The 139,127-nt window shown below is 43.5% G+C and overlaps 4 protein-coding genes across 5 annotated transcripts; 2 read left to right on the plus strand and 2 right to left on the minus strand.

The window, feature by feature from the left end:
- Positions 1-6,286: 6,286 nt before the first annotated feature.
- On the minus strand, positions 6,287-20,649 carry ASMT (acetylserotonin O-methyltransferase). The gene is made up of 8 exons (XM_084841769.1): positions 20,536-20,649; positions 18,463-18,637; positions 15,682-15,811; positions 13,293-13,361; positions 9,353-9,471; positions 8,778-8,918; positions 7,548-7,670; positions 6,287-6,527 (listed from the first exon to the last, which is right to left on the minus strand). Exons 1-8 carry the CDS (start codon positions 20,605-20,607, stop codon positions 6,316-6,318), a joined length of 1,041 nt encoding a protein of 346 aa, XP_084697895.1. The 5' UTR covers positions 20,608-20,649; the 3' UTR covers positions 6,287-6,315.
- Positions 20,650-28,616: 7,967 nt separating this feature from the next.
- Positions 28,617-40,055, minus strand: AKAP17A (A-kinase anchoring protein 17A). 2 transcript variants are annotated; one of them, XM_084844283.1, is made up of 5 exons: positions 39,773-40,055; positions 36,019-37,279; positions 34,260-34,408; positions 32,677-32,917; positions 28,617-31,872 (listed from the first exon to the last, which is right to left on the minus strand). In XM_084844283.1, exons 2-5 carry the CDS (start codon positions 36,778-36,780, stop codon positions 30,976-30,978), a joined length of 2,049 nt encoding a protein of 682 aa, XP_084700409.1. In that variant the 5' UTR covers positions 36,781-37,279; positions 39,773-40,055; the 3' UTR covers positions 28,617-30,975. The 2 variants fall into 2 exon arrangements, with proteins under 2 accessions (XP_084700409.1, XP_084700410.1); XM_084844284.1 differs by having other exon boundaries at positions 39,819-40,033.
- An 8,556-nt stretch (positions 40,056-48,611) lies between these two features.
- Positions 48,612-67,988, plus strand: LOC146350122 (P2Y purinoceptor 8-like). The gene is made up of 2 exons (XM_084841770.1): positions 48,612-48,732; positions 66,256-67,988. Exon 2 carries the CDS (start codon positions 66,297-66,299, stop codon positions 67,359-67,361), a length of 1,065 nt encoding a protein of 354 aa, XP_084697896.1. The 5' UTR covers positions 48,612-48,732; positions 66,256-66,296; the 3' UTR covers positions 67,362-67,988.
- Positions 67,989-82,409: 14,421 nt separating this feature from the next.
- Positions 82,410-115,347, plus strand: LOC146350123 (P2Y purinoceptor 8-like). Its single transcript, XM_084844287.1, has 2 exons — positions 82,410-82,459; positions 113,050-115,347. Exon 2 carries the CDS (start codon positions 113,117-113,119, stop codon positions 114,179-114,181), a length of 1,065 nt encoding a protein of 354 aa, XP_084700413.1. The 5' UTR covers positions 82,410-82,459; positions 113,050-113,116; the 3' UTR covers positions 114,182-115,347.
- Positions 115,348-139,127: the final 23,780 nt, after the last annotated feature.

Genomic DNA, 139,127 nt, shown 5'->3' on the forward strand with positions numbered 1-139,127 from the left:
GCAATTGGGAGCGTGGGCACTCTGAATGAATTACTCATATGAAAGAGCAGCTATTGGCAAGGTCACCTTTATGCATCATAACTCTCAGGTACAGTCACCAGCTTTCCAAGATGAAAGCTCAGAAAAAATAAAGGAATTCTGTTCTTCCAAGTATTGTGGTATACGATACATTTGTAGGGTTTTAAGCCCATAAAGCAGGATTATAAACAACTTATTATACTCTGCTTGTGCAGTACAGCAAAAGTAGCACCACCACCAAAACAGTTATCTATCTACACACGCTGAGCAATACAAAATATTCTGTAGCTGCACTAAGAAAGGAACTGCAGGCTGTTGATTTGAAGTTTTCTGGATGCTGAGACTTGAAAACAGATGAGTTGCAGGACATACATAATTGGATCTCCAGAGGGTTGGATTTTCTGAACTTAAAGTGGTTGCAAGAAGCTCCCATTTTGATTGGAACAGTAGCTCTAAAGGAGGATAATTCCTTGCCCCTGCACCACTTTCTCTCATCTAAATTCCATCCCTGAAGCTATTTTGCCCAGCATTGGTGGGGATGGGGGTGGATTCAGACATGATATAGGTATCTGTATTGTCCCTTCCACAGTGGGGCTAATAGCAGTTTAGATCTTGATAATAATCCGGGGGGGGGGGGTATGCCCTTCCCGGTACCACTACTTCAGTCAAAATCAGAGCTTCCAAGCAGGGCTTTTATTACACAATCGATCTCCCTGCTTCATTCATGGAATTTTGCATCTTCAGTTTGCAACCCTCCCCTGTTTTCCCACTGCTCCTTCCATCTTTTTTTCTAATCAGAAAAAAATCTGTTAAGATCAGAGGACGAGATGCAACAGCCCCACCGCCATGCCTTTTGATGGGTAGCACTAGGAGCCCTCTGTCTGGAAACGCACAGAGATCACATCTTGTATCTTCTGTGTTATATCTGCTTTGGATCTGTACGGAGAGCAATCCAAGTTACACACACCCCCAAATTACATGTCCCAAAGGGAACTATGTCCCTTCTGTCTCCCAGCCTAGATGTTTTCTGTTGGTTGAATGCTGGGCACGTAATGCCAGATTGCAATACTCTCAGATCTTAGTTCCGAGGGGAAGGGTTGACACTGGTTCATGTTTGGGACACCTTTAAAAATAAAAATCTGTAAATTTCTATAGTTTTTAATTGTTCCAACCCCTGAATTAACTGCTTTCACCAGAGGATGTATGTTTGTGCATTAACATAGTATATCCAATTTTACTATTAGTATATAGCTTACATATCTTTGTCTACTTGGTTATCTCCTATTGACCTGGTTCACATGTAATGACAACCCAGAGTATGGATTGAATATGGGTTGTTGTTGAATCGGCAATGGGTTCTCTTCCTGGGTTATTCATGGTTAACAACACGAAGTTAAACCATAGTGCAGGGTTCACATGTAACAACAACCCACGATTCCACAACCACCCATACTCAACTCATACTCTGGATTGCCATTACATGCAAAGAAGGCCACTTTTATCAACTTCCACTCTGCTTTCAGTACTCTTGTTGATCCATTCAAAAGTCTCAGTCAATCGGGTTGCAACACAATATTGGTGAATTTTAACAGTTTTAGAAATGGCATCATGCTATTTCTGGATTTGACTTCCAGCCTCATCTTAGTTCAGGTGAACAGACATGATGCACAAACAGATAATTGTCTAGCACCTTTCACTAGGGTCAATATTTGTGGCAAGCCTCTAAAGTTAGTTGTCAATGAACTTGGACATGCAAGCCTGTTTCTTCCACATCTTGAATCAGGCAGGATTACCTTGCTTTACACTGGGGGTAGGCTACATGGAGCCCACAGGCACCAGTGCACCCCCAGACATCTTTCTTGGTGCCTGTCATGGTGCCCTGCCCCACCCACTTTTTATTTGTAAAAAAAAACAAATTTCCTTACCAATAGCTGGGATTGCTTTAAAGCAATGTGACCCCAGCAGTTGCCATCTTCATTTCCCATGAATGCCCTTGGGCCACACATGGGACTCAGAGAAAGTATTAGGACAGGAAGATGGTGGGCAGCATGCTATCCTCTGCAGCATACCCAGCCACCAAGACAAGGAAGGCGAGGGAGAGAAAAGGGTTTAGGGGGAATTTTGGAAGTATTCTAAAAAAGAGTGAGTGTGGTTTTTAGTGTGTTTGCAGTGAGGCGGAGAAGGGATTTGTGACTAGCTACACCTCCTGTGGAAGCCATTTTGTGGTGGTGCCCACAACAGCTTCTTCAACTGCCAAATATGCCCATGAGCCCCAAAACGTTCCCTACCCCTTCCTTACATCAATCAGCCTAGTGAAACAACTATATTAAACAGTAATATTTGTGGGGTCCTGTAACATACATGGTATAGTAATTTGATAGATTTTATGGATGTAGGTGCCATGGTTCATGAGATATGTGCTGTGGGGTGATGATTGGCAGCCTCTTTGAAAAATGGCCTGTGTGGATGTTTGTCAATCTGTTCATGATGTCTGCTCAAGTTTCTGTCATTTCAAACCATACCTTCTATCTCATACAGCCAGGTGAAAATTATTGTGAGGCACAAGGTTTCAACAGAAGTCTATTAAAGGGGTAGGATTAGTAACAATGTAAGGACTGCAGCTAAAACTATAAAGACAGACCCACTCTCAGTTTAAAAGCTGCTCATAAGACTTCAGCTGCCTGCTGAAATATTTTATTTATTTTAAAGCCACTTTTTAGGGTGATGCTCTCCCAAAGTGACATACAGAAGTGAGACAAATTACAGATGATCACATCACAACAGATGAAAAAAAAATCCTTATAAAGCAATTCTGCCAACATATGGAATCAAAGGAAGCCTTGAAAGGGAAGGACATCAAGGACATATCTACATGAGGCTTTTATTATGCACTCATGATTGTTTTTTTGAGGGTCCTTTACATGATGTCGTCAACCTCCAGGGCCCCTCCTGTGCTTTCTGGCCATTATAGCAGCGTTATTCTCACCGAGGAAAACCCAATAGAGTTCTTATTCCACTTTGAAGTGCAATTAATTTCCAGTGAATTTCCAGAATCCTGCTATATTGCACTGCCATCTAGTGGCTGTATAATGAAACATATAGAACTTGCCCAGAAAGAAAATCGCCGGAGAAAAACATGTGTAAAGGAGGCAATCTTAATCCCACAAGGAATCTGGAAGCAGAAGTCCCAGTAAGGGTGCAGGATTTTAGCCTGGTTTGGAGAAGCTCCAAGGCCTACTTAAAAACAAAATTGAAGGGGCATGCTATACCTTGACTGGAAGGGAGTTATAAAGATTTGGGACCACTACTGAGAAGGTCCTGTCTGTAGTGCATCATATTGATCATAATGGTGGGCACTGGACACTCAGGAAGGGCTGCTGAGGTAGATTTTAGCATATGGGCAGGATTGTATGGATCCTTTAGGTAACCTTTAAAGGCCTTAACTGTCAACAGTCCCAAGGCTTAATGGTTGGGACCAGGTTGAGAAATAAACAAGTCTTCACAATTTTCCTAATGTCATAAGAGAGCTGTTCTAATGGCTCCCCAGACAAGATCACGTCTAGGTCACATCCAGATCACCACAACCTTCCCACCAAGGGTGTTTCCAGATGGAGGTTGCCTAGTGCTACCAGTGAAGATACATTGTGCAGATATTCCATGTTTTCCTCCTGAATTGTTTTTTGGTAGAAAGAAAAAGAGACAGAAGAAGTGGTGGGAAAACACAGAAGGGTTACAAGTGACATTGCCCCACCCCCACATTCTGTGCATGTGACAGGATGATTGCAAAAACTTTGTCTGGAAGTTTCCCCTCCTTTCAAAAACTTCCCCTCCTTTCACCTAGATTTACAAACCTGTGAACGAGTAGCAATGTATGAGGTTTCATCGGCTATGGAAAGGCTTTAGCGGGCAGCATAAAGTAAGACTCTTACGAGTCCCCTGGACTGCAAGGAGGTCAAATCAGTCAATCCTAAAGGAAATCAACCTTGACTGCTCATTGGAAGGACAGATACTGAAGCTGAAGCTCAAATATTTTGGCCACCTAATGCGGAGAGAAAACTCACTGGAAAAGACCCTGATGCTGGGAAAGATTGAAGGCAAAAGGAGAAGGGGACGGCAGAGGATGAGATGGCTAGATAGCATCACCGATGCAATGAATATGAACTTGAGCACACTCTAGGAGAGAGCGCAGGACAGGAAGGCCTGGCGTGCTATGGTCCATGGGGTCATGAAGAGTCGGACACGAGTGAACGACTGAACAACAACAACAACAACATGCTGCCTATTCCTGATCAAAGTAAGTGGCCATTCCTAAAGAGAGAGTGGCAACTAGAAAAGATATTAATTACTCTAGGATCATATGCCTCTGATTAAACCAGGCAGAGGCATATGATTATGGTCACGTTGCTTTAGCCAATTTCTTCTATATCTTTATGATTGCTAAATGCTAATACTTTAGAAGGGTTCTATCAAAGCCATCAAGTACATGACATTTGAAAACAAAAAACAAAAAACTTCTCGACATAAACAAGTGTGTTATCTGGACAAAGTGCACATGTCTCTTTAAAAAATAACCCAACATTGCCTCCATCCTATGTGATGAAATTATGGAATTAGTTCAAAAGAAGGCATCCTCCAATAATGGGAAGTTTGCTTTGCAGAATTAAGGGGCGCTCAGGTTTTACCCACAATGTTTACACTGAAATTGTCTTGAGTCTTAATAGCTTGACCTCCACTTGCTGAATTTCTAGAACATTAGTGGAACAGCACAGGCAAGCGCACAAGTTTTTTGAAAGAGTTGTTCCCAATCCCAGCTAGAATTGAAGTGTAGCATAGCAGCACCATCTAATGGCAAATGTGATCATTGTTATGTGAAAGTGTCATTGATTTTTTTTAAAAAAAATTCAAAACAACCCTGCCTACCAACTCCTTTACACAGATATCATTTGTGTCCGTCTTTCATGTACCTTTCATGTCCGTCTGACCTCCCTGCCTACAATCATTTCCCCTTCTACAGCTATATGCATATATGCCTGTCAACTCAGGATAAAAGTTCATGCATCTGTTGAAGTGGATTCTAATCCACAAAGGTTTATGCCAGCCTTCCCCAACTTGGTGCCTTCCAGCTGTTTTGGACTTCAATTCCCATCAGCCCCAGCCAGCATGGCCAATAGTCAAGAATGCTGGGAGCTGTAGTCCAAAACAGTTGGAAGGCACCAGGTTAGGGAAGGCTGGCTAATGCTATAATAAATGTGTTAGTCTTTAAGGTGCCACACAAACCTCTTTTGTTTTTGCTGCAACGGATTACAGGGCGACCCCTCTGGAAATCCTTACACAATGGCACATAAGACATTTGGGGGGACTATTTGGCATTTAAATGAATCCTGTTCATTGGATATTTCTATTAACTAATCTAAAGGTCAGAATATTAATTGATATCTTGTTATTATTACCACCAAGTTGTCACTTGAAAAATAATTCATTTCAGAGGATTTCTTTTATTGGCTAGGCTAGTCTTAAAAAATATGGAAAAGATATTGCCATCTACCATGTTTTTCTTTTGCTCCCCCCCTTTGGATTTTACCCCTCGAATATCAGAGCACTGTAATGTTTTTTCAGGGGTGAAATAAGAAATAAGTCCATTCTTGGCAGGAACAGGACTTCAAGCCATAATGAAGAAAATATGGTGTTTTCTGCTTTTACCAAGCCAACGCTACAAATGACTGCTTAACTGGACATAAATGCACAAACACAAACATTCCATCATAACCGACTCAGAATTTGTTTTACAACATATGGATGAGGTCCCCTCACCAACTCTATCCAAGCCAGACACTCCCTTGCCCCGTCATCTACCTCCCTTGGCCTGTGTCTCCAGTGCTTCTCTCTCAAGAACTCTTCCTGCCACTTAAGGGCTGTGTGAGGTTTTCCTTTCCCTCACTCCAGCTGAACTGTTAGTTGGCACTCCTTGACTGATACTTCACCCTCAGCATATTTGCTAATGCTCCTGACATTATAATGACCCAAGCCAATAGCTAGGGTGGTTACCTAAAGATATGCATTACATGGATTATAAGGCATGGGGGAAGGGATCTAGATAGAAAAGACCAAGTACGCACTGTTTTACTCTAGCCTGTAATAAAATAAATGAGTACTGTAATGTTTAATAATTATTAGATTGCTATTGATATCATAATTGCTACTCTAAATTATGAGTTGGATCCATTTTTTTCACTTGAGCCAAACCCTATTATTTTTCTTACTTTATTTTCACATATGATAATAAAGCAGCAGAGGATATTATTTTCTTCCTAAAATGGCATCATACAGCTTTCCAGTTTTTTTTATTTCAATGGTCTTGAAACTGGCTGCTGTGAGGAGTTTGCTGTACTCTGTTGGGGTCCGTTCTTTCCCTTCAGTCTGAATAAGCATATTAAGGGAATAGAGTTGGCTTTCCAATGGCCCACTTTTGTCTTCATTCAGAAGCGTCTCAACAAGTAAAACTCCACCACCTAGTTGGGAAACAAGATTCATGAAATATTTTAACATGAAGTCCAATCTCATTTTTTCCTGTGTGGGACTGGTAGTTGTCAACTGATCAAATTCATAAAAAGAGAATACTGTGTACCAAGGAGTAAAATTGACACAGAGCTACATGAAATGTAACAACAAGGATTCGGATCAGGGAGGTAAGCCCCCACTCTATGGAACTCCCTCTCTAGGGGACTCTGTCATGCCCCCTCTTTAATGAGCTTCCGCCATGCATTAAAAACGTGGTTGTTCAGGCAGGCATTTGGGGTGGGTTAGGATATTTTAGAAAATGTTTTTATTGTAGAATTTTATTGTTTTAAACTGTTTTATTATATGTTGTACATCGCCCAGAGTGGCTGGGTGACCAGCCAGATGGGCAATTAATAAATGTAATAAATAAATAATAAAATAAATAGATTTCTATACCATTCCTATAAGCCAGGGGTGTTGAACAGGATATCACAATCATTTTTGAAGTGCTCCTTGGGTTTAAACAACTTCTCATGTGGCAAAGAAATGTCTGTTTTGGGCTAGAAGTCCAATACCCCCCTTGGGCACACGGGACTAGTTGCTTGGTTCTTTGGTCCTTGCTCATTTTATTTTATTTTGTAGCACAAATAGAAATGATCAGTAATAATAACAAGACAGCTGCCCAAGTAGATATGGTTCCAAACATGTTTCAAGGAAGCTCTTTATCAAAGGGTATGTTTAATCGTTGAACAGATCTTAAGAAAAACTGCCTGGGACAAGTTCTCTGCTGCAGCTCACCTAAGCATTTCCCTTGATAAAAGGTTCCCTCAAAATTCACTGAGACCCATGTGTACCTGGGCTGGTGCCATTTTATTTTTGTAACTCTATGGTTCCAAGAATACCAGGTGAGGACTGGATGTTACAATTACCAGAAAACATGGCACATATAAAACAAGGCCATAGAAATAAAGGCATTTTATTTTTGATGTGATGTGATGTAATGTAATGTGTTGCCAGGCTGTTATACATACCAGTTTTGCAGGCCTTCTGTATTTTTGTGAGAAGCTGAACACATTTCTCATCTGCCCAGTCATGGAGTATCCTTGCTAATATATACAGGTCAGCTTCTGGAACTGCATCTTTAAAAAAATCCCCTATAAATATATATTTAAAAAAAGTGTGGTGGGGAACATAATGGGTTTACATGATAACCCACGCTCATGGTTCAGTGTGGGTTGAGTGTGGGTTCTGGTTGAAACATGGGTTGTTGTGCTGTCTGAACCCAACCACGATAACAAACCATTATTTATTAATCATGAACAACCCACAGTTCACAACCCAACAACAAACCATGGGTTCTCTTCATGGGTTGCTTGTGGTTAACAAACCATGACTTGTTAGCACTGGTGGGTTCAGACAACACAACAACCCACAGTTCAACGACAACCCAAAGTTCAATGACAACCCACACTCAACCCATAGTCAAGCTTGAGTGTGGCTTATCATGTTGTGTGAACCCAGTCATTGATTTCCAATTACTCAAGTATTCAAATACCACATATTTCTTTCTCTATTTAACTCTTGATCACACAGGCTGGGATCTTAAGAATAAACATTCGTGCAAGCAAACAGAACTTTCATCTTGCTCATTTTGCAAAAGCTGTTTCCACAGTGGAAGAGCTGTCAGGTTTTACACTGTTACAGTGGCTTCTCTTAGGTAGTGACAATTCCTGAAACAAAATTCCTTGTGTCAGAAAAGAGCAAAGCTCTGGCTGGACACTCCTTGTTTAGATCCAGGTCATAATGCCGACGTAGGCTCATAAGTGACACAATTAAGTCTCTATTTGACTTCAGAAGGGAATGTGAATTTTCCAGGCTTAGAGGTTTTCTACAGAAGGCAGATACAGCAGATTAACAACCTCATGTCAAAAAGCTCGTAGTAGTCGTAAAGAATAAAAAACTTTTAAGTGACTGTTTAAGCAAATTTTTAAGCATTCAGAAAATCCAACAAATCAAATAGATTCAATCATCACAGGAAAAGACAGACTAAGAAACTACAGGGTTACATTCTGGAGCTACATTTTACATAGAGAGGGAAGCTAATTTACAGAGGGAGCAACACCCTCCTTTTCATTCCATCCCAACTACAAACCTGTCCTTGAAACAAAATGTACTGGGAATATGAACCTTGAAGATTTTATTTATTTAATTCCTGTTAAAATGTTTTTAAATTCATCTTTAAGGGCAGAACCCTCATTTACCTTCAAAAAAAGTGATCCGGTGTTCCTCTGAAGACACAAAATGCTTCTTTGCTGTTTGTACTACTTTAGGTAGGTCAAAAATGGTAACTGTACAATTTGGATACAGTGAAACACATTCCTGGGCCAAGGCACCAGCTCCTCCTTTTCAGAGAAAAACAGGACAGACATATAACACCCACATTGGCATAGCACTATCTGGTCTCTCAGATTCTTTTGGATTTGGACGAACCAATTACAGGACTGTCCTCTGACAGCCCTTCAAATGGAGGACTGTCCCCTGTAAAGTAGGACACATGGCCACCTTAATTGAACATGCCAGCCAGGATAGAACGGCCAGGGTTGGGGTAGCTGCCTGGCAGGCAAACCTGTACTACTGAGCACTTGAGCTGTAGAGAGATTGCTACTCAAATTAAAGACAATCTATAAAATCAGCAACTCATATTTTTAGTACCTGCATTAAGCCGGTCATATGCCTAAAAATGCACGTTGCTCCATGCAAGACAACTTTGGGTTAGGTATTTTAACATCTACATACCTGAAAAAGCAAAACAACTGAATATTCTTAAGGAACTTACCTCCAAGATCATAAATCACAGTGAATGGAGAAAGATCGAATGCAGCTATCACATCTCTGCCACATATGCTCCAAACTGCATTCAATCCATACATGAATTTTATCATTTCTTCCTCTGATCTGGAAGTTTCAAATTACGTACACAATAAGCTTATTTCAAAAACGCGTATTGACTAACATTACATGGCATACATTAACTGACAATTTAAAATAAATACTGTCATCCTAATTAAAGGGATTATCTGTGCTTTCATAAACCCATGAGACTCTTGCTCATACAGACTTCCCCATTCATTTTGATGGAGGGAGCAGATCTGCAAAAAACAGACACGTGGATTTCTTTTCCCTGTTCCATGGATATGGACTCCCTTGCAGATGGAAGAGCTCCTATATGTATTAGTGCTTGTTGTTGTTGTTCAGTCGTTCAGTCGTGTCCGACTCTTCATGACCCCATGGACCACAGCACACCAGGCCTTCCTGTCCTGCACTCTCTCCCAGAGTGTGCTCAAGTCCATATTCATTGCATCAGTGATGCTATCTAGCCATCTCATCCTCTGCCGTCCCCTTCACCTTTCGCCTTCAATCTTTCCCAGCATCAGTGACTCTTTCAGTGAGTTTTCTCTTCGCATTTGGTGGCCAAAATATTTGAGCTTCAGCTTCAGTATCTGTCCTTCCAATGAGCAGTCAGGGTTGATTTCCTTTAGGATTGACTGATTTTACGCAGTTGCTTGCGTAAGAGTCTTCTCCAGCACTACAGTTCGAAAGCATCAATTCTTCGGTGCTCAGCCTTCCTTATAGTCCAGCTCTCACAGCCATACGTTACTACTGGGAAAACCATAGCTTTGATTATACGGACCTTTGTCGGCAAGGTGATGTCTCTGCTACTTACTATGCTGTCTAGGTTTGCCATAGCTTTCCTCCCAAGGAGCAAGTGTCTTTTAATTTCATGGCTACAGTCACCATCTGTGGTGATCTTGGAGCCCAAGAAAATAAAATCTGTCACTGCTTCCATTTCTTCCCCTTCTATATGCCAGGAAGTGATGGGGCCAGATGCCATGATCTTCGTTTTTTTAATGTTGAGTTTCAAACCAGCTTTTGCACTCTCCTCTTTCACCCTCAACAAGAGGCTCTTGAGATCCTCTTCGCTTTCTGCCATTAGGGTGGTATTGTCTGTGTATCTGAGGTTGTTGATAATTCTCCCAGCAATCTTAATTCCGACCTGTGATTCATCCAACCCGGCGTTTCTCATGATGTACTCTGCATATAAGTTAAATAAGCAGGGCGACAATATGCAGCCTTCTCATACTCCTTTCCCAATTTTGGACCAGTCGGTTGTTCCATGTCTGGTTCCTACTGTTGCTTCTTGACCCTCGTACAGGTTTCTCAGGAGACAGGTAAGGTGGTCTGGTACTCCCATCTCTTTCAGAATTTGCCAGAGTTTGTTGTGATCCACACAATCAAAGTCTTTAGAGTAGTCAATGAAGCAGAAAGAGACATTTTTCTGGAATTCTCTTGCTTTCTCCATGATCCAGCGAATGTTGGCGATTTGATCTCTAGTTCCTCTGCCTCTTCGGAACCCTGCTTGTACTTCCCGTAGTTCTCAGTTCACATGCTGCTGAAGCCTAGCTTGTAGGATTTTGAGCATAACCTTGCTGGCATATGACATGAGCACAATTGTACGGTAGTTTGAACGCTCTTTGGCATTGCCCTTCTTTGGAATTGGAATGTAAACTGAACTTTTCCAGTCTTGTGGCCACTGTTGAGTGTTCCAAATTTGTTGGCATATTGAGTGCAGCACTGTAACAGCATAATCTTTTAGGATTTTAAATAGCTCAGCTGGAAGACTGTCATCTCCGCTAGCTTTGTTGTTAGTAATGCTTCCTAAGGCCCACTTGACTTCACTCTCTAGGATGTCCGGCTCAAGTTCAGTGACCGCACTATCATGGCTATCAGGGACATTCAGATCTTTCCTGTATAGTTCTTCTGTGTATTCTTGCCACCTCTTCTTAATCTCATCTGCTTCTGTTAGGTCCCTGCCTTCTTTGTCCTTTATCATGCCCGTCTTTGCACAAAACGTTCCCTTGAGATCCCCGATTTTCTTGAAAAGATCTCTAGTCTTTCCCATTCTGTTGCTTTCCTCGATTTCTTTGCATTGTTCATTTAAGAAGGCCTTCTTGTCTCTCCTTGCTATTCTCTCTGCATTCAGTTGGATATATCTTCCCCTTTCTCCCTTGCTTTTCGCTTCCCTTCTTTCGTGAGCTACTTGTAAAGCCTCATCAGACAGCCACTTGGCTTTCTTGCATTTCTTTTTCTTTGGGATGGATTGAGTTGCTGCCTCCTGAACAATGTTACGGACCTCCGTCCATAGTTCCTCAGGCACTCTGTCTATCAGGTCTAATCCCTGAAATCTATTCCTCACCTCCACTGTATATTCATAAGGGATATGATTTAGGTCATACCTGAATGGTTTAGTGGTTTTCCCTACGTTCTTCAATTTAAACCAATATTTTGCAAGAAGCAGCTCATGATCTGAGCCACAGTCAGCTCCAGGTCTTGTTTTTACTGACTGTATAGAGCTTTTCCATCTTTGGCTGCAAAGGACATAATCAATCTGATTTCGATATTGACCATCTGGTGATATCCATGTGTAGAGTCGCCTCTTGTGCTGTTGGAAAAGCGTGTTTGCTATGATCAGCGTGTTCTCTTGGCAAAACTCTATTAGCCTTTGTCCTGCTTCATTTTGTACACCAAGGCCATGCTTGCCTGTTATCCCGGTGATTTCTTGACTTCCTACTTTGGCATTCCAATCCCCTATGATGAAAAGGACATCTTTTTTTGGTGTTAGTTCTAGAAGGTGTTGTAGGTCTTCATAGAACCGATCAACCCCAGCTTCTTAGGCCTCAGTGGTTGGGGCATAGACTTGAATTACTGTGATGTTGAATGGTTTGCCTTGGATTCGTACTGAGATCATTCTGTCGTTTTTGAGATTGTCCCCCAGTACTGCTTTTCCCACCTTTTTATTGACTATGAGTGCTACTCCATTTCTTCTAAGGGATTCTTGCCCACAGTAGTAGATATAATGGTCACCTGAATTCAATTCGCCCATGCTTGTCCATTTTAGTTCACTGATTCCCAAGATGTCGATGTTCAATTTTGCCATCTCATGTTTGATCACCTCCAGCTTACCTTGATTCATTGACCTTACATTCCAGGTTCCTAAACAATATTGTTTTTTACAGCATCAGATTTTCTTTTCACCACCAGACACATCCACAGCTGAGTGTCCTTTCGGCTTTGGCCCAGCCGCTTCACTCTTTCTGGCGCTACTTGGAAATACCCTCTGCTCTTCCCCAGTAGTATATTAGACACCTTCCGACCTGAGGGGCTCATCTTCCGGCGTCATATCTTTTAGCCTTGTCATACGTTCCATGGGGTTTTCTTGGCACGAATACTGGAGTAGGTTGCCATTTCCTTCTCCACTGGACCACATTTTGTCAGAACTCTCCACCATGACCTGTCCGTCTTGGGTGGCCCTGCACGGCATAGCTTATGGCTTCACTGAGTTATGCAAGCCCCTTTGCCACAACAAGGCAGTGATCCATAAAAAAACCCTGCTGGATTGCATCATATATTGAAGAATGCATTAGATTTTTCTTAAATGCAGGATACTTGTGGTTTTACACTCTAATCTGAACATTGTTTTTTTTCTTAAGAAACTAAAGAGTGGAAACTAATCCAACATGATACATTATAAATTACTACATGGTACCATAACATTGTTTTCATGGCCCTTTACAACAGCCTTAGTTGAGAAAACATGAAATTATCAGTATTGAGTTCTATGAAACTGACAGTGAGTGAGTGATGATGATGATGATGATGATGAACACTTTCTCAAAGACAATCTGTTGTACTTTCCTTTTAATGCATGGAAGCCTTACCTGTAAAGAGCTTCAAAGACATCTTTTGATGAAATGCCAAATGCTCTCTCATATTGGTTTTCCCCCTCCCTTAAGAAAAAGACATTTTTGATTAATGTCCCTTAAGAAACATACATTTTTTGATTAAGTATGTGGCAGCTTAACTTTCAAGTGTCATTTATATTATGTAATCTGCCCCCAAATAATCTGACATTGGAAACATGGCCCCCCCCAAAAAAAATTCTTTGTGTTGGTTATAGAGTGCAACTTTTCTAGGAAACAGTGGCAGTGATGCTAAAGAGTAAGCAGGCAAGTGCATTTTTTAAAGATGCAGGAACTCCCATCCTTTCATGGGACTTCTTCTTCTTCTTCTTCTTCTTCTTCTTCTTCTTCTTCTTCTTCTTCTTCTTCTTATATTTATATCCTGCCTTTTTCCCAATACTGAGATTCAAGGTGGCTTTACAACATTAAAACTTGTACAATTAAAACCTATAATTAAAACCTATAAATAGAAATATAAATACAAGCGTACAAAAGTTAAAAATATAATTAAATCATCAATATTAAAATTGTAAAAATATCAAAATATTAAAAGACAACAAGAAAAATAGTATCCATCCATCATATATTCACAGGTCCAGAGTCAGACTAGTTATCCCCAAAGGCCTGCTGGAACAAAAAAGTTTTTACCTGCCTACAAAAGCATATCAGGGAGGGTGCCACTCTCGCCTCCCTGGGAAGGGAGTTCCAGAGCACATAGGCATATAAAAGCAGGCTTCCCTAACTGGATAAAGAACTACATGTGCAAGCTAGCAATGCCAATGAAGTCCACAATTACCTGGAATGAAATACGAATTTGTCCAGTTTCCAATGCTCAACAGTATTACCAAACAAGCTCCATTTAATATTGTAAATAAAATAAATTCTATCACCCGACTCGCAAGTTCTTTTCTGGCTTGGAATGTAAAACAAGTTTCTGCGTATATGCAATCAGTTGTCCAGTAGACCAGGCACACAAAGCCAGGTGTACAGAAGTTCCTTTAACATTAGGATCCTTACTCTCAATGAAACTTTCATTGGGGCTGTTCACACAACACGCTAACCCACACTCTGTGATTGAGTGTGGGTTGTTGATGAACCATGGGCTGTTTGTTGAATCATGGGTTAGCATGTTGTCTGAACCCAGGACATTCTCCACAGGGTGGCTTGTTAACTGTGCAGTGTAGCTTGTTAACCACCTTGAACCGCCCAACAAGGAAGCATGGGTTCTCAAGGTGGCTTGTTTGAGAAAGATAAGTCACACTGCATGGTTAACAAACCACCCTGCAGAAAATGTCCAGGGTTCAGAGAACACGCTAACTCACAGTTCAACAAACACCCCGCGGTTCAGCAACAACTCACACTCAACCACTGAGTGTGAGTTAGCGTGTTGTGCGAACCCAGTCATTGATTGCTCTGAAATACTGTGACCAGAGCAACCAAACAAGCAGCCTTCTGTTGGACAAATATATTTTATATTTGGGACCATTCTCTTGATTTATTTCTTGCCAATGTTTCATGTGAGTGATGCTTGTCATCCAGCTCTGAAGTCCTTTCTTATTCTTGGATGGGTTTGGGGGTGGGGAGGGGGAAAGAGGTGAATTTGCAGGCAGCTCTGCCATAACTGGTGCTGAGAACTACAATTCCCAAGCAGAAATAAGAGAAGGTGCCTATGCGCAGCACCATCAATGTGCATGTGCTAACTCTTAGAAAACAGATGCTTTTTTTCTACACAGTTGCCGAGAAAGCTTGTAATTGCACAGCTCATTCTTAATTGAGCCAAAGGGAATTCTCCCATCGGTTATGGCAATCACAGGTGCTGCATACAGAGTGCTTCTCTCCAATTCAGCTGTCAGAGGTACATATGCCAGTTAGCTGTTCAGCAGTGGAGGGAAAACTGGATTTAGTCCTACTTTTTACTCCTACCCTTTCTTGTTTTCTTCCATCACAGACAACAGAATCAACCAGTATCTCAATGCCTATGTGCCAGTTCCCCATCATCAAGTATCCCCCAAAGAACCACCTCGAGGAACAGGGTTGCTATGACTGTGCTCCCTAGGTAGTTTCAACACACCTGCAATGAGTTTGTCATCTGAAGTATTAGCAACAGTATAATTTCAGCATTTAGTGGGCAGTGTTATATAGATACAAGTAGCAGTATATCTGTAGTAGCTATATAGTAGTCCTAAACAAACAATGAACACTTCAGTATTCTTCCTTTCAGTAAAATCAGCAGTAATCACATTTACTTTTCCTAATTCCCCTGAAGACAGAGATTCATGCAAAGGAAATGTAATGGTTCACTGCAAGGAGTTTTCCAGAGCTGTACATTTTATATTAGCGACATAAGCTCCCTTGTCATCCACCTCACCTTACAGCATCTGCCAAGTAGTGCCAGCACAGATAGATGGTTTTGGAGTAGTACATCAGATTATGATACTGAGACTTTGGACTTGATTTTGTGAGGTAGAGATTGGATATTTCTGTGTTTCCATAAAAGACTAAAAAGAAAAGAAGGTAGACCAATATTTTACCCAGAAGTAATGATATCTGCTATCTATTAATAGCAAGGAGAAGAATGCATTTGCACAATTCCTTCACCCAACTGAAGGTGATTTTTTATGGCATCTTCTAACAGATCTACATTGAACCCATTCAGGAACTCCAGGTTCAAACATTCAACCGGTGACTTTACCACGTGCCTGATAAGACTTATGTTTTATCATTTCTGATCACATTGGTTGTGGGGCGAGGTGGATGCATGCTGAATCCATTCGAGAGTTTGGACTGCACATGCACACAGATCTTTAACACTTGGAAGAACCCAGTGCAAGATTCTTGATTTAACAGGGCCAAAGCAAAAAGGAAAGAGAAGAGAAAACACCCTTTGCAAAAAATATATCATAGGAAGAAATTAGGATGTACTGCACTCACTTTAATCTATCACGAGTTCTTGTTCAATACTCTGAAGTCCTACTGTAGAGGATTATGGGATATTTAAGAAGCCCCCTTAAAGATAAATGCCAGTTTTGCTTCTGACAAAGATGATGCAAGAACGTCACCCAGAATAGTAGAGATCGCATTCTTTTTCCTTTGTTTCTTTTTGTTTTAGGAATTGATTTTGCCCACGCTTTTCAGGCATCGATGAATTCCTGCAAAAACTTACATCCTTCAGTATATGTGCAAATAAGCAATATTTGGGAATTTCTATCAATTGTTCAGGTCACTTGGGAGAGGCTTTGGGCCTTGGAGATGACAGATATGCCCATAGATCCTCCAACCTCATCCATCATGTCTCCATAGAGCCACCCACTCTTGAAAGCTCTTACCCTTTCCCATGAAGTCTCTCTCGTTCTCCCCGCCCCGGTCATCCTTATGGCATCCATGAAATAGCTGTACATGCATGCTGATCTCATGTCAGAGAAGACAGCTGAGGCTGATGTTTTGGGGGAGCCTGACCCCCCCCAACTGTATAAGTTCTGAAACTGCAAGAGCTCAGAATCCAGTTTTGCAGCTGATTTCTTACATATTGTATATAATATATAACCAACTTGTGCAAAATATGCTGCACATGTATGCAGTCACAGGATTCACTCAGGGCATCATTCTGGGTCTGAAAATACAGATCCAGCTTAAACGAGGCACTCCTGGTTGGCTCCACATGGATCTATGGTCCATTTGGAGTCTACTCAGGGAATAGCCTTCAGTGTATTGGCTCCCTCTCTGTGGAACTCCCTGCTGGTTGATGTCAGGCAGATGCCAACACTGTTTTGTTTTTGGTGCCTGCTGAAGACATTTTTATTAAAACAAGCCTTCCCTGACTGACTAGCTACGGTTTTATTGGCATAATTTGATTTTAAATATTTTAATTCTGTATTTTAATTTTTTCTTTCTTTTTATTGTTTGCTCTGGAATCTTATTAGATATATAAATCCTGTGAATGAATGAATGAATGAATGAATGATAAATGGCTGAGTGAGATTTTTCTCCTCCAACTTTTAGGCCAGATGGCCAGATTTTATTTGTATTTTTTAGAAGTTCTAATGCATCCATATTCAGCCTAGGTAAGTATTTTCTCTTGTGATATCTGTGGCCTTAATTCAGAAGGCCATGTGTCAAGCTCCCCATAGACAGCGAGGCATGTGATGGTCTCTCCCCCCCACACACACACACACTAGTCTCACCTTCTATTTGACAATAAACCACATTGAAACTTGGGAATTTGGACAGCATTCTTATACAGCTGTCATGTTCCTTCTTCCTCCCCCTTCTCAGTCAACACATCTCCAGGATATCAGGCTTCAGACTCACTACTTTATTAGTTAACGACCAGCTTCCTTACAAATGCAAATTCTAGGAAACTCTCAAGCTACAAAGGAAACAGCTACTCCACACAATTCCGAATATCAATAGAGGAGTTGAAGTGGAAGTTAGAGAAGTTGCCAGTAGTTTGAACATGAACTTCCCGGCCAGACTGGCTTAGGTGGGATGCCCCTCCCTTACAGCGACTCCCTCCTGCATAGGCTATCATGCATAGCCAACCTGGTGGAGCGTCTGAGCTCCACCCCTAACTTTTCCCGCTTCGCTCTGCGATGGACCTTAGCATCCCTCAAGTCACGCCCCTCACACTCCTCCTTCCCTGAAACCTGGGTTCTCATGGAGGAGGAAAGGGGGGGCCCTTCATACTGAGCCATCTGTGCACCAAGGTCGGGGAAGAAGGCCTTGCCATATCTAAGCTCACTAGGGAGGGAGCCTCTCCCTGTTCTGGCTGTTCCCATTCTGAATCTGAGCTGCTAGCTATCTCCATACGCTCAGATTCATTCCTGACAGCAGCACAAGGAGATGCTGTTTAAGGCAGACAGCAGTTTTTGAGAGAGCTGAAAGTGGTTGGAGAGAGGCATTGCTTCTCACGGTATGTACACACACTCATTTCTGTTGTCCCTCTCTCACCTGTGGCCAACAGGGTTGAAACAATGATATGAAAAACCTGTTTATCAAAGCTGGAAGTAGGATGGGTGTACAGAAGGCAAGCAACTTTCAAACCGCCTTCAACTTTCAGAAGGAATGTCTGATCCATCTCTAGGTACAAACTGTGCACAGAGGCCAGAGGTCAGGGTGGTTGGTCATGCAAGTTTCCTCCTGGCACTGTTACCTCCTTCCTTTTTCACCTCGACTCTCAGGAGCTTTAAACCTGCACAGGCATCCAGCAGCCTCTCCATTCCACGGAGGCTGCTGCCCAGCCGTTCCGCTATGGCCTTTGATGGTAAGATCTCTTCTGAGTCTCTCAACAGATCAAACACTCCCAATTCACAGGCAGCAAAGAGAACCTAAAAGCAAGGGAAAGGAGAAAAAAGAAAAGAAAAGAAAAGAATGAAAGGCACGAACAGGGAGAGAGTGCACAGCTTTGCCAGCAGGGATGAAACTAGAAAGGTGGAAAGAAGCTGGAACTCACCACTGCAAGAAGTTAGAGCTTCAACTAAGCTGTAATTCAGGGATGCACAACCTTTTTGGCCCTGAGGACCACAACTGGTCTGGAGGCTAGTGGCTCCGATTTTGGTGGGGCTGTACATCCATTCTGGGTTTCAGTCAGAACCAGCCAGAATGTTAAAGGAACTATCCAAGGTGCTGAACCTATTCTGGTGATAGGGTTCAGCATCTTGGATAGCTCCTTTAGCGTTCTGGCTGGTTCTGACTAAAACCCAGAATGGATCCACAGCCCCACTGAAATCAGAGCCACCAGCTTCCACTGCATCCAGTGACAGGCAGGGGGCCAGGGACCTCACAGGTATGTGTGTATGCACACACACAAACCACACACCTTCCCCTGCCCTCTGAAATATAGGGATCACTGGGGGGTGGGGTTAAGTAAAAACCTCTCCCATCCCTCTGCAATCCCCACCAAGATATCTGTTTCTCCATCACTACTTGCAGCAGGAAAACAGTGATTTCAAAAGCCACGGAACAGCATTTTTCCACTGCAGGAGAAAAGTGGGTGGTGACCTACCGGCTTTGTGGGCCGCAAAGGAGGCAGGCCAACGGCTCCATGAAGTCTGGGGGCTGCAGGTTGTACACCTCTGCCTTAATTAAACTAAAGATTGATGATAAACAATGGTTGCTATATACGATCTTGATAACCTTGTGCTTTTTTGGTTCCCATATCAAATTTTTAAAACTAGCATATTAAAGCAAGAACTGCAAGCAGATTCCCTTTTCTTCATCCTGTCAACAGACTTCTCTCTCTGTCATGAAGATTCTAATAAAAGGTCACTAAGTATGCCTGCTCTAATATTTTGCTTTACCATGAATATTTTACTAGTAATTCCCCTTTTGTACAGTGTCAGATTGAGGTTATTAACAATTTTCTAGCATGTTTGAAAATTATACTTTTAAGGTCCATTTCCAGCTTCCTTCTGGTTTTGCAAAATCCTTGCATTTTTTAATGGAATGGAATTGCTTATCAGTCTCAGGGGAGAATGTTTTAATTTATTTTTTGGGTGTTTTTTTGTTGTTGTTTGTTTTTCACACAATGGGGTTTCTTATTTCACACCAATGAAGAATCATTTAGAATGGATCAAAAGGTAAATCAAAACAGACTGTGCTCTGTTAACTGAGGCTTTTCTCCCCACCTTAAATATTGGTGTAAGGAAACAAGGCCAATTTAGGGTGCAAGCTGATGAACACTTAAGTAGCTGCATCATTTCTACATGCAAAAGTAGAAATGTTGGCAAAGCTCCATGGGAAATTTACAGTCAGCAAGGTCTTTCTTTGACTGGTGCTGGAGTTTTCAAGCACCAGTTACTATCTGAGAGATTCAAACATTGTCCTTTTAACCCAAGCATTACAAAGACTTCAGAATACCAAGGGAGATGTGTGCAGTTGTAAAAATATTTGTCTGGCAAAAATATTTGTTTACTATGTTTTTAGTTCTAGATTATTATTTCTAAAGTTACCCTGATGCAAACAGAGATTTTGGATTTCCCTACCTCATGGATCTTAGATCAGTTATTTTGCTGCTGGTCCAACTGCTAAAGATGATATCTATTCCAACACACTCTGTTAACATCCATTGTTCCAATTCAAATTAAAACTGTTATACAGGTACTTTAAAAGGTTTGCATAGGTAATGTGTCAAGTTTCTACACATTACGATTACACAGCCATAATATAAAAGCATATATCACTTCCTAGTTTTAATATTTATGAGGTATTCCTTTTTGAGCCTTACCTTTGATATTAAAAATCCGTTCTGGTACTGAATTAGGATACGAGGATATTCGAGGTCTTCTGTGGAGCTCATTTTTCTTCACTGTTCTGTGAGAAATCCTCTTTCCCTCTTCATTTAAATAAGCCTCTTTTGCCTGTAGGTGCAGATCATTCTGGGTAGTCCAATTTAAGTGTATTAATACCACTCCAGACATATGCTCTGTATTCCCACAAATGTGCTGAGGTGAGCTCTTCTTTCTACAAAAGCACACTGTCATGGGTTCATTTGCTCCAATTAAAATGGACTCCTTGGGCCGGTTGTAGGGCACAAGTTAAAAAGGACTGAACAATTATTAAATATATTGGATTGGATATGGATTTAGTCATGCTTAGAGTAGACCCATTGAAAACAAAGGGACAAGTCAGTCATGACTAACTTGAGTCTCATCGATTTCAGTGGCTCTACTCTAAACTTGCCTAACTCTGGATCCACCCATTGGGAATTAATACGAGACCACTGAATATCTTCAGGTTTTCAAGATCAGTTATCTCTGTGAAAAGGGCATTTTGTATTTTTATTTATAGCAGGTCCCATCAAGGGATCAGTGTGGGTTACAGTAATTTCGAAGCAAACAGCATTCTCCTCCTTTTCCATGCCAGCTGTGTCCTTGGCTAGTCATCGACTTTTTTTTCAAAGTTCTAATTTAAAGAGGATGTAGTGGTACTAATATAGTTAACTTGGTTGTTGGACCAGTAATTTTGCTGACTGACATGGCCAATACTAAAACAGATGCATACATGATACTTTGGAGTGAGCAGGAAGGGTGAGGAAAATTCCCTTCCTCCCCCACACTCCATTTTCAGTAGACATCGCAGTTTACTCAGCCAGATCCCCCCGAACAGCCTCATTAGCTCTATTGAGAACTGATATGGGATAGTGCAGGGATGGGAAACTTGTATCCTGCAACTTCCACCAGCCCTAGCCGGCATAGCCAATGGTGAGGGATGATGAGAGTTGTAGGCCAAAGCATCTGGAGGGCGACAAGTTGCCCACCCCTGGAGTGGTGGCTAAGAGACTGAGCTACGAATCAGGAAGTCTGCAGATCAAATTTCACCTCTGTCATGAATTTATTAGATTAGACAAGACAGTCCCTCAGCCTCACTCTCCCCATGTGCGGTATGGGGGATAATAGTTCCAAATTACCTTACAGGGTCATTGTAAGGGTGACATGCATTGAAGTTCTTTACTTAGTAGATAATGCAAAGTGCTCTGAACACTTGAACGTGCTATACAAACATTAAACATTCTTATTACTCATCCATACAGTGGACTGAGGTTGTAGACAAAGAACATATCTAAGACTCAGTAACATTTATTTATTTGTTTATTTAATTTCTTAATCGCCCATTACTCTGGGTGATGTACAGCAATACAAACAGTTTTAAAACAATAAAATTCTACTTTAAAATATCATATTTTTTAAAATACCCTAACCCTCCCCAAATACCTGCCTGAACAACAACGTTTTTAATGCGTGGCGGAAGCTCGTTAAAGAAGGGGCATGGCAGAGTTCCCTAGGGAGGGAGTTCCACAGAGTGGGGGCCACCACAGAGAAGGCCCTCTCCCTTGTCCTCACCAGCCTAGCTGTCCTGGCTGATGAGACAGAGAGAAGGCCATCCGAGGCTGATCTTGTTAAGCGGCCTGTCTGGTGTTGCTGGAGGTGCTCCTTAAGATAGGCTGGGCCAGAACCATATAGGGTTTTATAGGTCAAAATTAACACCTTGAATTTGGCCTGGAAAACAACTGGTAACCAGTGCAACTCCTTCAGCACCGGAATGATGTGATCACACCGGCGGCTGCCTTAATCAGGTGAGCCACCGCGGTCTGCACCAGCTGCAGCTTCCGAACCATCTTCAAAGGTAACCCCACGTACAGCGCATTACAGTAGTCTAGACGAGAGGAGACCAGGGCATGTACTACTGATGGGAGCAGTAATTCCCACTTTTCAATACAAAGAAAAAATATCACTGTCAATTTAAAATAACAAGCGACATATAGCATGTGCATCTTTTATGAAAACCTGATACAATTAATATTTTACCACTACAACTCAAATACCAGCTGTCTTTTGAGGACACCAGAGATAATCACCTAAGAAGATTTACTAGAGTAGTAGATCTGAAGAGGATTGTAGGTCCCAGTAACTAAAGTGAACACATTGCAAACTCTGCACAAGCTTTAGGTATTGTTTTTGATTATCACTGTCTAAGCTTTTATTAGAACATGAAGAGGATAAAATTGGGATTGCTTTCCCTTGCCAATAATGTTTGAAAGGTATTCAAGCCTAATACCCCAAAGTGCTTGTTATGAAAATCTATTACTCTTTCAGATCTACAAGTGTCTTTCTTTCTTTGAGCAGATAACAGTTGTTGGGCATGAGAACATCATAATACATTTATGCAAAATATTTGACGTTGTCATCCGAAATCAGGCTTCGGAAAAAAGGAAGACTGCAAATGAGATTTTGGCTGGATTTCTCCTAGCCTCCCTTGATTCTGCCACAACCTCATTCATGGGTGGGAGTAGATGTAGGGAAGCAGAGTCCTGCTTTCAAAGATACTTTCAAGGTTAAATTGCAAAACACCAGTATTTTAAGAGAGTAAATTTGGACAGGGACACTATGCATAGACATCTATATGTAAAGCCTCCAAACTAAGCTGAGGGAGTTGGGAGCTCTTGGTTCTAAATGAGAACATAACTAACACAAAAACCAAAAAACTAAATGCCAATGGCGCCCATTAATAAACACCAGTGATAATATCAATGGAGCCAACGGGGCTATCCGCCGCATCCAGGGCAAGTATACCTGCACATTTATTTATGTATTTCTATACCGCCCCATAGCCAAAGCTCTCACATCTACGAATGTTGTGCATTTGATCTCCTGCATCAACTTCCCCAAAACCACTTCCACTGGCCAAACATCACTACCTTTAAGACAAAGATTACATCGGCACAAATCAGACGTCAATCATAAGAACATCAATAAACCTGTCAGTGAACATTTTAACCTCCCTGGACATACCATCAAGGACCTCAGAGTGACAATTCTAAAGAAACTGAAATCTGGGGCTCGCTGGGAACCTGAGGTTGCAGAACAAGAGACATGGAAATTTGATTATGTTGATCAGGGACTCAATAGGGTCTATGGTTTCTGTGCACATTATGGAGACTTTTAGGGCAGAATTCTATGCATGTTTAGACAGAAAAATGTCCTACAACTCAGATTGTGCCCTCAATGCACTTTGTGGTTTGTAACTGTCACTTTAAGATAATAGAATGCTTGCTGCAATTTCTACGTGTTTAAGAGCACAATCCTGTGCATGTTTAGACAGAAAAAAGTCCCACAGGTCTCAGGGAAATTTTTGGAGTTGTAGGACTTTTTTCTGCTCTAAACATGTACAGGATTGTGCCCTGTCTCTTCAGACTCAAAGCCTCCATTTCCACTTCTAGTGTCTGATGAAGTGGGTTGTAACTCACAAAAGCTCATGCTAATTTATTCAAACACCTGAACAACTACAACAGTTAGTCTGTATGGGGTAGGATCCAACGGGGACCTACCGCTGGCAGTGAGCACCACCGTTTCTTGGTGCACGAGTAGCCCCTACTGCCAGTGGCAGCATTGTAGCGTTTCTGGGGCCAAGCTGCCAAATGACCAGAAATGCAAGTTTCTGGAAGGCATTTGGGGGCTTGCCCCAGCCGGAAGCTCTACATCGCCGCCACAAGGGTCAGGTGCATGCACACAGGGAAACAATGGTGCTTGCCACCAGCAGTATGTCCCCATTGGATCCCACCTGAAGTGTGCTACGCTTAACCCTTGTATATAAAAACACACACAATATGCATGGAAGTGGTCATTTGAACCTGTGCAAGTGCATCATCGTCATCATCCGTTGCTGCCAGGGGAAGTGCTGAAGTGGAGGATGTAATTCTCAAGTGCCATTGCAAGATGGAGGAAAGGGAGAGGCTGGAGGGTCGAAGGGCACTGACAAGGGAGAAGGGAGGCAGTGAGGCACTAGTGACATCGCAAGGAGCGGTTGGGTTTTTCACTGCTCTTGTCAGGCGGCTCCATAGCCCTCTCCAACAAACCACTCACAAGCCATTCTGCCAGTTCTGGATGACGCAACAAGCCACTCTGAGAGCAAACAACTCAACAACAAGCCATAGGTTCTCAGCATGGCTTGCTGCTGGTTAAGAAACCACACTGACACTGCAGTGCCAGGTTTGCACAACACAACAAGCAACCCTGAACAAACATGGATTATCGTGTTGTGCAAACCAGGTCAGTGTGTGGCAATTGTGAGAGACAAGGATGATTAAGAAAGGGATTTTTAAAAAAGATGACCTGGTAGCACAATGCCTTTATACTATAACACAAAAGAATTTGGAATACTGTGTGCAGCTCAACTTGTCCCATCTCAAAAAGGATATCGTAGAGCTAGAAAAAAGGTGCAGGAAGTGGCGAGATTAAGGGAGTGAAGCATCTTCCCTGTGAGGAAGGGTGGGTGAAGCATCCCAAACGAAAGTGAATGTTTTCTCCATAGGCCAAAACCTGCCCTCCACCTCTGACAAGAGGTAATCCAGCCATCACCATCACTAACAGGGATGATGCAGGGAGATATAAGGACAATGCACCACTACTCCTCTCCTTCTGGACCTTTGAACTATATAAGCCTTTCTGCCCACGTATTTCAGCCATCATAGCGACAGGCATTTTGCACTAACTTCATTGTGTACCGCTAGAATGGTGACCAAACACATATGCTATGGAGGAACGTAGTCTTTTACGGGCGCAATCCTACCAGGATAGCTGGCCGCCTCCGAACCCAAGAGGCGACCGCCTATCCAATGCAGGGCAGGAGCAGCACGGAAGGGATCTTCCTCTCCGCTCTTCAGCTGCCCTGCATTCGTGGCTAGACAGTCTCTCCATTTCATCCTCACAACGAGAGTCGAGAACATCCTCACAGACTCCCAACCCAGCCTACTTCACAGGGTTGTCGTTGTGAGGCTAATATGGAGAGGAGGATTATGTATGCCACCTTGGGTTTCTTAAAGAGAAAAAAGGTGGGATATAAATATAAAAAAATAAAACAAATAAAACCCTGTGAGGTAGGCTGGGCTGAGAGTCTGTTACTGGCCCAATGTCACCCAGTGAGCTTCCATGGCCGAGTGGGGACTAGAACCTGGATCTCTTGGTTCCCAGTCCAACACTTTAACCACTGCACCACATTGGCTCTCAATATGGATTATCTAGACACATTTCAATCTGGGTTTCAGCGTGGTTACAGGACTGAATCAGTCTTCGTCACCCTGATGGATGACCTTTATCAACGGAGGGACAGGGGGAGTTCAAACCTGTTAATTCTACTTGATCTCTCATTGGCTTTTGATAACATTAATCATGGTATCCTCCTGGACTGGCTCTGTGGGTTTGGTTATTGGAGGCAGTATTACAATGGTTCCAGTCCTACCTGCAAGGTTGATTTCAGAGAGTAACCCTGAGTGATGATTCCTCAGGCCCTTGCAACTGACCTACAGGGTTCCACACAGTAATGTCCTGTCGTAATGTTATTTATTTCTATATCAAGCCACTAGGAGCAGTCCTTAGGAGGATTTTGAGCAAAACACCATCCATCAGTATGCTGATAACACAAAGCTCTATTTCCCTCTGACATCTGAATCAGGTGAGGCTGTGCAAGTCCTGGATCAGTGCCTAGATTCAGTGATGGGCTGGATGAGTGCCAATAAATTGAGTCTGAATCCTGGCAAGACAGGGGCCCTGTGGATGAGTGGTTCCTAAGACTAGGATATAGGCTCATTGCATCTTCTAGATGGGGTTCCACTCCCTCTGAAAGATCATGTTTGTAGTCTGGGGGTACTCCTGGATCCATCTTTGTCACCAGCAGGGGCATTGTTATGTGAGGCCACATGGGCATGAGCCCCAGATCTTTTGAGCTGTCCTAACTGCTTTTTTTTTTTTTTACATTTTCCCATTGACTTGCAATGGAAAACAGAAACTGCCATAACTTGTTTATTTTGTATGATACATAAAAATTGGAGACCTGGCAGCCCCCATGGATCTGATTGAACCTGCCCAATTTCAGTCAGTTAGGTTCAGTGGCTTTTGTGCTAGTCACAGGTAAAATTTCCTTTTTTCAAGAAAATCTGTCAAAGAGCTAGAATTTTTTTGTGCTTCCACATAAATCCATGGAATTTGGGGACCTAGCAGGCCCTGTGGAGCTGACTGAACCTGCCAAATTCCAGACAGTTAGGTCCAGTTGCTTTTGTGCTAGCCATGTGTAAATTTTCCTTTTCTCAAAGATTAAAACAAAAAGTAAAAACTGTTAAGACACACAGAGGATTAGAGATCCAAATCAGAAGGTGTTTAAGGTGACTATTAGGAGGTCACTATTCCTAATCTCTGGTGTCAGGGTTTCTTTTTGTTTTGTTTTTTGAGGTGCAAAATACCTCTGTCCCCCTACTTTTCTGCTTTTACATGCCCATTGTTGGGAGCTTCCTTACAATGAAATTTTGAAGAGGGGGAAAGAAGGAAAGAAAGAGCTCTATGTGAAATAGTGGTATTTCACACAGCATCTGATTTTACTGCCCCAGACTGGAACCTTGGCTTCTGCAAAGTTTAGTAGCTTCAGTACAGCAAAGGATCCAATCATCCTCCACAAACTTCTTTGTCCCCTTCCACTGTAATTTCTCCTAAATAGCTGTAGGACTCAAATTATTCCAAAGGGAGGGTTAGGACTATGTGGCATCATGATTGAGAAACTGCTGGGGCTTTTAAATAGGTTCTGCAGTTTTAAAAAAGCTAGAAAAAGCCGTTGGCCATCTCACCTCATAAAATACATGCAATCCGTACAAACCCTCACAGCCTCCTAAATTCCTCTGAAGTACTACCTCTCTGAAAGGAGCCACTTGGCTTAGGGAATTCTTTCTACCCCCCCCGGGGGGGGGGCATTTCCAATCACCATTCTTTTCTTCTTCCCTCCTCTATCCTGTTCTTTCCTTCTCTTCTTCATTCCACCCACAGCATATCTTAGGGAATTCTTAAAGAGAATTCTCTTCGGTGGGCAAGAGAAGTTCTGAATTGTATTTGACTTTATACAAACAGTCAAAACGGTTTTTCTCCTTCTCCTCACCCAAGCCTTTGAGAAAAGTGGGTTCACATGGTTGCAGGGAAACAAATCTGGGGCTGTTTTTTTTGTCAGTGCAATTATCCAGCAATAGGAAGGGCTGTAGCTCAGTGGTAGAGTGCATGCTTGGCCATCAGAAGGTCCCAGGTTCAATCCCCAGCATCTCCAGGGAGGGCTAGGAAAGAATCCTGCCTGAAACCCTGGAGAGCCGCTGCTGCCAGTCAGTGTCAACAATACTGCGCTAGATGGACCCAGGGTCTGGCTCAGTATAAGGCAGCTTCCTATGTTCCTATGAACAGAAAGCTTTAATAAAAATAGATTTTGGTTTGTTTTTTAACTGGAGGGGAGATAAATATTGCTATGTATGCAATTCTATGTATGCCTACTGAGAAGTCCCATTATGTTTAGTTAGGCTTACCCTCAGGGGATCTCTATACCTCAAGTTTATTGCGTATTCATGGTTGCTCGCTCACTGAATTGTGAGGGTCCATTACATGCCTTTGTCGTTGTCCAGTCATTATTCCACTATTTCCTCCCACCTATCCCATGTTTTCCTCAAACAGAAAAAATGGGGTATTTTTCCAGATATGCGCAAATGAAGCATCATGTCCTCCCCGTGTATTTCTCCTAGTGTGAATGAAGCCATGTATGAGATAAAATAGTATCTCATACATGGCTTTGATCTGCATTAGCTTGTAATAACTGTATTTCTTTGGTCCCAAGAGAAAATCCTTGCCCAAATTAGGGGAACACTACACATTAGGATTGCTGCAGAACCACATCACATAATTGTTTTCCAGAGTAAATGCGTTGGGTGAAAGTTCATGCAGGTTGATGTCTATTGGAAACCTGAACCAATCATCTTGAGGCTAGGAATTCACAACTACATTTGGGTTAACAGTATTTATTTTAAAGCCAGAGATGGCAAAGGAAAGAAGACTATTTCTTATCTGTATACTACATAAGGGTGAATTCACTTCTTGATACTATTTAGGTCGAAAGAAAGCCACAGCAGTTTAGTGGTAACTGCTCCTCAAAAATGATTTTTTTTTTAAAGCCAGCAGTTTTAGACATTACTTTTGAAGTTCATAGCACAAAACAAAAACAGAACAGTATGAAAAATGCCACTAGCAACTGTTTTACCTTTTAGGCATTTTAGAAATGCACATGCACATTTGATCTGAAACACCAGCATTACCAGAACATTTGACTGAAGCACAAGGCCAGACTTTATCCATAATGAAAAGGGGCAATGGAAACACTGAATAGGAATGTGAGATGGCTTCTGGGCATGCAATGGGACTTTTCTGGCTCCCCCTTCCCACAGCAATTCAAGTGCCACTGAAAAAGCACTTACATGGTTCCAGGGAGTCTCCTGTGCAGCATTCAATATAGTTGCAGCTGGACGCAAACACTGACTGACAAGGTTCTGTGTGTAGAGTGAACCACTTTAGAACACACATACCCAGGCTTCACATCAAGGTGGCAAATCATGGATTATTTAGCTCATGATTTGTGGGGACGCATGTTGCCTGCATGCCACCTGCAACCCATTTCCGGTTTCTGTAAATTGGAGGTTGTCAGCATGATGTGCTAACCCAGACTGTTCAGTTGTTTAGAGGTTAATCCAGTGGTTAACACATAGTTTGTTGTTTGGGTAACAGCTGGGTTGTTTAGACCCTAAACAACCCATCTGTTCAGGTTTGCATATCATGCTGACAACACTGAATCACGCTGATCAAAGGTTGCTTACAGAAACGGAAGCAGTTTGTGCACAGTACGTGTCCCCGTTAAATAACCCATGATCTGCTGAGACGTCCAAACAGGTCTACAGACTGGCCCTTTCAGATCCTGACCTATGAAAAGCGCCCAAGATGTCACAGATTTTGAAGCAAGTCAAGAAAACAAAAGCATAGCGTAGTTTATACCCTTTGACTCCACAATTTTAGATCAGATCATGCTTCAAAAGATATAGCTATATCTTAAAAGCCTATAGGAAGTTTTCAGTATAATGTGGAATAGGCTGAAGGCAATATCTGGAAAAAAAAGCATTTCTAGCATTATATTTAAGATCAAATGTGACCTGTACATACAGTTTTTGTGCAAGTGAAAGATAAATGCTCTTCATCAATATATAAAAGATCTGCCTGTATATTCCTGCCTCTGGATAAAGGAACAACCAGGATACAAAAATGAAAAATGTCAAGGCTGCCTTATCTTGTAAAAGATAGATAACCTTAAAATAGGTGCACTCCATATTAAGTAAGCTGTATAACCCAATAATTCTTCAACAAAACACAAACCAAATCAGTTTTAATGGTGTATATGTATAGATCTTTAATGTACCGAATATGAAGCAGTAGTTTGGGTTCACTGGCAATGGCTTCTGTGGTTTTACCATTGGATGGTAAAAAAAAAGCTGGTTTTGCACTGCGGTGATATTTTGGGGAAATTCCTGAGCTTCATTTCCAGAAGCAAAGATGTTATAAAAAGAGAAAATACAACTCTGAACTTGAACATTTCACATAAAAATAATTTAGCAGGAAGGCCCCTTTCAGAATACAGATGTCTACAAAATTGCATTTAGAGGACAACCAATGGTTTGAACACAAAAGTCAAATGTTAATACAATAGCAGCCTCTGTACCTACTTTCTCAGAGGCTCTGAAATCCTGGCATTTTTCTTTTGAAATGGAACAGAACTCTAAAACATGGAAAATAGCAAACACCATGACAATTCAGGCCCTGTAACAATCTATCAAGTACAATTTCCAAAAATAGCAAAGAAGGCATTACAGCACTGTATAAAAATATGGTTGCATCTAGCACCAATTCAGATAGCAAAAAATCCTGCATGGAATTATTGAGTTCCTATGAATCAAGTATACTGCTACTTGCAAAGTTCACATTTCATATTAGAAACATACACATGCCAGTTTCTAAATAAAAGATTGCTGTGATTGCTAATAGGGACCCAATTTAGAAAAAAGTGAAACGATGAATGCCTAATTACGCTGGTTATCATAGAGAAAGTGTAAGAATGATAAGAATATATAGTACTGTAGTAAGCCAACACAGAACTGACAGATAAGAAGTCTCAAAAATATTTTTGAAAAGTGTGGTTATATGTCTCTTGACTCCATAAACTATATTCAAGTAAAATTTCCAATCAGTTTTCTTTCCTTCCCTGCATGGAAAGAGGAGAGATCCACTCCAGTCCTCTCTCAGACAGCCCTTACAAAAGGCTAAGTCTTCTATTACCTACTCCAAGTGCTTCTTTGGTTGCTCAAAGACCTCTTCCGGTATTTTTGTTTCTTGCCCATGCTCTTGTGACCACGACTGCGTCCTCTTTTATCCTGCTCACTGTCACTACTAAAGGAACGCCGATGTCGTGCATGTTCTCGACTTAAGCTTCTCTGGTGAGGACTGCTACTTTTTGTAGAGTATTTTTTATGGAGGCGTCTTTCTTTTCTGCACTTTTCATCCTCACTGCTTAAGTCTCTTCTGTGTCTGCTTTTTTCAATTTTATCTTTGCTATGATGGTTATACATGTCTCTGCATGAGTGACTCTTCCCTTTGCTTGGCTCTCTGTTACACTTGCCTTGTTCAGACAGCAAGTCCTTCTTATAGATGTTCTGCTCACGGTCCGGTGTAGTCTTGTGCTGCTGATTTGCAGGGATACATGAAAGAACATCTGAACTACTTTCAGCTGAAACGGTGTCCCTGTTAATGATATTAATGTTAGGGTCACTGATATGAGCTTCCTCATGAAGGCTCCCATTTAGGTACTTCAGCTGAGGAACCAGGCTTTCATTAGCCGTTATGCTGCTTTGACAGGGCTGAATTGGTTTGGCTAAGATGGACTGCACTGAGGTAGATGTTATGCAGTGGGGAACACCTGCAAGAGTTTTCCAAGGGGTTGACTGCAGTGTGTTAGGTTCAGTCTTTTTCAGATGGGATATTTCTATTTTCTTGTTCATGAGGTTGCTTAATAGTTTTTCTCTCAATTCCCTCTCTTTTCTCTGCAGTCCAAGAGCTCTCTCTTTTTCTTCCTCTACACGTCGGAGTTCAGCTTCTTGCAGTCGCCTCCTCTCTTCCAAATGCTGAAGGCGGACTTTTTCCTCATTGTGTTCCTGCTCCAGAAGCTTTATTGCCTAAGAAAATTGAGGAAAGAGATTTACTTTATTCCTATATCTATATGAAAACATATTCATCCAATAACAAAGTCAAGCTTGCACAGCTTCAGAGAACAGCTAAAAGGGAACAATTTCAGAAAGGGAACCCCAGGGACAAACACAATGGAGAGAAAAACTGTAATTAAGATTTCTTGCTTTTTGTTCTTAAATTACTAATACAATCCAATATACTCTCTGAAATAGGTTCAGTTCAGACCACATTCTAGGAAACAAGTCTGTACATCACAATGAGCAACCTCAAAAGTCAGGATTGAGAGGATAATTTACACTCTACTCCATACTCATCAACTTTTGCAGCTTTTACTATTGCATGTTATCAACCGACTGGCAATATAAACAGCTTAAATACCAACTTCCAGAAGCCTCTAGCTTGCTGGAAAAACTGAGACAATGGTGCTGCAAAGAGCGGGAAGGCCCTGATTTCCAGCTGAAGATCCTTGGCCATGTCTCCCCGCTACAGATGTGTGTCCTTTCTACACAGAGATAGGGGCCTACATCTCCTCCAAACAGGAAAGAGGGTGAAGACAGCACTGGGTTTTAGGCAAAAGAAAACTTAATGCTAAAAGCAAAATGCTATTAGAGCTATTTTTAGCACTCTAAAACATATTAAACTAGCAAATTATACAACAGATGGAAAGCATGGAACCAGGAGAAACCAGTTGCTATACATTTCTTCAACATATTTAAAAATTCACATTTAGCACTTGCAGTTAAAAACCGTAATAGTGCTTTTCTATGAAAACATGCCCCCAAAACAGTTACCTTGGCTCTGCTCAGCAGTTCAGCAATTAGTCGAATGGACTGAAGGTTTCTCTGAGCTAAGAGAAGCTTCCGCTCCTCTAGCTTTATTTTTTCCTGCAGTTTTTTTTGCTCTTCGGCTTGTATTCTTTCAAGCCTTTTTTTGTTTCTACGAATTTCACGATCCTTTTGTTTCTGCTCTCTTTTTCGTAATTTCTCTTCCCTTTTTCTCTCTCTTTCTAATTCCTCCAGTTCTTTCTGTTTCCTAAGGATGCACATTACATTAGTCACAATAGGTCACATATCAGGTTTTATCTGATGCTTAAAAAAAGAAAGAAAAGTAACTACTACTTATGCCTTCATGTTTAAATATCGAAGGACTGCCATTTGAAGGTTAAGTCCCACCAATTTCAATGAAACTGCTCCAAATTTAGGACTGTAAAATAGCATAGTGGGCTGTTCACACAACACAACAACCCACCGCAGGTTATTTAACCCAAGGGAGGCTGCAGTGTGACAGCGTATGTGGCTGCCGTTTTGAATATGCAACACCCACTTGGCGGTTGTCATGTCATGCGGAACTGGCAAGCAAGGGTTAAACAAGGTCTGTCTTAGGGTTATGCAAGGGTTGTTTAACCTTTGCATAACCCATGCTAGCCAAATCTGCATGACACAACAATCTCCAAGTGGGGGTTGCATATGCAACTTTGCACTCATGGGCGCCACAGCTCATCGTGCGTTGAATAACCCATGACAAGCCCCAATGTGTCTTCTGAACCCAGTCAGTGGAAAGTAGAAAACTAAGCCACCATAAATGCAACATAACATTTATAAATGCTTTCCCTGCCCTAAACAAAAAGGTAAAACCGAACCAACAGCATTTTAATTGCTGTATGGATAACAGATATAAAGGGCCAAGTCCACAACAAATCGTAATCTTATTGCTTGACGAAAAAACACTAAAGTGGAATGGTCATAAAAACTATTCTCATCCTGAAGGCAATACCAGAAAATGTAGGAAGCATGCACTGCTCATATTCTGATGTTCTGTAGATGGAGGAGCTCATGCCTTCTATCTGGCGCAAAGCTAATTTTGAAATCCTCATGCCACTTACAGAAGTGCAATGCCAATAGGACTACTCTGAAATAGTTTAACCAAAGATTGCAGGCTACTATCATCTCAGTACTTTGATATACTAAATCAAAAGGAGCTTTCCAATACCTTCTTTAAAGGAACTGATTAAACATCTATCTAGTTTTAAAAGATAGGTTGTATGAACTGTATGTGCAAGAAGCCTAGTCCACAAACTGTTATTTTCTAAGATAGATTTACTTTACTGCCTGAAATAGCATATGTACTTTCTAGATGATGAAGTGCAGAATTTCCAGAAGCATATATGGAATGGTAGGCTCCCATTTTAGCGACCAGCATGTGGTTCCCTAAAGTATGCTTTTTCAAAAATCTCAATATAAATTACAATTTAAAACCTACTAATAAACTGCCTAAAATATACCCAAAATAGTAGATACACAAATGTTACATTTTACAAGTACAGAAAAGTTTAAAGGAGGAAGGAAGGAATCTGTAAGGAAGGAATGAGATCTACCTTTCCTCTTCTTTTTGTCTTTCCTCTGCTTCTTTTTCTTTCCGTTTTTGTTCTTCTCTTTGTTTTTCAAGCTCCTGGAGCTTCTGCCTTTCAAGCTGTCGTTTCTTAATTGAAGCATCACTCAGATGTTTTGTTGAATCAAATGAAACCTTTTAGACACAGAAAGGGCAATTGTGCTAAAGTTAAAAGCCCATTGTTTATATATAGCTCTGTGTGCACTTTAGAATACAACACTAAACTCTTGCATCTCCTGGTTATAGAAGATTGAAAACTAAAGCTACACCAGCTTAGCTGACATTCTGTGTGTGTGTGTGTGTGTGTGTGTGTGCGCGCGCGCAAATGAATAACGTTTATTCTTTACTTCTAGATGTCCTGTATTCCAACAGTTCTCAAAATCTGCTTGAGTGAGCTTTCCTAAGTCATCAAAAAGCTTTGCAAGCTTTCTGAAGTGTAATTTAAATAACAAAATCTGACCGATATGCTGCACTGTGCTTACTCTTGCCCTTGGCTGAGTAGCAAGAACAAAGGAAAAGGGACACTAGGAATAGAAGGCCCAATTGCTTGTCTGGGTTCAATGGGACTTACTCCCAGGTAAGAGAGTATCAACAAAAGATACGAGTCATCCATCTTGTTGTTTGAAACTGTAGTCTCAGGCTGCAGTTGAGCAGCTGGAAAAGGGCACATGGATATGAGCAAGTGCAGGAGTATCTCATCTTCTGTGAGATGGAAACATTCTATATGCATAACAGAGGATTCCAATTCTAAACAACTCTCATCAAAATGAATGGCAAGCTCATCTAGGGCTCTAGATCACAGCTGCAACTGACTGGTTTCAAAAGAAATACAACAGTTTCATACCTGAAACCATATACCATGTAGTTAATACCAAATCTGTAGTAAATGAGGTACTGAGCTAACTATCGTTCTACAGAGGCCCACTGATGCTCTGAGAACCATTCATTTATTCACTTTAACAACAAAGAATCGTGGGTATCTGTAGATTAGAAAAATAATACCCATTATATACACTACCCTTGTTTCTCATGGAAACCATTTTATTCTTTGACAGTATTCATCAAGCAGCAAATTATAAAGGGCTGAATCCAAGTTAGTCATACGTAGAGTAGACCCATTAAAAAAATGGATGTATGTTAGTCATAACTAACTTAAGCCCCATTCATTTCAATGGTTTATTCCAAGTATGACTAAGTCTGGATCTAACCCACACTATTTTGTACCACTTCGGCTGAAAAACAGCAGCACACTAATATGTAAACAAGAATGGGAAAACAATTACTCTGAGAAAAATGGTGTAATTATTACATGAACAGCAATTATATACACCACAGACATCAGCCTTATTTATGACACCTGAGATATTCTTTACCCACTAGCTCACATACTGTTGAAGGCAGTAACCTGAGATCTATTAAGAAACCTTGATTGCTTTTAACAACCCCCATTTCCTGTTCTCTTGCTTTTCTCTTAATTTACATGGAAACCCACACACACTTTTGAGTATGCACCTCCTTAGGCATGTGGCATGCAAATGTTTAAAATAAATGCTTCTGAAGATTCACTATGAGATATTAAAAAGAAAACAAGTTTTACTTTATTTCACTGAACAAATAATCAAGTTTCTGAAAATATGTGTGCTTAAAACTGATAACTTAAGAACAGCTCTTCAAAATATACAATGTTTTGTATGCAATATTTTTTTCCAGAAAGATGCACTAGGAAGAGCTCAAGAGTACCTCACCTTTATGTTACAAGCCACTGCTTTGCCATCTTCACCTTTGTACATCAGCTTCATACCTCGCAAAGCACTCATAGCTTTGATGAAACCTGCATATTCTTCGTACTGAACATAAGCTTCAAAATTCAAATGGCCTCCAAAACTGAATGTATGAAAGTTTCTACCGGTCATTTCTTCCCTATATGGGTCCAACATAGGTATGTCCACATTACGAATGTCCCCAAATTTACTGAACACCTTAATAAGAACTTCATTGTTCGGTTTTTCTGAGCCAGAGTCTTTCAGCGCAAACCATTTACAAGGTAAGCCCTCCAGATGAATAGTGTCTGGTCTTTCTCCTGGCAGTGTCTCATTCATATCTTTTGCATCACGAAAAAAGGAGTCCCAGTCATGTCGAGTAGGAAAATCAATTTTGTATTCTGCAGCACGAACTTTTAAAATGTCTGAAAAGCCACTAAGTTTTATAGTTTTGCCATCTAGGCATGCAAGGAAGGATTTAACCAGACTCTTATTTTCTACCTCTCCTTCAAAGCGGATAAAATCCATAGTGCTTTTGGAAATCCGTAATGTTGAGAACTGATGTGTTTGCACCATTCCTTTCAGCCTTTCCATCACCTCCCAGTTGGAAATGGACTTTCCTGGCTGCTTCAACTGAGGAAGTGCCACACTAATAGTCATTTTTGTAATGGGTTTAAGGTATAGCCCATATGGACCACAGAGGTCCACAGCCTCAGAAGTGTCATGAACTATAGTAGCAGCTGCCATGGCTACAAAAGAAGATAATACAACTAGCAAGAAAAGAAAGTAGGCTTATCTGTCTTGTAGACACTGGTGGAAAGTGTTTTTTTTCTTTGAAGAAATGTCCATTTTAACAGTTTCCTAAAATTAGAATTCAAAGCATAAATACAGCATTCAAAGACTTAGAACATGCCCTCTCTGTTCTGTAGGTCTGTTAACAGTGTCTATATATCTGAAGTTCACACAGAGGGTTCTCTTTCCTAACCACACTGTACTTGTGTACTCCAATATAAGCCATACAACAATTTGTATGTGTAAACCATACAAATTAAGTTTGCTGAGGAAATGTAAAGTTGTACAAGGAATACTAAAAAAAAGTTAACTGTGTTTAAGAAGGAGCAGCTGAAGATGAAGAAAGAGCAATAGTCTTCTGACAGTGCTCTGCTTCAAACTGATTGCAGCTTATATGATGCATCACAACCACGAAAAATGAATTCCAGCATTTGGAGAAGCCAGGAAAAGCAATCTGTATGGAATTGAAACAGATGAATTAGAGTTTCATCAGACAAATCAAACATGGCATTTCTTCTAGGTACTGATGCATTTGACGTCAGCAAGCACTTAGATGTCAAAATAACTACAAAATGATTTACAAAAGGCACTATTACAGCAGAATCCCATAAATGTTTAGCAGAAATAAGTCCCAGTGAGCTCAGTAGAGCTTATTCCAAACTGAATGTGTATGGATTGTAGCCTTGGAATTTGCAGTGCAAGACAAAGTGTACAAAATATTGTTGCAGACTAAGGACACATCCGTTTGACTAAGTTGATACAATTTTTATGAGCACAACTGCATACAAAATGACAAGGCCAGCAAAACTAACCCACAGATTAATTATACAAATATGTTGTTAAACTCACTGAAAAATACCATAAGAGGTCTAGTATATTACTATGTTAAAAATATGAATAAAAGTATCCTATCTTGCATGGTTATAGTGAGAGCAAACACAAGAAAGCTGTAAAGGTCTTTGCAAATTTAAAAATACTACACAAACATTAAATATTGCATAGAACATAATGCCAACTCATTTTCCCCAAGTTGCACACGTCTTCAAACATAGTCCCATGACAGCTTTTGACATGTTACATAATAAAAACACTGCACATATCTCATACTGCGTAAGGTGGACATTTATTTTAATTGTACTTGTATGCTCTTCATGTGTTATAGGATAGAGAACAAAGACACATGGCATATGTAAGGTTGCCAACTGCCCATAATGTCAATAGATTTTAAAAAGGGGGGGGGGGCTCTCTCTTCATAAGAAGAATCATAAACAGTTTTTATCTGTATTTTCTTTGTAAAGGTAAAACAGCGTGTCCTCAAACTTGTTTAAGAAAAGCAGTAAGTGTTCTGAACACAGCAAAGAGCAAAAATAAGTTTAGTTTTTAAAAGATGAAAGCTAAATTGGTTTGCAGAATTGTAAAACACAGTGTTCTGCCATTCAAAATGAAAACTGAAATTAGTGCATAAGTTAGTAAGGGTTTACGCCATCTTTCCCTAACTTGTTGCCCTCCAGATATTTTGGATGACAACTCCCAGCATCCCTGACAGCTTTCCATGCTTTCTGGGTCTGATGGGAATTGATGTTCAAAACAGCTGGAGGGCACCAAGCTGGGGAAGGTTGGTCTATGCAGCAGTAAGTGTTTCCCACCTTGATGTTTAATAATAAAATTATGCAACTAGATACTGCAATTACATGGTAGCCACAATAAATCCTTTGATGCATTTTGCCCCTTTGAAAAAGTAGCAATCATAAATGTATCAACCGTGTTCAACTACTCAGTTGGGACCCAGAAATCTGTCACACCCTAACCTAAGTTCCACTTGACCATCACACGAGAGAGCAGAAGAACACAAGGAGAGCCCTCCTGGCTCAAATCAAAGGTCCCAGCATCTGTTCACAGGTACATAGTTTCTGAAAACAGAATGAAAAGCAAGAAAGGTAGCAGAAGATAAGAGAGATTAGACAAAAAAAAAAATACAGATATCTAGGTAAGAAATTTAGAAGTTGTGCTACTTGCATGCTGGGGTTAAAGGGGGATGCCAGGTCTGTAAAGGTTAAAGATGTCTGCACTAGATTGTACAACGTGCAAGACTGTCAGTATGGTGCAGTGACTTGTGTCAGAACAATGAGAGACACACCCAGGTTCAAATTCCCACTCAGCCACAGCTGACCTCAAGCCAGTCACACACTCTCAGTTTAGCTGCCCCACAGATTTGTTGTGTGGAATAAAATCTGGGGGAAGCATAGGAGAGAGAAACCATGAGCTCCTGGGAAGAAGGGCAAGATTAAGATGTCATAAAGGTCAGTCCTCAAGAACGCAACAGACTTCAGGGTTGTGGGAGCTACACTGTTGTTGTTTTTACTAAAACCCCAAGGGCCACTAATCAGAGCCAGATGCAAAATGGTGGCTCAGGGGGCAGAGCCAATTACCTACTGAGCCCCAAGAACTGCCTTGGGTACCATCTTTCTTGGTTGAAAAGCAGGGTAGGTGCACATCGAACGAACAAATATACCGGGATGACCCGCAAACACAAATACCAAACCTACATCTGGAAACGGCCCCCCGAACAGATTAACCCGGACCAAAAAATAATTAAAAAAAGGCTATTGTGAAGCAATTAGGAGCTGGCGATGCTGGCGGATCGACTGCCAATCACCCTTATCGACCCCGTTGGTGAAGAAGGCAGCCTCAGGAAGCGGGGGGGGGGGTAGCAAAAAGAGGCAAAGCCCTGCTGGGGTTGGAGCCGCCTCCCTCCGCATTAGACGCGGGAACCGGGGGCGCAGAGGGGCCGCATTCGCTTGATGCCCCTCAGGCGAGCGGAGGAGGGCCGCGGCAGGTGCCACGGCGGCCCCCCAGGGCCGGGCTGACCACACGCCCCGGGAGCGGCCCTCCTCCTTTCCGCACACGCGCGCAGTCGCCCGGGGAGGCGGGCAGAGAAGAGGCTCACCGCGCGCTGCCCAGGGCTTGGCGCGGCCCCGCTCTCGGCTACTTGCCGGACTGATGAACGCCGGCCCCGGAGGAGCCAGCCTACGTCGTCGTCGGCGGCCTCTTCCTCGCCCCTCAGACCAAGCTGCCGCACGGCGGGAAGGGAGGCGGGCAGGCGCGGGCGACACCGGCCTCCCCACAATGCCCAGCGCCACCAAAACAAAAAAGCTTCCGCTTCCTCCCAAGACCGAGGCGAGTCAGCGAGAGGAGGCCCTTCACCGCCGGGCCGGAAGTAGACGGGCCCCAGGCGCCCTAGAGCGGAGTGAGAGGCGCGCGCGCTCTTGAGCGCAGAGATACGGCGGGTAGAGTGATGCAGGAGATGCGCTTCCCCTTGCAACGAGCCTTGTTCTGCCTCCTCGCCTGAGAGCTGCCCTTAGAAATAGTGGCGAACTCCAGGATTGCGCCGTAGCCGCGGCCGGGCAGCAGGTTCCTCCCAACCCCCCCCCCCGCCTTCTCTGTCCGAAAGGTAGCAGAAAAGGACGGGGTCCGGGCCCTTCCAACTCAGGCCTTAATCTGTGTCGGCCCTCTCCAGCCTGGTGGCCTCCAGATGTGCTGGACCACGACCTCTGGATTGCAACGGATTTCCTCCTCCATGCTCACAGCTGGCTCGCCAGTGTTTATTGTAAGGGTGGCCTTGGAAAGCTTCGGAAAATTACGAATACGATTCCCCTGAAGGAGCACAATCTCCGGCATTTAGTTTTACGGGAGCACTTCTGACATTTTTGAAGGGCCCAGAGCACCGTAATTGCTCGGCTGCCTCCCATAACAGATAAAGAAAAGAATATAATTCCTTTGCCATTCTGAAGAAGAACGGAAATGAGAATGCAATCCAGAGTTTTTGTCATTTTTTTTATTATATTTTGTGACAACATACAGTTGTTCAGTATTATAGCATTTCGCTAAATACTCTGTTCATTACAGTATTGTTGTGTGTACCATATGTAACTTACATTCTTGATACGGTTGTTTGTACACTGAGTATTTTACTTGATTATTTTTGTCTTGATTATATTATTATTTTGATTATTTTACTTGATCAATTTGATTATCAGCAGTGATTATTTATAGATGTACTTTCTGAGTTCATACAATACAATTCTTCTCATGGTCCATTGATTTGTTCATTTTGCATCTTCACATGAGGGATCTCCTTTTGTTTGGGAGCTACACATCTGGAGGGGACCAGGTTGGAGAAGGCTGTTATATGTGATGTTTTTCTTTTTTTCTTTAGTTCTAAAACATTTTAAAGCACAATATGTCTGCTTGCAAATCAACGAAGCACCAAGAGCGACTAGAAGAAGATCTGAGGGTGCAATTTAAATAGGTAGACCTTTGCTGTGTAACCTGGCGGGTATTCTGTGCTGGGCTCTTTTGATTGGAAATCCAAACCAGCCTCAGTCCCACTTCTGATCTGCAGTATTAGCTATGGACTGCTTTGCAGGGTTATCATGTAAACCACTCTCAGTTATACCCCCGTCCTAACCTCCAATATAGTACAATAAATTGTACAGTGAACTGTATTTGTATTAGAAATTGTATTGGCAGGGCCTCTTTTTAATGTTTAAAATGTTAAAAATAAAATTATTTTTTCACAAGTAATGAGCTGTATTTGCTATTAGTTATTACCCAATGAGATATGAGTCAGAAATTTTGAAATATCACATGAAATTTTGTCTTTGCTGCTGCGGCTCTCACCTCTGTCCTGGGGGAGATATTAAAAAATGGCTTTTCCAATAGAGGACCATAGGAAGATGCCTTATACAGAGTCAGACCCTTGGTCCACCTAGCCCAGTATTGTCAAACACTGACTGGCAGCAGCAATCTAGGGTTTTAGGCTGGTGTTTTTCCAGCTGTAGCCCGAGATGCCAGGGATTGAACCTGGGACCTTCTGCATGTAAAGCCTGTGCTCTGCCACTGAGCTATGACCTTCATATGTGACATTTGAAATTCCCTGTTCAGACAAAGGTGTGTCACTCATTTTTTCTTATCTCTGTAGGTGTGAAGTATAAATCTATGGAGCTTGGTCCATAGAGATAAAAAAGTGTAGAGCTTCAAATTCATAGATAGGAAAAACAACATCTTCCTGGAGATGCATCATAGATGTGGGACATCATCGCGAGGGTTAGTGCATGCAAGAGCTTCAAATTCATAGATAGGAAAAACAACATCTTCCTGGAGATGCATCATAGATGTGGGACATCATCGCGAGGGTTAGTGCATGCAAGAGCTTCAAATTCATAGATAGGAAAAACAACATCTTCCTGGAGATGCATCATAGATGTGGGACATCATCGCGAGGGTTAGTGCATGCAAGAGCTTCAAATTCATAGATAGGAAAAACAACATCTTCCTGGAGATGCATCATAGATGTGGGACATCATCGCGAGGGTTAGTGCATGCAAGAGCTTCAAATTCATAGATAGGAAAAACAACATCTTCCTGGAGATGCATCATAGATGTGGGACATCATCGCGAGGGTTAGTGCCTGCAAGAGCTTCAAATTCATAGATAGGAAAAACAACATCTTCCTGGAGATGCATCATAGATGTGGGACATCATCGCGAGGGTTAGTGCCTGCAAGAGCTTCAAATTCATAGATAGGAAAAACAACATCTTCCTGGAGATGCATCATAGATGTGGGACATCATCGCAAGGGTTAGTGCATGCAAGTCCACTATGTAAAATGTATCATTTTAAGTGGAGGAATGTTGAGAATCTCTCCTATTAATATTGTTGGAAGTTTAAAGAAACAATAGCTTCAGTGCCTACTCAACATTTAATTTGAACCACATTTCTCATATCTCTGCAATATTGAAGTACGTCCACTATGGCAAATCGTGCTCATATAGAAATCCATGTGTGCACTTACACGTGCTTCAAAAGCAGCTTGATTTAGACAACTGGTACAAGCTTGTTTTCACTAGCACTGTGTTTTCAAGGGTTGATTCAGCCACGTAAGCATCTGATATTACATCACTCAATGAATTACCATTCAACAACTCAAAAGTGAGCTTACCAGCTGTTTCCATTGAAAAGTATTATTTTTAATTATGTAAGGCCCTATACATTGAATACAATAATTGCTTCATTAAGGTAAGCTATGTTCCATCTTGCCTAGACAAAGCATTCATGAGACCCCTATTGAAAAGCCCTCCGTGGATCCTGATGGTTTGGTGAACTATAGGCCTGTGTCTAAGCTTTCATTCATAGTCCAAATGGTTTAGTATGCTGCGGCACCTATTTGCTTCACATGAGCAAGTCATCGTTTACATATAAATATGTGATCTCACTATAACTAACTGTATAGATCACAAAAGCCTACATCAGTTGAGTTACTTCTGTCAGACTGATTTCCCAAGAAGAACTGACTAGTTTGCTTGCTTGTATTAAGTTCTTATTTTTCATGGGAATCTTTTCCGTATTTGCACTATAGAATTGTAGCATCATAGACTTGAGTGTCATTCATGTACAGTGCCACGTTTATGGTAATGTGTTCTTTCGTTTGCAAATAAAATTGTTTCCAGACCATTTTGTTTTTCTTTTCAACCATTTTGTATTTTGTCAGACATGACACTAAACATACTCTGTTCAGAAACTTTGGCTTCTTTTCATAGGAATCTACTATCATTTTGCCACTAGGCAAATGAAACTTACTAGAAAACATGCATAGGATTGTGCTGCTTATTAATAAATAAGTACATTATCCCTTACAATGAATAATACTGTAGAACTCCACTAGAGGAAGCTGTTTCATGAGACAAAAGCATGAGCTACATTTGCACTGTAGGAACTTTTAACTTCCTGGAGCTGTTTTGTAACTTTTGGCCTACTTTCCATTTTGTAACCTTCCAATAAATTAGCACAAACCAAGTCCAAGATGTAAGGCAAATTCAAAAAAGCAGAATAGGTTTATCAGTGTTCGTTAGCCATAACAGCTAAATGCCTCCTCTATATTCAATGGGGATGGGCAGTAGGGAAAAGCTATTTCTATAATGGAATATAAGCATACTGACTAATTTAAAAAGAGCAGCAAAATTATGCTAACTCAAGTGTGAGTTTTGGTGTCAACTCTGAACCAAGTATACCCAGTTCTTGATCAGCATTTTTTTCCACGCTTGTACATGAACAAAAAAGAAATCATGCATACCCCCACAAAAACCTGCACTGATAAAAACGCGACAAGCAAACAAAATACCCTTGAAACAAGCACAGGTCTGCTATGTTTTCATAAGCTTCCTCTGACTTGCTTTTTACAACTGAAACCAGTTAGAACCCTTTTTTGTAGAAGTGGGAGGTTTGAACAAGTAACAGAATTATAAGCAGGAAGGGGATGTTCCAGTTTGGTTTCCTCAGCTTAGTTCCACTTCCATTATGCACTGAGATGCAACTGAGCAGGGGAACAGGGATGTAGATGGGACACTGGAATGGTTGCTCAGGCCACTGCTCTGCTGCTGTTTGCTTGAGGTTCAGAACACTAGGTGTGGAGTCCACACATGCCATGAAATCCTTATTTTCAGAGGTTCAAAGTACCTCACAGACAATTCTGGCTTTTTCCTGCATGTCCGGTGCAAGAGGCTCACATGCATTCACCCCAATGATTCATATTTACAAGGGACAGCCCTGATTTGCTACTATTTGTCCTTGGTAAATCACTGTCTGGCCCTTTTTGCCTTTGGGCAAGATGTTAGAGATACCTTTATGGATTGCGAGAATGGCCACTCTTCAGTTTTTATCCCTCTCCGTTGGCTCTTTAGAAGTTAAATCTTGGACTGGGGGGAGCAGAGCCATATCTGAGTACACATACTTGTAAATAGATATGTACATAAGAACACTTTAAGGCAGAGATGGTGAACTTATTTTGGTCCAGGGGCCAGCTTGTCCCCAGACCAATGAGTCAAGGTAGAAGATGTTAGTGGGTCGGGGCATGGCACAAAGCCCTGCCCCTTGCCCCTTACATCATCTGCAGGCAGCAGTTAGAGGGGCTGTTCTGTAACATCACAAGTACCTCTCTTTCTTTGAGGCCTGGTTGGTGAACATAAAGAGCGATGATTCCTGCAATACTATGACTTAAAACAACTGTGATTTTACAAAATCCAGAAGGTACAAATGGTGTACAGTGTCACTGTGCAAGAACACAATGAAAAGCATACCAGACAAAAATGTGTGTGTGTGTTCCTATGGAAAAGAAGCAACAGAAGGCATGGGTAGACACCACAAGAGGAGAAAAGCGGCTCAGTGAGAAATCAATGTTGTTTATGTCAGGACCATGGGGGTGTCTCCACCAGCGATTTACTCCAAGCTGGCTGTGTGTTGAGGTCATTAGGGATACATGATATTGCGGCCATCCAGCAGCCACTCCAGAGCTTATCAGGGAAAAACTGGATTTCCTGAGACTGCTTAAAGTCCTATTATTTTCCTTAAGTCAGGTTCTCCACGGTATAGTTGCTGTGTGCCCCAACTCCTGCATTTACCTTGGGTATGCTAGCCCTGCCCAGGGGTGTCTTTCATTGTGACCCCGGTTAAGGGGTGTTTCCTGTGTGTTTCCTGTCCCTGCACAAACCAGTTAGTGCCTCCTCAGAAGTAACTCCCATTATGCTGAATGAGGCTTTCCCTCTGAATGCTGTGTTTTCCCATGGCTTGTTCTGTCTTCCCCCCGTCCCCTTATTGGGGAAATTCGGACAGGAAGAATAAGATGGAATAGCTATACAATGCCTTCTAATTGGCTGTGCCAAAATTCCTATTTCTGGAAGCAATGTTAATGTTCCTGGATAGCTGGGAATCTCTCTCAAGCCCTGAAATATAATTCCCAAGTGAGTTTAAGAATGTGACACCCCCCAGCTAGTCGGAAGGAGCAGAGAAAGTGAAGTAGTTTGCAATTTGAATGGAACTGTGAATTGGGTAAAGAAGATGATGCACTTTGAGGTGCAAGGACTCTCTGAGAACTGAATATAGGGTTTCACACCTCCAGTGTGTTGTTGCCTCTAATATGCTTTGTTCAGTTGTTATTTTATTTCTATCCAGCCCAGTATCATCGACACTGACTGGCAGCGGCTCTCCAGGGTTTCAGGCAGGATTCTTTCCTAGCCCTACCTGGAGATGCTGGGGATTGAACCCAGGACCTTCTGTATCCAAAGCAGGTGCTCTACCACTGAGCTGTGGTCCAGTTATGTTGCTCAGGCAAGCTGCTTTGGAATTTAAATTAGCAGTTATTTATCTTAAACATGAGCATGTGTAGTGAACATTTAAGAAAGATAAAAGATGTGTATTTATGCTTTCCTAACATATTTACTATGTGGTGGTAGTAACAGTAATATCATGTAGATCTATATTTAGTTATCTGTATTCAGGCATTTGACTGCTAAATCTCATAAAGAAACTTTACAAGACATTAATTTACCATCTGCTTGGAGGGTCAGTTTTATGCTCAGCCTCTAAACAGTTTCCCTATACATTTTCTATACATGCTGAGCAACTGGCATGAGTTATAGTTTCACTTATTAAAAACTAGGGCTGTGCACCGCTTCGGCCCGAGGCCTGAACCCTGAGTCGAAGTGGGCTGCTTGGGGCCATTTTGGGCCCCTTCCGAGGCGAAGTGGAGGGGGCACAAAGTGAACCAAAGCAGGTTGGAGGCTCTCCAAAGCACTCGGTGTACTTCAGAGCTTCGGAACCCCAGCCTAGCCACACTGCCGCCTCCAACTCCTTACCTGAGGTGACTCACAGGAGTCGCTGCCGCCTCCGTCACCACTGTCGCCATCACTGCTAGCGCCGCTGCTGCCACTATCGCTGCTGCTGCCGCCCTCACCACCTGCTGCCGCCAGCTCCTGAGCCCTGGACGTGTTCCAGCTCTTTTTGGCAGGAGTCGCCATTTTTAAAATGGCGACTCCCTGTCACAACAGCTGCGGAAGCTGCCACAACAGCAGCAGAACAGCAGCTGCCACAACAGCAGCGGAAGCGGCAGAGGCGGCGACAGCAGCAGCAGCGGAGGAGGAGGAGGCAGTGGCAGCAGAGGGGTGGGCTGCGGCAGCCCAGGTAAGGAGGTGGGGGTTTGCACGGGGGCATCGGGGGGGGCCCAAGCGGGATTCGTATGGCTGAATCCCGTTTCGGGTTCAGGGCCGAGTCGGTCAGGGGTCCCCCAAATCAGCCCGAGCTGAATCTGGCCCGTCTCTGAAGCCACAAAGCAGTTTCTGGGTCGGACTGGGGGGTCCCTGCACAGCCCTATTAAAAACCACAGGTTCTGCTGGAAAGATGGTTTTTGAAAACAGCATTTCTTAATACTACACTAGACATGTAAGGAAATGCCATTTTCCTACCACATAATAACTGACCCATTTTCCCAAGGTTTCTGAATATTTATGTCCACTGCCCAAATGTTATTGTGGCCCTTCCCTACCTTTTAATGCAGTCATGGGCAACTTCCAGGGGTCAGAGCAACATTCACCCCACTGAATGCTGGGGGTGCAGCACCAGAAATGGGGAAAAGGGCTCCTATTTAAAGCAAAAAGCTGCAGTTTGGTGTCATTTTGCTATAAAATAGCCCTTACCCCTGCTGCTTGCTGCCAAAATTTGTTGGTGAACCACAGATTTTTGGTTTTAAAAAGAGCCCTTTTTTCCTGTTGCCATTTCTGTGCCACCGAAGTTTGGACTTGCAGCAGGGAGGCCACAAAAAAGGCCAGGAAGAAGGACTGCATGTGGGCTGCATGTTGCCTACTCCTGTTTTAAAGCATCCCTAGTCAACAAGATTCTTTGAGAACAGAAACTCTATTGAGGCTTTAGGTCTACTCATGTTCCAAGAATGTGTGGAGGGGAGCGGGGCACACAGACTGCTCTCCCCACTCCACGCATAACCTTTGTGTGTTTAGAATAAAGGTCTGAAGGCAGATTCCTCCCAACTGGAAATCCTGTACAGAGTTCCTATCACGGGGAGGTTTATAAGTGTGTTCAGCTGAATGTGCTTAGAATTGCTCTTCAGGCCTTTCTGTTAAATGCATGGAAGGGGTGGAGGCATTGGGGGCAGGTCTTATTCATGTATCCCTCTTCCCATGTTTGCAGGAAATGCCTGAAGAGGCTAGAGAGTTTATTGAAAACTCAGTAAAATAACAAAAACAAAAGCAGTTAATTATACAGTTATGGGCGCACAATCCTATGCATGTTTAGACAGATAAAGTCCTACAACTTCCAGAGTTCCCTGGAATTGTAGGACTCTCTCCTGTCTAAACATGTGTAGGATTGCCCCCTACGTCAGTGAACATAGATCGTTCCTGGTTCATGTCCTGGAAGAAGACAGCAAAACCTTCCCATTGGCAAGAAAGGGGTTCCCATGCACCTTTGCATAGAAGCTCACTAACTTATGTGACAGACCTTTAAATATGGAATATAAACATATGTGGGGGGAGGAGACAGGATTATGCTCGCCAGCCATGCCCCTCGAAAGCTGGTTAAGGTCAGAGCTAGCAGAGTTCAAGCAAGAGTACAGTACCAAGTGTGGAAGACTCTGAACACCAAGTACCAAGACAATCCAGAGTCTACTTGCTGGTGGCTGTTGTATCTTCAGGTTGGGAAATTTGGGGTTAGGAAAACTATGTGGGTGGGGGAAGCACTCCCTCCTCACCACTACTGCTGTAATAATAATCAGAGCTCCCCTCCTCATAACAAATTTAAAGTTTGAACAAAAAAAATTGGGCAATCATTTCACCGATCTCTTGCGTCAGCCCTGTTTTGGTCTTTAGTGATTTATCAGGGAAAACACAACTGCTCATGTGTGTGTGTGTGTGTGTGTGTGTGTGCGCTAAACCAAAAGCTTGAAAACTCAAAGGAAGTGAGTGTGTCGCAATGCAGCATGCAGTTAACGTTCAGACCCTTGGAGAAAAATGAATTTATTCCAACAACGAATCTTCAGGGTATCAGATGTGGACGATTAATCAGGTAAATTAGTTCTTTTTTAAAAAATTGGGGGAAGAAATAACTGTTTTTAGCAAACATAATTGTTTCATTATGTAATATTTGTTTTGCTTAAATGTTATTTAATTTACAAGTAAGTGTATTAGGAACACAGGAACGTAGGGAGCTGCCTTATAGTGAGTCAGACCGTTGGTCCATCTAGCCCAGTATTGTCGACACTGACTGGCAGCAGCTTTCCAGGGTTTCAGGCAGGTTTCTTTCCGAGCCCTACCTGGAAATGCCCAGGGTTGAACCTGGGACCTACTTTATGCAAAGCATGTGTTCTACCACTAAATTATGATCCAGTATTGTTGCTCAGGCAAGCTGCTTTGGAATTCAGATTAGCAGTAGTTTATCTAAAATATGAGTGTGCTTGGTTTACATTTAAGAAAGATAAAGGATGTGTATATTATGTTTTCCTAATATATTTACTGAGTGTGATACTAGTAGAAGTAGTGGTGGTGGTAGCAGTAGCATCATATAGATTTGTGTTTACTTATCAGTACGGAAGCATATGACTGCTAAACCTTATAATGAAATTTTACAAGACAGTAATTTACCATCCACTTGGAGGGTCTGTTTTACTCTCAGGGCGCGATCCTAAGCATGTTAGGCAGAACAAAGTCCAACAACTCCCAGCATCCTTCCAGCCAGCCATATTGTGACCCTTCCCTACCCTACCTGGTAAAACTGGGGTGGGCAGTGTCCACGGGTCAGGGAAACATTATCACCCCTGGAAGTTGCCCCCCACCAACTCTTATAAAGCTAACTTTTAGTTCTTATAATTAATTAGCTCTTATAAATCTAGCAGGCAAGCCATGTGAACACCAGATCTCCTGGTATGTTTGGGCTGATGCTGTAAAAATGCACTACATAGTGTTTTATGCTCCTTACTTTCCCAAGTGAACCTTTGTAATATTTGCTCTATTAATAGAAAATCAAAGAACAGGGAAAGTAAATGGGTGTTCCTTCAGCAAGCAACAGATCCCCGGACAGTAGCATATAGCACCCTCATCCCACAACACTAAACACCAGTTTCTACCTATCGCTACATAGAAACACTCTCTCTCAAACTGCAGACGGCGGTGTTTCTGCTGTTTACTGTGGAGTAGCCATGCTTTGTTCATCTGCCTGGGGAATGCATCTACAGGGCATTTTTACTGGGCATTTGCATGGTGTCATCATAAAATTATTGTCCTCTGTTTTTTCCTATGCTCCTCCCATCTTTTTTTGAACCACAGAAATTCTGACTTCTCTGTGTGTGCAATGAGCAGAAGAGTAGGGCAATCTCCCCACATATAGATCATCTAAGTGGCAAGTGCTAGGCAGCAATCTACACTGCCAATTTAATGTGGAGAGGGAACAGTTTGGGGTTGTTTGTGACACATGATGTTGTTCCCAATCCACAACAACCCTTCAGATTCCCTCCGGAAAAGGTGTATTTTCGCAGAGTACTTAGTCCATTTTTTCTTCTTAATGTGGCTCCCATGCAGTTAATCTCTTGTGTGCCTCATTTCTCTGGATTAATGGGTGTGCTCAGGGGTATGTCTTTCACCTGGCTGTGACCTCAGTCACCCTCCTTGTCATCTCCCCCTGCCCCCATTGTTGTGCTTTTCCACCATTTTACAGTAGCCTGAACAGATACAGGTCAGGTTTTTGTACTTTGCCACTCACTATAATTAATTCTTCTTTCCTTCTCCAACCCGCCCCCCAGAAATAAACGATCTGAGTTTAGCTGGCTGATTTTCTAAGATGGCTAAATCTCTAAGTCTCTAAATTGCTAAACCTCCCAAATACCATAGTCATTAAATCGCTAAATTGCTAATTCACCATAGCACTAAATCGCTATACTGCTAAGTCACCATACAGGTAAATCACTATCACACTAAATCGCTATACTGTTAAAGCACCAAAGCAGCACCTTGGGCTTTCTCCTGTTTAGCGTTTTAGTGATATGGCGATATACCATGGCTCTGTATGTGCAATATTGCTGTGGGGTTCCATCTCACAGTAGGGACATCAGAGTTTCATTTCTGTGGAGATTGGCAGACTGTGGGGACTGGCAAGCACACTTGTTAGTGGGATATAGGGAAACTTCCAGAGAAAAGGCTCTGCTCCTTTTCTCTGGATGCCCCATATCCCTTACAATACATTTCCTTTCCCTAAGCAGGGGAAAGAGGGGGGCAGGGTCCAAGCCTCTCATACGTGGTTGATGATGTTCATTTCAAGTGGTGGGACTCTACCCACCCCACCCCAAGATAAGGCGGATTAGAGTGCAGTATGATCTGTTAAAATGGTTGGTTTGGGAGGGGTATAGTCTGCTTTTTTCAAGTTAGTGTGCTGCTGACAGGCCAAAGCTGATTTCAGGAAAAAGCAGAGAAAAGCTGAAAGTGATTCTCAAAGCGTTTCTGTGAAGATGACCCCGCACTCTTCCATCTTGGTTTTGACATGTGCAATGTGGTATTAGGCAAATGATCCTATCACCATGTATCTATACACTGACACATCTTTGCAGTCAGCACCATTTTAGCCCTTGTGTTTTCCTGCCTATATTTGTAATTATTTAAAAATTCACATAATAGAACTGAAATGAAAAAGCATTTCAATAGAAATTTAAAAGTTGATAAAGAGCAAACAAACATGCCGCCTTTCCAGTTTTTCTGGTCACACCATTTTACCAAACTGTTTATTTTTGGTTCATTTCTTGGGTTTGTATCTTTTGTTCTTAATATCATTATAGTTGTTGTGCAATCACACTTAAATTAAATGTTTTAAATAGGCTAAATAACACAAACCCTTTAGTACAATTAAAAAAAAATCTAAATGTTTGGAAAAAAATGTAAATACAATGGCTGCTTGGGTGAATTGTCTCTTCCACACCCACACCAGCTATGTCATGTCCACGACTGTGGATGGAATATAGCGGGATGTACACACAGAACGTTATATCACCCGAAATGTAGAAAGTCAATTACAATTCAGCATATAGCTTATAGCAATGGAGAAATGATTTGATAGCACTAGGAGCTGCTAGAAGCATCCTTTGTTATGCATACCCTGCAAAGCATGGGATTGTTCATTCAGTAAATATCCATAGTCATACAGGGGTGAGCAACTTGTGTCCCTCCATTTATTTTGGCCTACATCTCCCATCAGCTCTAGCCAGCATAGCCAATGGTGAGGGATGACAGAAGTTCTAGGCTAAAACATCTGGAGGGCCACAAGTTAAGACTGCAATCCTTTAAGGCTGCAATTATTAAGGCTGCAATCCTTTATGCACTTACGTAGTAGTAAGTCCCATGGAACTCAGTGGGGCTCTCCTTTGAGTAGGATTGCACTCTTTTGTCAAATCCCTGACTCCGGTCAGACAAAAATTGAGACCATCACAACCATAGTGATATAGGCTCATTCACAATAACCAGGCCAAAATCAGTACCCAGTCCTAATTAACAACATTTACCAGTCAGCATTTGATTTGCCTCATCTACCTACCAGAGACTGTGAAGATGCAATGAAAGGTCTTCTTAACTGAGACTTCCCAGCACCCAAAAGAAAGGATTTTCCCACCAGCCCTGCTGTTCTCTGCCATTTCCTGAGTTGGGGCAGGATGCTGCGGCCCAGGGTCCCCTCCTCTTCATGTGCTCTGAGAGTGAAGGGCTAGAACTGCTTCTTCTGACTTCCCTCGTATGTCCACTGACACCCTACTAGTAAGAATCTGAGGGAGATATGTTGGACACAATGCCCCTTTTGGAACCCTTAGAACTACTGAGTGAAAACAAGTTTCCTTGCAATGCAGAGCTGGTATTTTCAAGTAAGAAAATGTGTTCTAGATTCTGTGTACTCCAAGGCTCCATCTACATGGAAACAGAATGAGAAGTGCTTTCTGGTTGTATCTGGATTTTCATGAATTCACTTTGGTCCATCAGGGGCACTTGAAACAAGAACAGCGGAGTATACAGTACCTAAAAAACCACTTTCATCAGTCACACAGCACTCGAAACCCCCATACTGCGGAGTGGAAGAGAATTGAACATCATCAACCCCGAAAGTGGTGCTCAGCAAATGAGAGAGGCTTGTTCCCCGCCCCCGCCCCTGTCCATGCTCTCCTCCTCAGGAAAGTTTACTGGAAGTGCTGAATTAAGCCCCTGTACTTTATTCCACACCTCACCCTTCTCATTCACCATTGGGATATTTTGAAAGATTAAAAGATACTGCACTATTGTGAATGGGAAAAACAGGCTACATAATCTGAATGAGGGAAGCAGCTGCTGCACTATTCTGAATGGAAACACAGGCTACATATAGTTAATGGGCAAAGCAGCTATTCCACTATTGTGAATGCCTGAAACGGCATAACTGTGACACTGTGAATGGGAGAAAGAGGCTAGATATTGTAGATGGGAAAGCAGCCGTACTGCGAATGGGGAAAAAGAGATAATGGGGGGAAGGGTGGCGGCCCCACTCCTTGATCATGTCACTGCCAGGTCACAAAAATAGGTACAGCCAGGATTTAATGCAGGGGAACAGGGCACACTGTAGTGGAACTGTGAGGGAGCCACATTTAAGGAAAAAAGATGCACTAAAAGGACTTTCTGAAAATGTGCCTTTTCCAGAGGGAAGCTTTGGGGTTGCTGTAGATTGGTGACAGCATAATCTGTCATGAATGACCCTCATGTGCTTTCACTCCGCACTAAATCGGCCATATAGATTAGGCCCAAGTTTCAGAAGCTAGCAGAGAGAGACAGAGATAAGACCACATCTGTTCTTTCTCTGACAGAAGATGCAGAACACAGCAGAGCGGTTTACACCTTGCTTGCTAGCATGTAAACCTCAGACTATGCTACAACATCCTCACAAACTGCTGTTAAACATTCCTAAGACATAAAATTGGGGCAACTTAGCCCCCATCCCACTAGTCTGTATGTTTCCCACTTACTATTGTAGGATCTACCAAGTCACTAATACTGATGATGATTTCAACTTTCAAAGAAGATTTTACATATGGATATAAACTCCTTTATATCCATATGAAGAATTCATTTAAGGATTTTCAGTGGAACTGTTCCCAGTTCCAGGAATTCTATGTACCATCTGATTATTCGGGACCTTTGCCTTTCAGCATCAGGCTGACTGGAATAGAAAAGAATCGAGTGGGCGCATTCACATGACACATTAGCCCACCAAAGTACGCACTGTGGGTTCTTCCGTGAACAACCCACAGTGCATGGTTTGTGCACTTGACAGACCACCAGGCTTGCAGCAGCTTGTTTCCACCCTCCTTCTCCCCATTTCCATCTTGGTCCTCCATCCAATATCCCTGGGTCCTGCGTGGCAGAATCCATCTTGTCTGCCCGTCATGACCCCGTCCCTGCTCCACTACCCCTTTTCAGTCACCACTTTTTGTCCCTTTAATTTTTTTTTTTTGGTCAGTCTTTCACAATAGCGCTATAGCAGAATACCACTATAACACCATGAAGAAATTTTTAAAAGGGGGAGGGGGAAAGGCAGCCCATGAGTGCAGGGATGAAACTGACCAAGACATTGACAGAATGGGGAAAGTAATGAAAACACCTACAAGCAGTACAATGTGGGGGAGTCAAACAGGAAAACGATGTCCCTGGCAGCTGTCAGTTCCTTCATTGGAATATCGCTATAGCACCATGAAGAATTTTTTTTTTTAAAGGGGGAAACGTTACATTACCAACTTTGCAAGAGGATGCCCAGGATTTTAAGGGTGGATCAGAGCCTTGGGTGACCTCCTTGTAATGCCAACTTCCTGAGTTGGCATCCCCTCCTTTTCACAGAAAAAGCTGACTGGGTTCAGATGGCATGATAACTCATTGTAGGTAGTCACTAGGGTTGTCCATCACTGGGAAATCCAGCCTTTTTGGGGCCTGATGGATTCCTGTGATGGATGGACCTGGCTCGGCTTGCATTTGTGAGCTGAGCCACACAATAGTTTCCTTAACCTGGGAACTTTACTGAGGTTTTTTGTGCAAAATTGTGGGCCAATTTGTGCAAAATCACAGCTGTAAATAGCACAATTTGCACAAAATCATGGCTGTTAATGGTCTAATTTGCGCAAATTAGACCATTTATGGCCGCAATTTTGCACAAATTGCGCTATTTATGGCCACAATTTTCATCAAACTGGCTTGTGATTTTGTGCAAACCCCCCCCCCCATCTGCAAGTTGGCTTGACTCATCACACCAAGTCTGGCCAAGTAACGGTGACTGAGTCAGAGTTTGGGAGGCCGAGGTGGCGAAAACTCGCTGAGCTCCATCTCCCAAATGGATTCCTCGACATCCCATTGATCACCCATGATGGGTTGGCATGTCGTGCAAACCCAATCAGTATGTTGGAGTGTCTTTCCTTCCTAATTGAATAAACATAGCCATTTCCCATTCATCTAAGGCTGGGGTGTTGCAGGGTAAGTTTTGTCTGACCCCACTTCAGACAACTATAAGGTTTAAACAGGACCTTTACTTAATTTACTTTTAAACAGGACCTTTACTTAATATTAACAGGGATCTTCTTGTTACAACTAAAACAGGCAAAGTAAGGTAGGCAAAAGTGAAATCAAAACCAGCATTCCCAGTTCCCTAATATGCATTAAACATTTAAGGTAAAGGTGTCCCCAACCAGTCGTGTCCGACTCTAGGGTGTGGTGCTCATCCCCATTTCTAAGCCGAAGAGCCAGCGGTGTCCGAAGACGCTTCCGTGGTCATGTGGCCAGCGTGACTGAACACCAAGGTGCACGGAACACTGTTACCTTTCCCGCCGAGGCAGTACCTATTTATCTACTTGCAATTTCTTGCTTTCAAACTACTAGGTTGGCAGGAGCTGGGACTGAAGACGGGAGCTCACTCCGTCACGCGGCACTCGGGTCTCGAACTGCTGACCTGCCGACCTTCCAGTCTGCAGTTCAGCGTCTTAACCACTAAGCCACCGTGGCCCTTTAAACATTTAGTGGCCTTTTAACCAGTTATTTCCCCCTTCATACAGAGGGTTTTAACTAATGTCTGTTGCTTTTTCCAACAAGGGGTAGGAAACTTTGGATGGTTGAGGGGCTGCATTGGTTCCTTTGGAACCCTCGGGGGCAGCACCCCACCCCCCACTTCCAGCAGAATGGGATGTGCTGTCAGAACTCCAGCGATTCTTCTGGGAAACAAAGCACATGGGGAGCACACGCCTTGTTTCCCTGCAGGATAGCCCCCCCACAGCCTGCCAGACAGCTGTCATTCTGCAGAAAATCAGCCATTTTGCTGTGAAGCAAGGTGTGCATGGAGCACACGCCTTATTTACCAGTAGAAATGCTGCAACATGGCAGTGGCAATTTTCAGTGGCGAGCAGGGGGCACACAAACAGCTTTAGTGAGTTGCATGCAGTCCATGGACCGCACATCGCCCACCCCTGGTTTAGGATTAGAATCAAAAGACATTTATTTTTCAAAAACATAAGTCACAACAAAATACTAACAGTAATGTATAAAGAATACCACGGAATAAAATGTAATCAAATGATACCATACAGAATAAGACATTAATACTGAATTATCTACATGACTGGATAGATATCCCATTAACTAGCTGGAAGTGATTGGAAAAGCAGGACAGTGCTAAGCCCCCCAGTGATGAGCGATCAGGAAGATGAGACAGCTGCCATATCTGTCTGGGATAAATATCATGAACTTCTAGCACCACACCAGTAACATCTCCAGGAGCAATTGTCTCTTATGATAATGACTTTGAAGTGGCCAGAATAGTGACTTTTTGTCACTATTCAGTCTGGTGTAGTGGTTGGACTGGGACTTGGGAGATGCAGGTTCTAGTCCCCACTTGGCCATGAAGCTCATTGGGTGACTGTGGGCCAGTCACTGACTCTCAGCCTAACCTACCTCACAGGGTTGTTGTGAGAATAACATGGAGAGGAGGAGAACCATGTAAGCTGCCTTAGGTTCCTTGCAAGAAGAAAAAAGGTGGGATTAATGTAATAATGATAATGATGTCTTAGTAGGATCATTTTTATAGCTTTGTACTTTTAAAAAAACAATTATGCACAACTTATTACATTTAATAGGGAAAGAGATAAGGTTATTTCTCTCCCTTTCCCCAATATTTGTAACCTGGAATTTTAATTATTTGTTGGCCAAGGATCAAGGATCCTGATTAGATGGAAGAGCCCCACTCACGTAGCTGTATGCATGTAGGGCCCCTTCCTCGCCAACACCAAATGTGTAGCCAGTGGGGGGAATTGGTAGCAGGCATGGTGTGGGAGTGGTGTGACTGGTGGTGCCTTCTCACTGCCCTCTCAGACTAAATGTGTGAAGGGGTTTATATGAACACCCCTTGCAGGTTCTGTTGACTTAATCTGGAGTTAGGTATAATGCCTGTTTTGGCAGCGGCTGCATTCCCCCTTAAGAATCAGGTTGGTAGCTTGGGGTGTTCTCCTGGATCTAGCACTGCTCTGAATGCCCAGGAGACAGAGGTAGCCAGAAGCACTTTTAGTAGCTTAGGCTGGTAATACACCAGCAATGCCCTTCCCTGGGGAAGATATGCATGACTTGGTAACATCCCGATTAGATTTCTATAACATGCTCTACACAAGGCTGCATTTGAAGAGTGTTCAGAAACTACTATTGCTTCCAAATGCAGCTATGCAGCTTAGGTTGAGTTATGTACACAGCACATAACTCCAATGTTGTTCCATCTTCATTGTTAACGCATTTGTTCCCAGGCACAATTCAACAGCCTGTTTTTTACTTTTAAAGCCCTAAAGGCGCAATCCTATGGGTTGCGCTCTTGTGAGATGGAAGCCTATGAACTTGGAGGCTTCCGTGTATTCAGTGCCCTGCTGGGCTGGAGCCAGCAGGACAGGAGGAGTGGTGGAGGCGATCTTTACCTCCCTTTCCTCCAGTTCTTGCATTTTTCACTAGATGGGCTTTTTCACTTTGAAAGGGGAGGAAGGGAGGTTGGAAGAGGCCCAGGATAACTCCGCCCACCGGAATACCCCCTTTCCTGCCTTTTGGAGGATGATTTTCTGATCACGGAGGCCAGCCGGTGCAGGTTTTTCCATGCTGGCGAGGAGGGGGTGCTGATCTCTGGCTCTCCCTTCCGAGAACAGAGCGCTGTCTCCAGCCTCAGCGGGGGGAATCCTCACTATCCCATGGCCCCTCAGACAATGTCTACGGGCCATACGATTGCTCTTTAAATGGTCGACGACTAGGATATCTCCAGGACTGCCTCCTCCTGAATAAACCTACTTCTGATCAGCATCAGAAGCCTTGTGTCCCACTGCTGTCTTACTAGAGGTGAGCCCATTGGACAGGTGTCTAGGTTATTTTTTTTATTATTATTCATTCATTCATTCATTCATTCATTCATTTAATTTCTATACCGCCCAACAGCCGAAGCTCTCTGGGCGGTTCACAAAAATTAAAACCAAACAACACTCAATAAAACAATTTAAAATATATAGAACATTAAAACCACAATATAACAATACAACCACAATAAAACCTAGCAGCAGTGCTGGAGTTTAAAATACAGATTTAAAACAGCAAAGCTAAAAATTTAGAAAGCTAAAATGCTAAAATGCCTGGGAAAATAAAGAGGTCTTCACCTGGCGACGAAAGGAATACAATGTAGGTGCCAGGCGAACCTCACCAGGGAGCTCATTCCAGAGCCGGGGTGCCACAGCAGAAAAAGCCCTCCTCCTAGTAGCCACCCGCCTCATTTTCTTTGGCAGAGGCTCATGGAGAAGGGCCGCTGATGATGATCTTAAGGTCCGGGCAGGCACATATGGGAGGAGGCGATCCTTCAGGTAACCTGGCCCCAAGCCATTAAGGGCTTTGAATGTTAACACCACCACTTTGAATCGGGCCTGGAAATGGACTGGCAGCCAGCGCAGCTAGAAAAGTACTGGCGTAATATGAGCTCGCAGGCCAGTCCCTGTTAACAATCTTGCTGCCCTATTTTGAACCAGCTGAAGTTTCCGGACCATTTTCAAAGGCAGCCCCACGTATAACACAATGCAGTAATCCAGACGAGAAGTTATCAGAGCATGGATAACTGTAGCTAGGCTATCTCTATCCAGATAAGGGCGTAGTTGGTATACCAGCCTAAGCTGATAAAAAGTGCTCCGTGCCACTGAGTTCACCTGTGCCTCAAGTGACAGTTCTGGATCCAAGAGCACCCCCAAACTATGAACCTGATCCTTAAGGGGGAGTGCAAACCCCTCCAGAACAGGTTGATTATCACCTAGCCGGGCAGACGAACCACCCACTAACAGTACCTCCATCTTGTCTGGATTGAGTTTCAGTTTATTGGCCCTCATCCAGTCCATTACTGTGCCCAGGCACTGATTCAGAACAGCCACTGCCTCACCTGGTTTTGATAAGAAAGAGAGGTAGAGCTGGGTGTCATCTGCATATTGATGGCACCTCAGCCCACACCTCCGGATAAGCTCCCCTAGCGGTTTCATGTAGATGTTAAACAGCATGGGGGATAAAATAGAGCCCTGTGGAACCCCATGGCAAAATTGCCATGGCACAAAGCAATAATCCCCCAGCACCACCTTCTGGAATCAGCCAACCAAGTAGGAGTGGAACCACTGTAGTGCAGTGCCTCCAACTCCCAACCCAGACAACCTATCCAGAAGGATACCATGGTCGATGGTATCGAAAGCCGCTGAGAGGTCCAGGAGAATCAACAGGGTCGCACTCCCGCCATCCCTCTCCTGGCAGAAGTCATCCCACAGGGCAACCAAGGCAGTTTCCATTCCAAAACCAGGCCTGAAGCCTGATTGAAATGGATCTAGATAATCCGTTTCATTCAACAGTGCCTGGAGCTGTCCTACAACCATCCGCTCAAGCACCTTGCCCAGGAAGGGGATGTTGGCCACTGGCCTATAATTGTTAACATCCTCTGGGTCCAGGTTAGGCTTTTTCAGGAGTGGTCTAATTACCGCCTCTTTTAAAGCAGCAGGCACCAGCACTACTCCCTCTCTCAAGGAGGAATTTACAACCTCCTGGACCCAGCCAGACATCCCCTCCTTGTTTGATTTAATAAGCCATGAAGGGCAAGGGTCAAGCACACAAGTGGTCAATCGGACTTGGCCAAGCACCTTGTCCACATCCTCAGGCCTCAGTAACTGAAACTCATCCAATAAAACTGGACCAGACAATGCTCTGAACACCTCTTCCAATGGAACTGCATTAATGGTGGTGTCCAATTCATGACAAATCTGAGCAACTTTATCTTCAAAGTGCCATGCAAACTCATCACAGCATGCCACCAAGGGTTCCACCATCTCTCTCCCTGGCCCAGAATGTAACAGGCCGCGAACCACTCGGAAAATCTCTGCTGGACGACACTGAGAAGATGCAATGCTGGTGGAAAAGAACTGTCTCTTTTCCACCCTCACCACAGAGTAGGCTTGATAGTGGGCTCTTACCTGTGTTCGGTCAGACTCAGCACAAGTTTTCCTCCACCTGCGTTCTAGCTGTCTCCCCTCTTGCTTCATTGCCCTCAGCTCAGGTGTATACCAAGGAGCTGGCCACCGGGCTCTGCTCAGAGGGAGAGGGTGCTTGGGCGTGATCGTGTCAACCGCCCGAGTCATCTCTGCATTCCACAGAGCGACCTGGGCTTCGACAGGAGCACCAGCCATACCAGCAGGAAAATCCCCCAGAGCCCTCTGGAATCCATCGGAATCCATTAATCTCCGGGGGTGGACCATTTTAATAGGTCCCCCACCCTTGCAGAGGGGGAAGGCTGTCATGAGTCTAAACCTCAGCAGGAAGTGATCTGTCCATGACAAAGGGACAGATGTTAATTCCTCCACTTTCAGATCACCATCCTCCTGCCCAGTTGAGAAAACCAGATCAAGCGTGTGTTTTATATGCATTGGGCCGATAACATGTTGGGACAGCCCCATGGTTGTCATGGCGGCCATGAAGTCCTGAGCTGCCCCAGATATAGCGGCCTCTGCATGGAAGTTGAGATCCCCTAGGACCATCATCCCAGGGGTCCTCAACACCAAGTCCGAGACCACCTCTGTCAGCTCAGGCAGGGAGTCTGATGGGCAGCGGGGTGGGCAGTACACCAACAGAGTCCTTAATCTGTCCTGGGTACCCAACACAAGGTACAAACACTCAAGATCTGCACTCGAATGAGCAGGAAGCCTGGAGAGGGAGATTGAATTCCTATAGACCACGGCAACCCCCCCTCCCCGACCCTCAAGTCGGTGTTGGTGCCGCACCGAGTACCCAGGAGGGCACAGCTGGGAGAGAGTGACCCCTCCCACTTCCACCACCCAGGTCTCAGTAATACATACCAGGTCAGCCCCCTCATCCACAATCAAATCATGGATGAGGGAGATTTTATTTTGGGCTGACCTGATATTCAGCAGCAGCACCATCAGACCCGAGGGCAGACTGGTAAGGCTGCCAGGAACCATCAGGTTGCGGGAAGAACCAGAAGAGGGGACAGCTGTAAGGTGTCTAGCCCCTCTTCTCCTCAGCTGGCCTGTTAATCCCCCAACACCATACCTCCCCCTGCCCGTGACCACAGTTATGGTGGCACCTCCCCCACCCCCTGAGTTGCCCAATAGTCCTCCCAGGCACATATTAAAATGTTAGGATATAAAATGCACAACAGTATAAAAGAATATAAAAGATAAAAGAGATAAAAGAGAACAGCAGCTAAGAAGGAGCAGATAAAGTCCACGTTTGCCCCTTTCTCCCTCGTCTTTAAAGCTGCTGCCCTCTGCTGCTGCTATTTGCTGCTGGTATCTGTGGCTGCTGGTGTTTCTGGAGAGGCAGGTGGGTGGGTCTTCAGGTCCTGTTCTACGCGACTCCAAGTGCGACGCTAAGTGCGCACTTAGCGTCGCACTTGGCGCGATGCCGAGGCGCATGCCGAGGCACTGCCTCTGGCAGCCCCGCCTTAAGTACCTGCGGGCGGGGGCAGAAGCAGGCTCAGGCTCCACCTGGTGCAGCTGCTGGCTGGTCCTCCTTCCCCCCGGCAGTTATAGAATGCACTCTCAATGGAGACCCACTCAGCTCCAGCTTTGGTAGCTGCAGAAGCCGATTTATTCTGAGTTACATTTATGATACTTTCTGCTGTTGCATGCCTTTTGATATGTTTGCTTTTAGCTTTGTTTTATAATTAGCTTTAATAGGTTCTGTATGACTTGCTACTTGCCTAGGCGGCCTTTTAGGTAGAGAGGCTGGTTTAAAATACTGTAAATAAATAAATATGTGGTACTCCAAAATCTGTTACCTGAGGTAGGCTGCTTCACCCTTTCTAATGGTTGTGTCAGCACAGCTGCTGAGCTTAGAATTCTTTTGAGTTCCGTTCACAGCTTCTTCATGCACACACTGAATGTGGGTGGATGTGAATGTAGGTGGATGAGGAAGCATGTGTGACATTAAGGTGACAGGCCCTACCCCCAGCCTCACAAATTGTAACCTCTGTGCACACGAGTGTTATGTGGAGAGAGTTCTTATTCTCCATGTATCGTCTCCATGTGTTTGGGAAGTCTGTTTTCCTGGGCTCCCAAGCATGAGGACAGAGAGACCCCTGCACATACAGCTGCATGCATGGGGATCTTTACAGTCCTTACAATAAATGGACATAGACTGGAGTGGAGCCAAAGACTGGAATGCTCTGCACCCCCCCCCCCCACACACAAGTGCATCCATTGTATGCATGAAGAATGCGTGGAAAGGGCTTCGTACTAGCAGCAGTCAGCACAATTCTTTGCATGGGTGGTAGGTGCTAGCTGATTCTGCACACCCAGCACTTGAAAAGTTCACTCTGTGAAAGTGCTCTTAGACACAGTTCAGGCAAGCACACCCATTACTCTTAAAAAAAATAATAATAATAGAAGTGGCCCTCAGCACGAAGTGTGCAAGGAAATGCTCCGTAACAGGAAGTGCGTGAGTGTACCAAGAGTTCCTTCAGCCTTCTCTTTGAGGGCTTCTGAGTCCCTCAAGAAACAAGCAAGGCAATAATTAGCCTGTGGAAGCAGGGAACTCTCTCCCTTTTCTCAGTTACAAAATAGCAGTGAGGAAAGAGGGTCACGCAATGAAGGGTATGTCACAACAAGCTAGTTCCTACTTTCTTTATTTTTTGTAAGTGACACACAATGGGGAAAAATGGGTGCATTTCCTAACATCATCATGTCAGGAGGTAGTTAAAAGTCCTCATACTACTTTCAGTGAATAAATGGCAAAAGACAACAAACAACATAATCTTTTTGCCCCATTTCCCATCACCACCAGCACTGCCACCATTCTGGCCTCCGTATTTGAGGCTACAGCGGGCCTACAATCAAGGCCTCGCATGCATTCCTGTACTAATCCAAATTCTCTTGTTTGGAACCATACCTGGATTCAGTAATGATACTGAATTTTAACAAACAAAAGAGAAACCCACAACGGGTTTCTAGCTCTGTAAGTCTATGAAATATGTAGACACAGAGGAAATAGTTTACCTCACTTCTTACTTTTAAAGTAACTTCCACAACAGGCAATCATTCACAAACTCATTTCAGAGAGCTACACATGCATTTACTTGTTGTTGTTTTTAAAATAATATTACTGAAATCATTTGTGGAACAGAGTACAGCCATATACAACAGAGCACAGGGCACCTCTGCCTTTAATAGTTGTGTATAGAAGATGGATGAATGAGAAAAGCTGCACCTATTGAAATTCTCTCTTGAACGTGAAACTATTAAAAGCACAGGCGTCCTATCTTTTTTCAGGGCAGCTTAAATACAGCCTTGTATTACTGCACATTATTAACTCTTAAGGTAAAACTTAGCTTAGGATATACTTCACTGAAGCTGTGTACTATTTTTTATGTAGGGTTCCTTGGTGTTCATTTGGAGGCTGTGTTTCTGTCTTTATTGGCACCAAGCAAGGCTGGAGCTACTGCACTTGGTGCCACATTCCTCCACTACCTACCTACCTACCTCTCTCTCTCTCTCTTTCTCTCACACACACACACACCCACACACACACACTTTTCAATAGACTGAAGCATCACTGTTTTTTCAGGTTGCCACCTCTTACCCTGGATACTGGGTATTGTCCTCTGGGACATTTCTACACAAGGCATTTATTGTGCGCTCGTCATTCCCTACCCACAGTTGTTTACAATCACAATACCCTTAGACAATGACGTGATGCTCCAGTTTCACTTCTGTGTCTAAAGAACACTTTTGGTGAGCTTTTAGAGCAGGGAAAATGCGGTATTGAATTGTAAAAGCAAAAGGAACTGTATTTTTTTCACTTGTGCATTTGCACTATTCCACCATACCACAGTGCCACCTAGAGATTATGTAACAGAAAAGAAACACTCTTCGTATAGTGCTCGGATCTCAATTCTACAATGAAACCGAAACTAGATACAGTGTATTAACAGCCAATTAACAGCCTCTTGTAGAAAAGCTCTTACAAAACTCTTAGAAAGTGTAGGAAATCTCCATTAGAAGTGGAGGGAAAGGCAGTTTCATCTCCTTCTGTCCATCCCTCTGTGGTCCCCATGTCCACCTGTCTCCTCCGAACAACATCAGGTGTGGCATTCAAATGACAGAAACAGGGAGAAAATGAATGTGTGAAGTTACAGCTGCCTTTTCTCCTGTTTTACATGAAGATTTAAAGGGCATTGTCTGACTAAGGGATAGAGCCAACCCTAACCTCTTCCCTTTCCTGCTGCAGCCATAGGATTCTAATTCTAGACACAGCAGGCAGTGAACTAAAGGAGGAGCAGGAAATGTAGCAGCCTCATATGATGCTTCAGAACATTTAAAAGTGCATGGATCATCTCAGTGTGGGGATCTGGCAACCCTATTTCCATCTTGAATCAGAATGAAGGATTTTTAGCATGCTGCATGTGTTAATTGGCTTACCTGGTACCAGTATGTTTGCGTTATCAGCAACAGCTGCATTGTGAATGACCACTGTTAATAGTCATTGTCACCATCAGTACTTTCTGCATTTAATTTCCTTCAGACCTCGCTGCTTAAAATTCTCCCCCCGCCCCCACCATATGTACTGCATATAAACCTGAAGCTCTCCACAATAATCCATGCATCTGATGAAGTGAGATACTGTCCATGAAAGCTTATGACAAAATAAATGCATTCGTCTTTAAGACAGGGGTGAGCAACTTGTGAACCTCCAGATGTTTTGGCCTACAACTCCATCATCCCTCAATACTGGTTATACTCACTAGGGCTGATGGGAATTGTAGGCCAAAGCATCTGGAGGGCCACCAGTTGCCCACCCCTGGTTTAAGGTGCCACAAGATTCTTTGTTGTTTTTCCACACATACTTTCTTATGAAGGACCTTTCAACTTTCAACTTTTCATGATTGGGTTTTCATTCTCCTGAACAAGCTATGCTAATTCTACTGAAGACAAGATGGTAATCTTGGATAGGATTAGAAAATTTATCAACTGACTATTGTGGTCAAATACTATAAATGACCCCAGCAAGCCCTTAAAAGATTGCATAGAGACAGAAATGACCCATGTAAGTATAAAGAAAGGTAGTTAAGTGAATATACACATGTGTGTATCACTTTTGTTGTGCTATAGTAACAAAAGTGGTATTCCATAGATAGCAGGCCTAATTATGATGACTTACTTATACACACCCTTCTACATATATATGGACCATATCCCTCCCACCCATACATAGTGGCACAATGCAACCCCTTTATTATCCCTATTTAATTTCAGGCACTGCTGCTAAATTTGCAAGTTTTATCCTGAAGGTATCTCCTTCCTAGGGATGGAAGAAGTTTGGTCAGCCTTGTTCCCATTCCCAAATGTGAGACTTTGTTATTGTTCTAATGGGGAAAGTGCACATCGGGGCACACATTTTTAAAGCACGAACCCAAATGCATACTTCCCCCCATTGACTAAAGCATGAAAAAACATATTTCCCCCCAAATGTGTGTTTTTAAAGTGCATTTTGCAAACGCCATCACCAGCTTGGGAATAGGTGAACTTTGCCCAAAAAATGTGTTCTCATTTGGGGGGTGCGAACAGGGCAACTTCTGGTAAAAAACACACAAAACCCAATCAAAATGACATTTCTCTACATCCCCCCTCTCTCTATGTTTTGGTGCCACCTCATGTCCTTCTTCTGCAACTACAGGCTGCTCTACTAGCCATTCTGTTTCTCGCTATGTCTACTTATTTTTCATGTTGCATAAGCAGCTCCCTAAACTGGAATGCTGGGACAACTCAGGGCCAGTTTCATGACGTGTCAAAAGTAGCCCTCTTTCGTTAGTAGCATGGTCCATCTGTGCTAACTCTCATGGATGTTTATGAGCTTTTATGCATTCACATGTTATGCACAGCTGAGCTTTTAAGGGTTTTTTTTTAATTGAACATTTGCCTAATAGATAACATCTGAAGAACAAATACCATTATTATACTGCTCACAATGAGGGATGATTTCACCAACATATATGTCTCATTCTTAAATCTAGAACTAAGTCTCCGCCAGTTTCAAGTTCTTTTCTGAAGAAGGATGCCTCCAGATATCCCACTTGCCCTGATGTCGAGAAGGTTGCTAGAGTCATCGCCTTCCAGTCCACGAAATGTGTCAGATGTCACACTGGAGGATCTTCAGAGTGCTGTGATCAAGATCACTTTGCCTACCCTCTTCTCCATTATCTTCACCATCAGCGTTCCGCTCAATTCTGTCTCCTTGTGGTTTCTTTGCCGATATTCAAGGCCTTGGACTCCTACCATAGTGTTCTGTATTAATCTAACCATCGCAGACTTGCTCTACAGCATGATCCTCCCCTTTCAAATAGTTTACCATGTAAAAGAAAATAATTGGATCTTTGGGGAGGCACTGTGCCACATCGTCACGGTCCTGTCCTATGGAAACATGCACTGTTCCATTTTAACCATGATGAGCATCAGCATAGAGCGCTACCTGGGAATTGTTCACCCTTTGCGCTACAAAGTCATAAGACCTATTAGAACTGCTGTTCTGACATGCGTCATCATTTGGGCACTTGTTTTACTGCCACTCATCCCGCTCATGCAGAATAACTTACTTATTCATATAAAAGAATCATCCATGGTTACCTGCTTTGACGTTTTGCCAAAAGAGATGTTTAGCTCGTTATCATCCTTCCTCACTTACTTTGGCTCTCTGGTATTTGTCTTCTTTTTCCTGCCTCTGCTCGTCATGGGATTTTGCTACATCTCAATCATCTTAACACTTCTTCATTCCTCTTCCGCACAACTCAGAGAAACTAAAAAGCAAACAGTCTACTTGATCATAGTGTTGCTGTTGGTGGTCACAATATGTTACATGCCTCACATTGTCATGTCAGTTATCCATTTAGTCCTTGCTTCCCAACAAGAATCATTTTATACAGGGTATAAACTATCATTTGCAATAGCCAGCTTGAACTGCTGCTTTGACCCATTGGTTTATTACTTTGGCTCCAAAGAATTTCGACAAAAGATACAGAAGAAGCTCTGCAGGTGCGTGGCTGTTGGTTTCAGTGAAAATACCCCTATTTTTTCAGAGCATGACATGCAAGTAGCAACAGTACGGAAAACATCAAATATATAGGCTGTATTTCTCTGGAATATAATAAACTTTCCCATTGCACTGAATTGTCATGAAGTTTAGGAGCCATTACATTGCAGAACCTCCTCAACTGCAAACCATACAGAAAATGATGCCAAATACTTCTGGGAGACCAAATGAACAATTAACATCATCCATGATTCTCCAAGTTTAGAGTAAAGGCAACTGATGTCAAAGTCCAGACTAGTGTGAATGAGGGACACTTCTTTGATTAAGATGCAACTGTTTCTCAGGTTTGTGGTATATGCCAAAGGACTACAACCAGAAAAAAAAAATTAATCAACTACTTTTGACTGTCCAGAACGTATGGACCAAATATTAACAGAATATTTGGTTCAATAGAGGGAGACATCTTTTAAGACCATCTTCCTGGAATGTCATAAATTACCCTAACCATCAGCCAAAGGATGTAGGCATTGGGAGCACTAAGTTTGCTTACCCTTCTTTAATACTGGTGATGGTCCCACAAAGCTATGTAAATCGAAGCCCTGCTATATGGTGTGAAGCATATTTTGTATGAAGATTGCCAACACTTATAATGATGTAGCAGATGTCATTCTTAAGATCTTCAATCATATAGTTCTAATAAAACAATGCATATTGTATCTACATTGGGATCTTAAGTAAACTTAATGTAATCTTCCTTGTTGCCCAGGTAAAGTTCAAGGGCAGAGCTGGGCAACTTATTCATTTATTATTTCTTTGTTACATTTATATCCTGCCTTTTCTCCAAGGAGCCCAAGGCAGCTCAGGTGGTCCTCCTCCTCTGCAATTCTCACGACAACCCTATGAGGTAGGTTAGGCTGAGAATCAGTGACTGGCCCAGAGCCACCCAGTGAGCTTCATGGCTGAGTGTGGACCAGAACTCAGATCTCCTGAGTTCCAGTCCAGCATTCTAACCACCACACCGCAGTGGCTCTCAGCTTGTGGCCCTCTAAATGTTTTGGCCTATAATTTCCATTAGCCCTAGCCAGCATAGCCAATGGTGAGAGATGATGGGAGTTGTAGGCCAAAACATCTGGAGGGTCACAAATTGCCTACCCCTGTTCTAGGGATATTAGTGAGAACTCCTGGCCAGTTTATATAGTCAGTGGAATCAAGTGGCAAAACTATTCCTGAACTGTACCACTTCAGATTGCAGAGTTATATGTTTTGAAACAACTGTGAAAGAAGCATATCATGGAGGAGTAGGGTGTTCCTGCCATCTGGAGGCCAAAATGGTACAGTCCAGGAATAGTTTTACCCCTTGATTCTGCTGATTCAGCAATTGGCTCTCAGTTATGGGATAAAATAACACCATCTGGGTTTGGTAGGGTGGTCACTTACATGTTTCCAAAAAGAGGAACTGTATCACTCAAAAAGAAGACACCAATTTGCATAGTATTTGCATATTGTACATATACATTATGCAAATATTTATGTATAGCTGCAAATGTAGTAATAATAACTATTATTTAAGAAGAAATACAATACAACTCACCATAATGGAGAAGACTGTGACCAGGTGACCTGCGTGGCTGTTCAGACTGCTGTCCAGGTGGTCGCTGCTGACTGGCAACTTCAAGACTCCTGCTGCTCCCCCTCCTGATGGTGCATTGACTTCAAACCAGACTTCAGCTCGACACTTCTTCAAATAGACGACACCTTCAAATAGACGACTGTCCTCTGCCAGCTCTCCAGAATAGAGGACTGTCCTCTGGAAAGCAGCACGCCTGGCCACTCTAGGAGCCAAAATGGTAGTTGGAGGAGAGGTAGGGTTGTTTTTTTGCAAAACAGCTCACTTCTCGATGAAAAAACACTTGGCTGTCTTTTAGGGATGCACCGTAACAGGGGTAAAACTTTTCATCTTACCTGCAGCACTATGCAAGAGCACAACCCATCCCTTCTTGGTAGAGAAAGGGATGGATTGAACTCTGCATATCAGTGCAGTTTGCCTCTTTTGAAGTGCCTAGAGAGGCAAACACAGCACTCTGCCCAATCTGATCTAATCCTCCCCTTCTCATAGCTAGAGGAAGGATGGATTGAGCACTGCATATAGTCTGCAACCACTTTAATGGAAGTGGCGTCCCCACCCCACACCCCAAGGGAGGGAGTGTGATCCAACTCCTCATTGGCCAAGAGAGGGAGATAATCAGATGAGGCACCACATATTGTTGCACTTTCTCTTAGGGCCAAGTTAGACATGACTTCATTTACATGAATGCGACTAAAGTTCTGGTGGGGGCCCCTGCAGCAGTTACGTACATTTAGGGATATCAGACAAATCCACAACAGGATCAAATGAGTTTGGATTTCTGTGAATCTGACCCATGGGTTCTGCAGCAGATCAGCCTTTCCCAAGTTACACAGATTCCGTGGACTTGCAGACTGTTTTTTGTTTTGGTTTTTTTACTTTCTGGAATGTTATGCAAATTTAGTTGTAGAAAAATACATAAAATAAAAAAAACACTGGCTGAAAATGTGCATTTTCCCATAAGCTAAAGCATGAAAATGCACATTTGGGGTAATTTTGTGCAGGGAGGGGGGATTTCCACATTTTTGCAAATGCAAATTTGCACAAATTTGGAAAATTGTGTTTGGGGGGGGAATCCGATTCTGTTAATGACTGGATGATGGAACAAAAGGCGCCTGACAATCTGCAAAATGTAGACAGAACAGATTTGACAAAATCCGTACATCCCTATGTACATTAAAACAAAACAAAACACCCAGTGTGTTCATTGTATTCATTTCACACAATTTTTGTCATGCCTAGGCTGGCCCTTAAAGTGGCTATTGCAGTCACTTCATGATAGGGAAACTGTAGCCGTATGCAGCGCCCAGAGGCATCCCTTCCCTTCTTTTAGCAAGTGGTTTGGGAAGAGAGGGGGTGTTGGGCTCCCCAAAACATAACCTTTTGCTACGGAGATTGAGCCCACCATACATTTGACTCGGCTCTTCAGTCAGAAGCTTAATGAATGGTTATTCATTGCTTCAGCCCTTTTTAATCACCTGCCTACTGTTTTGTTACCCATGCTGCCTCCCTTAGGCCCCCCTGTCCTGTTGATGGTCTTTCATCATTTAGAAGAGTCTGACCTCTCAGCACAACCTAGATGGGAGGCATCCTGGGAACCAATTGTAAGCTGCACTGAACTACAGAGTAGATTATAAATATGAATAAATACTCAATGACAATGTTCTAAGTAACAACTCTCAACCCGTCAGCCAAAATTTGACTTTCCTAAATGTATAGGAGGTATGAAAGCTATTTCCATACCAGACCATCAACCAAAATTTATATTTCAGGAAAGCTTGCAATGATTAAATGCAACCTCCCATGTTTCACACTGCTGAAGGAAGTTCTCCTGCACAGAGATTGACCTGGTTTGAATGTAATGAGAAACCACCATGGATGAATTTCCCTGTGATGCTTCCTACTGTGGCATTGGCCATTTTGAATATTTGGGCATGGTAGGGGCACAATGTAGCTTCTCGTTATGTGCAAACCAGGTGAGGGTGGGTTGTTGTGGTTGACAAGCCACCCAGAACCCATGGACTGTTGTAGGGTTGTGGATGGCTTGCCAACCAACCCAACAAGTCACCCTTGCTCAGTTCACATGTAGTGAGAAGCTACGGAACACTCCTGCTGTACCCCAAATATTCAAAATAGCAGTGACCACCACAACAAAAAGCCCCATGGAGAAATTAGCCCACAGTGGCATCTTGTTACCTGAAAACCAGGCCATTGAGTTGTTGCAGGGAGGGTACTGTCATCAGCTCTGAGCCTGGATTGGGTAGGCTAGACTAGATTTAGACTTTGCAGTCATAGAATCATAGAATCATAGACTCATAGAATAGTAGGGTTGGAAGGGGCCTACAAGGCCATCGAGTCCAGTCCCCTGCTCAATGCACGAATCCAAGTCAGAGAGCATCCCTGACAGATGGCTGTCCAGCCTCGTCTTGAATGCCTCCAGTGTGGGAGAGCCCACCACCTCCCCAGGTAATTGGTTCCATTGTCGTATTGCTCTAACAGTCAGGAAGTTTTTCCTGATGTTCAGCCGGAATCTGGCTTCCGGAATCAGTCAGTAGCTACAAAAGTCAATGGACATTTTACCATTGATTTGAGTCTGGTGTGAATTTCATCTTCAGTGTACATCTTCTGGAACAGAAAACAGAACACTTAAAGACACCTACTTGAGATTGTCAGGGTGGACACTGAGCCCATAGAATCCCAGAGTAGTTCTGATTCTGAGGAAGAGGAGTCGCTCCTGGGAGAGGAGTGTGCTCCTCTTTCCCAGGGCCAACAGCTGACGGAGATTCCTCCCACCAGCATTCCTAGCTTAGATAGCAGTCCTGGGAGTGACAGAGCGCGGGAAGCAGACTTGATGGACATGCGCCGCCGACGCAGAGAGCGGCACCAAATGGAGGGCGTGGAAAGGAGGCGTAGTGCCCAGTTGGCGCACAAACAACGGCTGCGCCCAGAGGATCCAAGGGAAAAGGGGAGGGACTCTCCCTAGTCCTTAAGTTCAGGGGTCTGCCAGTAATTCCCTTTCAAACGGGGACCAACTGTTCCAACGTAGGACATAGGTACTCTGCTGCTCATATCTAGTTGCTAACAGTAGAGTTGTTAAGTTGTAAAAGAGGAATAAAGCTTGGAAAAGAATCCATTTGTCTGTGTCTGGACTTGGCTACTGGATTAGACTGAGAGAGGCCTCCAAGGAGCCCTTGACAGAGACGCATTAGGGCATCTACCCACATCTACCAGCTTCTTCCTCACATCTGCCAAGGTCTTCCCCTCAAAAGGATGCCCTGTATAAGCCTTCCCCAATCTGGTGCCCTAGAGATAGTAGTCATGCTGTCCAGGGATGATGGGAGTTGTGATCCCACACATCTGGAGAGCAACAAATTGGGAAAGGCTGCTCTATATCTGTAGCATACCTGCCAGATGACTTACCCTGAAAATTTGCAATGCAGAAGACTCCAAAACGTGTCCTAGTCAGCTTGTTATTTCTCAATGTTTTTTATAGTTACAAAATTTTCTCTAACATTAAAACTAATTATACCTTCCTGTAGCTTAATGGTAAGATCTTATCCTTAAGTAACAATGGCTAGATGAGAAGATCATTACTAAACTCAATACAACTGGGGTCCCCAGCCTTTTTGGACCCATGGGCACATTTAGGAATTTGAGAAACTGCTGTGGGCACCGCCACAAAATGGCTCCCATGGAGGATGTGACTAATCACATAATGGCTGCTGTGGGGGCTTAGCTAGTTGAAAGACAAGTAACTCACCCAAGAAACCGAGTACAAGCACAGGAAGCATCTGAACTCCAAACCCAATCTACATATTTGACCCCACAGTCTAGCGGCGGGGAAGAACCAGTTAGTTAAAGAGGTGGGAAGGAGAGGGAAATGGCAAGGCTAGAGTCTGGGAGGGAGGTGGAAATAGCAAGGCAAAGTGGTAGAGGCAGAGAAAGAGAGAGGCTGGAGGCTAGGAGGGGAGAGAAACTGTGAGGTAAAGAGGTGGTGGAGAAAAATAGGCTAGAGGCTGGGAGTGGAAAGAAACAATGAGATAAGGGGGTGAGTGGGATTGAGAGCAAGGCAAGGGGCTAGGAAGGGAGAGAATGAAGAAGGCCAGGGATGGGGAAGGGAGAGAAAATGAGGAAAGGGGTTGTGGGGAGAGAAATAGGCTAGATCTGGGAGTGGAGAGAGAGCTTGCAAAGGTGAAAGTTCTGCATGGACAGAAGAAGATTGTGTATGGCCAAGAAGCAACTCTTTCCTTCTCTTCCTGCCTGCCAACCAGCTGATCAGAAGCAGGTTCAGAAACAGGAAGGAAGCCATGTGCCCTAAAGTTTTTCAGTGTTTTAATTAAAAATATTTTTTTGAAGTAGGAGGCAGGGAGTGGAGAGCTTTGTGAGCGCTGATGGAGGTCCCTGTGAGCACCATGTTGGAGACCCCTGTGCTGGCCTATATCTCTCCCCTACTTCTTTACCTCACGGCCCGCCTCCTAGCCTCCAGCCTTGCTCTTTCTCTTCCTTATAGCTCTTTGCCTTCCTCTTTCCCCCTCCCTCTCAGCCTCCATCCTCACTATTTCTCTATCCCGCCCACCTCTTTACCTCACTGTTTCTCCCCCCTCTTAGTCTCTGTGGGATCAAATATGTAGAGTGGCTTTGGAGTTCAGATGCTTGCTGTGCTTGTACTCAGTTTCTTTGGTGAATTACTTGTCAAAATTACTTTTGATTCCCCAGACTCCCCACAGCAGCTTTTATGTGACTAGCCACATCTTCCATGGGTGCCATTTTATGGTGGTGCCCACAGCAGTTTCTCAAATTCCTAAATGTGTCCACAGGTCCAAAAAGGTTGGGGACCCCTGATCTATATAATTTGATTCCATTCAGTTTATGCATTTTTGAGCCTTGCTCAAAATCAATCCCACATATATTTGAGCATTATGGCTAAGAGTGAACAGGGAAACATTGAGGGTTGGGAGCATATTTTACCTAGCATTTAAAAGTCTTATCAGTAGTTTTTTTCCTCTACACACCCCTTTCATGACCTATTTGTTCCTTAATACTCAATTTCGTTTATTGGAAAAAAAAAATTCAAGAGGAACCACACCCAGCAACCTAGCCTATTTTTCACAGTCTCAGTTGTGTTGTGTAACCACAACTTCACACCATATATGAGAGAGAGAGAGAGAGAGAGAGAGAGAGAGAGAGAGAGGTTGGTGTAAAGCAGCACAACAGTAAAGCAACAAGGAGGCTTTGGATCCTATGTGGATGCACTGAGTCTTAAGGTAAAATGTATAAGAAAAATAGAAAGACTAACAACAGAGTATTCCAAAATATATTTTAAGCTAAACGTTTTGGCTTCCACCCTCATCAGTAGCTGTGCTGTTAACTGGGTATCAGGAGTAGCAGTTTGGAATGCCTGGAGATGAAAGTTCCTTAGGAGAAAAAACAGAGGTATGAGTGGTGTAATGCTTACGAATTTTCCTCCGTAAGCATTACACCAATCATACTTCTGTTTTTTCTCCTAATGAACTGTCATCTTCAAGTATTTCAATCAAAACTGCCACTCCTGATGTAGGACACACCATGCTGCAAGAAATAGGTTACCAGTAAATACATCGAAGGCACTTTCAAATGTTTCCCTCTGACAAAACTATATGGTGTGGCATTTACTTATACCAGTGTCATTTGGTCATACATGAGAGGCCTTCAGGATTTCCAGATGACTGCTTTTTCACGCAAGTAATACATAGCTGCTGCTGCTCATTAGTTGCTAGGGTTGTTGTTCAGTCGTTAAGTCGTGTCCAACTCTTCGTGACCCCATGGACCATAGCATGCCAGGCCTTCCTGTCTTCCGCTCTCTCCCAGAGTGTGCTCAAGTTCATATTCATTGCATTTGCTAGGGACCCAGATGTAATTTCTTAAGGTAAGAAGAATTTGTCAGATCAGGATAAAGTTCCATTTCCAACAACGACCAGCCAGATGCCTCGAGGAAACTTAAAGGCAAAGCATATAGGCAACAGCATCTGGTCTTTTGAGGTATACTGCCCCTGGACATGTAGGTTCCATCTAGCTCTCATGTATAATAGCTGTTGGTCAGTTTTCCACAAACCTGTCAAATCCTTTCAAAAATCCATTTGGGCATGTGGCCATCACCACACCCTGTGGTAGTAAACTCTGTAAATTGTGTAAATAAGTACTTCCTTTGTTTGGGGAGCCCTAAACCTACTGCTAATTGATTTCAGTGGGTCACCCTGAAGTCTAGTGTTATGGGAGAGAGAGGAATACATTTCTATGCACTGTCTCCACACCATTCGTAATTTTATGAACCTCTATCACACCTCTATTTCTTTCGTTATCTTTTCCCTCAATTTAGACTTTCCTTTTATGGAAATGGCTCCATTCCCCTGGTGTTTTCATAATCAATTTATATTTTCAACCCCTCTCCTAATCATTTCTAATTAGCCTTTTTCATGATACTGCTTCTGTTCTGGAGATATCACCTTTGTCTAGTGCATAAACCACAACATCTTGGGCCCTACCACATGTTGCTCTAAAGGTTTGTTTTGTTAAAAATACTAAGCCCAGGCCCCCCTTATTTTTATTGGGACTGCAGTATATGAGGAGTGATTTAAGCCTTCCCTCCCCTGCTGCAATACAGGCAAAAAATGCCTCCCTCCCATGCTGCAAATAGTGATAGAAATATAGCTCCTATTGGTGCCAATGCACCCCCCCCCAATAAATAGCATGCACAGATGTGATGAGTTGTGATGATCTGTGATGCTATAACTCTTCTCTGTGCTAGACCATATTGTGAGACAGACAGACAGACAGACAGACATATATAGGCGCACGCACACACATCTATCTATCTATCTATCTATCTATCTATCTATCTATCTATCTATCATCCTCTATCTTAAAATGTACTTTAATGATTACTATTTTTTATTTCTTTAGAGGAAACCACGGTTTCACTACACCATTCAAGCAGTGAAATGTAGTCCTCTTGAGATTCATGGATTAGATGTGGCTGTAAGCCTGCAGTCTATCATTCTCCCTCTGGCTGGAGAGCTGCTGCTGGTGGTTGTGGGCTCTATGGAGGGAGACAAATCAGAATGCCGCTCCTGTCTCCTTCACTGCCCCTTGTCACAGCTCCTCTCTGGATGGCGCTCTCTCTGTCTCTCTGTCTCTCTCTCGTTCTTTATTCCATTCCCAAATCGCCTCAGTTTCTTGTAGTCTCAGAAGCCTTCGTCTCGGGGCAAAACCCCTTTTTCTGCAGGGATCCACCGGGGGTTGTACTCAGGGACAACGGAGAGAATAGACTATCCCACTATTGCCAGACGATCACCCTCCGTCATGTGCACTTGGAGCTAGTGCAAGTATAACACTAAGGAAAGATTCTGGGCTTGGAGCAGACAAGATGAGTGCCCCCCCACACACACACATACACACACTGCCAAGCTAGACTGGAGTTGGATTTTACTTTAACACTGGCAATGGGACAGCATCCTGTACCGTACCTGGGCACAGCAAGCTGGCTTAGGAAGTGCAGAGCAGGCTGTGTGGCACACACAACTCTGTCCACCAATACCTCGCCACTACTCCCTCCCTCCCAGCATTTGCTACCTGAAGTGGCTGCCTCACTCTGCCTAACGGGTAGGCAGAGTGAGGCAACTCTGCTCCCTGTAATGATAAACTATCATTCCTTATGCCATTTGGGAAATGTGGCCTTTTCCTTTTTTTAATGAACAATATTTTGCTAGGGATGATATAAATAAAGAAGTGGGACCTGCAACGAAACACTGCAGTGTGGAGTGCTGCTGTTCTGGATGCCAGCCAGCCATACCCTCTTCCAGGATGTGCCATTCCACACCCCTCTTCCCAGTTTTCTGTCCCTCCCCACAACCAACAGTTGGTCAGCATTCTGACCAACTGTGTGTGTGTGTGTGTGTGTGGGGGGTCTGTTTTGGGTTTGGGTTTTGTGTATGTGTGTGGGGTTTTTTTTTTTGCCTACATTTATTTATTTATTTATTTATTTATTTATTTATTTATTATATTTTTTAAATCCACCCAATAACAAGAGATCTCTGGGTGGATTACAAAGCTAAAAGAATAAAAACACCATACAAAAAACAGCAATAAACAGCACAGGAAAAATGCCTTGTAAAATATATAAAAGTAGCAGTTAAATACCTTGGAGAAGAGAAATGTTTTTGCTTGGCGCCAGAAAGGTAACAATGGAGGCACCAGGTGAGCCTCCTTGGGGAGAACATTCCATAGACGGGGTGCCACAACTGAGAGGTCCCTGTCTCTTGTAGCCACCCACCTAACTTTATTCGGTGGGGGCACCCAGAGGAGGACCTCCAAAGATGACTTAACGGTCTATCAGCCAGGTACATTCACTTCCACAGGACTTAGTGATGGCCACTAATTTGGATGGCTTTAGAAGGGGATTGGACAAATACATAAGGCCTAGTCCTAATGGCTATATGCCACCTCCAGTGTCAGAGGAAGTATGCCTATATACACCAGTTGCTGGGGAACATGGGTGGGAGGGTGCTGTTGCACTCATGTCCTGCTTGTGGGTTTCCCATGGACAGCTGGTTGTCCACTGTGTGAACAGAATGCTGGCCTAGATGGACCCTTTGTCTGATCCAGCACAGCTCTTCTTATGTTCATATGTACATATGGGAGGAGATGTGCCTTTAGATACTCTGACCCCCATGCCATTTAGGGTGCAATCCTATGCATGTTTAGACAGAACAAAAGTCCTACAACTCCCAGCATTCCCTACAATTCCCAGCTGGCTGAGGAATGCTGGGAGTTGTAGGACTTTTTTTTCCTAAACATGCATAGGATTGCACCCTTAGTGCTTTAAAGGTCAACACCAACACTTTGAACTGGGGCCAGACTAGAAGCCAGTTCAGCTAATGAAGTGCTTGTGTCACATAATCACATCACCCAGTCCAAGTTAGAAGCCTAGCAGCTCTATTATGAACTGTCAGAAGTTTCCGAACCATTTTCAAAGGTAGCCCCACATACAGTGCATTGTAGTAATTTAACTGGGATGTTACCAGAGCATGGATAACTGTTGCCAGGCTATCTTTGTCCAGGTAGGGTCAGAGCTGGTATACCAACCTAAGCTGATAAAAGGCCTTTCTAGCCGCTCAGGCCACCTGTGCCTGCAGTGATGATGATGGATCGAGGAGCACTTCTGCTTTATACTTCTGCAAAATTTGAGGCTCTGCTGAGGTTGCTGTTACCTCCCTCTTATATGTGGGTGTTGTTGTTTTGATTATGTAAGAATTGGCACTCACTCATGAATATCGCTAATAGAGGGGATAAGATTAGGATGCAATCCTATGCATATCTAGACAGAAAGAAATCCTACAACTCCCAGCATTCCCCAGCCAGCACATAGCTGGCTGGGGAATGCTGTGAATTGTAGGAGTTCTTTCTGTCTAAACACGCATAGGATCACACCCCAAATAACTAAATAAATAAAATCTCTACAAATGAGAGATCAGCACGTACTCGTCTTGCTTACACGTTCCTCTACACGAAGAGAAAAAGGGAGCTGAGTGAAAATGAGAATCCATGTCTCAGATATGCTCTACTAAAAATAGTCAAGGAAAGTGCTTCAATTTGCAAGCAGGTGGTGGCTTTATCAAACTGAAATCTGCTTGGCCTGTCTGACAGGCAATTACTCAGGAAGGAGCATACAGATACAGCACAGTGTGAAGTTTACTGCTGAATCTGATCAAAGGCATATTTAAGAAAATATTCTTTTACAAATCACTTTATCTTCTATCAATGGCACATTAATGTGATATTTGAAAAGCATTTTAATATATTCTAATAAATAATTATTCTGGATCTTTTTGATTTTAAAGCCTATCAGAATTTGCTTCCAAGCTGGAAACTCACCCGTTTTTTACTGATGCCACTGGAGTATCTTGTGCTTTGGCCAAGAGCAAGACATTCAAAGCACATCTCATTGAGGGGCTGGCTGCAAGACTTTGGTCAAGCCATTCCTTCACCCCCAGATTTCCTATATAAAATGAGGATAATAGTAACTCACCTCACAGGCTTGTTCTGACAAACTAACTGAAGCCTATAACAGTCACTGGAATTTCTAAGCTAGATCATCCTTTCTTTTACTGTAGTTTTAATTCTTTGCAAGCCACTCTGAGAACTTGTTGTCCACAGCTGCAGATCAAGAGGTAAAAGTTTGGTATGGCAGCTGTGGCAATAGGGCATACAGCAGACTCGCTTGGGGCAGGGCAGTGGCCTGCCACCCTTCACCCTGTTCTCAAAGTGGATCCTGAGGAAAACTCATTGCTAACCAGTGACTCCTACTACCACCTCTCTTCTTTTTCGGTGGATCTGACCCCCCCCCCCTTTTGAATGGATGTAATTGAATAGGACTTAATTTGAAAAAAAACCCATCCCACTTCCTGCATAAACAAAATCGTAGAGTGGTTCCAGTTTGGTGATATGCCTTTTAGGCTGCAGTCTTATAACACACTCACCCTGAACTCAATAAAACTTACTTAAAACTAACTTCTGAGTAGACAAGTATAGGATTGTACTGTGGCTTCTTTAAATATTCAGGGTATGAACCAGAAGTTGAAGTAAGTTCATATATCTGCTGACTCTGTCTTTTAATTGCTTGTTTTGATTTTATTTATTGTGTGATTTGCTTGATTGTTTTAAATTCATGGGTTTTTAAAATTGTCTGTAAGCTCCCTTGGGCACTATATAGCAGAAATGCAGCATATGAGTGATCAAAGAAAAAACAAATAGGGAAACAAATCAATGCCCCCTAGCGAGATCATGACAGAGTCGCACTTTACATATTGTTGTGGCTTCATGCTTACCAGTGGGAATCCATAAGCATGGATGTTTCCCTGCATGGTCATTTCCTTGGGTGAAGTGTCGCCCACATGATTCAGACAGATTTTAACAATCAGTCTCAATGTTTGGGGGGTGAGGCAGGGAATGTTCCCTTTGTTATGGCTGAAATTGATCCAAGCTATGTAAGCAGTATTTCACAGAGAAGACCTAAATACATATTGAGGGTGCCCTTATAGATGAGCTTCCCAGTGGCCACCCTGCTACCAGAATCATGTGTGAGATGGGCCAAATTTCTCTTTCATTTGGAGATGTGATCGGTGTAAAGAAGTCTAGAGTTATTATCTCTTTTGGGAGAGGCCATAGTTCTGTTAGTGGCCTGTAAACACCCCAAGATGGTCAGCAAAGGTGTGTATCTGTAACACCCTGTGACTCCTTTTCACGTAGACAGGGATTGCTATCTCAGGTTAACCATGCTGGAATAACAGCCTTGAGATTTCACCTCAGGGCACACATTGCTTTAAAGAAATAGCTAGCAGCTATGTCTGTTGTCTTTTTTCTACTATAGAGTAAATGCAGTGGCCGCAATCAGGATTGGAAGCCTAGCTTGGGTTGTAGGAGGGCTTTAATTCTCTCCCTCTGCTGTGGTCCCAATCCAGATTGGGGGGCCCACACCTGCAGATGTATTGCCAAAAAGTGACCCATTTGCTTTGACGGATCACTATGTGGCAATATAGATCTTGATTAGGTAAAGATGCCTTCAGTGTACTTACTGTCTGGGGGTATAACTCACCTTCTCTCTTGTCATGTTATGAGATGTCTTGGTTTATTCTGTGTGCAGGAAGCAGGACAGGCATTTCCTCAACGCGACTGCGATTAAAACAGACCTGTGGCCCTAGGTTACAAACTATGTCTTAATCTGTCTTAATGAAAAGCCTGTGCACATTTTGAGATGCAACCAATAAGAGACCTTTGAACCTTGATCCTAATGTGTCTTGGCAGAGGTGGCCCAAAAATGTATACGCATGCGCGCGTGCGCGCACACACACACGCACACAGGTCTCTCCAAAAATGGGGAATTTGATTGAACACACAGAAATTATAGACAATAATTACTCTTGGGAATTAGCTGGTTGGCAAAAGGCACTATCAAAACTCTAAAATGGATTCGTTCAGTTCATAAATCATAAACATACCTAGACAGATTAGGCAAATGTAGCAAAAGGCAAAATGGAGAATGTAGACCGGGTCCAAGTGGTTGGGAAATTAGCTTAAAAGTCCACTTTGTGGCTATACTGAGGGCGGCAGTGGAAGGAGGACTAGGCTGCAGACATGTGTTGAGCATCTGGATTGAACTGCCTGGGCTATGGCTGTTGTGGTGCTTATAATTGGGAAATATCCTGGTGATGGTTAAGTCACACCTGGAGGGAAATCGCTCTGTTCCTGGACTGTGCATGCATATCGACTTTTCTGACTGCTGTGCCGGAGCTAATCATGGGGCACTTAATGATGTGCTGCTTGATTGTGTGGTGTTACTAAATCTGGACCTGAATATGTGTCTTAATATTGCTGCCATCACGGCAAGATGACTTGCTCAGTTTTCTTGAGGTACTTAAAGTGAACACACCATATTTTGACAGGTGCCAAGAGGGCTGTGCATGCTCTTGCACGCACCAAGCAGCTTGTCAACACAAGGTTTCTTTCTTATGTTCAGAGCTTATCCATGTCCCTTTCCTCTGCCATAAACCTTCCTTTCTTCTGTTTGGGAGGAAAGTAAGTCACCCTGTAAGGGCAGATTCAGTGTTGTGTCTGCCAATCCAGATTGCATGTAGTATTCCCCACCATGCATATGAATGGACGTCCCCAAGGATGTTTCTAGTTATACACTTTAAGGCAGGGGTAGTGGGTGTGCACCCTTTTGGGCACTATGGGCACATTTGGCAATTTGTGAAACTGACATGGGCACCACCACAAAACAGCAGCCATGGGAGGTGTGGCTAGCCACAAATGACAAGTAACTTGCCCAAAAGAATGAATACAAGGCCAAGATGGAGTCTGAGCCCTAACAAACTAAACAACTCCTTTGAACCCACACTTTTCAGCAAAAACAGAATTAATTTATTTTTAATTTAAAAAAAAAAAGTGGAAAGGGTAGGACATCTTGGTGGGTGCCAAGAATGATATTGCCTAGCCCTTTCTTAAGGTTTCTTAAGCCCTATTAAATGACAGCCACTGGAAATGATCAGACATCCATGCTAAGTAAATACACATCTGAAGCCACCCTAAATCATTTCTGACCAGATGTATAAAGGCTCTCTCACCACCTTGAAAAGTATTAGGTTTGCTTTGCTCCATCACTCTTGTACAGGTAAAAGTTAATTTACCCATCAGCTTCCTTCTTCCTAATTTGAAATTGTACCAAGCACTCTGATACCTCTGATAATCAAGATTCTGGGTTTGTTTGTTTATTTATTAAATTTGTATCCTGCCTTTCTGCCCAAAATGGGGCTCAGATGGTTGGGGAAAGGCTCTGTTTGACAGGAAACTAACTAGACTGGAGTCTTGAGTTATTTGTATCAGCACACCAGCGAGGAAACAGTTAATCGTTACAAAATATATGTGTATGTATGGTCATTTCCTGAGCTACAAAGTACTACCAAAACAACATCTTATAACTTACTTCCCATCACATGTAGCTCCTGCATGCTATGAATTGCACACACCAGAGCAGGTAATTACTTACTTCTTTGTCATCTTTAGTTAGAATATTTGTATTCAATGAAATATGGGTAATTTTCATGTTCATTATTTGATTCTAAATCTTGATACCATGAATTATATTGTACCTACTGATATATGACCATCACTGATAACTTAACCAACTACATATAAATTGTTATCAAAGCAGTTGATATAGCAGCTTGCAATCAACAACTAATTGGAAGAAAGGAAAGTGTGTTATTAAGTAGTCACGACTATTAAAATTAAATTAGCAGCTGATGTTCTGGTGTATTGTATAAGCACGCTATTTTAAAGTGACACTGCATTTTAGCTGTAGCACAAATGAAATCCTTAATAATGTTTCTGTATTTGAGGCAGACACATGATGTGATGTTGTGGAGTAATTTTGAAATTGCTGTTCTGTGGGGGTGGGGTGGAGATGGTGGGAGGGGGAAGATCACCAAGTATGTAAGAGTGATTATCTTGTATCTTTATCAGAAGAGGAGGGCTTTCAGTCCCCCGTCACTATGAAAGCTGAACTGAAGCTTCTAAGGGTACTTAACCCCCCCCCCCCACGGTGCTTGAAAGCCAGCTATGCTTGTTGTCTTTTTTATAGGGTGAGACAGTCTATTGAAAATGGTTTTTTACAGACGTCTCTGGTCCATCCTCTGAAATGTAAAATTTTGCACAATTGCTGTTCCATGGAAATGTTCAGGTACTGGAAAGTTTGTTCCTTACTGCTCTCGAAAGTCTACACCATTATCTATTTGTAATGTTTTAGTATTTAGCCACCTTGTTTTTATCTTCTTTCAGCATGATTGTTATTATCAGTTGTATAATATGTTCAGTGTACAGAGGTTAAATTGTTGGACTCGGGCCAGGGAGGCCCAGATTCAAATCTCTGCTCGGTCATGAAGCACCTTGGGCAACTTTAGACCAGTCACTATCTGTCGGCCTAACTTGTGCAGGGTTATTGTAAGGGTAGATTGGGAGGCGGCAGCAGGGCGTTGGGGAGAATCATCAGCTCCTTGCCAGAAAGATGGAATAATTGTCTAGTACATTATTATAATAACCCAACCCATGGCTGCACAGGCTGGATACAAGCAATAATTTTTAACAGGCTTGAAAGTTGTTTTGGGAGAGTTTTCGCTTCTCATGATATACATGCACACTCTTTGCCATATCTGGTGAATATGCATACCGGCTGGTGTTTATGCCCATTCTTAATACAACCTGCTTTAACCCCAGCGTGTACACACATTTCTTGGATCACATTAGTCACCTTTCAGCAAACAGCTTTTGCCAAGTTTTGATACAAACCAAAACTTGCTGTACTTCTTGCCTATGTTGCTAATAATGCCTTCATCATCTTCTGCAATGTATTTGTAGAGGACCTAAAAGAACACCACCTATTTCTTTTTTTTGTTTTTCTAATATAGCCTTGGCTGGCATGTTCTTGCAAACGGGGGAGGGGAGTGGCAGGTGCAGTGAGTGTTGTGGGAAGACTGTGATTTAACCATATATGCAGTTTCTCTTGAATGAGGAGAGTTAAAATATTTGAGTATGAATCATGTAAACGTACAGCTGCAGGAACCACAGAATCAACTTCTAGGCAGATAAAGATGGAGTAGTCTTAGGACCAGTAGCTTGAACCCATGTCTGGATTGTTGGTTCATACAGGTCCTCTAAAAGAGGAACCAGAAGAAGATTATACTTCTTTCATCAGGAGTAATATAATTTTTCATACTTCATGTGGTAAGGAAGTTCCCACCAATAAATCTTCTGTAATATTACTAATATGGAGATTCAAAAACTGCACTTCTTGTGCGTGCATGTCTACTGTGTGTACACGGGTGCAAGGTAGATACATTAACACACGTACTTCTTCACACAAACATGTGCCACACATACACATGTAACAACCAACTCAGGTCTTAGAGGGCCTTTAACCAGAAGTGTGGCATGGCAACAGCAGACATATGCACTATGCTCTTACTAAAATGGGGAATATCGACTACTTAAATGAGGAAATTAAGTCAAACACTTGTTCAAAGTCCAGAAACAGGAACTTTATTTTTTACAGATATTTATTCAGAGGAGAAAATTGGCTTGGTTAGTATACCCACCCCCTAGCATATGGGTCAGTATACCAGTTCTAACAGGCCTAAATTAGAAGAAGATGAAGGTTGGGGGAAATAGGGCTGCCAAGTGTCCTACTTTACAGAAGACAGCCCTCTGTTTTGGAGAGCTGGCAGTCTTCTGTTTGAACGTGTCCCATATCTGACAGACCGTCCAGTCCAAGTCTGGTATAAAGTCAAAAAACCATCGGGAGGGAGAGCCAGAGGGGGTCTTGAAGTTGCCCATCCCTACAGTTAGCACCTGGACTACAGACTGAGCAGGCACACAGGTCACCTTGGTGAGGTGTCTTGAACTTCTATTTAAATTATAGTTACTATTTCTAAATTTGCATTTACATTTGCATATGCGAACGTTATGCAAATTGGTGTCCTCTTTTGGGGTGATGTGTTTCCTCTTTTTTTTTGGCAATGCCTAAGTGGCCAGCTTAGGGGGACATTAACTTTTACCAAATAAGGAGGAGAAGGTGGCACTATGGAAATGGTGGAGCAGGGGGTGGGGAGACTATGTGGCCACAAAAGCTGGGATGATAGTGAAAATGGTGGGGCTCTGGGGTGGAAATGGATAGATTCAGGAGGAAAGGTACAGAAATAGAGCAGGAGCTGCTATAATTACCTGACTTCAGAGGAAGGGGAACCCAAAGGACATCACTTCCTGGTTGGTTGCCAAAAATTAGAAAAATGCTCTGGAGTCGGACACAGACTGCCCTCAGCTTATTCAGCTTTAATACAGAATTAAAAAACAGGGCAATAGCCTCATGCCACTCCAGCCTTGCTGACAATGAGCTGTACCACGTTGTCCACAAACATCTCAAAGGAAGGCATCTGGTGACTGAGGAAACAGAGTCTGAACAGAGGCTCACCCATTATTAGGGACCATGGAGCCAACACAATTTCAGTTAAAAACAGATTTCGATGGAGTGCCTAGCCAATGGGGCTTTTCCTTTTTGTCCAATTACATTCAAAAACTTAAGAGTTCAGTTTGGGACTTTTTAGTACCCACTTTGCAGTGCCTCTTGGCTTCCTTTGGGCAGAATCCAATAGGAGGCTTATGCCGCCCATGATTCCCTTCTGCAAGCCATGGGTCCCACCAATTCCATTGCGCAAGCAGGACCCACCACTTACGCAAGGGAGATCTAGTGCTTCCTAGAGAAAGCCCCCAAATGAACGAGAACACTCATTTCTGGAAGGAGTCAGGTCAGCAGAACTCCCTTATGTGAGCTCCGTCAACTCGCCTCCTCCCAGAAACCAGCGTTTCTGCTAGTTTTGTGTTGCCTGGGAAGCACTAAATCAATGTCGCGCAAGTGGGTGGGGGCATGTGCGCAATGGAATTGGCGGGGCGTAGAGAATCAGTGAGGGCATAAGGGCTCCATTGGATTCTGCCCTTTGTGACCAGTTCCACCCTCTGAGGCTCAGAACTGACAACTCCCATATGTTGTGGTCCCCTTATCAAGCACTATAAGCTCGCATCCTGTGTTACACATGGAACCTGTGTAATTTTTGTGAACCGCCCAGAGAGCTTCGGCTATTGGGCAGTATAGAAATGAAATTAAATAAATAAATAAATAAATAAACCTGGCCCTGGACTCAATAAGGTTCTTTCTTTCTGGGTATATGGGACAAATGGATCTATCTGTGGCAAACAGAGCAGGAGGGCAGGGGAAGACATATGAGCTAGTCAGCTAGGTAGTGGCATGTTATCAGGCACCAGACACAGATAACAACCTTCTTTAATTTATTTAATCAAAAAGGAAGCACATTCATTCTACGTCTCCTTTGCCTCCACAGCAGTTTCAGAGCCTTAATACTAGAGTTCCTGGCACCACTTTGGCTGTTCCTTCTGGAACAAAATGGATTTTTGGGCCAAGGTGTCAAAGTAATGCCAATTAGAGCCATAACACACACTACCATGCCAGAGAGCCAGCATGTCTGGAGCTCCATGGTAACAGATGTGAGGCATGTGTAGGTCAATGTGTATTTGCGTTAAGCCACACACAGCCTACTGACCATATCCCAGTTCCCTGGCATCCCAATTCCAGCATAAATGCACAGCTAGTGCCCTTACATTGGCACCAAATCCCTAGCCAGCACAATTGCAGAAGTAGCCACTGATGCTGCTGCATCAGCAACTGTTTTGATACCAGTGTTACGCAAGGACACTAGGAGGGCTTCCAGAGGGAGTGCTCCTAGCACTCCTGATCAGAAGGGATTGCACAGCTATTCTGTCTTTTTCTCCTTCATGGATTTTCTGTAGTAAGAAAAAAGAAGGAAGAAGCAGTGGGAAAACACAGGAGCTTCACAAGTGGAAGGCGAAGTTATCTGGGCTGGGCCTCCCATAAAACTCTGTGAATGGGGCAGGGTGATGGCACAATAACAGCCTTGTCTGGAAGCACCCTAGGTCCTCCCTGGCAGGGAGGAAGTGCAGCAATAGCCTCTTGGCATGGCGTCCTAAGGGCCTTGGGAGCCTTGAATGCCAATACAATGATGCAGCTGGCTTGCATAGAAATAAGTCCTGAATGAGGGGTTTCTCAGGAGGGCAGAAATAAGCATTTTAGTTATGACTCCTCAAACCACAACAAAAGTATAATATGAGATTTCCTGCATCATCAGTGTAACTGGCCGATGAATACTTCAGTCTTCATTGTATAAATGAGGGGAACTCTTCAGTGAGTGCTCCTTCACACGGAGCTTTTATGCTGTGATTGAGATTGCTCCTTCAAGGAAGTTTGTGGGCTCTTTACATGATGCCATGACCCTGCCGTGACCCTCCAGGGCATCTCCTGCACTAAATGCCCTTTGTTTCATCTTTAAATAGATCACGGATAATGAGCTATCAAATGACCCCATTGTGTTCCGCTTCAGCTTCCTCTGTGAAAAGAATTAAAGTGGCAAGAAGAGGAGCGAGAACAATGAAAGATAATGGAAGACTCAGCTACGGGGAGAAGGAGGGGGAAGGGGGTGGGGGAGAAGGAAGCACGTGAAAAAGGGAGTTGTTGTGATCCTGCATTTAAAATGGAAGCAGAAAGCCTTGGTTTAAATGCAAAATTTTAGGCTGGTGTAGAGATGCCCTGATAAATGTCCACCCAACCCAGCAGTGATGTTGCTCACTGTGCTAACAGGCTATTCATGTATTTATTTAGTTAGAATTCTTATACCTTGCCCTCCCTCCAAAAGGAGCACAGAGTGGCTTACAATATTAATAAAACAAGGACCAATTAAAATGCAAAACAAATAATCTAACCTAAAATCACCCAAACCAATAAGTCAGGAGCCAAATGTAAATAAATAAAAAAGATCTTTAAGTAAGGACTGAGAACAGGTCTGTTCAATGTATATCTTTTCAGAAGTATTACCTCATTTACTGATGTAGGACTAGTGGAAAGAAAACATAATCCAACTTTGACCATGATTACATCACTAGATTTTGTTGCAAAGTGTGTGGGGGCAGACCTCAACTGCACTTGCTGTGTTAGAAACTATCAGAAGCACCATAAAACTAACTTGCATGTTACTTTGGACCAGCCTTCCCCAACCTGGTGCCCTCCAGATGTTTTGGACTTCAATTCTCATCAGTCCCATCCAGCATGGCCAATGGTCAGGAATGCTGGGAATTGTACTCCAAAACATCTGGAGGGCACCAGGTTGGGGAAGGAACCTAGCAACATCTATGTTCCATTATGATTCATAGAGCTTGGCTTCAGTAGCCTCCATGAACTGATGAATAGTTCAGAGTGTCAGATCACCAGAGATGTTAGACATAAAGGGGATCTCTATACCTCAAGTTTATTGCGCATTCATGGTTGCTCACTCACAGAATTGTGAGGTTCCATTACATGATGTCGTTGCTGTCCAGTCATTATTCCACTATTTCCTCCCACCTATCCTGTGTTTTCCTCAAATGGAAAAAATGGGGTATTTTTCCAGATATGCGCAAATGGAGCGCCATGTCCTCTCCGTGTATTTCTCCCCTAGCGTGAATGAAGTGCTATGTGGGGTTGCTGGGAGTGTGGTCATGATGTCGAAGGTGGTGATGAAGGTCTGATGGGTGTTCAGCCTTCCTGCACCTGAGCCATTTTGGCTCCTTGCCATTTTCAGCCTGCCTGTTCAAAACAGAGCGACGGAATGGCAGAGGGGCTGAGCGGCAGGGACTGGCCAAAAGCATGGAAGAGGGAGGTGGGGCCCAGGGAGATCAGGGGGGGGGCTGTCTGCGTGTCAGTCCCCATCCACCAGTAATGTGCAAGGGGAGGGAAAAGGGCAGGAACCCAGGAGCAAGTATCGCTGAATCTGGAGCATGTGTAATGTCTCTTCATGGAAGCATAGCGCTATGGGAATGGGCATCTACAGAGAAGGAAGCACGTGTAAAGGGAGTCAGTTGTGATCCTGCATTTAGAACAGAAGTGGAAAGCCCTGTTTTAAATGCAGGATTTTAGGCTGGTGTAGAAATCCCTGAAATCTGGCTATGTACCCACACACAACAATATTGTTCATTCCCAAACATGTGATTGAAAAAAGTGGGCCCCAGTTAATATGGAAATGGTATCTGAAACACTTTACATCGCCATAATTTAAGGTTCAAAGGAAATCCCCTCTTCCAGTCTGCTCTGTTTTGTAAGCTCTAATGAATTTGCAAGACTTATTTGGTGCAAGTTAAAGGCTTTGGTTGGCTCACACAGCTCTAGGGCCTGCCTCAGAGTTTCTGTCGAGATGAAAAGGTTACGTTGATACCCACTCATTCTGTAGTTTGAACAATTATAGCCTTGAATTATACAATATGTCATTTACATTTACAAAATCCCTTTCAGTATCATTTCAAAAGGTATTTAAACCATGATAACTAATATAATCTACAAAAGTTTGTGATTTCAAGAGTTTGTAACAGGCCAGTTTTAAGCATGTACACTTGAAATAAGCCCAACTGCTTAAAATGGTGCTTACTTCCAAGTAGCTATGCTTAGACTTGCAATCTTAGGTTATAATTCTATGCTCACTAACTTGGAGTAAGCCTAATTGAACATCATGGAATTTGCTCTGAGTTAATATGCATAGCATTTGGTGTCTGGACGGTGCATATCTTCCAAGGTATTGACATGGTTTGCATGACATCGTGCAACTCGTTGTGCATTATTTAACCAACAATGCGTGACTACACCCACGGGCGCCATTTTGCATATCCAAACTCCGCTCGGGGGTTGTCATGTCATGTGAACCTGGTGTGCATGAGTTAGGCGAGGATTAAACAACCTCTGCATAACCCATGGTCATACACACTGACACATACACACACAAACACTGTTCTAGGTTTATGTGATGGTTGTTTAATCTTCGTATAACCCACGCTCACCGGGTTAGCATGACACGACAACTGCTGAGCAGGGTTTGGATATGCAAAATGGTGGGCTGTCATCACATGGGAACCGGCCCATTGTCTGTTTACTTATAGTGTACAGCCACCGTTACGTAGCATATCCATTTACTAGCTAGGCAGGTGACATGGTCTGAAGGTTACTTTCAAATTTCTGCTCCACTGTTTGTATGTGGTTTTAGCGATGCACCCTCCGATTTGCACTACCCTTTGATGCAAATCATTTCAACCACTTCCTTATTTTTCATGCCTTTTGTTTTCTGCCTTGAAAGTCTACTTTACACCACCGTCCTTTCAGGGCCAGGTACATGCAGTTACTGCATGAAGGCTGTTTTAAATCTCTCCACTTGGCAACTGCGTTCACATGGCAAGCGATTTGCATGCAGCGATGCCTCCACAGATCAGGCACTTCTCTGCATGATCCCACTGAACTGTGAAAATTAGGTCTATGGTGCTGTGGAGCAGCCTTCCCCAACCTGGGGCCCTCCAGATGTGTTGGACTACAACTCCCAACATGCCCCAGCCAGCCATGCTTTAATGTCACTGATGTTCTAGACCAGGGATGGTGAAACCTGGGGCCCTCCAGATGTTGGACTTCAACTCCCATGAGCTCCAGCCAACATGGCCAATGGTTGGGAGTGATGGGAGTTGTGTCCAACAACATCTGGAGTGCTGCCCCCTCTAGACACAGTGGCAATCAAGCAGCTTGATTGTGGGCTGGAATCTCACTTGGCCAGTTTCAAACTGGCCCACCTAGTATCCTCTATTCCTTCTGCCAGGCTTCACATTCATTCATCTATTTAATTAATGTAAATGTAGATAAATGCAGTTAAAATGAACTAGTTTGTCATCATGACTGTTACTGTTTTAAAAAGATCTTCTTTGTTTCTTTATTACTATCCTCCTTTTTTAATGTATGTATAGGGAGAAAAATGGAAGTTGGAAAAGGCACCCAGAAATAGAATACTATTACAGAGAACAAATAATAGGAAATAAGAGAAATACTGGAGCAAACATGTTCTAGTTACTGTCTCCACAGCGAACTTGATTATGGATACATTTTGAAGAAAACTTAAGAAAAAACTAGCCACCTTTTGCTCAAATGTATGTGTCGGTGATCTAATCTAGGGGCAGGGAACCTTTTTGAGCCAGAGGGCTGAACTGGTTCTGTGTAAGCATGTTTGGGGGCGCATGCCAGCAGTGGGTGGGCCTGCATCCCAAAGTGGGTGGGGCACCCACTGTTGGCATGCAGCCCCAATGGGTTTGCCCACACACACACACACACACACACACACACACAAACACCCCCATTCACTTACATAGACTCACTCCCATTCACTCACTCACACGTCATCCCTCCTGCACTGCAATCAGGCTTTTAAAGTGTCCCTTTGTGGTCATGGAGCCTTTTAAAAGCCTGATTGCAGCAGTGGAGGAGCAATTCTTCAGTGGAGTGACGGCACTGGGGAGAGGAGGAATAGCCCTTCTCACCGCAACAGTGACACCCCCCCTGCACACACACACACACACACACACACACTCAGATGCAAACTCTCACACACTCACAAAGAAACCCATTCTCATGTACAATCTCACTCATATTCACTCACTCACATCCATACGCCAGCCCTCCTCCACTGCAATGAGACTTTTTCAAAGTCTCCATTGGCACCAAAGGAGGCTTTTTAAAAAGCCTACAATGCAGCAGGAGAGGGGTGATTTTCGAGGTGGGTGGGTTCAGGGTTGGGGAGGGCCAGAGGTTTCCCATCCCTGATGTAACCCTTTTTGTTCCCCTATTATTAGCAACTTGACAGTTGTTTTGTCTCATATGCTGTGCAAAGCACAGCCTCTTAAATGGAATTGCACTAAGTCCAGGACTCAAAGGCCCTCCACATCCTGACCTGCAGGAATTGTCAAAGCCCATCTTCTGTGCTGCCATTCTTGGCACAGTTCAAAATGCAAATTGTGCTCAAACAAGTTCGCCCCCCCGCCCGCCGTACTTTCCAGTGCTTTCTGTGCGGTAACACCAAGCCTGACCACAATTTCTGTACACACCCACATTAAAAAAATTACATCTGCCAGAACAAAAGCCTGTCCTTTTTCAGTCAATGACTTGCATCACAGAAGTTTGCATTGTTCCTGCTCCCATCCTCTGTTGATTATGTTACAATATGAATAATTTGTTGGCGGGACTGAACAATCCACATAAAGCGATCAGAAAGCAGGCTCCATACATTCAGTAGCAGGTGGGCAGGCAGGGGCAGGGGACATTTGTTCAAACACTGTTATATGGAAATATATTCATTTCCCCAATTTATTCCTCTGGAAATACCTACAAAACCAGTGAAGGATCCACCATTCATCATTTGGCACATATAACAGTCACTGGGACAGAAAAACAATGGCTTGGAACCTAAGTTGCTCTTCCATTCACACAAAGGGGGGATTCCATCCCCCACGCGGTTCCCAAAGGTCTCCCACCCCCCAGGAGTAGGGGCAGTGGCACTTACTCATTGCCATGAAGACATGCATCACTAAAAAAGAGGACAAAAGATTTGCATAAAATTTGCTTGTGATAATGTACCTGTATAGATGCAGATTTAGGAACAAATGCTATCATTTAAGCAGAAGTACAACCCATCCCATTGCAGTGGGGAAGACGGTGACCCCGTCAGCTTCCTGCCTGCTCAGTCAGCTGTTCAGGTGCTCGCTGTGAGTGGGCAAATTCCAGGCCCTCCCTGCTCTCTGTTCTTATGACGCTTTAACTTTAAACCAGAACAGCAGTGAAGGCTGGTGGCTCCGATGTCAGTGGGGCAGTGAATCCACTCTGGGTTTCAGTCAGAACTCTAACGGAGCTATCCAAAGTGCTGAACCCTATCCCCCACATGGGCCACCAGCCTGCACTGCAGAACAGCCCTTCAGATAGAGGACACTTTCAAATTGAGGACTCTCCTCTCTAAGGTAGGACATGTGGCCACCCTATGATGGAACAGATTTTCAGGAACCTTCCATTCATAGAAAAGAAGTTAGGATTCAAGAAGCTAATATCTTTATTAGCACCAAGCTATGTGTTGTTAGTTCTGACAGAGAACATGGTGCTCTTCAGTCCTCCTTTCTGCAATCCTATGTATTCCCTCTGACCTCACCGTTTACCATTTCCCCCACCCCAGAAGCATGTGTCTATACATCTGAGGTAAACACTCCATGCATCTGATCAAGTGTGCAGAGTCCACAAAAGCTTATGATGTCATAAATGTGTTCATCTTTCAGGTGCCACAAGATTCTTTGTTGCTTTTGCTGCAACTGACTAACATGGTTACCCCTCTGGAAAATGTCTCAAGTTGGTACTGGAGGAATCCCTTTGTGTAGTAAAGTTAGAATCTTGCTTGGGTAAAAGATCTCAGGTTATACAGGGGTGTGCTGGCAAATCACAAGTTGCGTCTGGAATCACTTATGGAATGTGGGGAGTGGGGAGGAAAAAGTGATCTCTTGTTAGGATGATCAGGTGTCCTACATTATAGCAGAAGTCCTCCATTTTGGAGAGCTGGTAGAGGACAGTCCTCTGTTTGAAGGGCTGTTCTGGTTTAAAGATAAAAAGCCATAAGAACAGAGAGCAGGGAGAGGCCTTGAAGTTGCCCATCCACAGTTAGCACCTGGACAGTCAATTGAGCAGGCACAGAGGTCACTTGGTCACAGTCTTCGCTACCATGATGAGATGTACTGTACTTCTATTTAAATTATACTTACTATTTCTAAATTTGCACCTATACATATGTATACAGTACATTTGCAGGTACACATATTATGGATATTGCTGTCCTCTTTCGGGGTGGTGTGTTTCCTCTTTTATGGCGATGTGCAGCTAACCATGCTAATCTCTTAGTTGGTTATTTATTTATTTCACTTATACCCTGCCTTTCCATCAAAAAAGTTGTGCTCGAGGCGGCTTTTTAAAAATGTCTTTCAGAAGCTGCTATTGGCATTTTAAGGGAAACTCCCATCGGTACCAAGGGAGGATTTCCCTGAAGTGCAAACAGCTGCTTCAAAGGGGAGATTTCTTATTTTATTTTTTTGTTAGGACCACGAGAGGGAGAGAAAACATTTAATTTCTCACAGTCCCCACTGACATTGGCGCCACCAGCCTCTGCTGCTCCCCACCCTCCTCAGTCCAGATGCTGGAGGTGGCAACAATGTGTTGGAGGAGAGAACTGTGTTCCGTGAAGTGTGTTTTGCACCCCCTGCTAGCCTGCTCCCTTCAGGTGCAGCGGAGGATGCTCTCCCATCATCAATACTGAAGTAAGATTCAACTGCCAGTCCTGTCAGTTTTTGTACATGGAATGGGAGGTGGTGCCATCTTGTTCTTTGCCTCAGGCAACACATGTCTTGGGCAGGTCCTGACATGGATGACTACACAGAGCCCAAGATCAGGGTCTCAAGTTGACCAAGAACATAACAGGAGAGTTCGGCGCCTACCCAGATAAAGGTTTCTGGTGGTAACAGTATTTTCTCCTTAGCCCTTTACTGCAGCTAGCAATATTAATAGTTTTTCCCATCCCTGCATAATGGAAGAAGAGAAATTTAGTTTTCCTTTGCAGAGAGAAGAAAAGCCCTTTTTTAAATTATAGGAGATGTGTGTTCAAGAGTCAGAGAGTGTTAAAACGATAAAATAAAGTAGAGGTTATTAATATGATTTAAACAAGAACATAGTAGCAGTCACATGAAAACAACATGGGGTGGGGGAAAGAGAACAAAAAAATAAGCAATTCACATATGAAAAGAAAAATCCAGCAATCTATAAAGTATGAAACCTGAAGGTGGGGAGAGGCAACAACAGAATGAACGAAAATGAGAAAGAGGTGTGAATATGACAGGGGAGTGTGTGCAGTGAAACATATATGACAATTAGTCCTGGAACTGGGTTATATATGGCTTGTATGGGGGCAACGTAGGTATCACCTTTTCAAACTTCAGTGACCCAATAAGCCTGGAGCAGAAATGATTGCATATAGAGCTGATTTACTTCTGAGTAGTCCTATTAAAGCCAATAAGGGAAATAGTGGCGTAAGTTGCTTGTGGGCTGTAATCTAAACAGGGATGGACATCTTTTCTATTCTTGGTGGCTATAACAATTATTTTAGTTACTTTATTCCTGTATGTACACAGTCTAGAAAAGGTTACCATTTCTCAGGAGACTTGAGCTGCAGGACTTCAGTGAAACCTGCATAAGGTCTTGCCACAAATGGCTATCTCCACAACAATCCTGTAGGTTATGCTGAGAGATCATGAGCCTGTTTGCACATCACAGCAAGCCACTTCCATGCACTGTAAACAACCTCTGATCGGCCTGATTGGAGGCTGATAGTGTGACATGAGAACCTGTTTGCATATCATAGCAAGCCACTTCCATGCACTGTAAACAACCTCTGATCGGCCTGATTGGAGGTTGTTAGCATGACATGAGAACCTGGACTTTAGGGGCTAAATAACCCAGTGGTTAACCCAACAATAAACCATGGGTTAAATGCTGGGTTGTTCTGGGTCCACACATCACACTGACAACCTTTGTTCAGAGCTTGTTTCTAGAAATTAGAAGCAGCTCACAGGCAGCGCATGTCCCCCATGAATCATGGGTTAAATAACCCATGATTTTCCGCCCTTACGTGTGCACCGAGTCAGTGATTGATCCAACAACATTGAGGCTGAGGCTGAGAGGGTGGCATACCTAAGATCCAAAAAAGAGCACTTTGGCTATTGGGCAGGATGGAAATGTAATAAATAAATAAATGTGTATACATGTATGCCTGGGGAAGTAAGGAGACAGACTACAATCTGGATGAGATGGCTTCTTCTGTTTCTGTCTTTCCTGAGATGGAGTTAGGGCTGCTTGATTTAATCTTACCTTACTTGTGCCCCTTACATTGTATTAACCTGTGCAGTTTCTTTTAGTTTAAGAATCCCTTCCCATTTAATTCCTATAGTGGTGCAGTATTGTAGTAAAAAGAATAAACTGTGAATGAGGAAGCAGTGGATTCAAATCTCAGTCCAGCTATGAACTCCGCCACACATTAAAAATGTGGTTGTTCAGGCAGGCATTTGGGGTGGGTTAGGGTATTTAGAATTTAGAAGGGTATTTTTAGTAATATGATGATTTCATGTAGAATTTTACTGTTTTAAAATTGTTTGTATTGCTGTACATTGCCCAGAGTGGCCGGGTGACCAGACAGATGGGCAATTAAGAAAATAAATAAATAAATAAATAAATAAAATAAAATAAACATCACCCAGTGAGCTTCATAGCTGAGTAGAGATTTGATCGTGTCTCTCTCTGATCCTGGGGGGTGTTACCATGACAATGGAAGGAGAAGTGAATGGAGGAGTACTATATTTTTTTTAAAGGAATCAGCTTTTCTGCACTTTGGTCCATGCAGGGCTCCATAAGTGAGTGCTCTGCACCAGTAAAAATCACTTCATAGAACATACTTCTGGGTGGGGATTGGAATTAATGTCATTTGACTGGCAGGGGCTGCTCAACTAATAAGAGAGGCTCCCCCTGCAGGCTCTCCCCCCCTTTCCCCTTTCTCCTGAAGCTCCAGATGCACCTGCATTTCAGGAACAAGCCTCACTGAGCACAATGGGAGTTACTTCTGAGTAGACACACATACGTTTGTGCTGGGAAACGGGAAACACCTTTTGTCTCGATAAAAATCACTCCTCCTCTCTCTCCCCGCTCCCTGCACCTGCATTAAGTATTTTCTTAAAGCGACAATAATTAAAAGAACAGTTTCTCCCTGCCGAACAATCTCCTTCTCTTTCTCTCTCCCTCCCCTCCCACACATTACTTACTTCGTTAAATAAATAATCAGTAGAGGAGGAACATAGTGTTCTAGCTGCCATGCTGGATCAATCAAAGCTTCAAAGCTTCAACATTAAGGCTCCTAAATGAGTTATTTTGATTCATGGGAATCTCACTTGGGGGACAAGCCTCATTGAGCACAGTAGGAGTTACTTCTGAGTAGACACACATATGCTTGTGCTGTGACATACGGGGGGGGGGAACATAGGGAAGAGAAATCAACCCCCTTTCTAACTCGATGCTATGCAGCAACCCTATAACAAAGGTGTGAAGTAGTTACTTCCTAAGGCAATAAATCAAACAATGGAGAATCGGAGCCTCGAGATCACGCTTTACAGCCTTTAGGGAATTTGTGCTTTAAACTGTGCCATTTCAACTGAGGGGGATCTCTGTAAATTCTGATGTGCGCATTCAGGGGACAAGCCTCATTGAGCACAATGAGAGTTACTTCTGAGTAGATACTAATTGGTTTGTGCTGGGAAACACAGGGACAGGAGACAGGAAACACCTCTTGACCAGGGTCACGGTGAAAGGCACACCCCTGGGCAGGGCTAGCATACCCGAGGTAAATGCAGGGGTTGGGGCACACAACAACTACACCGGGGAGAACCTGACTTAAGGAAAAGAATTGGACTTTAAGCAATCTCAGGAAATCCGTTTTGTTCCTGATAAGCTCCTGGGTGGCTGCTGGATGTCCACGACATCATGTATCCCTAACGACCTCCAAATGCAGCCAGCTATGAGTAAATCGCTCCTGGAGAAACCCCCCTAATCTTACCTTGAACAGTGAAGCCATAATAAATAACTGATAGGACAATCTGAGGCATGTAACAAACAGTGAGCACTAGCAGCAACACTATTATCACAAAGGTGAATCTACACATAGCAGTTTTACCATTAGCATACTGCACTGATAACTCTTGGTGCACATGACACCAATGGGCACCAATAGTTATCACTGCAGTATGATAACAGCATAACTGCTATGTGTGGATGCAGAGTAGACAGTCTGTTTCTTAGTTGCTCTGAGTTGTGTGGAAGAGGAATGAAGAGTGTTAGAATGATGGCTGTGTTCCCACAAGAAGTCTAAGGGTGAGAAAAGAAATGAATTGGGGTTTCTTGTGTTGACTAGGCCTAATCTCTCTCTCTCTCTCTCTCTCTCTCTCTCTCTCACTCACACACACACACACACACACACACAAATATGCATCCCCTTTTCCAAACACACACACACTGCAAGGCACAAAAATGCATTTAGGTGATGTAGGTGCAAAATCCATCCGAAGTTCTCCTTTGACTTGATTCTTCCTTCCCATCATGACAGTCAGTCACCGTTTTTGTGCCATGCACAAAGGCAAAACCGTGCAATGCATGCAAAGGCAAAAGGGCCCTGTCTCCCACTTCGAGACATTAGCAGGTGTTTTATTAGCTTATTTTTAAAAACTGTACACCAGACAGTTTGCACATGATATGATCTATAAAAAAGGAAGTTAAATACATGCTCAGCAGTCAAAGCAGTCTCTTTGTCTTGTGATGTGTGGCTCTTGAGAAATATTTCCTGTTGCAAATGTATACACATTTTAGTAAATGTCAGGCCGGGCCTTATCATTAGGCAGAGTAAGGCAACTGCCTCAGGCGACAGATGGGAGCGGGGAGCTGCAGCACCCCATGGTTGTTCCTCCGGAGCCCCCCCAGGCATTACCCTCCTTTGGAGGACAGAGTTGTGTGTGCCACATGGCCTGTCCTGTACCCCCAAAACTAGTCTACTGCCCTTAGGTGTGGTGGTGGGTGCTATCTTGTTGTGAAGGTTGAAGTAAGATTTAATTGCTATTACTGTCAGCTTCTGCACATTGAATGGAGCAGGTACCTTCCTCACCCTCTTGGTCTCTTGGGATCCTAGCCTCTGCCTGCTACCTTATCTGTACCCTTACTTCAGCTGCCCTCTCCTCCTTTTCCTTTTGGTGCTATTAGGCTGTAGTCCATCCCTTTGGCCATATTAGTAGGATGCCCACTAACAGGGGAGGCTGGTGGATCCGATTTTGGTGGGATGGAGATTCCATTCTGGATTTCTTTTTAGATGTCTGCTTTGTTGTTGTTGTTGTTGTTGTTGTTGTTGTTGTTGTTTATGTGTATTGTGAGCTGCCTTGAATATCCTACTATGGAGACTGAAGAAACAGGATAGAAATCTCTTTAAAAATATTTAGACCAGAAGTCTAAAGGAGCTATCCAAGGTGCTTGACCCATTTGGGGGGCAGGGTCCAGCAGCTTGGATCACTCCTTTAGACTTCTGGCTGGTTGTAACTAAAAGCCAGGAAGGAATCCCCACCCCACCCAAATCAGATCCACCAGCCTCCCCTGCCCACAAAGTTCCCCAGCTGTGGAGAACCTTGCTTCTACAGGTGACTTAGCTCTTTACCAGGTAACAGAGGTCCTGATTATTGCTCACTTCTATTTACTCACACTCATTTTTGACCCTTTGCTTCTAGGTCTATTAAACATGACAACCGTTGCCCCTGTGTTAGGGTCAAACAACATGATATGTTAAATATGCAACATACAGCTGACCTTTTCCTTGCTTTTTATTCATCTAACCACATGGGCCCCCAATCCAGATCTGGACCGCCATGAATGATCAGAGGAGATTTAACCGCCCCTGGCCACTTTTTTCTAAGCCCCCCTCCCCATGCAGGAGCTGAAAAGGGAGGAAGCTTCCATGGGGGGAGGGGGGAGTTTCAGAAAAATAAGCAGTTGGGGAGAGGTTTAAACTTCCCCTACCCACACAGTGGTCCTACTCCAGATTGGCCTCCAACATGCTTACTTGTGAGTAAAAGAAAGCAAAGAGAGGGTTAGCTGCATATCTACGTATTTAATGTATCGTGGCACTTGACCCTTAGTCGCTAGATGTGCAAATAGGGATGAGGTGAGGGTGGAGACTGGTGTAGTGGCTGCTGTTGTCAAAATGGCACAGAAAACTCTCTTAAGTAATCTGCTTCACAGGTGCATGTATGGAGATCCTTGCATGTAGTGATATGTATCCTTCTATGTGCATGAGGCACCCTTGAGAAGGACGAAAATGAAATATTATTTCAGCAGGAATTCGCCTCCCTGTTCCTCATCCCCATCACTTCTCTGTCTTGCCTGCCTGCAACTCCATTCAATCATCAATGGAATGCAGAAAAAAGAAAGTTCAATAGCCCACTAGTTCTGGTCTTTGGAAGCCACCTTAAGCCAGGGAAGGGAATGTGATGGTGGTGGAGATACAGCTTGCTTTTCAGGTGAGAATGACATGTAGTTGCTCCTTTTCTTGCAGCAGCAAGACTTCTAGACTTCCAGAGTCCCATCAATAAATAAATCATACATACATTTGTAATTGAGAGCAGTGCATTGATTATAAGTTAGGTATATTACGGAGTAAACATCTGTAGAAAGGATCATGTGTTAGGGAGTGATTCCACAGAGGAAACCACATCTATTTCACAGCTTTTTTGTTATCGTTACTAGCTGCTGCTTCAAGAATTATGCTTCATTTATCAGCTTCGGTCATCTTGAGGGGCATCTACAGACAAGACACTAAAGCACGTAGAGTATGTCCAAGGAGGCCATGCCAGAACAATTGGTCCATGTTTGTATCTATGAGCATCTCTTTGTTGTTGTTCAGTTGTTAAGTCGTGTCCGACTCTTCGTGACCCCATGGACCATAGCACGCCAGGCCTTCCTGTCCTCCGCTCTCTCCCGGAGTGTGATCAAGTTCATATTCATGGCATCGGTGATGCTATCTAGCCATCTCATCCTCTGCCGTCCCCTTCTCCTTTTGCCTTCAGTCTTTCCCAGCATCAGGGTCTTTTCCAGGGAGTTTTCTCTTTGCATTAGGTGGCCAAAATATTTGAGCTTCAGCTTCAGTATCTGTCCTTCCAATGAGCAGTCAGGGTTGATTTCCTTTAGGATGGACTGATTGACCTCCTTGCAGTCCAGGGGACTCGTAAGAGTCTTCTCCAGCACCACAGTTCGAAAGCATCAATTCTTTGGCGCTCAGCCTTCCTTATGGTCCAGCTCTCCCAGCCATGCGTTTCTACTGGGAAAACCATAGCTTTGATGATACAAACCTTTGTCAGCAAGGTGATGTCTCTGCTTCTTACTATGCTGTCTAGGTTTGCCATAGCTTTCCTCCCAAGGAGCAAGCGTCTTTTAATCTCTACACCAGCCTAAAATCCCGCATTTAAAATGGATTTCTGCTTCCATTTTAAATGCAGGGCCACAACGGACTCGCTTTACAAGCACTTCTTCCCCCCTTCCCCCCTCCTTCTCCCCCTTATCTGAGTCTTCCATATGTTTCATTGATCTGGCTTCTCTTCTGGAGGCTTTTCCTTTTTCACAAGGGAACTCAAGCGAAACTCAAGCGCTGTAATTTTATAGCTCATTATCTCCAACCTTTAAAAAAATGGAATAAAGATCTTTTAGTGCAGGAGATGCCCTGTAGGTTGATGATGAGAGGGACACTGTTGCTTGTGGCAGCGGCAGCATGAAGCTCTGGTTCTCTGTCCCATCATAGCTGCGTCCCTCTCTGCCGAGCAGAGCCCCAGCAAAGAGGGGAGTAGTTGCTTGCAGGGGCACGAAGCTCCAGTTCCCTCTCCCATCGCAGCTGTGTCCCTCTCTGCCTAGCAGAGCCCCAGCAGAGGGGGGCACAGTTGCTCTTGGTGGCGGTGACACGTACCCCCACTTCCCTCTCCCATAGCAACTGCGGGCGGGATGGGAAGCGAGAGAGGGGGAAGAGAGGGGAGGAGGAAAAAGTCATCACACTGTCACTCACTGCCCACTCCATGCCCACCACAAACCGTGCTATCACCCCGAGGGATGGTTAGACAGCACACCCCGCTGTGGTGAACCCGCAGCAGCTGAAAAACTTGGAGGAAAATTACACCTTGGAAATCCACATTTTCCGGGCGGAAACCATGGAAGACGGCGAGGTGGTGACTGCGTCATCTAACTAAAAGGACCTCTGCTCGCACCGGCCCCAGAGTAAAAGGCATGTCTAGATGTGCCCCAATGTTACAAGGGACAGTCCTCGGTTAGAAGGTGCCCTCAATTTGGAGAGCTGTAAAAGATAAAGAACTATATGAAGGGAGAGCAGAGGCCTTGAATTTACCATCAACAGTAAGCTGTATGATGTCAGACTGCGCAAGCCGGCACACAGCACACCTGGTCACAGTCTTCCCTGCTATGTGAAATGTATTGGATCTCTATTTAAATTATAGTAATTGGGCTGGATCCGGATTTAGTCATACTTAGAGTAGGCTCATTGAGATCTATGGGACTTAATTTAGTCATGACTACCTTGTCCCATTGTTTTCAGTGAGTCTCCTCTATCTAAATCTGGATCCAATCCAATATTTCTCAATTTGCATTTGTACTATAAATTAGCATACACAAAGTGCCATGCAAAGCTCTGCCCTCTTTTGTCCTCTTTGTAAATGACGTGTTTCCTCTTTTTTGGCAACGTGCAAGTGGCCACTCTAAGCAGCAAATGCCTTCTCCTGGTAAGCATCGTTTCACCTCCTGGTCACCTCCTCTTTAGTAGATCTCCTTGCAAGGAGGCGAAGCGTTGCAGTCTGTGTTTCAAATGGCAAGTCACAGGCATATCTCCCATAAGTAAATCGAGTTGTGATGGGTTAAAAGAACAGGTGCTGGTGCCTCTCCGTAAGTAATTTCTGTGCTCCTCTTTGTGTGTGTGGACTGCAAACTTGCAAAGAGCAATATTATAGTAATGTAGCTAGGACAATCAGAACAACAGTAAGAATTACCGGATCGGGTTATTTAGGTAGTGTACCATAGTTGCAATGTTTGTTTGTATGGGGTAGTGTACCATAGTTACAATGTTTGCTGGTTTTCCTTTCATGGTGACTCCACAGAACCTTCAGAGTGACTTTCAAAACTGCATTACAAAATGACAATAAAACCCACAACAAAACTGATTTTTAATTATTATTTTTTAAAGATTTTGATCCTGTTTCTTCAGTCTCCATAGTAGGACATTCAAGGCAGCTCAAAATGCACATAAATAAAAACAACAACAAAGCAGACTTCTAAAAAGGCACACCAGACAGTAATAGCAATGATAATCACAACAGAGATATAAACAGCGGTTTGGAACATATTATCAGCAGTGGTGAACCAATAAGAGACCATGGACTTTTCAGTTGCCTCCCAGGGGAAGTACCTTAGCTTTGTGGAGGAGCACATATTCTGCATGCAGAAGGTCTCAGGTTTAGTCCTTGGCATCTCCGGTTAAAAAAAAGGAGCAGGTGATGGGACAGACTCCTCTCTGCCTGAGAGCCGGGAGAGCTGCTGCCTGTCAGAGAAGGCAATATTAGGCAAAGGAGACAAATAACCTGAATTAGTACAAGGCAAGTTCCTATGCTCCTAAATAGCAGCATCTTCACCTAGTCCCTAAAAATAAGCAGGGAGGAAGCCAAATGTGCTTCCCAGGTCGAGAAATTCCAGGCTCTGGGGCCCACTACTGAAAAGGCCTTCTGTCATGTTCCCATGCCATGTACTTCACCTGGTAGCGGAACATTGATCAGGGCCTCATTGAGGCACTGGGAGGTAATATACAAAATGCATCTCCCCCTTGGTTCCAGATGCAATGGACAAAACAGCATGGAATGTGTGAGGTCCTCAACTTGGCCACGGCTGTAAACACAAAACTGTGGGACATCTAGATACCTCCCCTTACCTGAAAGCTTAGTTAAGTAAAAGCTGTGTGAATGTGAGGATAAGTCAAGGACCAATTGTCTAATTACCCTTAATTTCCTGCCCAATTACCTGCTTGACATGTTGTTTGAGCCTGGGTGGCATGGCTTGTTGGAGGGGAAAACAACCCACAAATAACCCATGGGCTATTTAAGGCACGGTGATTGTGGGAACAGGCCCAGTGTTTGAAAATTCCTGGCTCCAGGATGATTCCTTTTGATGTTAAGAAACCAGAGTGAGAAACAAGAATCATTAATGACTTCCTTATCTTCGCCTCCAACTGAAGACCCAGTTTCTCAAGACAACAAAAAATCCGCAAGACAGGCTCCATAGGCAGGCTGTATTTCCTTGGCAACTCTTGGCAGTGTGTGTGTGTCCCATCCTCCCAAACCTCAGTTGTTCAAACCAGCAGCGCTAAGCAAGATGGGCATCAGCCATTCTGTCTGTCTCTGAAATAAAGCAGATTGATCCTGGTAGCTGAAATACGTTTTTCACCGGACTCTATGGGTTTCTTTGGCGAAAGAGAGTGTGTTCCAGAGTGAAGACGCTACACCGAGAAGGCCCTCCACCTTGTCCCCATCAATCAGTCTATCCAATAAATAATGGGTTTAGAGTAAGGTCCCTTTTGATTATTTTTGTGCAGGTGGCAGCTAATATGGTGATATCAGAGGCATAAACATAACATGTCTGAAATATAGAAGGATATGCATATGGATCACATCTGCAGCTACCCCATAATCATTCAACGGAAGGTGGGAGCGGGAGGAAATGTTTGGCAGATACATATAGTCAAAGGATAGAATCTGCATTGACATAAAAAGTGTTAATGCCGCAGAAGTAATTCTGGGGGTTTTGTGGCCAGCCTCTGGCTTCTACATTTCAAAATACATAACTGGTATTCCTGAAATAAAAATGGCATGAGATAAAAGAGGCATCAAAGAAGATTCAGAAACTCTGTATACATGGAAAGCTACAACCACGTTTTAATATGCAACGTTATTATGTTATGTAGCCAAACACTCCGAACCTTTCTTTGGAATACTTGAACATCTGGGACCAAACTAAACATTATACATAGATATATGTAACATTACCCCACTGGGCATTTTTAAGAAGCAAAAGCTATTTCAGGTGTGAGGAGGAGGAGAGAAGTGACTGGGGGTGAGGTGGGGAGGAGGATTAACCCTTTCTCTGCCTGCTGTTTCTCTGCTCCAGATCAACCCCTTGTGATTCTCTCCCCTGTGGAATTCTAAATGCCTAGTTGTGTGTGTGTTTTAAAATTGTGTGTGTGCTTTAAAACTGTCAGCTGGCAAAACTTCAGTTGAAAGAAATGCAACCAGAAACCAGAACTGAGATTCCTTCAGTTGTGAATAGGAATATTTCTAGGTTCTCTGTATGTAGAACGATGTGGGGAACATGAAGTGGTGGATTCTTCTGCTTCTGTATTTCTCTCTCGGTCCCTTAATGATAATACATGGAATTTCAGTGCAATCCTGACCTACAGATCTGCTGGCTGGAGGAGGTTTGGATGGGACAGAAGTGCTCCACTGGCAGAGGGGACTCATCATCAGTAACAACAACAACAACAACAACAACAACATTTCTTGGCCACTTTTCAGGGCGAGAGACCTCCCAAGGCAGCAGAGGCTCTGCTAGGACTGCAGAAAGCTTTGCAGGTATAGATCTACTACCAGTGCTGCTGCTTCTGCTGGCAGTAGGGCCCTGAAATGGGATGTTTTGGGGGTATGGCAGGGATGTGTGGCAGAGGCCCCTTCATTCCCCCAAGAGACCCTAAGATTGTGTCCACTAACTATACCAGCCTGGAACTGGCGTAGTAAATTCTCCCCCAATGCTTTTAGGGGGGAAGGGGGTTCCATATAAAAAGGATTCAATGGCTTTGTTTTTGGACCCCCACCCCCAATGGCCAGGGTCTTTGGATCTGCCAGTTGATACATCTCTCTCTCTCTCTCTCTCTCTCTCTCTCTCTCTCTCAATCTCTCTCTCTCTCTCTCTCTCTCTCACACACACACACACACACACACACACCATTTCCTTTCTAAGCTCAAAAGTAAAAAACTTTATCATTTCTTAATTCACTTCTCTGTACACCAGTTGTCTCCAATCTGGTGCCCTTCAGGTGTGTTATACTACAGCTCCTACTATGCCCAGCCATGGCTGAGGCATACTGCGAGTTGTAGTCCAACATATCTGGAGGGTACTACGTTGGGGGAGGCTGCTGTAGGCTTTTAGATTTTATTCTTCATAATGGAGTGATAAGAACTGTCAAACAGCACTCAAGGGATGGGCACACTGTTGATTGTATACCAAGATACTGTGACGTGATAGGTGCTTCCAGAAGGAGGGCTCATAGTACCACCAATCAAAAGGCATTCTGCACCACCTTCATATTTTCCACCTTACTAGATATTTTCTACTAAGAAAAAAGACAGGAGAAGCCATGGGGAAACATGGACTGGTTACAAAGGAAAGACAGCATTATCTGGGTCCCTCATAAAAATTCCATGTTTAAGGCAGGGTGGTTGCAAGATAAAAGTCTCATCTGGAAGCACCCTATTTGTATTATATGTAATATTCCCTTCCTAATAGTTTCCAATAACATCAACTTGTGCATGACCCAAGTTGTAGCACTATGATTGCTTTCAACTGATCCACACTGTGATTATAATATAACCTTCTTCACTCAGAGTAGATCATTTCAAGTCTTTTGTTGTGGGGTTATTTCTTCTCTGCCAGTTTTATTTACTTTGCATTTTCTAACACAGATATAATCTGAAGTCCAACGTATGGGATGGAAGTCTCTGCTTTGATTTCATCTCTGAGGTTGACTTCTCTGTATCAAAAATTAACAATGTACGATTAAAATCATGGTATCTTCAAAACTAGTTATATGAAGAACTGCAAAAAGGAAGCTATAGTCACTTACCACAATACTTAAGCAATATAAAAAAACAAAACAAACCCAAACACTATTACAAGACATGGTGCTTCCTAGACTGAATGAATCATTGGATCCCGTGCAGGTGCTGGGCAACTTCAGTGCTCTTGCTCTCTCCTCTTGCGAGTTTTGATCCTTTAACCAAATTTGGACTGGACAGCCCATCAAATAGAGGACTGTCCTCTGTAAACACACGTCCAGCCTAAAACTGCCTGGATGGGAGACTGAATGGAAACCATCTGAAAACCACTAGGCATTGCTATGCATTACTCTGCATTGCTGCTAGGTTTTATTCTGGGGGCTTCTTCAAAGGGAGCTTTTATCATGCTATTGAGATTGCTCACTCAACTGAACTTTGTGGGCACTTTAGATAAGTCGTCAACCTCCAGGGCATCTCCTGCACTTGTTGTTGTTGTTGTTCAGTCGTTCAGTCGTGTCCGACTCTTCGTGACCCCATGGACCATAGCACGCCAGGCCTTCCTGTCCTCCGCTCTCTCCCGCACCGTGCTCAAATTCATATTCATTGCATCCGTGATGCTATCTAGCCATCTCATCCTCTGCCGTCCCCTTCTCCTTTTGCCTTCAGTCTTTCCCAGCATCAGGGTCTTTTCCAGGGAGTTTTTTCTTCGCATTAGGTGGCCAAAATATTGGAGCTTCAGCTTCATTATCTGTCCTTCCAATGAGCACTCAGGGTTGATTTCCTTTAGGATGGACTGATTTGACCTCCTTGCAGTCCAGGGCACTCGTAAGAGTCTTCTCCAGCACCACAGTTCGAAAGCATCAATTCTTCGGCGCTCAGCCTTCCTTATAGTCCAGCTCTCACAGCCATACATTACTACTGGGAAAACCATAGCTTTGATTAGACGGACCTTTGTCGGCAAGGTGATGTCTCTGCTTCTTACTATGCTGTCTAGGTTGGCCATAGCTTTCCTCCCAAGGAGCAAGCGTCTTTTAATTTCATGGCTACAGTCACCGTCTGCGGTGATCTTGGAGCCCAAGAAAGTAAAATCTGTCACTGCTTCCATTTCTTCCCCTTCTATATGCCAGGAAGTGATGGGGCCAGATGCCATGATCTTAGTTTTTTTAATGTTGAGTTTCAAACCAGCTTTTGCACTCTCCTCTTTCACCCTCAACAAGAGGCTCTTGAGATCCTCTTTGCTTTCTGCCATTAGGGTGGTATCGTCTGCATATCGGAGGTTGTTGATAATTCTCCCAGCAATCTTAATTCCGACCTCTGATTCATCCAACCCGGCATTTCTCATGATGTACTCTGCATATAAATTAAATAAGCAGGGTGACAATATGCAGCCTTGTCGTACTCCTTTCCCAATTTTGAACCAATCGGTTGTTCCATGTCTGGTTCTTACTGTTGCTTCTTGACCCTCGTACAGGTTTATCAGGAGACAGGTAAGGTGGTCTGGTACTCCCATCACTTTAAGAATTTGCCACAGTTTGTTGTGATCCACACAATCAAAGGCTTTAGCGTAGTCAATGAAGCAGAAATAGATGTTTTTCTGGAATTCTCTTGCTTTCTCCATGATGCAGCAAATGTTGGCGATTTGATCTCTAGTTCCTCTGCCTCTTCGAAACCCAGCTTGTACTTCCAGTAGTTCTCGGTTCGCATACTGCTGAAGCCTAGCTTGTAGGATTTTGAGCATCACCTTGCTGGCATGTGAAATGAGTGCAATTGTGCGGTAGTTTGAACACTCTTTGGCGTTGCCCTTCTTTGGAATTGGAATGTAAACTGACCTTTTCCAGTCTTGTGGCCACTGTTGAGTGTTCCAGATTTGTTGGCATATTGAATGCAGCACTTTAACAGCATCATCTTTTAGGATTTTAAATAGCTCGGCTGGAATACTGTCATCTCCGCTAGCTTTGTTGTTACTAATGCTTCCTAAGGCCCACTTGACTTCACTCTCGAGGATGTCCGGCTCAAGTTCAGTGACCGCACTATCATGGCTATCAGGGACATTCATATCTTTCCTGTATAGTTCTTCTGTGTATTCTTGCCACCTCTTCTTAATCTCATCTGCTTCTGTTAGGTCCCTGCCTTCTTTGTCCTTTATCATGCCCGTCTTTGCACAAAACGTTCCCTTGAGATCTCCAATTTTCTTGAAGAGATTTCTAGTCTTTCCCATTCTGTTGTTTTCCTCGGTTTCTTTGCATTGTTCATTTAAGAAGGCCTTCTTGTCTCTCCTTGCTATTCTCTGGAACTCTGCATTCAGTTGGGTATATCTTCCCCTTTCTCCCTTGCTTTTCGCTTCCCTTCTTTCGTGAGCTACTTGTAAAGCCTCATCAGACAGCCACTTGGCTTTCTTGCATTTCTTTTTCTTTGGCATGGATTTCGTTGCTGCCTCCTGAACAATGTTACGGACCTCCGTCCATAGTTCCTCAGGCACTCTGTCTATCAGGTCTAATCCCTGAAATCTATTCCTCACCTCCACTGTATATTCATCAGGGATATGATTTAGGTCATACCTGAACGGTTTAATGGTTTTCCCGACGTTCTTCAATTTAAGCCGAAATTTTGCAAGAAGCAGCTCATGATCTGAGCCACAGTCAGCTCCAGGTCTTGTTTTTACTGACTGTATGGAGCTTCTCCATCTTTGGCTGCAAAGGACATAATCAATCTGATTTCGATATTGACCATCTGGTGACGTCCATGTGTAGAGTCGCCTCTTGTGCTGTTGGAAAAGTGTGTTTGCTATGATCAGCATGTTCTCTTGGCAAAACTCTATTAGCTTTTGTCCTGCTTCATTTTGTACACCAAGGCCATGCCTGCCTGTTATCCCGGTGATTTCTTGTCTTCCTACTTTAGCATTCCAATCCCCTATGATGAAGAGGACATCTTTTTTTGGTGTTAGTTCTAGAAGGTGTTGTAGGTCTTCATAGAACCGATCAACCTCAGCTTCTTCGGCCTCAGTGGTTGGGGCATAGACTTGAATTACTGTGATGTTGAATGGTTTGCCTTGGATTCGTACTGAGATCATTCTATCATTTTTAAGATTGTACCCCAGTACTGCTTTTCCCACCCTTTTGTTGACTATGAGTGCTACTCCATTTCTTCTAAGGGATTCTTGCCCACAATAGTAGATATGATAGTCACCTGAATTAAATTCGCCCATGCCTGTCCATTTTAGTTCGCTGATTCCCAAGATGTCGATGTTCAGTCTTGCCATCTCATGTTTGACCACCTCCAGCTTACCTTGATTCATTGATCTGACATTCCAGATTCCTAAACAATATTGTTCTTTACAGCATCGGATTTTCTTTTCATCTCCTGCACTAAATGACTTTTATTCCACTGTTTAAAAGATTGGCGATAATGAGGTATCAAATTACCCTGCTTGTGTTCCTCTTGAGTTCCCCCCCCCCTTGAAAAAGGAAAAGCCGGAGGAAGAGGAGCCGGACCAATGAAACATATGGAAGACTCAGATAAGGGGGAGAAGGAGGAGGAAAGGGGAGGGGGAAAAGGCAGTGCACGTAAAGGGAGTGGTCGTGATCCTGCATTTAAAATGGAAGCAGAAAGCCCCGTTTGAAATGCAGGGTTTTAGGCTGTCATAGAGATTCTCTGGTTGTACTTTCATACTGTAGTTTTAAGTTTTTATATTTATTGTACTTTGTGGTTTTAATGTTTGTGAACCACCCAGAGAGCATTGGCCATTGGGTGGTATAGAAACAAACAAGCCCCTTGGACAAAGAGTGGGGTACAATGTTAATAAATTATATCTTTTATAAATTATAAATTATATACAAAGAGTTATATCTTTAAATGAACAAAAGTGCCTGAAAACATACCCATCTGCTCCCCTTCTGTAAAACAGGAATAATGGTGACCTGCTTCATGGAGGTTGTTGTATCTCATGGATACTGTGCAGGGCTGGTCTGCCATTAGGCAGAGTGAAGCAGCCACCTCTGGCAGCTGACTTTAGGTGTCATGAAAAGCCACCAATTTGTTAGTTATTTAATTTATTAAAGTTGCATTTTACTGCCAATTTTTTACTGAGGGTTTTCTGCCTCGTGTATTGAAATAACTTGGCTGGCTTTGGGTACTGTGCACCTTGACTTGGGTGGGTGGGAGCGCCATTTGCTGCTCTTTCTCAGGCAGCAAAATGTCTTGACCTGACCTTGATACTGTGACACACTTGATCAAGCAACCCCTTGTGTGCCTAGAAGGAGATTCCTCCAGGTAACCTCTGAGTTAGACCACTGCAATTTGTTGCACGTGGGGCAGTCTTTGTAGATTGACCGAATACTGCAGTTACTTCAACATACAGCCACTAGATTGTGGACAGTCACTGGGAATACATCTTGCCCATAGGTGAAGAGCTCTACTAGCTCCCAGTCCATGCTAGTACTTACCTTTAAAGCTCTATAAGACTTGGGACATGAGTATCTGAGGGATCATCTTCTCCTACATAAACCTGCCCATATACTAAGACCTTCTTCAGAGGTCCTCCTCTGTTTTCCTCCATCATTTGAGGTGAGTCAGGTCAGGTGGCACTGGAAGAAAGGGACTTCTCAGTTGTGGCAACCTACTTGTGGAGTTTTCTCCACAGGGAGACTTGCCTATCACCAACGCTTTTAGATGCCAGGTGAAGATTCTTTTTTTTCATTTTCTTCATTCTGTAATCTCTGATGGTTTAACTCCTGCTGAAGTTTTAGTGCTTCTTTTAAAGTGTTGTTTAATGGTGATAATTGTTTTCTGATCTGCTGTAAGCTGCCCTGTAAACTTTTAACTGAAACATGACAATGTTTTAAGTAGAACACACACACCTAAAACAGCTTTCCCATTCATTTCAGTGGAGTGGCCAGCTTGTAGCACACATCCCTTTCAGAACTGTGACAAACGGGAGTCTGTACCTCGAACCCTGAGAGGCAGGACAGCCTGCCAGATACCCTTTGTCTATATTACAGAGGTAGACTGCCATCACTCACATTTTGAAATAACTCTTTGTCCTGGATACACAACAATCCAGGCTCATATACTTATGGAGCAGGATAGACCCCTTTTTAACTCCTTAAAAAAATCAAGTCAGCATGCTTGCCAAGCAGTCTGGCACATGGATAAGGCCAGTCCTCAGATTAGGCAAAAAGAACTAAATAAACTCCGTTTCTAATATTTATTAAAGAACCAAGCAGACAGAAGTTCAAAAATGGTCAGTTGCTTTTAAAAGAAAATGAAATGTAGAATTAGAAAACTTACACTTAGCAGGAGCATAGGTGTCTAGTCCTCTATTTGAAGGGCTGCCAGAGGACTGTCCTCTATTTTGAAGCTGTCCTCTATTTGAAGGGCTGTCCAGTCCAAGTCCAGTTTAAAGAGGAAGAACCATCAGAATGGAGAGCTGGGCCTTAAAGTTGCCCATCAATAGTTAGCACCTGAACAGCAGACTGAGCAAGGCACACAGGACCTGGTTATAGTATCCCACGTTATGATGAAATGTATTTCTGTTTAAATTATAATAATTATTTCTAAATTTGCACCTATATATATAAATGAGCATAGGCATTTTTTTTTTTTAAAATCGCTGTTCTCTTTTTTTCTCCTCACTGGTGATGTATGTCCTCTTTTTTGGCAATTCATGCATGACCACCGTAAAAACTTAACAAAGTAGCTTACAGGCAGGGGGTCGGGGAGGGACAAGGTCTAGTTGGGACTCTATGACTTGACTGAATCTTGTGTCGACTCTTTGCCAGCCACTCGAAGACAAAGGAATATTTAATCAACAATGGTATTTCTAAGGGGGCTGGGCAACACCCAAAGAAGCAAATTGAAACTGACCAATCAGCAGCCTGGGATGACTTGATCATGCATCCTACATGCACCTATTTAACATAAGGCTGAGTCATAGAGGGCTGGGGATGAAGAGTCAGCCTGGGATGTGTAGTAATGGAATTTTTCTGGCCTGGCCTGGTCTGGGCATGTTCTCTGTTCAGAGACATTTCTAGAAGGGAGGGGGGAAGCACACATAGAGCTGTTTCTATTTATTAGTAACAGTAAAATAATTGTAATAAAAAAATATTTTACACCATCCAGTATAATCTCAGATGTGTTGAATTGATATTTTATTACATTTGGGCACTACCTGTGTTCATACTGGAAAAGAACTAGTTTTGTATTTTCATCTTTATGACAGCACTAATAATAATTAATATATTTATCTGTTCTTCATCCAACAAACTGAATGCATGTGTGAGGGTATGTATATGCAAATCATCACCATCATCATTATTCTTATTCAAAATCAAATCTGTTGATTTGTTCAAATCTGCTCTAGACTGAGAATAGAAGATATACAAAATATATCATTGTTATATTATCATTATTATGTTATCAGTAATAATACTTAATATAATAATTATATTATTATATTAATTAACTATATGTATTATTAATATAATTAATAATAATAAATATCATCATCACAATGTGGGGTCATCCAGCTGCAATGAAATAATTTAACGATACATGAAGCTTAAAAGTCAACATAGTTACTGCCACCTATTGTTTTCACTCATCTCTTTTCTATATCTGCTCATTTTCTAGGTTGCAGCCTTAAGCTTCATAATACAATCCTGCAGACTGTCAAGAACCAAGAAGTCAATGAAACAAAATGTTTACAAACCAGACCAGGTTGGATAATGCAACTTTGGACATGCTCAGGAACTCAGCCATTAGGATCACCTTGCCAATTGTGTACTCTTTTATAGCTCTCATCAGCATTCCTGGAAATATTTTCTCCCTCTGGGTTCTCTTCTTTCACATCAAGCCCAAAACGAGATCAGTCATCTTCATGATTAACCTTAGCATTACAGATCTTGCACTGGCTTGCTGTTTTCCCTTCCAGATTATATATCACTTCCATGGGAACCACTGGTCTTACAGCAAGCGCCTGTGTAGCTTCGTCACTGTGATGTTTTATGCAAACATGTATTGCTCCATACTTACCATGACCTGCATCAGTGTCGAGCGTTACTTGGGAGTGGTCCACCCAATGACATCCAAAAAACGAAGCAGAAAGATGGTCGCTGTTCTAAGCTGCCTTGGAATGTGGTTCCTTGTACTGTTGGCTGTGGTGCCACTAGCAAAGACAGACCTGACTTACAAAGTGAAAGAACTGAATATTACAACTTGCTTTGATATCCTGAAATGGAACATGCTTCCCAATCTTACTGCATGGGCACTTTTCCTCCTGATGCCGTTTGTCTTCTTCTTCTTGATTCCATTCACGGGGACAGTAGTCTGCTACATCGGCATCATCCGGAAGCTCATCCAGGCTTCCAACAAATACGGCAATGGACAGAAGACCCGGGCAGTCTACTTAGCTGTCATTGTTCTCTTGGTTTTCATCATTTGCTTTGCTCCCAACAACTTCATCCTGCTGGTGCACATCATCAGCCGTCTCAATGGGAAAGAGGGTTACTACCACATTTACAAACTCACTTTGTGTCTCAGTTGCCTCAATAACTGCATAGATCCTTTCATTTACTACTTTGCATCGAAAGAGTTTTATCAGAAGTTCATGATGGTGATTGGTCGGAGGGTGAGTGACAGTACAGAGACCAGAAGAGAAAGTATATTCTCTGCAAGGACGGCAGTAAGATCAATGTCAAGTGGACAAATGGAAGGGATAGAGGCAATGAAACCATGTTTGCAAAGACAAGAAAGTGTTTTTTAACACCAGGGTTCAAGCGAGAAGAGGGTGCCCTCTTTGCTCCAGGGCAACATTCCCCAACTTGGTGCCCTCCAGATGTTTTGGACTTCAACTCCATAACCAGCATGGCCAATGATCAGGAATGCTGGCAGTTGTAGTCTAAAAAATCTGGAGAGCACCAGGTTGTGGAAAGCTGCAGACACTGTGGCTATATTACCTAGGATATACATTATACTGGGAGAAGCAGTGGGGAAGGGAATCCCCATTTGGATTTTCCCTCCTGAGGTCATAGTGGTGTCTCTGGTCTCAGAGGGGCAACTCTTCAATGTCCTATGGTCCCTGGGATACTCTTCCTAGGTAGATAGGAATTGCTGCCTAAATTTTATGAACCATTAATGAATTAAAAAAAATCCTATGGTTGCTTACCTGAGAGTAAGCCCCATTGAACCCAATGGGGCCTACATCTAAGTAGACATGCATAGGATTGCAACGTTATATAACTTTCGTAAACAAAATAAGAGTGAGATTATTCCCAAAGCTGACTTTCTGGGGAAACCCATCGTGCCAGCAAATGCTATTGCCATTAAGCTAACACCACATAATTTATGCTAATGGCAGTGTCAAATAGCATACTGCCCTGTTAATGTACAATGTTGGGATTTTATTTTTGTTTTGACTTTTTGTTTTCGTTATGATATGATGTGTCCATGTGTTTTTAATTAAAACAAATAGTCCATTGTAATGAAAAAACTTAGCTATTGACATTAATTTGTTAAGTCCTGGACTGCAAGGAGGTCAAATCAGTCAATCCTAAAGGAAATCAACCCTGACTGCTCATTGGAAGGACAGACACTGAAGCTGAAGCTCAAATATTTAGGCCACCTAATGCGAAGAGAAAACTCTCTGGAAAAGACCCTGATGCTGGGAAAGACTGAAGGCAAAAGGAGAAGGGGTTGGCAGAGGATGAGATGGCTAGATAGCATCACTGATGCAATGAATATAGACTTGAGCACACTCCGGGAGAGAGCGCAGGACAGGAAGGCCTGGTGTTCTATGGTCCATGGGGTCACGAAGAGTCGGACACGACTGAACAACTGAACAACAACAACAATAAAGTAGATGCTTGTTAATGAATCATATACCAACAAGAACAGAAGCTGTTGCTGTTTTTAAATAAAGTATCTCAAAAAGTATCCATGGAATGCTGGTGTTTTCATATTCTTACATACCAGAACAAGGAGCTCGTGGGTCTTTAGAGAATTACAATGAAGAAAAGATAGAATGTATATTAGAAGGGAAATAAGAAGGGTTTCTCCACACTGGGCTTTTATTGTGTGATCAAGATAGGTTACTCATGAAAGTTTCCAGGTCCTTTACACGACATTGTCAACCTCCAGGGCCCCTCCCGTGGTTTATGACCTTTATGCAGCCTTTGTAAAGCGTGGGGAAAGTCTGGGTTTTCTCTAGGAAGTACTTTACTTGCTGGGTATACTTCCATAATGGTGCTATAACAGCAGCACCATCTAGTGGCTGTAAAATGGAGCATATGGATTTTGCCGAGGAATAAAAACAGCACATCAGCCAATGTAATGGAGCCGATCTTAATCCTGCAAAGAATCTGGAAACAGAAGCCTCAGTAAGGATGAGGGATTTTAGCCTCATGCAGTGAAGGTATAAATGAAGCTTTTATTCTACAAGCATGGAAGTATATTCTTGGCTCCTGCTACAAGTTCCCTCTGCCCAACCCCCCAGCCAAAGCCTAATTCAAGTGTGTGAAGATGAAAAAATTGCCACAGCCCAATATTCCCTGCTTTGTGTGTCATTTGCCTTGCACTGTGCTGCTGTGCTGGCTGCTATTGCAAAATGTCCTCTTATATTTTAATTATTAGATTAAGCATGTCCCATCTTCACTTTTTTCCTTTAAAAAACAGCAACAACAACAAAAACAATTGGTGCATCTTGAACCATGTATGTACCAAATTACAATGTTCTAGCCAACGTTGGACTGCTGTAACCATTTGGAGATATACTTCATATTTGCATTTCAAGGAAGAGATGGGAAAATGTCCCCTCTCAGATCTTGATAATGAAGGTGTCTTACAGCGCAATCCTATGAATGTTTTCTCAAATACAAGTCCCCTTACTTCCAAGTAAGCATCTACAGGATTGTATGAAATCCCAGTTTTCTGGTTGGTTTGGAAATACCTTAACTTTGTGTGGGGTACCCTTCACATCTCTCCCTTTGAAGAGGAGAGGGGCAGATGTCTGAATTTCTGGTTGTTGGGGATGAGTTGTATATCAAGGTTTGCCTTCCTGACTGGTATGGAACTATCTTTAGGGGTTGTAACAGTTTTTACGTCTACATTCTTACTGCATTCAAACTCCTGGGCATAGCCATGTCAAGCTTCCCGGGCCTTACTAACTATGGTTAATACAAACCAAGTTCAACACAGCAAGTTTATCATATCCCCCTCCTCCATTCACATTATGTTGTCTTCCTTTTCAATAATGTACTATTTGTGTGCCAAATTTCAGGTTTCTAGATTGTGGGGAAGTACTAGAGCAATATCAATATCACTCCTTCTACTTTCAATGTTCAGGTATGAGTGCTGTCGCTTATGTAGCCAAACAGCATCACACGCTCGTGGAAGGTATCAGCAGGCAGGAGGTTTGCAGAAGCACAAACAACATTAAGGCAAGAGGAACCCTCTCTAAGTGAGGGCAAACCCTCAAAACTGCTCAATGCTCATTGACTCTGTGTGTGTGTGTGTGTGTGTGTGTGTGTGTGTGTGTTGTGTGTAATAGAATGGAGTATCCTGGACAAAGGCATAGCTGAGTTACTGAAACAGTGAACAAGAGCTCTCTACACTGCAACAATCTGTTGCAGGCCCCACATGTTTTCATTGAGTCTTTGCCTCAGGCCACAAAATATCTTGGGCCAGGTCTGGAGATGGCCACCAAATAGTGAGAATGTATATGGGTACTTGCATTTAGATGAGCAATAGCTGACTGTGTGGTTGCCACACACACTTGTTTTCTCAGCCCTGCTTCACCTCAGTTTTCTTTCCCTTGGATCCTACTTCCTCTCTCCATCCCTTGGCACCTTTGCCACTGTCCTCTGTTTCATCAGTACTCTTACCTGAGGGCTCTGCCTCCTTCCTCTCATCCGTCCAGTCCTATTTTGCTGTAGCCTGCCCTAGTGGCAGTATTCTTGAAGGGGAATGTGGTGCCTTTGTGACATAAGCAGCCATTGTACCAGTCAATCCCCATTACTGTTCAGACCTCTTTGCCTCTATTGGTTGCTAGACATGGAAAGAACATGGATAAGTTCAGAGCTGGGAACTGGTGCAGTGGCGTCTGGGATCACAGTTGTTTATAAACTGTTCCCCATCTACCACCACCCCTCCTCTAGCTCTTATGTACCTAGTAGCTTATCCATTGAGCCCTCCTGTTTTGTGGTGCTGCTATTTAATGCCAGGTCAGTCCATAATAAGACGTCACTCATCCACAACCTAATTGTGGATGAGAAAGCTGATTTGTTGTGTATTACTGAGACTCCGGTGGATGAGCTGGGTGGGGTTGACCTGTCCCAGCTCTGTCCACTTGGGTACTCGGTGCAGCACCAATGTAGGCTGGAGGGCTGGGAGTCACTGTGGTTTACAGAACTTCCATCTCCCTCACCAGGAAACTACTCCTCATGAAGCAGGCCTTGAGGGGTTGCACCTGATGTTGAGCCATAGAGACAGATGGGGGATGCTGCTGGTGTACTGCCCAACCTGCTGTCCAGCATCCTCCCAGACCAAGCTGGTGGAAGTGGTCTCAAGTGTGGTGTTGGGGGAACCCAGGACAGTGGCTCTGGGTGACTTTAACTTCCATGCTGAGGCTGTTTCTGGGGCTCTGGCTCAGGACTTCATGGCCTCCATGACAACCATGGGACTGTCTAAGTTTGTCATCGGCCCAACACACTAAGCTGGGCATAACCTTGATTTGTTTTTTGCTCCAAGCTGTGAGATGAGTAATCTGAAAATTGGGGGGGGGGGGCGTCCAAGTAACCACATTGTCATGGTCAGACCATTTCCTGGTGAGATTTGAATGTACAGCGTTACTTCCCTCCTGCAGGGGTGGGGTACCCATTCAGATGGTCCGCCTCAGGAGACTGATGAAATCCAATGTATTTCTGAAAGCTCTTGGAGTTTTTCCAGTGGAGAAAGCTGGTGATCCAGGTGAGGCCCTAGTCTCACTGTGGAACAGTAAGATAGAACCATAGAATAGTAGGGTTGGAAGGGGCCTATAAGACCATCGCGTCCAGTCCCCTGTTCAATGCACGAATCCAAGTCAAAGCATCCCTGACAGATGGCTGTCCAGCCTCGTCTTGAACGCCTCCAGTGTGGGAGAGCCCACTACCTCCCTAGGTAATTGGTTCTATTGTCGCATTGCTCTAAAAGTCAGGAGGTTCTTCCTGATGTTCAGCCGGAATCTGGGTTCCTGAACCTTCAGCCCATTATTTTGTATCCTGCACTCTGGGGTGATCGAGAAGAGATCCTGGCCTTCCTCTCTGTGACAACCTTTCAAGTACTTGAAGAGTGCTATCATATCTCCCCTCAGTCTTCTCTTTTCAAGGCTAAACATGCCCAGTTCTTTCAGTCTCTCCTCATAGGGCTTTGTTTCCAGTCCCCTGATCATCTTTGTTGCCCTCCTCTGAACCCTCTCCAGTTTGTCTGCATCCTTCTTAAAGTGCGGTGCCCAGAACTGGACACAGTACTCAAGATGAGGCCTAACCAGTGCTGAGTAGAGAGGAACTAGTACTTCACATGATTCGGAAGCTATACTTCTATTAATGCAGCCCAAAATAGCATTTGCCTTTTTTTGCAGCCATATCACATTGTTGACTCATATGCAGCTTGTGATCTATAACAATTCCAAGATCCTTCTCGCTTGTAGTGATGTTGAGCCAAGTATCCCCCATCTTGTAACTGTGCATTTGGTTTCTTTTTCTTAGGTGCAGAACTTGGCATTTATCCCTATTAAATTTCATTCTGTTGTTTTCAGCCCAGCGCTCCAGTCTATCAAGATCACTTTGAATTTTATTGTTGTCTTCCAAGGTATTAGCTATTCCACCCAATTCTGTGTCATCTGCAAATTTAGTCAGCATTCCCTGCACCTCCTCCTCCAAGTCATTAATAAAAATGTTGAAGAGCACTGGGCCCAGGACTGAGCTCTGCGGTACCCCGCTCGTTACCTCTTCCCAGTTTGAGAAGATCCCATTGATAAGCACTCCTTGAGTCCGATTCTGTAGCCAACTGTGGATCCACCTGATCATTGTTTGATCAAGCCCACTTTGAGCTAGTTTGCTAATCATGGGGCACTTTGTCAAAAGCTTTGCTGAAGTCGAGGTATATGATGTCCACAGCATTCCCACAGTCCACAAGGGAAGTTTCCTGATCAAAAAATGAGATCAGATTTGTCTGGCAGGATTTGTTCTTGACAAATCCATGTTGGCTTTGAGTAATCACTGCATTGTTTTCAAGGTCCTTATAGATGGATTGCTTTATAATCTGCTACAGAATTTTCCCAGGGATTGATGTCAGACTTACTGGTCTGTAATTCCCAGGTTCTTCCGTTTTGCCCTTTTTGAAGATAGGGACAACATTAGCCCTCTTCCAATCATCTGGCACTTCACCTGTCCTCCATGATTTCTTAAAAAGAATAGATAGTGGTTCTGAGAGTTCTTCTGCCAGTTCCTTCATTACCCTAGGATCCAGTTCATCTGGCCCTGGAGATTTGAACTCATTCAAAGTAATTAGGTGTTCCTTGACTATATGCCTATCGATCTCAAGCTGCAATCCTGCCCCTTCAGCCTGTACATCGCCTTTGCCAGATGCGGAGGGCCATCATCTTGATTGCACCTGAATGCCCTCTCCGGCACTGTGGAGACCGATTGCTCCCAGGTATACTAGGGAGCTATGGTCAATGAGATGGACTGGATGTTGGCTAGAGTGCAAATGGCATGAGACTCGAAGTGAAGAGGACTGAGCATGCTCTAGAGCATATCATTGTGCCTATTGTATGGTGGTGCAGGCAGCAAAGAAGGCATACTTTGCTGCCTCCATTGTGTCCTCAAGTAGCCATGCAGCAGAGTTATTTTCGGTCATCTGGGGGCTGTTAACACTCTCCCCAACAAATAGGGCCTTGGTCCCCACAAAGACCCACTGTGACCTTTTTGCATTGCACTTTGAAGACAAAATCACTTGTCTCTATAGCAAACTTGATGCTGTTGTTAGTGCAGTTCCAGTTGCGGTCTCTCATGCCACTAGGGATGGCATGGGCGCCGAATTATGTCCGGAAATCCAGCGGAACTGCCCCTGTCTGTACCCCCAAGCCCCGCTCTCTGAACCTCTGCCCCTGCTTGTCCCCTGCCTGCTATCAGTGAATGGCCTGCACTCACCCGGGTGGCCTTGTTGAGCTTCGCAGTGACCATTTTTGGAGAAATAAAATGGAGATCACAACAATGCGCATATTTGTGAATGTGCATATTCACATATGAGGAAATGCACATTTTTACAAATACACATATTTGTGCATGTGCAAAAATGTGCATTTTTGAGAAATGCACATTTTCGCACATGCAAATATGTGCATTCATAAAAATGCACATTTTCACACATACGCAAATATGCACATTTTCAAAAAATGGCGACCACGGAGCTTTACAAGGCTGCCAGGGTGAGTGTGGGCTGCTCTTCGAACACGGGAGGGGCTGGAGCGTGATCTGGGGACCGGTGAGTGGGGGCAGGGGCTTGGTGGGCACCAGGAGCACCCAGACAGGGGTGGGTTTGCACATCCCTACACACCACCACCTGCCCGATTTTGTGGGATCTGTGTCAGTTGCTGTGGCTTGATGATGTGGACAAGGTGCTTGCAGCAGCGCCCTCTTGATCCTTGCCCCTCTTGGATAATAAAAGGTAGCCAAGGGGGTATGGCTGGGTGGGTCCAGGATGTGGTGAATGCTTCTCTATGAGAAGGGGTGGACTGGAGAACCCCCCCCCCCAACTTTTATTCTGAGGGGATTTAAGGAAGTAATCACAACTCACAACATTGTCAGCAGACCGGAAGAAGTGGCTCATGAGTTACTGCACTCTCTTGACCTTAGCTTGCTCTTGGTCGCCTTGCAAGGAACAGCGGCTAAAACTATGCCAAGGCCGTTCTTGACAGTGAAATGCAGCATCTCTTGAGAGGAGTCCACCCTTAAAGGTGGCCTAGAAATAATTTTAGACAGATTTTTAGAAAGATAGATTCCTCCTATTTGATACATTCACTCCTTGAACCTGGTTGTCAGGTCAGTGTTATCACAGTGTTATCAGTGTTATCACAGGCACACACCAGTAAAGGCAGTCCTTCAGTGAGTTCGCAGGATTTGTAGTCACTTTAGGCCAGGGTGGACATGTGTCCTGCTTTACAGAGAACAAACATGAAAAGAGGGATAGCACCGCAAATGCAAGAAAAGAGGGCGAAAACTCCAGATGCTTCTAGCAAATTATCTTTAATTTCTTGGCCCAAGAATTAAAGATAATTTGCTAGTAGCACCTGGAGTTTTCTCCTCTTTTTTTGCTGCTTTAGAGAGGACAGTCCCAGCGTTGTAGTGCTCTGGGTCGCACCGGGGCTTCACTCCTGCACTTTTATTGGAGCGGGCTCCCGGCCCGGTCGCAGTCTGCTGCTGCTGCAGGGCAGATGCAGCGGGAGGAGGAGGGAGCAGAGGGAGGGAGTGTGGGCGACTGGCCACTGCCTCTCACCTACCACACAGAGCCGGCCAAAGGGGGCGAGAGAGGGAGCCTGAGGGAGCTCTGCAGCCTCCTCTCAGCACCCCCTATTCTCCTCCTCAGCTCTTGGCTTCTCTGCCTTCCATCCCTTGAGCAGCCACCATGCCTCGCAACTCGACCGTCCCCAGCCAGCCCCTCAGCTTCCTGACCCTTTCCCCACCCTGCTGCCCATCCCCACTCCATGCCTGCACACCTGGCGCTGCCCTCGTCATCCTGCAGCACCAGCCACCCATTCAGGGCTGCTGCTGGCCATGGCAGGAACAGGCGGCGGCAGCGGGGTGTGTGTGTGCTGCCGCCACCATTGTCTGTCACTCGTGCTTACGCGTGGGGTTTGCTGTGTGTAGAAGGGGGATTCTAGTGGGCTTGATGTGCAGATGTTAGCAGGGGATCATGTTTTAGCACCATGCAGTGAAAAGTTTTCACCTGCTGTTTGTTTGCACATCAAGTTTGTCCTTCAAGGCACAGGAGGGAGCCTGGGGTTGGATCCAACCTCTCTAGTTGACAGTAGGATCCTAGGCTTGTTTACTTGGAAGTAAGCCCCAGTGTGTTCAATGGAGTTTATGTTGGAGGGACTAGGGCCAGGAGTCACTTAACCTGAACTTGAAGGGTAAATATGAGTAAGGTGGGAGGGGATCTCTGAGAGGCCATTCTGCCTTTTCCTTGTCTCCTCCCGCTACTTTCCTATCTTCTTCCTTCTTCTTCATGCAAGTGAGCTGACCTCAGCCAGCTTACCTTGAGATGCAAGTTTGTTCTATCTCCAGTAAAAGTATGTTCCTAAAGCACCACTCAAGTGTGTTTTGTCTACATCCATGGCTACTGATGGGCGGCTGATTCGGACTTTAGTTTACTCCCCTAGTGAGTATAGTTATGCTTGTAGCCTTGTAGAGCAATCCTACATGTCTATTCAGAAGTAGGTACCATTATGTTGAATGGGATTTATGCCCAAATAAGTGGATATAGGATTGCATATTATTACTACTACTACTTTTATTACATGTTTCTTGAATTAAAAAGGACTAACCTTTTTAGTCCACACTGGATGCATTTAAGATGAAGCTGGACAGCCATCTGTCAGGGATGCTCTGACCTGGATTCCTGCATTGAGCAGGGGGTTGGACTTGATGGACTTATAGGCCCCTTCCAACCCTACTGTTCTATGATTCTGTGATTAACCAAATAACATTTTCTAGCAAATTGCTGGACATGACTTTGTGTGTGTGTGTGTTTTCTTTTCAAATGGTTGTTGTTGTTTATTCAGTCAGTCACTTCCGACTCTTTGTGACTTCATGGACCAGCCCATGCCAGAGCTTCCTGTCGGCTGTCGCCACCCCCAGCTCCCCCAAGGTCGAGTCCTCACCTCCAGAATATCATCCATCCATCTTGCCCTTGGGCGGCCCCTCTTCCTTTTGCCTTCCACTTTCCCTAGCATCAGCATCTTCTCCAGGGTATCCTGTCTTCTCATTATGTGGCCAAAGTACTTCAGTTTTGCCTTTAATATCATTCCCTCAAGTGAGCACTCTGGCTTTATTTTCTGGAGGATGGACTGGTTTGATCTTCTTGCAGTCCAAGGCACTCTCAAAATTTTCCTCCAGCACCACAGTTCAAAAGCATCTACCTTCCTTCGCTCAGCCTTCCTTATGGTCCAGCTCTCGCAGCCATAGGTTACTATGGGGTATACCATTGCTTTAACTATGCGGACCTTTGTTGTCAGTGTGATGTCTCTGCTCTTAACTATTTTATCAAGACTTGTCATTGCTCTCCTCCCAAGAAGTAAACGTCTTCTGATTTCCTGGCTGCAGTCAGTGTCTGCAGTAATCTTTGCGCCTAGGAAGACAAAGTCTGTCACTGCCTCCACGTTTTCTCCCTCTATTTGCCAGTTATCAATCAAGCTGGTTGCCATAATCTTGTTTTTTTTTAGGTTTAACTGCAACCCAGCTTTTGCACTTTCTTCATTCACCTTGGTCATGAGGTTCCTCAGCTCCTCCTCGCTTTCAGCCATCAAAGTGGTATCATCTGCATATCGGAGATTGTTAATGTTTCTTCCAGCGATTTTAACTCCAGCCTTGGCTTCATCAAGCCCAGCACATCGCATGATGTGTTCTGCATACAGGTTGAATAGGTAGGGTGAGAGTATACAGCCCTGCCGTACTCCTTTCCCAATCGTACTCCCAGTCTGTTGTTCTGTGGTCTGTTCTTACCGTTGCTACTTGGTCGTTATACAGATTCCTCAGGAGGCAGACAAGATGACTTGGTATCCCCATACCACCAAGAACTTGCCACAATTTGTTATGATCCACACAGTCAAAGGCTTTAGAATAGTCAATAAAACAGAAATAGATGTTTTTCTGAAACTCCCTGGCTTTCTCCATTATCCAGCAGATATTGGCAATTTGGTCTCTAGTTCCTCTGCCTTTTCTAAACCCAGCTTGTACATCTGGCAATTCTCGTTCCATGAATTGCTGGAGTCTACCTTGCAAGATCTTGAGCATTACCTTACTGGCATGTGAAATAAGTGCCGCTGTTGGATAGTTTGAACATTCTTTGGTGCTTCCCTTTTTTGGTATGGGGATATAAGTTGATTTTTTTCCAATCTGTTGGCCATTCTTGTGTTTTCCAAATTTGCTGGCATATGGCATGCATCACCTTGACAGCATCGACAGCATCATCACCTTTTAATAATTCGGAATTACAGTGACCAGATACTCCAAACAAAGTGACTGAAAACTCATTTGTATTGTATAATCTTACAAGGTTGTATAATTTTAGAAGGGGGCATGGCTGTGAGATGGTGTGGCTGTGACTATCATGAAGAGACCCTGCACTTCTGAATTTTCCACTATACTACTGGACAGTCCTCTATTTGAAGGCATCCTGTATTTGAACGGCTGCCCACTCCAAGTCCAATTTAAAGATAAAGAACCACATTGAGAAGGCCGAGCAAAGTTCCTGAAGTTGCCCATCAGCCTGGACAGCAGACAGCAGGAACACCGGTCTTCCTCACTGTGGTGAGATATATTGTATTTCTATTTAAATTATACTAATTATTTTAAAATTTGTGTCTACAGCTATATATTAGCATATGTAACTGTTATGTAAATTACTGCCCTTTTTGTCCTCTTTTTGGTGATGCATTCCTCTTTTCCCTCTGCTTCCACTGAAAGCCATTCAAATAGAGGACTCTCTTCTGTAAAGCAGGGCACCTGGCCACCCTAAATGGAAGACACATAAAACAACAATAGTTGTATGAGTTTTTAATGCTTACAGCCACAGATCAATAACAATGTTAAACACGAAAATCAATGCAACTTATTAAGAACCATAAATTAGAACAAACAGATAGATATTAATAGTTACACAATTCATGTCATGCCAAGCTTCAGGTGAAGCATATGCTTAACATTTCCATGGCAGGGCAAGCAACTTCAGGGAAAGACTGTGCTCAGTGCTGCCATGAACTCTTTAGAGAAGTGGAGGCTGAAACCACTCCGGGTTTCAGTGAGAACCTGAAACCTGGAGCGGATTCACCACCCCAATGTCATCAGAGCCACCAGTCTCCACTGCTTTAGAGTGGATTTTATTCACATAAAGTTTGTTCAATCACTTGCCTATCTTGGCAAGTTCCTCTGCTCTGTAGGCAGGTCCTTAAGATGCCTATACATAGAAAGGAATCAGAAGCTGATGTTATGTTTCTCTCCAGTGGGTTTACTTTGTGGCTTACGTGCCCCAAAATCTATTTACTGGAAAAGTTTGAGTGCTAATTGCCCTATTTATGAGGCTGCTCTTTCTCAGTGGCACCACTAGAGCCGGCCCATATTGGTCTCACAAACCACCGAGGAGTGAGTTCATTAACTTTATATTGGCTGCTTGAAGAGTGGAAGTGGTCGTGGTGGCCTTTTACATATATAACTTCTTGGTTAACTAGTCTGTTAAAAGACCGGTGTTCATTTTTGTGCTATTGTATAAGTGCATACTCTCTAGAACTTTCTAGGATATTATTTCATGAGTTCATATTTCTGAAGTAATAAAAATTATTGCAAATAGTGGTACTCGCATACATGTGTTTTTAACATTCAAGAAAAAGAAAAGGTTTCAGTCACAATGTCGGTGTGCTTGAGGATGTGTTTGCATTATTAAGATTTCTAAATATTAACTCCACATTAACTTCTGTATCCTGGTATGTGATAGCAATGGAGTCAGAAGGCACACCTGCATGCTCAACTCACAGCATGGAATATGACATTGCTTCATCACTTCTGATTGCATGTGCCTGCAAATGGTTCATTTCTCAGCAAACCCACGCTGCTGAGAACACAGTTGAACTTATTTGGATTGACTGAACTGTATGAACGCAAGACTTAATCCAAGAAGTGCAATGCTGGCTACCTTTCCACTTCTTCCCAGCCTCCCTGCTGCTCCCTGCAGGTTATTGTTCCAGGCCCATTCACAGACCAAAAGGACCGAGTTCATAATACACACACGAGACATGAGGGAATGCTACTCTCTAATTGTAGTATCATCAGTTGTCACACACTCCTGAGAATCCAAATAATCATTCACATTAAACACAGCAACCCTGGGTACGAGTGGGGATGGCTCCTGTGTAATGTATGTGCACAGCAGTACCAGCTGTAGTTTCCTGCTGAATGTGTAACAACTGCTGAGGGCACAGAAGCAAGGCTGGATGGGGTCCATGGCAACAGTTAATGTGTGTTGATGCTGCACCGGCCATGCCAGAATGCTCACATACAAGTCCAATGCAGTTTTCTTTGTCCAAAAACAGGCAGATGCATCACATCACCATCCATGCCCATGCCCTGCACCTACCCTAAATACAAACGTTGGACACCCCACAAAAACCCCAGACAAAACATTGGGGCTTGCAAGGGACCTGACAAAGAGCAAGGAGAATGAAATGTTGGATGTCTATGCACTCATAAGGTACCCCGACCCATCCAGGATGGTTCAGGACAACGAACTGTCCTGCCAAGCAACATAAGGCATGCACAATGCAGGAGGGTTGACTTTAAGCATGCCCAGTGGTCTGTTGGCCATGCGAACATGTCCTGTGTTGCATCATCCAGCAAACGAGGGTGCTTTCCTCAAGGAGCATGTGTATGCTCCCAAAGTTGGGTCTGTGGCCTCTTGGCTTGGATGGGCATCACTGTCCATGGACCTCTGCAACATGCAGTGAGTCATTCACCTCCCTCCTTGCAGTCACTCGCCCCTTGCCATCCCCATTTCCATCAGTGTGAGCACCCGATCAGTGCCCTTTCACTTTTGAGTCATGCTGGGCATTTCCAGCCACCCATGCCTCCACGTGCCATCCATTTGCATGCTCCATGTCAAAGCACCTCCTGGAATGGCTCAGAGCCACTCCTCACTCCCTTTTCAGAGCTGCCCCAAACTTCTTGCTGGGAGATGTGTTGGTCTTCCCACAGGGCATGTCCCCACCCCCTCCCGAGTCTGCTTGCATTCTGCTTTGCTGTGGCTCTCTGTTGCTCTATACTCCTTGTGTAGTTGGTGAAGGCTGCAGTTTCAGGGAGTCTTTTGGTGCCTGTTGCTGCTTTTGCTGTTGCTGGCACAATTCCCAGTCTGTCTTCTTACATGTTTCTTCGCTCCCTCACGTCTCCTGTGCTTCACAAAGGGGGTGTTCATAGAATCATAGAATAGTGGGGTTAGAAGGGGCCTATAAGACCATCGAGTCCAACCCCCTGCTCAATGAAGGAATCTAAGTCAAGGCATCCCTGAAAGACGGCTGTCCAGCCTCATCTTGAATGTCTCCAGTGTGGGAGAGCCTGCTGTTGAGCCACCTGTCCTAGCCCTGCCCACACAGCGCCAGCAGTCTGGAGAGTTCTACTGTTTCCCATGTGGGTGCCCGATTTTGGAACACAGCAACTCCCGAACTATGGATATAGAATTGCTCTGTAAAGCATGCACGCTTTTTAAAAAAGGCCTCAAAGCTACCAGGGCTAATGTGGACTTGGCTGACCCATCCTCATCTTATTGTAGACTAAGATGGATGTGGTTTCGAAGGTGGCAGAGGCCTTCTTTTCAGTGGTGGACATCTGTCTAGAATGCTGTTTGACCAAATGAATGGGCAAGTATCCCTGGATGACAATGCTACCAACCCAACTGGGAAACAGAATAGTCTTAAAACCGAATTGCTGAGTTAGTCTGACCTCTTGTGGTCAATTCAGCTAAAAGCCCTCAAATGGTATAATAATTGCATATATGGCTAGACAGTGTGAAACTTCATACATGAGGTTTAAAATAACTTGCCATTGACCTGATTTGCATGACATGAGAATGGCTAATAAGCCATGGTGGCTTGTTAACCACCGTGCATATGCACCAGCCTGATTTACATAATTATCCTTGCCAGACATGGCTTGTCATGACATCCGAATTTGGTGAGAGTGGGTGGTTGAGGTGGTTAACAAACCACCCAGAACTCATGGCCTGCTCTAGGGTTGTTGGGTAGTTTGTTAACCACCACGACCACCCACCCTCGTTAGGTTCAGATGTCACAACAAGCCGTGCCTGGCAAAGGTAATTGTGTAAATCAGGCTGGCATGCAACCAGCATGTGCAAGGTAGTTAACAAGCCACTGTGGGTTATTTACCAACCTTGTGTCATGCGAACTGGCCCATTGAGTCTCCTATGTGCTGTTTATGAGACAGAACCTCTAGGTGGAGATTTTGTGTGTTCTGTACCAGAACCTGTCTGCTGGTGGTGCTAAACTAAGACATGTTCTTCCATGAAAGCCTTTTGCAAGATTTTGTATTGTTGACTTTTACAAAGATACAAATGATGCTTTCAGGGGCATCATCCCTTAACACTGGCCATACTGGCAGGGGCTGATGAAAGTTGAAGCCCATCCAAAACATCTGGAGGGCACCAGATTACCTATCCCTGAAACAGACAGTACATAAGACTTAATTAAAAAGCGAAAAATTAAAATTAAAAAGCAAAGAGGAAGGGAAATGTTCAGAGTAAGCAAGGATTTGGATCCAAACCCTGCAATGAATGTTTTCATACTTAGGGTAAAAGTCTAAAACCTGCATTGGCCAGATAGTTCGTTTGAATTCCAAATCTCTCTTCTGCTTTATGTTCTGATCTCACATTTGAAAAATGTCTGATCTGTGCTGTGCTGCAATGGAATCTGGTGGGAAATTGCGACTGAGAGCCATGATTGACCATGATTACATTTTTCACCATCGTTCTCTTCACCTCTTGGCTACTGGTGGTTAGTTACAGGTGTGGCATGGTTGCTGTTCCTCTGCAGCACTTTGGGTAACACGTGGCCTGTGAGCCACATGCAGCCCCCTGGCCTCTAGTGTGTTCCTCACTGTCTCCACATTGCTGAAATGGCAGTGACAGCAGCAACAACAAAAGGTTTGCTGCCACATTTTGGTGTCAAATGGACAAAAAATGTTTGCTGCTGTACCACTGATTTCAATAGCATGGCCACAGCAGGATTATAGCCTGCAGGGAAGACTGGGGGTAGAAAGTGACACCAGTGCACCCCGAAGTTGCCCAACCCTGCCCTATAGGTCTATCCCTAGCAGCGAGAAAGATCCCACGAGAGGCCAACAATGTGGTTATTTTGTTGAATGGTGTGGACACACCATTCTAGGACACACCTAGAATGGTGTGTCCTTTGATTATCATTTGCTGGCAACACTGGTAGAATCAATGCTTAACTGCAAAACACAGATGAAGAAGGAAATCCTCCCTTGGTGCCAATGGAGATATTTTCTTTAGCCCCTATGCGTGTGCGAGTGCGTAAAAAAAAAAATGGGGGGGGGAGCAGCTGGATGGAAAGGTTTAATCCCCCCCCCATGCATAGTGGTCCTAATCCAGATCAGGGCACTGTGTGCTTAAGATGAAAGTTCAAAAAAAAAAACTTGGGGTCAGCTAGACACTACACATTTAACATACATGCAGTTTAGTCCTCAGAGGCGCTTGCTATTGATACTTAACTGTCATTTTTGGTTTAGAATTCTGGCCCTGAATTCACTGACTGACCTTGGCTTAGTGGTCACTCATTGCTGTGCTTCAATATGTTGTAAACATGCAAAATATTGCATATATTTGTATTTTAGGTATCTGACTTGTCATGTAGTGTGCAGCTTGCTTCAGTGCTTTTGCCATCTAGTCATCTGCTTGCATGCACTTTTAGCTCCTGCTTTCAGGGCCAGCTCCAGGTTTGGGGCAAGAGACCCTCAGTGGGCCCCCTCCATCAGCGAGTCTACCTTCTCACTGCCATTGTCACCAGCTGCTTTTGCTCCTCGTCCTCTTTCTCCTCGTTGCTACCACTTTCTTGCTGGACAGGTGGAGAGCCACTGAGCAAGTAGGCGGGGCATCTGCGCCTCCTCCTCCCACTATCTGGGGCAGAGTGACAGGTGGGTGAGCAAGCAGGTTGCAATGGTGAACAGGAGGCATAAGTCCAGGGGTTTCTTGTTAGTGGGCCCCTTCTGGGATATGGATGGGGCCATGGCAGGTGCCCAGTCATGTCTGCCTTTGACGCTGGTCCTGCCTGATTCCTACTTGAAGCACATTTGACTATGGATTGAGTTGAGTCACTGTTGTTCACCAGGCCATGTTGTTGAGCTGCCAGATACTGCCTTGTCCCACCCACTCATTTTCATCTGTGAAATGTTGGAATGTGTATGTATACAAATACTTCCTTTCAGCATCCAGTAAAACATTTGTTACCTCTAACTCAAGTTGCATTTGGAGATGTAACAAAGAAGGTTTAATATTTCCAGAACAAAAGAGCTCGGGAGTTATTCGAAGAGAGTTCATAACCCTGCAAACAACAATTAAAGGGCAATCCTATACATGTCTGTTCAGATGTAAGTCCAGTTGAGTCAATGGGGCCTACTCCCAGGTAAATGGGAATTGAGTTGTAGCCTTAGGCTGCAGTCCTGTCCATAATTGGGAGTAGGCTCTTTTCAACACAGGGAGACTTTCTTCTGAATAAACATGCATAACATCAGGCTGCATTTAGTGTTCATATTAACAGATCAGTCCTATGCATGTTTACTTGGAAGTAAGTCCCAATGGGTTCAGTGGAACACATTTCCAAGTAAGGGTGTTTCCAGATGAGACTTTTATAGTGCCATCACCCTGCCCGGATCACAGTATTTTACAGGGGGCCCAGATGATGAGCATCTCTACACCAGCTTAAAATCCTGCATTTAACAGGGGGCTTTCTGCTTCCATTTCAAATGCAGGATCACAACCGACTCCTTTTACATGCGTTTCCTTTCCCCCTCCTTCTCCCCGTATCTGAGTCTTCCATTATCTTTCATTGGTCTTGCTCCTTTACTTGCAGTTTTTCCTTTTTCATGGAGGGAACTCAAGCAGAACACAAGCGGGATAATTTGATACCTCATTATTTCAGATCTTTAAAAAAAACGGAATAAAGGTCATGTGGTGCAGGAGATGCTCTGGAGGTTGACAATGTCATCTAAAGGGCTTGTAAACCTCCATGAATGAGCAATCTCAATAGCAGGATAAAAGCTCTATGTGAAGAAGCCCAATGTCGTATTCCACGTGTAACCCTCTAGTGTTTTCCCACCGCTTCGTCCATCTTTTTTCTTACTGTGGGAAATCTCTTCAGGAGAAAAAGGTGGAATAGCTGCACAATGCCTTCTGGTTGTTTATGCTAGTAGCTCTTCATCTGGGAAGTATCAGGGTTGCAGCCTTGTGGCACAAATTTGAGGTGTGATATAAAAATAAATGTTACAGCTATAAAAAGGTGATGGTGGTACTGGTGTGGGAAATAGCCTAAACCTTCTTTTCCTGTTGTTCCCACACTATATTTCGGACATATTGCGAAATGACCATGTCAAGTGTTTTGGTGCACACTGCACAATACAAGCTAGGAAAATGCAAACAACGGCAGATTAACAGCACAATCTCATGATAAGTTATCTTGTGTAAAAGGAAGGGAGATGTGAAAGAGCATTGGTAGCTCTTTTGCACCACACCCAGTCATTTCAATGTGACTTTCATGGGATAACTTAGCTGCCTTGTATGCCATTTTTTGGTGGAAAGGTGGGGTATAAATCAAATCAAATCAAATCAAATCAAAAAATAAATAAATAAATAAAACTTACCAATGGATTTTGCCATAAATCCTTTAGCAAAAACTCAACAGTTGAGTGTGATATTATATTACTGGACATCAAAGGATAACTGGAAAATTAAGTAGACCCCCAGATCATGTATAACAAAGAGATTTTGGAAGTGTGGCATATAGCTCAAAGAAAACTGATCTGTGACTATTGGACACTACAAAAATCCAATAAACAAACAAACAAACTCAGTTTAGGCCTACTTATCAACAACCTCAGATACGCAGACGATACCACCCTAATGGCAGAAAGCGAAGAGGATCTCAAGAGCCTCTTGTTGAGGGTGAAAGAGGAGAGTGCAAAAGCTGGTTTGAAACTCAACATTAAAAAAACTAAGATCATGGCATCTGGCCCCATCACTTCCTGGCATACAGAAGGGGAAGAAATGGAAGCAGTGACAGATTTTATTTTCTTGGGCTCCAAGATCACTGCAGAAGGTGACTGTAGCTATGAAATTAAAAGACGCTTGCTCCTGGGGAGGAAAGCTATGGCAAACCTAGACAGCATAGTAGGAAGCAGAGACATCACCTTGCCGACAAAGATTCGCATAATCAAAGCTACGTTTTTCCCAGTAGAAAAGTATGACTGTGAGAGCTGGACTATAAGGAAGGCTGAGCACCGAAGAATTGATGCTTTCGAACTGTGGTGCTGGAGAAGACTCTTACGAGTCCCCTGGACTGCAAGGAGGTCAAATTAGTCAATCCTTAAGGAAATCAACCCTGACTGCTCATTGGAAGGACAGATACTGAAGCTGAAGCTCAAATATTTTGGCCACCTAATGCAAAGAGAAAACTCACTGGAAAAGATCCTGATGCTGGGAAAGATTGAAGGCAACAGGAGAAGGGGACGGCAGAAGATGAGATGGCTAGATAGCACCACCGATGCAATGGATATGAACTTGAGCACACTCCAGGAGAGAGCGGAGGACAGGAAGGCCTGGCATGCTATGGTCCATGGGGTCATGAAGAGTCGGACACAACTTAACGACTGAACAACAACAACATATGTAACATCAGGATTGCGTGATCTGTCTCCTGACCGCTTTTTTTTAAAAAACTAAAAGTCAGACAAGGAGACAGTGATCGTAATTCAGGGACGGGATACCTCAGGCTCAGGGGCCAAATCTGGCCCTCTCTGATTCCCCAGATGGCCATGCCCCCTTCCCCTGGCCCCACCCCTTTCCCCTACCACTAATCATTTGGTGGTTTCCTGACTTTGTGCAGTCTGTTCTCCCATTCTAAAAGGTTGAGATGCCTCTCCTAAGGCTTCATGACTGGCAGGAAGAGCTTTAAATAAATACGCTGGTATTTTGTGTGTTTTTGGTCTCACCCCTTTGCCTTTGGCCCAGCCCAGCTCAGCCCAACCACTGGAATGTGGCCACCGACAGCTTCTCCAAAACTGAATTTGGACCCCTGGCTGAAAGAGATTCCCCACCCCTGATCTAACTGGAGAAGCAGCAGACATAGGAGATGCTCAACCCTTTCACATGAGTATAATCACACATACACACAGCTCATTTCTCATCTGAAGCCAGAAAGATATGGGAAGACCTTTTGCTCTGTAGGTGGGAAAGCAGGTAGAGCACCCCTGATTTGAAGTGTGTGTTTTTTTTAATGGCCCAAAGAGAGACAGTTAAGCACACACAGGCACACAACTGCTGTTGTTCTGATCAGATTCCCAGCACCCAGTTGTTTTTTTAGGATGCAGCCCTATCTAAACTTGCATGGAATTGCACCATAAAGCTTTTGGGAGAGTGATGGTGCATCTCCAGATATTTTGTCTAGTTTGGCCCTCAGTGTGCAGTGGCAGTGAAAAAGGCAAAATAGATGTTGAGGATTATTAGGAGTGGGGTTGAAAATAAGATGGTCAGTATCGTAACATTTTTATATAAAACTGTGCTATGGCCACATTAGGAATGGCATATGCCAGGCATGGGCAACTTGTGTCCTTCCAAATTTTTGGGCCTACAACTTCCATCAGCCCTAGTCAGCACAGCCAATGGTGAAACATGGTGAGAATTATAGGCCAAAAAGTCTAGAGGAACAAAAGTTGCCCACCCCTGGCATATACAGTTCTTAGAAAAACTATCATAGACTTGGAAAACTGCAACCAGTGGGTTAGAACCTCTTCCCTACAAGGAAGGGCTGAAGCATATGGGGATTTTTAGTTATATAAGACATTACAAAGATAATCAGTGTGGTGTAGTGGCAAGAGTGTTGGACTGGGACTTGGGAGATCCGGGTTCTAGTCCCCACTCGGCCATGGAAGCTCACTGGGTGACTTTGGGCCAGTCACAGACTCTCAGCCCAACCCACCTCACAGGGTTGTTGCTGTGAGGATAAAATGGAGAGGAGGAGGATAATGTAAGCCACCTTGGGTTCCTTGTAAGAGGAAAAAAGGCAGGGTATAAATGCAATAAATAAACAAACACACAAACAAATAAATAAAATAACATATAAAATAACAAGTGCAAACAGCTGAAGTAAATTAGGTTAATTAAATTAATTAAAAACAGGTTATTATTAAAAACAGTATACTCATCCACACCGTTTGTTCTTTGAAGTCCTACACAAAAGACCTTCCAAAGGAAAACGCCCAGATAGGTCTTCAATGGCCCCAAATGGCTTCATGCATTCTTCAGCATACTTCAGTGCACTCCTCCTGTAGACAAGCTTGTGAGGGCTCGACATATTCAAACAATCATGGGCTGCAGAACAGTCCAGAGCTGGTCTCAAGTGTCAAGATTTCAGTCACCAAAACAAATTCTCCAATTCCCCAGTTCCCAAATTCTGGCCTCAATGTCAGGGTCTGGCGATTTGTCTCTGTGGCGAGCCCTCCCTTCTCTTTCCCCTCTCTCATCTGGTCCTCAATAGGATCAACTAGTCCAACACCTACTGAACTCTTATCTTGTTCTTATGTTCCCTTGCTCTTACATTGCATTCAAAAACAAATACTCCCTTACAAGTCTGCAGGCTAATAGGCAGTTATAGCATTGCCCATAGGGAGCATAACTCTTCAAGCTGGAGAAGGTTTGTTTGCCTCTGTTCTTAAAATAAAGTGTAGCTTTTCCTCCTCCACTGACTTGCCTCGCAGGTCAGTTGTAAACCTCAGCTTTTACTCCATGGGAAAGGAACAGTTTCTTAGCTGTGCTGCAGGGGTGTCAAATCTCTTTCGCTACAAAAGATATTTCTTTTGGTGTCTGATTTGACAGTGACAAATCTGTCAGTAAAGCAATAAAACACTAAAGGGAAAAATATGGAGCACCTAGAAACTCAAATTTCAGCTTTACATAGAATGCCTCATAGAATCATAGGGTTGGAAGGGGCCTACAAGACCATCGAGTCCAACCCCCTGCTCAATGCAGGAAGCCTAATTCCCAGGCAGTTCCCCATCCAAGTACTAACCAGGGCTGACCCTGTTTCACTTCTGAGATCAGACAAGATCAGGCACATCCAGCCCTTTGCTTGTAGTTTAGTAATATAGAAAAAAGATGGCTTGTGAGGGGGTGACACGAAAGAAAGGTATAAAATTATGAATGGTGTGGAGAAATGTTTTTTTTACCCTCTCTTATAACTCTAGAACTCAAGATCAATTAGTGAAATTGATTGGCAGTAGATTTAGTGCAGATGAGCAGTATTTCTTCACATAGCATATACTTATGAAAGATGTGATTATGGCCACTAGCCTAACCTGGAATTTTAAAAGGATGAGACCAATGCAATTGAAGATAGGTCTATTGATGGCTGTTAGCCATGACAGCTAATTGAAACCTCCACATTCAAATGCGGCATACCTCTGAATAGCAATTGTTGAAGGAGAAGGAACAGGGTACAGCTGTTGACTTCATGCCCTGTTTTGTGCACTTCCCAAAAGCTTTTGGCTGAGCACTGTTGGAAACAAGATGCTGGATTCAGTGGGCCCCTAGTCTGATGCAGCAGGAGGGCACTCTTCTTTTTTTCTTACATTCTTGTGCCCATGCCCACGCAACAACTGGCTAGGTCCCTAGGAAATGTCTGGACTTAACACAATTTCCAATGTAATATCTGACATATTCACAATTTCTTACTGAAAACGTATGTTGTTAACCTATGTAGAGTGGACCCATTGAAATGAATGAGTTATGTTAGGCTAACATTAGATACGACCCATAAACGTTGATGAGTATGGCGAGGTATATTTTTCAGGAACAATTCCATCAGCAAGATCCACTGGACATCAGAAATATTGTGTAACAAAATTATGTGATTCAGGTATTCTATCATTTTCTGTAACTCACAAGGTTACTGCAATAACTCATTCTAATGAACACCAGACATTACACAGTGCAGACACTAAGATCCTAACTATAAATTTCAGCGGATTCAGGATTTTCTTAGAGTCCTGAGAATTTTTTTGTACTTGCAGAACTTCGGGCTGCATTTGCTGTCAAATTGCACCAGAGTTGATTTCATACTTTTTTGCTAGAATAAATGCAATCTGGGTGAGTAAAAAGCCTGGCCCTTAAAACTTTCCCCCTGTGATATGCAGCCATTGCTAGGAATGGCTTTGGTAGAAGAACACATATTTAGAGACAATATTACTTGTACAGTACGGCGAAATGGTTGTCTGTAAAGATCACTCTCTTGTGTCTCTAATCCATACTGTAAAAAAAAGCAGTACACATTTGTAAAAGTCAACAGTTTCAAAGCTAAACCTTGGACATAGTGCTCTTTGACCTGCATATTCAGCCTAGGCAGCGACTTTCCTGATAACTCCTGGCGTCATTGTTCTCCATCTCAATCAACTTACTCATGTTCTTCCTTTGGTTTCTGAAAATTTGTTCTTGAGTGAGTTAATAATATATAATTTTCTGTCATTAGTTGTGCTAGTGACACAGCTGTGTTAGCTTAGTAAACACAGTTTAGCCTGTTCACCCAAGAATATTTGAACTTTCCCACAGATAGTCTGGCAGGGAGAAATTTGTTTAATCAAGCATGTTTGTGATTTCTTTTTGCTTTACTAGAACCTTATAATACCAGTGATATAACTTTTCTCTAGAAAAGCATATCATCATCACTACTACTACTATTTCATTTATATCCCACCAAGGAGATCGAGGTGGAGTACATGGCCAACCCCACAACTCCCATGTTATCCTTACAACAACCCTTTGGATTGGTTAAGCTAAGAAGTAGTGGCTGGTCCAAAGTCACCCAATGAGCTTCATGGCTGAGTGGGGGTTTGAACCCAAATCTCTACAGTTCCAGTCTGGCACTTCAATCACAATGGCACACTGTTGCTCATATAGTCATGCTGCCTACACTTGAAATCTCTTAAGATTTTGTTTCCAGGTGTTCTTTGGTTAAGGAGTTACTTAATGCATTTGTTTCCCACCCATCCTCCAAGGAGCTTGGGGCAGTGTACACAGGGTTATCTGTTTTTATTCTCACAACAATCCTGTGAGACAGGTAAAATCGAGAGGCACCCAGTTATGCCCAGGACCTCTCACTCACCTTCATTATATCCCCAGTTCAAGGTCAGCATCCTGTCCACTGCGTCAGGGGTGGGCAGACTTTAGGTTTGTTAGGTCTACTTTGTTCTTGTACTAGAACCCCAAGTTCCGCCAACGAGAACCCAGTGCAAAAGACAGACACCTATAAGAAAGAAAGAAGCCGTTGTCTCTGAGCACATTTTGAGCCAAGGAATTTTAGTACCAGAATTGTACCAAGCTTACACAAATTCCACTTCTGGTAACCCCAGACTTTCTTCATATAAGCAGCTGAATTTAGGCAGGAAAGTCATTTTGTTGTAATAGTTAAACAACTGGGAGTCAGAAAGAAACCCTTGGCAATGTACTGCAAATCACTCAGCGATCTGCCAGGAGATCCTGATCTGCCTTCTGTCCACCTTTGCACTATAATACACTGGCTCTTCCTGCAGTTTATAGGGGAAGGCATAGCTGCACATATCCAGTATAACTACCAATATGAACTAAGGGGAAAATGGGCGAAGTCCAAAAGAGGTTTCCCTTCTTCTCCTCTCCCCTGCAGCCCTACAAATCCGCTTTGGAAGGTCCTCCCCCCCAGTGAGAGTGGGGAAGGGGCTCTAAAACCCAGCAAGGGGGTGAGCGTGTTGTTTGTGTGATGAATGAGTGTGGTGAGTGTCTGGCAATATGTGTGCATGTGCTGGCAGTATGCGTGTGTTGGGGTGTGTGTGTATTTTTTGTGTTGGGAAATTATTTGGGGGTGATGTTCCTATTTTGGAGAAACCATTTGTGGGAATTAATAGAAAAAATATGTAGAGGTGATTTGGGGAAATTGGTTTGCCTTTCCGTGATATGTTTTGTTGGATCAGAAAACTGGGGGTTCAAATGAATGAATGTGTCTTCCGATCTCAATAGTTTGCCTTTCTACGACATGGATTTGTTTTTTGCAGGAGTACATTTTGTGATTGCAGCCATTTATTAACACTCACCCCGCCCCCAGCACCTTTTTGTTACAGTGCTTGCAATACTTTCTCAAAAATCCCCAACAATCTAAAATCCAGGACTAAAAAGATCGGAGACCACTGAGCTGTGGATGAGTTGGCTGAGGTTACTCAGCGAGAAGGCATTTTGCGCATGCTCGCAGGGGCTCTTTCGTCCCCTTATTTATATACTTCAGAGCGAATTTCGGACATTCTGGCTCTGAGTGACATGTTGTTGTTGTTGCTGTTCAGTCGTTCAGTCGTGTCCGACTCTTCGTGACCCCATGGACCATAGCACGCCAGGCCTTCCTGTCCTGCGCTCTCTCCCGGAGCGTGCTCAAGTCCATATTCACTGCATCAGTGATGCTATCCAGCCATCTCACCCTCTGCCGTCCCCTTCTCCTTTTGCCTTCAGTCTTTCCCAGCATCAGGGTCTTTTCCAGGGAGTTTTCCCTTCGCATTAGGTGGCCAAAATATTTCAGCTTCAGCTTCAGCATCTGTCCTTCCAATGAGCACTCGGGGTTGATTTCCTTTAGGATGGACTGACCTGACTTCCTTGCAGCC

Source organism: Heloderma suspectum, chromosome 3 (assembly GCF_057233095.1).
Source record: "Heloderma suspectum isolate Gila_16-S chromosome 3, 16-S_ref, whole genome shotgun sequence".
NCBI lineage: Eukaryota > Metazoa > Chordata > Lepidosauria > Squamata > Helodermatidae > Heloderma > Heloderma suspectum.

Bases quoted from the DNA above. Each gene is read 5' to 3' on its own strand.
- ASMT (XM_084841769.1), bottom strand. From the start codon at position 20,607: ATGAGCTCCACAGAAGACCTCGAATATCCTCGTATCCTAATTCAGTAC. The intron at 18,638-20,535 runs GTAAGGCTCAAA...CCTTGCTTTTAG, and splicing joins ACGGATTTTTAATATCAAAG to GTTCTCTTTGCTGCCTGTGA. The intron at 13,362-15,681 runs GTGAGGTGGATG...CTTTTTCTTAAG, and splicing joins TACTTGGCAGATGCTGTAAG to GGAGGGGGAAAACCAATATG.
- AKAP17A (XM_084844283.1), bottom strand. From the start codon at position 36,780: ATGGCAGCTGCTACTATAGTTCATGACACTTCTGAGGCTGTGGACCTC. The intron at 32,918-34,259 runs GTAGATCTCATT...GTGCATCCTTAG, and splicing joins AGACAAAAAGAAGAGGAAAG to GAAACAGAAAGAACTGGAGG. The intron at 31,873-32,676 runs GTAACTGTTTTG...CAATTTTCTTAG, and splicing joins AACTGCTGAGCAGAGCCAAG to GCAATAAAGCTTCTGGAGCA.
- LOC146350122 (XM_084841770.1), top strand. From the start codon at position 66,297: ATGCCTCCAGATATCCCACTTGCCCTGATGTCGAGAAGGTTGCTAGAG.
- LOC146350123 (XM_084844287.1), top strand. From the start codon at position 113,117: ATGTTTACAAACCAGACCAGGTTGGATAATGCAACTTTGGACATGCTC.